Source organism: Condylostylus longicornis, unplaced genomic scaffold, assembly GCF_029603195.1.
Source record: "Condylostylus longicornis isolate FDR11 unplaced genomic scaffold, ASM2960319v2 ptg000114l, whole genome shotgun sequence".
NCBI lineage: Eukaryota > Metazoa > Arthropoda > Insecta > Diptera > Dolichopodidae > Condylostylus > Condylostylus longicornis.
In genome coordinates, this window is record NW_026578082.1 from 1,057,659 (window position 1) to 1,201,837 (window position 144,179).

The window sequence follows — 144,179 nt, forward strand, 5'->3', positions numbered from 1 at the left end:
ATTCACATTATTAGGAAATTATTAATACTTTTGTCACCTCATTTCACTTTGTAAGAAATTTCCATATAGATAGAATTTGGATACATGAATATCTGTGCTTACACACCACGGCTGATTTCCCTATGATTCATTCATCTTGTCGAGAAGAAACTTGTAAACCATCATTGATGCAAAAATTTTCGTGTAAAAAAAATTAAAATATTAACGACAGTCTTAAATTATTGTCTTAAAATATTAATAAAATATTGTTTTCGTAGAATTGTAAATAATAATATACATACAAATATAAAAATTTTTATTCATATTCTGTTTAATGTATGTCAAGGTTGCCTATATACCTGAAAATATGTACAATCAAACAGTATGGATCAAATATACATAATAAAAACTATTTATTATACTTACCCCACCAAAGTTATTTTAAAAATGCGAATATCACACCCGATAATTTACTCTACAAATATCACAAGCAAATATCACACCCGATACAGTACTAGAGAGATTTAGTATACATACGAGTACAAAATTTCAATTAAAATTGACACTTTAGAATGGGAAATTTATTTGTTTTTTTTTTAAATTTAATTTGTAATTGTAACAAAATAGGATTTAGTTCGAGCACGACTATATATATACACACATATATACAAATTTAACATTTAAATCATAAAATTTATTCTTAGAAAAATTTCACATTAAAGTTACGTATGAGCTAGACTATATTTGTGTATTACATATTATATACGTACATGTGTGTGACTGTATACATTATATGTGCCTGAACTGGAACCGTTACATAGTAAAAAGCCTAAAATTTTATTAACAAAATTATTTCTTTTATCCTTATTATTATTTTTTACTTTTTTTTTCATTCATTTTTTTTTCCTATTCTTTTAACTCATAAAAAAGAAACGTAACACACGTGTTTCTAACATTTTTATTGTCAAAAGAATATATGTATTTATATGTCAGGTCATGAACTACATACTCCACATATACATACATACATACATAACAATGTTAGTAGCTTTGCCTTATAATACTCGTATTATTTAGATTGTTAGAAAATAAAAAAAACAAGAAATGGCAACAAAATTATGACGGTGCTGATTTTGAATTTATTTTTGTTCCTTAAACGTGATTTTATTTTCAAAAACGTAAATTTTTCATACAATAACAATTTTTAAAGAAAATCTTTTTTAATATAGGTACAAAAATATGTTTGAAATACTTAAAGTTTATGAACAAGGATTTAAATAAGGAAGTTAATATTTCTCTATATAAAATGGTTATCAAAAATAAACCACTTAGATTTATTCAATTAGTTTATTTTACCAGTGATCATACTTGTGAGTTTTGGATATATTGTATAGAACAGTGATTATTTTTGATTTGAATTTTTGAGCGACACTTCAGAAAAATTTGGCTGTAAAACCTTGTATTTTTGTAAATTTTTTAATAATTTTGATTTTAAATTCCATTTATATCTTATACAGTTCAGAAGTCATTGAAGTAAGCCTTTTGCTTTCAAAGTTATGGCGATAAAATAAAAATTGGACCGGTCGAAACGTTCTAACAACATTTTTTTTTTAAATTTCACATGGCAGAAAAGTTTTCTTGGCAGATGAGTAAAAAATAAGCTTGCATGTTTGAGATAATGTATAACAACTTTCTTGTCTATTTAAAATTGGGTAAGTTGGGTTTATTGGTATTTACGCTATTTTGTATTAAGATTTGACATTCCCTTTATTGAACAAAAGCTTGACATTCCTTTCCTGAGCAAAATTCAATCTTACTGCAGAGTTTTCAAAAACCCTTTTAAAATTGTAAGGGTATAGTGAAGAAAACGCGCTACTTAACTTTTTTAAATTACTTCTCTTCTCCAAACTTCAACTTCTAAACTAGCGTCAATTTTCTTCAATATAATTGGGTTCTAAAAATTTATATTTCATTAATTATCAGTATTAATTTCACCTTTCGAAAAGTTTTATTAATTCAAATTATGCAGTCAGTATTTGCTAATTTCTTAAAATTTGAGTATCCGTAAACAATATAATTTTTTATAAATTTTAGAAATAAAATCTTCACACTAAACATTGTTATAATAGTAGTATAAACCGTTTCAAGACAAACAGTTCTAAAGTACTTAAAAATAAACGAAATTTTACAATATATTGCATTTTTAATTTGAATAACCATAATTATACAAAAGTATTTTCGAAGAAAAGTTTACTTCTTTTTTGCATAAATAATATCAACATGCGGTCACCCCAATTTATTTTGAGTTTAAATATTGTATATAAACAAACATAAAAATTTTATTAATAAAACTATGAAATTATATTTAAAATAATTTTTTTTTTAGAATATGTATGTCAGATCAACTTTTTTAAAGGGTACCATCAAACTTTACGCTATTAAGTATAAAAAGCGTCGTTTATTTTACTGTCGTATTGTGTAGACAATAACAATTACGATAAATTTAGGCCAGTATTCTTGTATATTAAAATTAAAGGGAATTATTAAGTTACCGCCGAATTTAAAATCGCAACTACAAGAAATTTTTTATTTGAGTTAGAAATTTTGTACCCTAGAGTTATTTTAATATTTAATTAGCTGATCAGTTCGATTGATCATTCCGATATTATTATTTCAGAAAATTATTTTTGATACCAGACGAAATTATAAAATATGGTAGTTCATTAAATTTTTCTGACTAGAAATAATAGAAACGTGACTAGCCTACACTGACCATTTAATAAAATTTTGAAATTTTTATTTAATTTTTTTTTTCATGGTTTCTTGTTAATACAACAAAATATTCTTTGTGACACACAAGTATATATGTAGTAAAATTAAGTAAATTTAAAATTTTTTCTTTTATTTAAAAAAAAAAAAATTAAAATTTTCGTATTCCTTGAAAATTACATTTTATATTTTCAACGCTAATCAAAATTTCAAATAAATGATTGATGGCGTTAGGAAAATAAAATTTTGTAAACATTTATTATAATGAGCCCATAAAACATTAATAATAATTATTTTTTTTTTTATATTTAGTTTTGGCATTTATACATACAAATCTATAATATCGTATATTTATAAATGTATGTACATCAAGTGTCCATGTAAGATATAGAATAATTACATGAATGTTGTGGGTAGATGGAAGGGGGGGGGGGGGGTACATTTACTATGAAAACTTGTTTCATTAGAACAAAAAATGTTTCTTGCAAGAACACAATTCGGATTTCGCAAAAAACATTACAACATATTTAAATTCCATTTTATAAATAGTTGTTCATTTATTGAAGTGAATAAATTTTGGGGCTTTTGCACTAACACTTGAATATTTGCATTTGAAAAGTGTATCAAAATTTTTATTTTAAATGTTAGATTTTTTTTTTTTTGGATTGGTTCTAATTCTTTTGCAAATTGAACAAGTTTAAAATATCTAGATGTGACAATATTATTATTAATTATTATTTATGTAAATATTTTTAATTCTTAAAATTTATAATAGATCAATTAATCAATGTTTTCAATTGACATTGTATATATATTACACAACTTTGTATTTTAAAATTTACAGTATGATGTACACGATTAGACTATCTCGAATTCTTATTTATTTTCAAGATCATGGAAGCAAATAATTTTGGGAAGAAAATTTGTTTTCAACGTTTTTCGAATTTCGTTTTCTCTCAATTTAGAAATGCTCTCCTCCAAAAATCTAATTCAATACATTCTTGTTGTATATATTATAACAGTTCTTAATTATAAATTTGTATAACAATTCTATTTAGAGCCATAGCAAATGAATACAGATCAGTTTGATGAAAATATGAAACAAAAAACCAAAATTTTTTCTATTTTTTATATTTACCATATTATTCTCATTTCCTTTTAGCGATCATCTGATATATCAATAATATACATATCTGGAGATATTTAAGTAAATATAACAGGTTGCGTTTCCGGTTGTCTAGATAGTAAATACTTTTCATTTAAATTTTATTTGCTTATGAATTTTTTTCTTCATTATTCATTAATATTTTTTAAATCGTTTTTCTTACATCACAAAAATTTATTTACAAAAAACAAAATAAATATTTATATGTATAAATACTAGTGTTAGGAATAAATTTATTTTTTATTAAAAAAATTAAAAATTTAGCTAATACGAAAACATGTTTCAAAAAACGGAGAGTCTTACTAAAATACCCTAGAATATTGCTTTGAAAAATCAAAATCATAGAAATTCGATGAATCAAAGTGAATAGATTCGCTCTTCCGATCAATATTTAAGAATTGAAGTAGCGTATTTTAAATATTGTACTTTAACTTTAACGAAATCCATAAAAAAAAAATTATATGTCTCGTATAATAGATTTATTAATAAAATTAAAAACACTGTATACTGAATGGGTCTTATTGTACCCTCGAATTTATTCATGCTATTTCCTAACAATTATACTTATGACTTTTATATGAATAACTTCATTGTTAGTCTTCAATAATTAATCATCACAATGACTAGATATTATGTAATCAGTTATAAACATCTTTTAATACAAGTGTATGGATGTATGTAAATAATTTTAGAATTTTCGGAATTATTCATACCCCAGTATCATATTTAAAAAAAAAGTAATTTTTTAGTCACTTATTGTTTACTTTATGAAATTCACACATGTTTGTCTGCAACAGTTTAAATAAATAAATATAAAATATAATTTTATAATTAAATCTCTTCAAAACAGCACTTTTCACATTATAACTTAAGAGAGATAATTGTAAATTGTAGATTTCTTTTAAACGAATGTGGACAAAAATGAATAACTCATGTTTCCGGTCCAACAGGGCGATTATCGTTTTATAGCAGATATGGTTGAAAATATATACATACATACCTGTAAAGAAATATACAAAAAAAAGGAAAAACCGTGAGTATCAACATAGAACTCGCATCTCTTAGGGAGTTGGTTAATATTTTTGCGGTAAAAGCACTGAGGAAGATAAGTACGTGTCGTAAATTATTATGTTATATGATTTACAATAGATTTTACAGTAGAATTTATTTTTAACAGCTTGTTATTTAGAGTTTTAATTAGGTTTTTGAAAATACGTTATAAAAATACGTTGAAAATAATTATAAGAAATTTAAAGGTGATGTTGCTAAAAATTTGTTTATTCAAGATATTTTGAAATATTTTTCCATTGTACAAAATACGCATAATGTGTATAAATAAATTTTGGCAAAATTATTTATAAATAATGTTTATATAGGTATTTATAAACAATATGTTTAACAATATTTATAAACAATGATTTTAACAATGTGTATGAACTTATTATTGCCAAGAAATTCAAAACTGGTAAGAAACATTTTCTTGTTTATTTGTTCTTCTGTTTTAGTATTCATTTTGAACTTCAAATTTAAAACATGTGTTTTCGAAAAAAAAACCCTGCATAATACGAGTATTAGATACAAAAAACATGTGTCTTATTTCTGTACGTAAAAACAATTCTGTTGTACACATTTATTTATTTAAAATTATTATTCGGCTATAATACAATGTCCATACATTTATGGTTTTTGATTCTTGATTGATAAAATTCAAGATTTTCGGATTATTTGCACTTTCAATTAAAATTTTTTATTAAATTATTTAATAATAATTTTTTTATCATTATATTTAATTAAAACATTATTTCATTTTCTCTTTTGCATGTCATGAGCCTTTAAATACTCTACCTTTCACTCATGCAGTATTTCAATTCAATGCAAACAGTATAAATTTCCAATTATTAAAATTTCGTTTTCAGTACATTTTAAAAAATTCTTCGTGTGTACAACATTTAATCAACATATTGATAAATAAAATGTATGACAATAAATATTTTTATTTATCAACATGTTGATACCAAAACTGTATCACACTTTATTTCTGTTGAATCTCAAAGTTGTTAAAATGTTGCCAAAAGAGCAAATTTATTTTGGAGACTTTTTCATTCTCTTGGTAATAAGAGAATTTTTACAGTATTTTTTTTTATTTTTCTCTTTAAAATTTTCTCTTCATTTCTGTTTACATTTTTGCAGTGATAATAATAATATTTTCTTATCAACAAAACTGAAGTACATAATTTTTAGTTTTTTTTTTTTTGTATACAATGGTAAAAAGCAAAACATAAACAAAAAATTTAATAAGCCGACAAAATAGTAATAAAAAACAAAAACAAAAAAAAAACATCAAAAATGAATTGAAAAAAAATTATTTTGTATGAAAAAGTTAAATGAGTATCAGAAAAACATCAAAAAAGAAAACAGAAATACTGCAAAAATGTTGTGTTGTGGTTTGTTTTTTTTTAATTTTTTTTTTTGTTTTGGTTTTGAAATTCATTTTCTTTTTGTTTTCATTGTTTTTTTTTTTCAAACAAGTGGCGGAAAGCGTATAAAATTTTCATGAAAATAGTTTCGTTTCGATCTCTGTGCTAGATGGTTAGCATTTTGAGAGAGGAAAAATTAAAAAAAATTTGGAATAGAAAAAAATAAGAAAAATAAATAATTTTGTAAAATAAAACGGTAGATAGCGCTTTAAATTTGTTTTGCGATAATTTTTTTTTTGTCTTCTTAAAAAATAAAATTTTCAGACCATTTCAATTTCGTGATTTTTAAGACATTTTTGACTCAAAAATTTTACAAAAATATTTTTAATTTTGGAATATCTATTTTGTTGGGATATTTTGGTTTTTTTTTAATATTATTTTACTAATAATTTTACTACTTACTATATTGTTAACTTTAATGATAACTGTAAAAGTGTATTAGTGCGAAAATTCTACTTTTTTATTTTTACTTACTTTAAAGAGTAAATTGAAACGTGAGAATTTTGTTGTATGAGAAATGTTAAATGTTGTTCTTCTTGATTTTTTGAATTGTTTTTGAAAAGTTAATCCTTTAAAGGAACCAAAATATTAAAAATAAAAGTGAACCGTTATACATTTATTTGTTTTAATTTTAATTATTCTATGAAGGTTTGGTTTTAAGTGTATGTATTCAAAAAAACAGGATAATAAATGCAAAGAAAGAAAAAAAATTAATTTTACATGAAAATCAAGAAAATAGTTTACTCTTTTTTTTTAGTGAAAACCTTCTGTATAATTAGAATTACAAATTAGAGTCTACACAGTTTTTGTAAAAGTTTTTCTTGTGTAAAATAATCATTAGCATCAAAAATTTTTTTTGTTATCCTAACAGTTTTTACCGTTAAATTAATAAAAAAAATTTTAACATGTGTACGTACAAAACTATATACAAAAATATTACTATTGTTTAAAGATAATTTAAAAAATATATAATTAAAAATTTTTTTTTCTAGAAAAATCTGGGGGGGGTGAAAGGAAACTATAAAATCTCGAATAATAATAGAAAATATAAATTTTTATTTTAGTATTTTTTCTTTTTTTATTGCTTTTTTATTTATCTTTCTATATATTTGTTTTGTATTTACTTATATATTGTTTACATATATACAAATAATATTTACCATATTGTTCATATTAGGAAATTTATACTTTATAATTACTGTTTATAATTATGGTGTGTATATCCTTGTCAAAGAAATGGGTTTATTTCCTATATTAATGTTATACAAATAATTATAAACATTATGTAAAATATCCTGATCCTGATTTTTTGTTTTATATATATACGAGTACATATATTTTGCATATATTAAATATTATTTTATACGTATTTAAATTAATATATTATTTTCCTATATATACATATGTACATACTATATTAATTGAAGGTATTGAAATTAAAAAAAAACAAACACAATAAAAATAAGAATTAAGACAAAAAAAAATTGATGAAGGATCTCTGTTATGATATTTTTAAAGTGAAATATTAAAATTAAAAGATAAATATTTAACAAGAAAAAATAAGAAGAAGGTAGGCTAACAAAAAAAAAAAAAGAAAAAATTTAAGAAAAAGGATTAAATTTTAAAGTGTATTCCATTTATGTGTATATAGACGATATCCTTTTTTTTTATTATATTTGTTCTTGTTTTTTATTATTAAATTTTTGCCCCATTTCTGTTTTTTTTTCTTTCTTTCTTTATTTGTATTGTGGTTGTTGAATAATATTAAACATAAAAAAAGGAAGAGGGAAAAAAATTTTTGAAAAAAAAAAAATATTGTTATTTTATTTTTATTCTTGTTAATTTTTAAATTACATAAAAAGGATATTTTAAATATTTTCTACCTTTTTTTTTTTTTTTAACATTATAACAATAATATTTTTTTTGCATGGCATATTTTCCTTTTAAATACACACAAAGCAAAATTTAATTAGGAGAAAATTTACTTTATTTTTTTTTACCTTCTTAATGCCGTTCACACCCTCTGTTTTTTAATAATATAAACAAAATTTTCGTAATATTATCAATTTGCTTCAAATGATAATATTAAAAAAATGTATAATATATGGGTAGAAATGTATTTAATTTTTTTTTAATTAATAAAATTAAATTAAATTTTTTTTTAGTAGAAAATTAAAATAAATTAAAAATTACATTCCATTAATTGTTATATAAGGCTTGAAATTTGATATTAATTAATTATAATTATATATTTTTTTTATTTATTTTTGAAATTTGAGATAAAAATTAATTAATCTATATAAAATTAATTAAATTTATAGGAAAAAAAATTTTTTTAGACAGATATTATAAAATTATATAATTAAAATAATGAAAAATAATTTACATTATTAAAGTTAACAAAAAATCTTATATTAATAATAATAAATATAGAATAAGGAGTTGATTATATAATTAATATTCAATATAATATAAATAAATTATTTGATAACACTAAAATTTAACCAAAATAAAATGCAAAATAATAAATTTAAATTTAAAATGTTTAATAGTGAGAAAATAAATAAATAAATGGTGCCTTATGCAAAGAAAAAAGAAATATTAATGAATAAAAATTTTAAAGTGTTGAATTAAAAAATATGGGAAAAATTAATTTATATTATATAATATAATAAAATAATTGAAAGAAATAATTAATTCGTATATATGATAATTTAATTAAAATTAAAAGAAATTGTGTTATGAATAAATATAATTAAGAAAATAATTGAGAATTTGAAAGATAATATAAATTGTATAAGTGTAGTATATATAATTAAATTGAACTAAATGCAAAAGTATGAGCATACTTATCTGGGCTAACTAGTAAATCACTATAAAACATTAAAATTATCTTAAATGTTTCATATAATAAGTAAATAATTTAAATTCATACAAAAATATTAAGAGTAAAGTTAAGGTATTAAAAATGTTGATATAAAAAATAAATAATTCTTATAAGTATATTCTATATTCCTTTAACCCATATATGCGTATAATATAAATTATCTATGTATATTTTTAATAAATCTTTGTCTATATGTATATTTTTAATAATCTCTAATTTGTGCATATTGTGTATTTATATACACAATATGCACAAATTAAATTGAAATTTTATATCTAAAACAATTTACTACTTCATAAGTAAGTTTGAGTATTTATTGTGAAACATAATATTTAACCCTTTAAAGTACAAATTTCTGTTTTCTTTTTTTTAATATTTGCAATTATTCTCGCAATAATATTTAGTTTTAAATCACTTATATACAACTATTACATGTGGTATTCAATTGAATTGAACACTATAGTGTTCACAAGAGGGTTAATTATTATCAATATAATATATAATACTACTTGATACAAATTTTTCAATGTTTATAAAATATTATATGAAAAAATAAATATGTCCACTTATCTTTGCTTTCAAGCATTATATTCACAATAATAAAATAATCAAACAAAAAAATAAAAAAATTATATATGAAATTTAATCATAAAATTGTATAAAAACAAAAATAAATTGGTATATCATTTTTGTTTTGCCACTTTATTAAATTGTTTAGTATAGTTTTTCATTATCAAGTGAATTCGAAGTTAACTTCAACTTGAGATATGCTTGAATCATTCTATAGTATATAAAATTGATTACAACTGATCTAGTTTATAATTTAATATCCGATTTCAAGGAGAAGACAAGAAAAAAAAAAGTAAACTATAAAATAATTTCATTGATAAGGAAAATTTTTTTAAAAATATTTATTAAAATTTTTTTTTTTTGCTCTGCTCTGTACATTCTTATATAAAAATTTTGCAAAGCCATATATTAATTTATAATGTGCTATATTTATAACTAGATAATATTGTCTATTTGCATTCTCATTAAATTTTTTCTTAATCGGTAATTAGTAGATTACCCGCATAAATTCAACATAACTAGATTACCCACACGAATTCACAGCACAACAAGTAAATTACAAATGTTAAAATGTTTATTATTTTATTCTACATAAACAACAATTAAATAATTATTAAAATAAAATACAAGTATTATAGATTTTTTGTCTTTGAAAATCATTTTATGAAATTCATTATAAATTTCAATTGGTTCTCTCTTGAAAATTTACATAAGTACATAGATTAAACACACACAATTAATGAATATATATATTTATTAAGTATACTTCCAAATTTATTAAGTTACTTACGAATAATCTGAGCATATTTAATTAATATGATAGATATATACATTATATCCATTATACAAAGTTTTTTTTTTTAATTTTATATTATTTAATTTTGTGAAAATTTTAATTGAAATTGAAAAACTATTCAATAAACTTGTTTATTAAAATTTATTAAATACGTTGTATTGTTTGTGTTTTTCAATTTTAATTATTATTTCTTAATATTTTGTATTAACAAAAAAAAAATTTACTCAATTATGATAGTTGATAAATAATTAATTTTTGCTCAGTATGTAGGTGTATATTAATAATATTGAGTAATTATAACAAAATAATATAAAATAATAATAGCAAAATTAAAAATAATGTAAGAATTATTTTATCAATATTATAAATTTTGCAAAATTAAATTAAGTACAACGAACTTCATTTTAATTTAATTATCGTATTTTTAAATTACATTTTTAGCAAAATTTGTTAATATAACAATATAAAATAATATTTTTTATTCATAAATTCTATAAAATTCTGAATAATAATTCACAATAGCAAAAAAAAAATAATTAATAGCTAAAAAATAATAATAATTACAATAGTGAAGTAAATAGCAAAAAAATATCATATGTTATTTAAAATCAAATTAAAAATAATAAGTGTAAGAAATAATTTTAAAATAAAAAGTGTTTAAAAAAAGAGAAAAATTTCATTAAAATTGTTTTATAAGTGTGTTCTTTAATCTAAAAAATATATAAATTTATGTTTATTTTCATTAAATAAATGAAATGATAAATTAATTGTGAATTAAAAATAATAATAAAAAAAATTTAATAAAATTTAATAATAAATTTAAAATAAAAATAAATAAAATATTTTCTTTTTCTCTCTCACATGTAAATTTAAGAAAGTAAATAAATAAGTAAAAACTGTTATATAGGCACATATGTAAATTAAAAATAAAACAAAATTAAGTACACAAAAGTATGTGTGCATGTGTACATTTCATATATAAAAAACGATAAAAAATAATTACTTATATTGTGTATAAAAGATTAAACAATATTTCCGAATGTGAGAAGAGAAATGATATAGAGACAACAAAAAAATTTTGGATTATAAATAATTTTTTTTTTTGTATTTTTTCTTTTATATATTCTGGATTATTACTATTTTTACTGTTATACATATATGAATGGATGTGGAATAATATACGATATTTAATTATACGGTAATATATTATAATTTATCTATAGTTATTTTAAAAGAATTTTTAAGAAGAATATATGAAAAAAAAAAATTTTTTAATTTAAATTTTTTAATAAAAATGATGAAGCAAAAAAAAAAAAATAATTTTTGTTATTGCAAATATTTTTTTTTTTGCCTAAACTTACTTAAAAGAAAAATTTATTTTAAAAAAAAAATTTTTTTTAGAGAAATTTTGTTATTGTATACAAGGTGTTTTAAGAATAATAATATAAAAATTATAGGTGTGTTTTTTGTGATAAATGCCATATTATTATGTTATTGCATATTTTAAGGCTAATTTATCTCTTTTATACATTAGATTAGGTTAGATTAGAAATGGGGTAAAAATGTATCGCGATCCGAGGGTTGGATCAAGTGCCTGCCTCCCAAGTATTTTGTGATGACTGTGCCTCTCTCGCTGAGAGAACGTAACCATTTAGAGATTTTACTTTTATACGTATACATTTAAATATGTAATTGGGAAAATATTTTCATAAAATATTGGACACTATTATAAAATTCACAATTAGCTTACATTCTAATTAAAATTATGTAGTTTAAAATTTAACAGTTTTATTATTCAATAAAATTTATTGTTCTAAGTATTGAATATAGTTAAAAATTTTAAAACAGGTAGAAGGTAATTTACGATAAATAATCAAATAAAATTAAAATATTGGCAATAATAAATTTTCAAAATTTTATTACTCATATTTTTGTCGGTTACGATCCATAAATTTTTAAAAATTTTATAATGGTATATTTGTGGTTATAATTAAATTATACAGTTCCGGTGGTTATATACAGGTTATACGTAGTATATACAATAGTTAATATTATAAAAATAATTTGTTATCAAAATAACAAAAAATGTTATATAGGTACCTTATATAACATTTTATTAAGTCTTTTTTACGGTAATTTTAAAAACCTAATTGTATACTTAATAATTAAAAGTAGAAACTTTGATAAGATATGCAGGACAGGATGAAAAAACTTTCAGCAGTATAACAATATTATTTCTGCAGTAATAAAATAAATTTATTATAATTACGATCAAAATTTTATTAAAAATTTTTTTTTTTCAAAAATATTTTAAAGTTTTTGCATAAAACCAATAATGTTGAAGGAGTTTTTTTTTTCCAAAAATACTGAGTATTTTATCGAAGTTTCTAGAAAAAATTTTAGAATATTACAATTATTCCAACAATTTCAACCACTTTTATGTTAGGTTTTGTACAAAAAATGTTTTGATATTTTCTCTTTAAAAACAAACACTAAAAAACCTTTCGATTACCTAGACTATTCAATATTTTTCTTGCTTCGGACATTTTATGTTATGTAGGTATTTCTACTCACATACTCGCTTATATTTTCTCTTCTTATATTGCAAGAGCGTGGAGTCCATTAACAAAATTAAATATTCTTCTTAAGTATATTTACGTGTGGAACAGAAACGTGCCCTATATTTCTAACGAAAATATATAACAAATAATTTTTATTCCATGAAATAAATTCATAAATTATTTTATATACCTTATTCATTAAGTATTGTTAAAAAATTTATAAAAATTGTATTTTAAAAATATTCACGAAATTATTAATTATCTGAATACTTTTACATTTCTTTTAAAAAATTTTATTTTTAATGTCCTTGTACGCACAGAAAAAAAAATATTTTTCTTATTATTTTTTATTTTTTGTCTTTTTATTTAATTTCTTTAACTACATACAAAATTAATTTTTTGTTTTTATTGTTTTTGTTTTTATATTTGATATATATTTTATTTTCCTTTTTTTTTTTAGTATTAATATTCATTTGTAGGCCATTGGCTAATTTAAATTCATGTACCTGATGCCTTATAGAAAAAAAAATGAGAAATATAAACAACAATAACAAGCACAAAACAAAAAAACACAAAATTTTTTTCTTTTTTGCTCTTTTATAAAGCTAATGACCCATCTTTCTTCAATAAAATATGCCTCCATCTCCCTTACTTAACTAAGGAAAGGAGGGGGGCCAATATCTGCTATAGTCTGCGGCGGATATCTTTAAAACATCTATTTAATATTAAATAGAGAAATGAGAAAGAATAACAATTTTATTTTATTTTTTTTTTTTGACTTATTTTTGGAATGAAATTGAGTGTGAGATTTTTAAAATAAAAAAAAAAATTCTTCGTTTTAATTTTTTTTTGCTTGTGTCGTTTTATTAGAAATGAAGATTTCTTTCTCAAATTTTTAATTTTTCATTTATCAAGTTTTTTTTTTTTGTTTATTTTTTGCGTTTCTTTACGCATTTTTTCAAATGAATAAAAATTTCGAATTCCCTGACTTAATTTTTTGGTTTTTATATTTTTTTTTTTTTTTTGAAATTTTACATTAAAAATGTTGTTAATGTGCTTGTTTTATTTTTACTTTTTTTTGTATCGAGTGTAGAAATTAAGAGAAGTGATGTGATAGCACTCAATGCCGGATGCTGAGGTTTTTACGGAAACACACTTTTTCATGGTAGGGAATCGTAAATAAACTATTCTGGGCCAGAATGGTAGAGCTGGATGAGGTGTCGAATATATTGATATCGAGGATTGAAACAGATTTCTCAAATTACCGAATCGGGTGTCTTAGATATGTTGCTTGAACACTCGATAACGTTTTTTTGGACATACAACCCCAAATTTGTGGTATTTTAGATGCGGCTATCTTGTGGCAGTGGTCGCGTCGTACAATAAATTAGTCAGAGAATATGAGAATTCAGAAACTTTCATTACGAGCGATCGCATTTTTCGTTTTTCTTGAAATTTAATATTCTTTGTGGTCGGTAATGAGCTGATCACATCAGATTATTTATGTAATAATTTAATAAGAAAAATTTTGCGTATTCCCCCTAATTCAAAAATATAATAAAACACGTTCCTTATGATGGGTATTTATTGGTGCGGGAGCTAATTGTATTTGTAATGTAAAAAAATTTTAATTAAATCATGAAATTGTTGAATTTACATCAAATGAATTGGAAAATGATAAAAAAAAAAAAAATTATTAGGAAATTATTGTGAATGAAAAGAAAAAACAAAAAAGAAGAATTAATTTAATTTTTCAAATTTAATTTCATAATATAAAAATAATTTTTTTTTTTTTTTTTTGTGTTGGTTAATTGGAAAACTAAATTATTGTTGAAAAGTTTTATGAGCTTATCTCTAGCATATTAATATAACAGTAAATAATTACATTCACTTAGTTATTTTTTAAGGGACTTATTGAAGGCATAATTTTTCATTGTATTTTGTGTTCAAAGAAAAATATTTATGGAATTTAAAATATTCCTTGGTTATTGTGGTAGGACAAAAAAATTTTTTTCTAACTTTATAATTAATTCAATTGAATAGGTTGTGATTTCAAGAAATTTGATTTGGTATTTAGAAATTACTTTTTAGAAAACTTACTCATATTTTTGTTTTTAAAAAATGTCTGTAAGTACCGTTATGTTTAACACAGTCAAAGTCACGTATAGTTCATTTTTAAGGATTTTGTTGTTTAGAGTGCTGGTCGCCATTAAGTGGCGTTATGTTGTGTAACAATTCTTTTTCTTACAAAAGAAGACCTACACCACGCTGGTGTATGTCAGTGCAAAACTATTGATAATATCTTGTAAATCCCTTATATTATTGCGGCATAAAGCAGCACCTGCATTTTGAGTTTGTACATGTAATTTTAATATTTTTCATTTGTCTCTTTTGGTTAATCTTGTGATTGTTGTGATTTTTGCTAAGGAAATAAGTAATGTATTCAATTTCATATTGGCGTGAACAATTTGTATAATTATATTAAAAAACTTTCTTTAAAATTATCTCGATTTATTTGAATAAAATTTCAAGGACTTCAATAAATAAAAGATTTTAAATTTTAGATGAACAATCTGAAAGTTGATTTATGCTAATTTTGAATTTTTTTTTTCTTAGATTTTACGTAGAATTTTTCTATAACAAATTCAAATTTTCTTTTTAGTATGAATTCAAAATAATAATATTAATCAGTAACAAAATAAGTAAACTCATTTACAATGTTTAAATAAAATTAAAAAATTGTTAAAAAAATTTGATTTTTTTTTTGGTAAAAATACTTGAAATTCTGAAGAATTCTTGAAAACTGAAATTATTTAAACATACATACATGCATATATACCGTTATAGTATAAATATTTATTTATGTATACTTGGTTTTTTGAATTTTGTTAAAAAAAAGAATAATAAAAATTCTTCTTAATTTATTTTGAAAAGTGCTTCAAACTTGATTTGAAATGACGATGAAATTGTAAACAATTTGTTAATTTGAAAAAAAAAAAGTATTTATTTTTTGACAATGATCCTTTATTTTATGAAATAAACCCTTACATTTTTTAAAAGGTTTACTTTTATATTGCCGAAATTTAAAGGAAAAATAGATTTCGAAAATAGTTTTTTTTTTTTTACAAAAACTCAATTCAAGTAGATTTTAATGTCCTTTTTATATGCGTACGAAAGTTTGTTCGAAAAGTATATTAAATTTGTTTGTAACGCTAAGAAATACCGTTTGTAACACTAAGAAATAATGGTCTGAGATGTAGACGTATTTAATCAACTCACTAAATTTTCACAAATATGTCAGAATTCTATTTAAATTGAATGAGATCAAGACAATGGTTCAGTTAGCTGTCTTACAAGTTTGAAAGTTATTTACAAAAGCAAAATTATGCACAAGCAAACACATTATTGAGGCTGTTATGTGAGCCAAAATTGAACAAATTTCTTGACTCCATTTGGTAGCTGCTATACAACTTCAAAACGTATTTTGTCATACATTAGAAATTGTTGAAGCTACGGTATTGAAATTTTGCAAAAAAAAAAAAAAATGTTGTAACATGGCCATTATTTTCGGAAAAGCTGTTAATATATCACGAGCACTATATCACGATAGCTGCCATACAAGTTGTTTGGTTGTATATTAGGGAAACTATTGAATTTATACCAGGAGGAATACTTATAGAAGAGTGTCGCAATTCGTACGGGCATCACAGTGTTGATTCAGTCAACTCTACCTATTCTCGTTTCTCACCAAATTCTATTTCTTATTATATTTAATTTTTAAAATAAATAATTTTGTTCAATAATTTTTTTTTAAATAGATTGGGTCTATCTTTAAATATTTGAATAATTTAAAATTAAAATGAATAATATGAGTTTGTTTTTTTAATATAAAATATTTTATACTTGGGGTCCAGTTTAGTAATAAAATTTTTATGGGACCCAGAATCATAAAAAAAAAAATTTATGATTTTCTTTTTTTTTTTTTAATGATATGGGCTTATTTAAAAATATTTTATGAATAGAATATGGCGGTGTGATATTTTAATATTTATACCACATTATTAAGTAGTTAAAATATTTTATTTAAAAATACTTATGAAATAAAAATTATATATATATATGAACATTTACCTAATTTTTAATTGTATATATGTAAATATAAATTGTAAATAAATTCTGGCATTGAAAATTTTTAATAATAATTTTAGTAGATTGATCAGGTTTTTTCATCCGATATCAAAATTATGAAAATTTCTTAAGTTATTCTGTAGATATAATTAAGTATTAAGGCTCTGTTTTGGTATTGTACACTATACTATTCTATGGTATTGATCAGGTCCATAAGCAGGGATTATTCCATTCCAAAAATCTATTTATTGTTCTTAATTTTTTTCAGATTTGATTTATTTTTATTATGGGTAAATATTATTATACACGGTATAACACAATCATACTTGGAATATTGCAGTTTATAAGAAGTTGTTTCTGTATTTTATCTATATTGTACGGACATATTATATTAATTTATTTCCTTTATTTTCGTTCTTGGGTAATAAACTACAAATTACTTGGATATGTTTTCTGCTTGATCCTGAAAAACGGGTATCCATATCAAAACATTTTGCTATACTCCTATTTTGCACTATTCCTTGCACATACAACATAAATACTTTTATTAATACCTCCCTTTCACGGGTCGTTTTAAAATGATCAAATAATTTGACATTATGGATAGCTTGTAAACTATGGGATATTCATTTTTTGTGCTAAAAAGAAAGTAACGTCGGTTTTATTCTTTTTCTACATTCTCGGTACTTGTAATGCGTCAGCTGGTCATACATTTCTACAAATGGTGCTCGATATATAGTTGTTTCAGGTTCTTTGAGAAAATTTGAACACAATAGAATGTAAGTCTATACAGGTAATGTAGGGAGCGGCGATGTAATAAATTGGGTACTAGCCTTTAACTATCCAACTAATCTAAAATTTAGCATACTTTTCTGATTTCTTTTTTGAAAAACTTTTTAATTATACAAAAATGAATTCATAAAATATTTAAATTTTCCATTTCATTTATAAATTGTTTCAATTAGAAACCTACACAAATCATTTGTAAATTTACTGAACATATTTTTATTTTTACTTTAATAAATTCCATATTCAATTCAATGATATTTTAAAATTTAATATTTTTTAGTTTCACTCTGTCTGTCCGTCCGTCCGTCCGTCCGTCCGTCCGTCCGTCCGTCTGTCCGTGTGTCTGTTTACAAAACTTCTACACCTTTGAAGATAGAAAGCTGAAATTTAATACGTACTAGAAACTTATTTCCGTAGATCTTCACTAGAAACTTATTTCCGTAGAACAAAATTTTTACCTATCTCCCCCCCTCTAGAAGTTATACCCCCCCAAAACCCTAAAAATGGCCTTTTTTAAATATTTGTTGCAATGAAACCATAAGCATTTTTGAAATTTTGCAAACGCAGAAAGGCAGTGGCTTGCTTCCCTTTGCGCGGTATACTATAGTTCAACTTAAGAAAAACAAAATGGCCGCTCAAATTTACCGTTATTTAAAGTCCTTTTTTTCCAAATTTTTGATGTCGTTTTTCTTCTAGACCATAGACTGTAGAAGCTTGAAATTTTAGGAGCTTTTAGATATTAATAAATAGTTCATTTTGTTAGAAAAAAATTTTTTTCCATCTCCACCCCCTCTCAAGTTATCACCTCTTGAAATTCGTAAAATTTGAATTTTTGACACCTTATATTTCCGAAACCGCAAGCTTTTCCAAATTTTTATAAACGCAAAAAGCTAACGGTAAATTCCGTGAAATTAAAAAATATAATTATTTTTCTTAACTCACACAATTAACCCTTAAAATCGAGCATTATGTTAACCCCTTTTTATATTAATTTTTGCTTTATTTCAAAGACTGCATATATGCGTCATCCTAAATATATGCAATCCTAGAAATAGTTTTGTATATGAATGAAAATAATTTTAATAGTGTGATAGCTATACATAGACTGTATTTAAAAGCAGAATTTTCACTTGTTGAAGGGAAAAGTGCTACAATACAAACCATTGGTTTGACCCAACTTTATTTTTTGCAATATTGCACAAATTAAATTTATGTGCTGCATAAATAAAATTCAGTTAACGTATTTTTCCTTTTGCCTCTAAATAAATAAAACTGAGCGGTTATAAACTTTTTCTGAACATCATAAATAGTTGTGCTAAGTAAAAAAAAAAAAATAATTTAAATATTTTGTGGTAGTATTTTTTTTCTTTTCTGTAAACATTTTTTTTTTAAATATTTTTTTATTAAATTTTAATTTTTTATGCATTTGTATCACGTTTATTTTCTTGTTCTTGTAAATTATTTATTCATATTATAGGGTATACGCCAAATAAAACTCTATGTCAGAATATTTAAAACTCATACATTTAAATTTTGCGGCTTTAACTACACACAAACACGTATATATGCATTTACTGTTATAATTTGTTAAAATTTTCATGTTCCTTATTACTTATATATTTTTTTTTCATTTCTAATGCACATATACACTAACATTATAGTGGAAATTTATTTCAACTATAAATTAATCATATATGTACCTGAATTTCTAATGTAAACTAAAAATATAAATATTTTTGGACGTTAATACGCAATCTAAGGAAAAAAAAGTTAATCTCATGGGAACTTTTCTATTTTTTCTTTTTATTATATATGAAGAACAATATAACAGCAAAAAAAAAATATGAATTCCACACAAAAAACATGTTCTTTTCTTTCTTTATAGCCTTACCTTAAAATTTGTTGTAGTTACCTTTGTTCTTTGACTTTTAATGCATACATACAACATCTAATTAGCTTTCAAGAATAATTCTAATTTAAAAATAGGTTTGAAAATAAAATAAAAATATATACATTTATTCTAATTTACTAAATATATTTGTGTATATGTAGGTATTTTATGAGTATAACTTATATGAATATTGTATAGTGAATGATGACACTTTTAGGCTTACCCTATTTAAGTTTGTTATAAAAATTGACACGTGGAAATGCACTAAAAGATCTGTTTACTCATGTAGTTTTGTTTGTTTTGTTTGTTTGTTTTTTTTTTTGAAAATTTTTAAATTTTATAATATTATATAATTTAAATTTTACATGCACTGCATACAAATTCTCAATTTACAATTGTATGTGTAGAAAATTATTTGTAAAGAATAGACTTAAGTTATTAAGGATTTCAATATTTTGCTGTAAGATTAATAAAAATAAAAACTGGAATTTAAGTCATCGTTTCTAAAGAAGCACATTTCCCCTAAGTAATTGTTCATTAGAAAGGACTCTTATCAATGTTTTGGACATTATTCGCCACGCTAGATTAGATTAGATTAGATTTTAGATAACAAATGACCGCAGTCATAAAGCCATTGCCTTCCATAAAGAAAAACATATGTAGACCTCAATTATAGAAGTTTTGTGAAGCAGTAAGTTATGTAGCAATAACAGTGCTCAGTTTTCTTTTCTTGCTCACGGCAAAGTCGGTACGTATTTGTGTATTAACCTAGTTTGCAGTTACAAGCCAGAAAATAAAACGCTTCCCTGGGTTCTCTTTTTCTGCACTATATCAGCTGATCCGTACTTCTACCGAATAAAAAAAGAAGGAGAAAATTTGCTCATTACGTAAGCACTGCTACTGCCATTACATTTTCTGTCAACTGAGCTTTCACATAGCTATTAGAAAGATAACAAAAAATTGTTTTGGTTCAAATCCTTGGATTTTTGCACTAATTCATAAACCAATATTTGCACTAATTCATCATAGGATAACTTGTTGTTCTACAATAGCGCTTGTACTCACTCCTATCTCGATTTATATGTTCCTTTATCTTATATATGTTTTGTACCTTTATTATATTTGGAAATATTTGGAGTCTTTCCGGCAATATATTATGAAAATTGTATTTTTTTGGAAGTGGATAATAGGTCAAAATATAATTGTGTATGAAATTCCAGCTCCATATTTTAAAGACCGCAAAAGGCTCGTAAACAGAGGAACGGGTGGATTGACTATTAGAGTGAACTTGTAGAAATTTTCTTTAATATATATTTTTATTTATATATAAGTAATGTAAGTTTATATATACCTATTTATATATGGAAAAAATTTTCATAATACATAATGTAGAATAAGTACATAATTTTTAAAAGAGGTTCTTTTCACTTTCAGTTCTCAGTATTCTCTAGAGACTCTAGAGTTTTCATGTTTATGTATTTATTAAAAATAGTTTTTTGTTTTTTCTATTATTATTCTTGATATTTAAAGAAAAATAGGAACAATATTTATAACTCTATGTGTCACTATACTCGTACAGTCACTTATTCATATTATACACCTGAAGATCTCATTTAAATATTTATTATTATAATGCTAAGGTTTATTTTTATAAAACAATATTATATACTTAGATATCAAATAAAAATACGAAACTCCTTGATAGCACGCATACGGTATGTTATTACTTAGTGTAAAAAATATTATCAAATTACATTCAAAAATAAAGTCTTAATGAATTTTTCCTACTTTCTTTTGCCCCAAAATCCAAAAAGTTTTTAAATCAATTAAGTAGAAATGTCAGAATTAAAGGAAATATGTATGTTCAATTCTATTCATTTGATAAAATTAGAAAATTATTGTTATAGTAGTAACACTTTTCAAGCGAGAACCTTGCTTCATTCAGAACCTACTTCAGGAAGGCAGTGCAGCGTATTTTGAAGGAATCTTTTGATTACTTTGGGGTGGGATATGCTTTTTTATTACGGACCCATATAGATAGAAATTGGATTAGCCTTTGTGGTTTAGAATGAAAGGTGTTCTCGTGACTATCAATTTTAGTGTGGACTGCCGATTAAACGATCATAATCAAAAGTTCGGGTGTACATGATTGTTTATAGACTCTCTCATTATTGAAAGAAGTGATTGTAATGTACATTCTCTGTGTTTTCATACTGTTGCCATTAAAGTCATTTATGCTTGCTGTTTATTCTATTTAACTCTGTAAACTATCTATGGCCATACGTTATTTTTGTAATTTGTGGAACAGCGAACATTTTATTTGGTAATACGTTACGTTACATATTCCTTTTAACATTTTAATGTTACAGATTCGTGAGTTCATTACCTTTCAATCACATTTGCTGTTATAAAATTTTTAATTTTAATATTACCAAAAATTTAAAATTTTGAAACTTAGAACGTTTTTGGTTCTAGAATAATATGAACTTAATGAATACCTGTATGAAAATATGTCACAACCTCTTGAGCACTTTTATTTTTTGTCTGTTTGTTTTTTGAGAGTAGTCTCTTAAATGAATATTCTAAATAGTTAAATATATATATATAACAGTAATAATAATAATAATAACAATAATAATGTTCGTTTTTCTTAATATTACAATAAAATTTTATGTTAAATACTTTAGTAAAAATTGCTAATAGGAATATGTTATAAGCTCTATGCTAAACAGTAGATACAAACCTTAATTATATTCAAATGTATTATATAGATAAAATATAAATAACATGTGTACAATCTTAGAAATTACTAAATTTTAATGAAGTAGATAAAAGTTAAAATAAACATGCCCGTTGCTATGTACGAATATTGTATAAGAAAGATGAAATCTTATTGCAAACTGTTATATATAAAATTCGTGAATTTTACTATTAAAAAAAATTTTAAAATAAATCATGTACTAGCATTTTTATATTTTTTTGGTGTAGCAAATGTTTTGAATTTCCATAAATTTTAAATTTAATTATTTTTAATTAAAAATAATGTTATTTTCACAGTGATATTCCATAGTAAAACATGAGGGTGTTACATACAGATGTTGCAGTTATTTTCAGTATTCAAATTCAGATTTTCGTAAATTTTTAGAAATATAATGAAGTTTTAAGGCTATGTAGTTAAAAATATAAAAAAAAAAATATTTTGAGTAAAATTTTTTTTTAAGCTTTATTTCTTTTTTAATTAGGTTAAGAAATATCTTAAGGTTAAAAAATATTTTTATAATAATTAAAGTTATTTGTATGCATAATTGTAAATATTTAAGTAGGGATGAAAATATTTTTATATATAAGATTATTTCCTGTTTGTATACCAGTATATTTTAAGATTTTATTTTATAAAATCTTCTTGAATATTATAGAAGTAGTAGGGTGAAATTAATTTTTTTTTTATTACCTTACATTTGTATTAAATTTTTTTTTTGGGAATGTTATTAGGGCACATTTTTGAATTAAATTTTATTTTAGAACATATCCAATTGTCTGCATTTGCATTTTGTTTGTATTATTAATGGTTAATTTGTATACTGCATGTTTTTCTTCTATTATAACCGTTATCTACTGCTGTCGTGTGCTCCACATTGCGTTTGTTTCGGAACTCAAAACTACTGTGATGAACTCTTCTACTAAACATGTCGCTTTGATATTTAATACAAAAAAAACTTCTGATTTTAATATTCCCATTCCTCTGAGTAAATGTCATAAATTTTTCAAAGCTTGTCTGAGTAAATAATCAGTAATTAAAGACAATGATCAGTTCGTGAATTTAACGTGAAATTTATTACATCAAAAAAGTTTTTGACACCTGTTATGAATTTACGAAAATACAAAATGGGAACCATAATACTTTTAATTTTAAACTCTGGTTTCAGAATAACTAATGGAAATTTCTTCATACAATTGCCGAACAAATAGATGAAGTAATCAAAGGAACGAGTTGAGGCCGAAAAATTTATTAAAATTATTTTCTCTTCGAACTGGATTCGAACCAGTGACCTAACACTTTCTAGGCGGATGTTCTACCGACTGAACTACAGAGGTATGGGGAAATTATAAACAAATTGTTCTTCACATTGTTTTATATTGTTATCTACATGATGAGATCTTACATGCAGTCTTTTATTTCAAACACACGCTCACAAGAGCGAATATAAATAGATATTGAGCCTACTACACTAATTACTAACAAAATGTGTAGTTGTTTAAAATTACAGCTCTGTTTTCAGCTTATTTAATATAAGAATTGTATTATTTAGTTATTCTAATCTGTATCTTATAAAATTTGACGCGGTATACTCTAAACTTAATGTTCTCAATTATAATTGTTGTGGTCGTAAAGTCTAATCTTACAAGTCTATTTATATATAAAAAAAAATAATAATATTTTTACATTATACTTATATTTTTGAAGTTGATAAATATACAAAGTTGCTCATCATCTTTCGTTTTGGTCTTAAGAATTTTAATGTAAAAGGCAGAAATAGAAGCTTTTCATTAGATTACTTTATTTTTCATTCATACACAATTTATACAATAACAACAGAAGTCCTTAATTTCTACCAAGAAATTTCTTTGCTTAAGGGTATAAGATTAAGAGATAAAAAATTATAATATATATATTACATTGTATATATACAACAAATATATATTTATAGAAATTTATATTTGTATACATAATGGTACTCGCATAAATAATGTATGAATGTGAATATATTTGTTATCATAAATTTTTAGGTAAAATTAAGTTGAATGATTAATTTAGTTACTTAATCAAATTTAACTAAAAATATCCACAAGTAAATGTGTGTGAGTTAGTTTTGTAATTTAATAATAATTTTTAAATTGGGAAATTTTACATTTCTTGTGATGATTAAAGAGGTAACAGAATAATTTCCAACTTGAAATTCTAATTAATTAATTTTTAAAATTATGTACGAACAATTTTTCATGTAATAGATTTAAAGAGAATTTCCAAAAATGTCAGAAATGTTTGAAATGAACGAGACGGTTGTATGATAAGTTATAATTAGTATGATATAATATAATTGTATGATAATAAATACAACGGTATGATGTATAAGAAAAGGGTGAAATTAAGGCTGACATTACAAATTATATGATGTCAGAAAATCTAAATTAAAATATTCGGTCTCGATTAATTTTGCGTAAATGAATATAACTGCTTAAATGGACTGATCAGTGAATCATCAATATCCTCAATTGTTATCCGTTGCTTAATAATTTCAAACACTATGATTATTATTTTTTTCAGAGAGAATGGTTATATCTCTTTCAGTTTCTGAGATATCTTTGGGTTTCTGTGACATAACGCCATTATTTTTTTGCAGTTTTATGAGCACTCAAACCGATACTCAAATCGAAGCAATTTGGTTAGACTACAGCAAATATTTGAGTTATCACCGGAACAAACGGTGATATTCCAAACGAACGGAAAGATATATGTATACTTAAGTTGACTGAGAATTCGATGCTGATCAAAAACATGTAATTATGTGTTTATTTCAAATGACTATTTCGTAGAGTTAATCGTAGAGATTGGTAAATTTATTCGTTCGTATCGTTATTATAAAGGATTTGAGGTGATATGAATTCCGGTGAGGATGTAATAAATATGTAACTATATATATACATGCATTTATTGATAAGATCATTGCCATGAAAACTAAAATTATATGTTATGTATAGAGAAGTATTTGCATTTGCATGATAAATTTTATTGTATGAACAAAAATTTGTATGAATCAATAGAATTCTTTTAATACACAATCATACCTAAAAACTATTGTAATTAATTTGGTATAGGAAAACAAAAAATACTATTTATTTATATAAGTATGTGTATGTGTGTATTTGAAAAAAAATTTCATATAATTTTAATTTGGTATTTACATATTTACATACGTATGATATTAATATGTATATTATTAATTACATGTGTTTTGTATTCCGACATGTAAAATCATTGTAAAAACTACATTGAACAATTCATTGTATTCAATATCGCTTCTAATAAATATATGTATGTATGTAGAGTAAATATTAATTTATGAATTTTTTATTAAATAAGTAAAGTTACTGTTTTTGTAGTTATTGTTTTCAAAAGAATGAATAAAGGTGCTTGTTGAATGACGAGTATTGGCACTCATTGAATATAGGAGTAGTTAAATCTAGATCTTAAGGGAATACATATTTATAAACATGTTTTTCTCCTGTATATAAATATGTGAATCTGCAAAATTTTGATGAAAACTTTTCTTGTAAAAAACAATTTGTAAGTTATATGAGGTCAGATATTCGTTCATCCGTTTTGAATAATAAAAAGAATTTCAATAGTCAATCAAAAATTTGAAAATTTTAAATTTAAATATTTTACAGAATTTTTGACTGAATTTTGCCGATGAGCCAGAGCAGTAATTTGTGGGAATTGTTTAATTTTTCAAGGCCTTTTACATATCAAAAACAAATTGTAAATTTACTCTACTTTCCAAAAATTTCATGTACAGAATTGGAGTATTGGGAATATTGGGAATTACAGATATTACAGTAAATTTTACGAGTTGCCTAATCTTTCAAGGTCTCTGACGTACCAAAAATAAATTGTGAACTTAGTTTGCTGTCCAAGCTGTTCATGTACAGAATTAGATTGTTGTATTGAATGCAATATCTTAGAGTACTAAAAATGGCTTGAGTTACAAAAAGCCATTTTTAGTACTCAGAGTCTTAGTAGATTTTGAACTTTTCAGAAAATTGTGTCAAAATTTCCTTTTTCGTCTATTATCTAGCTTAGCTTATTTGTTGTAGTAAATCAATTGCACAGGAGATTTAAATGAATTTTCAAAATGATTTTGATTGCCTCATTTTTCAATTTAGAAGAAAATATTACCTTAACAACTTGCTCTATTAATTTTTATAAAATCTCAGTGGAATTTAAAAATACAAAAAAAAATATTAAATTCAATAAAAATATTTTTTTTGTACAAGATAGCTATTTACTTGAATAAATAATAAAATGATTAATAACATAATTTTTGTTAATTTGTAAAACAATGACTTTTTGTATTTTGTGTGTGCGTTGATTTATAAATAAAATAAAATCAATAAATTTTTTTTTAATTTGAAAAATTGTGTCAAATTTTTGTTGACACAATATTAATTTGACTATGACTGTTATTCTTTTATTCTATATAATTTATATTTTAATTTTTGAGAACATTTTACAAGTATTTTTGGAGTATATAAGTAAATTTATTCGATATTAGCACGCAAAATCAATTTTAAAAATAAAACTTGAATTTTTTCTTTGCAGCTTTTGCATGTGTGAATTTGAAATCCCAAAAATATTCATACGTTATAATTTTCGACAAAACAATTATTATAGAATTTGCCATGCAATATACAAATTGAAAATTTAGAAAGGACGGAAAAAAAAGTTGTGCCTTTTACAATAAGATAAGGCATTTTATTTTTGTGTTTATTAAAATTACTTGGCAGAGTACAGCGTAGATGTTTTTTTTTTGCCATACGTTAAAATTCGTTTATAATATTTGTGATAGACTTGCCAGAGTTTATATTGTTGCAAATGCGTAACTTTTTATAATATTATCAAAATTTTACCTAATTAAGTTATGTAATGTGCGAAACTTTACTATTTAAAGAGCCAAATTTACATTTCTCAAGGTTTATTAACTTAAAGCTTAGCAATTTCAATAAAATTGAAAAGTATTAGTTTAGAAGGCTGTAATCTAGACGATATACCTGAATAAGCAGGTATATGCAGTGTAAGGTATCACCAGCATAAGTCAGGATCGCTTTTGTGTAGATTTAGTAGTGAAGGTGAAGAGACCGCCGTGAATCTTCTTTGCGACTGCCCGGTACTGACTGTACGAAATTGCAATTATTTTGGGCACGCTTTGTGAGCATTCAGGAACTGCTGCCTAATTCTCTTGGGGTTAACCCCAATTTTACACTTGGAGCAGAGATATTGCAGGCGAAAGCATGGGGAGACTACAATAAGTCGCGAGTGGCCCCCAGGATATTTGTTCTTGCTCCACTCGATTCTCTTGGAATCTACTAATCTACAAAACACTCTTATATTCTTAAATTTGTAATTTTTAGTGTGCTTTGCTGCGCACTTCATTAAATTTTAATTCCAGTATCCTATATACGCAGTAAATAATATAATAAATTAATTATGAAAAGTTAAGATTTTCATTTTACATTTCCATTTCTGTTTTACTTTCAGATTTTTCTATACAAAAAATTTCAACAAAAAAAAAAAATTATAAGATTAAAATCTTAAAATTAATAGGATTATTTCATGATGAAAATTATTTAAGTATAAGAGAACAATAATGTTATTGTATATATTTGGGCATAAAAAAAAACAAAAGTATAATTTTATTTAATTTAATGCATGAATTCATTTTATGAAAGCAAAAGTGAATGAACAAAAATAATAGTAGCCAAAATTCTCGTTATGCCCCAAAAACAAAAAAAAATTAAATTATTCGATAAACTCTAATGTCCTACAATTACTATGTACAAAAAATATTTTTGATTGTAGAAAGGTGTTGAAGCTCTTCCGAAGAAAATCAACGAGAAGGAGGGAGCAGGAGGCTGGTCCACAAGACGTGAATAAGACCAAAAATATTCGAAAAATTTTATTTTTTTAATTAAGTACGCAAAGTACACATAAACTTCATTAAAATTATAATTTAAAAATTTACTCAAGCATATTTACTGTAAGCGTTACAAAATATCAAAGCTTAAAAAGTTAAGAAATTAGAAATTTTCGCGGAAAAAAAAAACTTTTCCATTAGGACATTTTTTAAATAAAACAAAAAAAAAAATTAAAAATTCCAAATAGAAAAGGATTATTATAATTAGAAAGAGAAAATTTCTTGGTTGTTTTATAATGTCCTTTAGATTTTTTTTTTGTTTTTCTCTTGACATTATAAAATTAATTTATTTTGAGGAGAAAAAAAAAAGTCAAAATATTTTACCATATTCAAAATAAAAGTACTTTTTAATTTCTTCTATTTAATGTTAATTGGATTGAAGAGTATATATAGAGAATTGCAAATGGTTGTCGAAGGGGGATCGGGCGGGGGAGGAGGGGGGTTTAATTGGCACCGCACCCCAAAATTTTCTAAGACTCTTGAAATTTATTACAAATTTTGTTTGTTGCTTTTTTTTGTCGTTTCTCGCATAAAATTTCCTAACCGAATTTATTTTATTTGTCATTATAAAGCCGTTATCGTCATAAAGTTATCGTTCGTTACCTTTTTATTTTATATTCAGGATTTTTGTTTATTTTCCATTTATTGTTTCAAATCATACATCCTTTTATATAGGATCTTTTGTTATTATCTTGGTGGAACAAAAAAAAAAAATCCCTTTTTTTTTGTGGAAAATAATGAAAAGTAATTGAATTTTTATATTTTTGACATTTGACATTTTTTGGCCTTTTTTTTTTTTGCTGCCATTTTTTTCTATTGGATTTTGTTATTTTTGTGACTTTCAAAAATTACGTGCAAGTGTTTTCTATTGAAGAGAGTAACCGTGATTAATTCAATGAAAATAGCTAAGGTTCTATATTACTGCCATTGTAATGCCAGAGGACAAAGAAAATTAAATTTTGTTTTTTTTTTTTGGGTTTTCTTATTTTTTTTTTATGGAATTAAAGTAAGAGTTTTTAATTGTTTTTGTTTTTGCCCTTCATTTTGAAATTATGTCGTAATTAAAAAATGAATTTCTTATAATATTGAGAAATGGAACATATGGCTGAAAATTGTATTATACTTGGTAGTATTGGGAGATTTTTCTTAAAAAGTTAAGTGTTTTGTGACAACATAGAGTGGGATTTAATTTAAGAAAGTTTTTTGACAGTCTGTGAGTACAATGTAAAACTGATGAGTATAATCAATTATATAATTGTAAGACGATATTTTTCTTATTAAAATTTCAAATTTTTTACAAATATGGACATTTTTAAAGTGTACAATTCCAAAATCTTTTGTTGTACATTATGTATGTCACGCTCACTAGCACTACTACCAGCCATGTTTGTATAGAAAATCTAAAATCGATAAATATTTGAGCAATCATATGCTCAAATATAATGAATTCAATGAAAGATACTGAAATATTTGTTCTGAATTCATGAAATGTTTGAAAGAAACAGTTTCCTTCTTATTGATCTTTTCAAATATGTGATCCGCCTACTATGTAGTTTTGCATAAATTTAGGAGAAATCTTAAAGCGGCAATTTTCAAAAAAAAATTTATTCCTCTTCCTTAAATAAAATGTACAGTAAAATATTAAGTGGTATTATTAGAGTTGCCGTGTTAATGAGAAACTGTTAAGAAATACTTTTAGAGTTGCCGTTTAAGAGAAAAATTATATTAAATATTAGGTAAAAATCACTGAACTGAGAGCAACTTCTCTAATAATTGTTTGCAGTTTCTGGTCTTGCGCCTTTATAGAACTTTGAATTTCTTTTTTTTTGGAGAGAGAGTGTTGTTTTGGACAAACTCGCATTTTCATGACTTTGAGCAACTATATTGTATTTTGAACAAATTTGAAATGTGAGAATAAAATATTTGTGCTAGAGAATCAGTTTTCCGTTCTTACAAAGTTTTATTTGTACAAAATTTTATTTGTACTACACAATTCTACATTTTTAGTTCAAAGTATTTTGAACTGTGTAGAAGTTTTGCAAACAGAATGAGCGATCGGACTACCAGAGTGAAACTAATAGGCCCATTTTTTTTATATTTCGGCCCATTTTTTTTATATTTCGGAAAACATATGGTCAAGATTGTATTTGTATACAATTCATCTCTAACGCAACTAATGCTTCAGGTATATAGAGAGAAGAGACAGATATCTGAATAAAAAATACTATATATTTTCATTTCATAATTAATGAATAAATCCTTTCAAAATTTGATTCTGTAATAATTTCATTTTACTAGAATAATATTCATATAAATAACAGAATACCTACATATCTGAAAACATTGAAAACTACTTGTACATAATGCACTTTTAATGTTTTAATCTAAATCAATTTGTTTATTTTAATTTTTTTATGTAAACAGATAATTTTACCATAATGTTTTTTTTTTTTGCTCTTTTATAAAAACATCTACACATATTTAATTAATAATTTTCTCTCTGATACATGTGTTTTTCCAATTTTTCTATTATTTTTTCATTATACGTTTAAATTTTATTTTATTTTTAAAAAATCATTAAAAAACCTTTACAGAATTTTTATGAATTCATAAAAAATATCTTATAATCGATTGAAAAGAAGCAAAAAAAAAAATTTTTTTTTTAAATTCAAATTGTGTACTTTTTCCATTTTATTGAATTTATTTCATTTACATTAATTCCTACATTCACGTGTCTGTATACATGTGTGTATAAAAATTAAAATTACTTATTTATATTGAATTATTATTATTATTCCCCATGAGCAAATTCTCTGACATGCGGCAAATAATATTCATATGAGGGCAAAAAATTATATAAAAATATTTTTTTTTTAATGTAAACCTTTCATAGACAGTAGATATTCAGGTAATATTGGAAATTAATGCAGAAAATTTTTTTTGTTATATTGCTACATTTTTAGTATATATACGAATTTATATATTATATGTGTGCAACAAATGTGCTGCATGTTCTCTACTATAATAATTGTAGTAAATACACTATAAAAAATTATATGCTGATTATACAATAGGATTTCATGTCATTTTGTTGAATTTATAAGAATTATTGAAAATTGTTGCTCCTTACTAGTAGATTTAAGTTGAAGAGATATGAAAAATATCAAATCCTAATTTTTCTTAATATTTTTCAAAATATGAGCTTGCAGGGCAATTTATAGCTTCAAAAACGTTTCAAGAAAGTTATTGGAGCTGGAAAGAGCTTGATGAAAAATTGCAAGTACACTTTATGTAGCTACACACAATGAACAAAGATACTTACAGATTTTTCAGTGAGAGGAGTGGGAGGGAAGAATTTCAGTATACCTGCTGGTAGAATTCGACACTGTTTAAAAAAAAAACAGATGAAATGCTGGTATATATATACCTTATTATGTATAAATTTAACTAAACAACTATGGGTAATGTGACATTGTTCATAGAATCTTACAATTGTAATAAAAACGGTCTATAAGTTGACCGAATCGATGACTGATTACAAAATCTTGTTAATTTAGTAACGTCGGTTTTAAGCAAATTTGAGTTAATTCAACATGATTTTTAGAATATATACTCGTATTTGTCATTTATGACAGTTTATGTATGGCAATTATAACAGTTCATATACAGCAATTATGACAACTTGTTTGACAAATAACTCTTTCGAAGGTTTTTTCTATAAACATTCATATAGAACACCTAACTATACTAATACATTAATTAAATATTTTATTTTTTAAGATAAGTGTGTTACGAAAACTGTTTGAAGATATGAAAAAATTTAATTTAATTTAAAAGTATGCTAGAAAATCTTAAATAATTTTTAATTGAGGAAAAACTTTTTAATTAAATTATATTGTAGATTGTTTTAATAATATTTGTTTATGTCTAGAGTAAGAAAAAAAAATTAAAAACAATATGATGCTTGAGTAATTTTTATTAAATTTTGTTTTTGGTTTGTTAACTTATTAAAAATTATAATATGTATACTTTTGACATTTTGATATCTTAAGAATTTTTGATGTATTGGTGCTTCATATGCACTTATTTGTATTATACACAGATGGAGTTCTCAAAATATGTAGTAGCATTTAAAAATCATTCAATTAAAATTGTTTTTTTTGTTTTAGTTTTATATTGGAATGGTTTACGAGTGGACGTCTGACTATAGACGATTATAAGGTTGTCAAGAAATGAGAATTTGCTTTGTCATTTGTGTGGTCTATTCATATTTTCTTTGTAATTTTCAACTTTGTAATTTTCAGTCAAAACAATTAAGATTAAAAAGGTTTATGATTCATCAATATATGTGATATTTTCGACTCAAATTTAATTTTATAAACTTACTAAGTTATGGGCGTCTAGTTTCCGAGAATATAATATACATATAATAATATGTAATATAATTTTATTTAGTGAAATTTAATAAACTAAATCTTTTACTAATAAATCTTTCTTATTTTCAATATTAACTTTTAATTTATTATTCTTTTTAATATAAACACATTTAACAATTTTGGTAGATAATAATTTGTATAATTTGCTTCAATACAAAGTTAAAAAATAAGAAAAGAAGAAAACAAAACACATCAATTTTCCATTCAAATATTCCGAATTTAAAAAAAAATTTATTATATGTAGGTAGGTATAAGAAATTTTAAATATAATTAATGTTAAAAGTTTTTAATATTAAATTTTATGTTATTCATCTAATAGAATTTTACGAGATGAGAATTTTTATTTACATTATTGCAGAAAAAAAAAAATAAATTGTAGTTGATCTTGTCAATTAAAAGATGTTTCAGCTTAATATTTAGCAGCGTATATAAGGAAATTTAATTTGCAAAATGAACTTCATGGCACAGCCGAATGCCGTAACAGTAAGCGTGATATTTGAGAAAGTGTTTCATTTCCATGAAAATGAAATGTTCTCTCAAATGTACGAAATTACATTTTGACTTATGAGCATTTTTGAAATGTGAGTGTTTTGCGTGAAGTATAAGTTGTGCAAAATGCAAAAGAAGATCAAATGAAACTAATGTTATATTTATATTATTTTAATAATATAATCAAATTTTGTTACTATTGCATATTTTTGGGATGAAAGCGAAAATTAAACGAGCTAACATTAGAATGTATTAACGATAACGAGCAGGAGCTGCTGTGACAATGAGATGGAGGAGGAGGAAGCTGTGGCACATTTTCTGTGTTCATGACCAGTTTTGGTACGGACAAGACAGAGGTCGCACTTCTTTTTGCTAGTAACAGACGTGGCGAATATAAATTTCAGGTATCTAAACCGGTTTATAAAGGATTTGGACTGGTTTACGTGAGGGTTGGGATATGGAGATCAAGCGGTATTACAACGGGTCTATTTGGCTTAAATGTATATTCGAAGAGTCGCGTATACCTAAACGTAACCTAAACCCTAACAGAATAAAACTATATGATTAATTTATTGCTTTTTAAAAATATGAGATCTAATTGAAATTTGCTAATTTGAGCTGTAAAATTCTCATATTTTTGATGTTTATTGTCTAAGAATATTTTGTCATAGTGATTCTTGACTCTGCTGTGTATTTTACATTAGAACAAAACAAATTCCCATTTTTCTAATTTTATAAAATTTGGAAAAATTTTTGTGGTTTTTATGCAGCTTTTTAGGAATTTGAGCAGCTATAACTATTATGCTATTTCTTCCAATCAATGTTTATCTAAGTTCTTGAAATAAGAATCTTTTAAAACATCCTATTAATATAATTCACAACGATAATAAGCACTATGTGTATGTGTTTGTGAATAAGATGGCATAAATCTATTTTGTAAAAATATTTTAGCAATAAAAATTCTTTTTAAAACATTTCTTATATCCTAATAAATTTAAATTTACAAAGTATTATTTTAGTATAAGCATTAAGGCATACATGTACGAGTACACAACTTGTCTTTAATAAAATATTATGTATAGATATGGTAATGAAACCTTCTCCCAGATGTGTACAATAAATTTGAATTTGAAATTTTTCACATAATGGATGGTATGATTTTCATTTGTTTTTTATATTTATATTTTAGAATTTGGAATACTAAAAATGTTAAAATTTTATTTTTCATTTTAATGTTTTGCCTTTAAATGATTTTTTTATGAAAAAGCTGAAAATCACTAAAAAGTCAAGTGGTACAATATCACTGTTATTCTAATTTTGAAAAACCAAAAAGGAATGAAGGAAAAAATACCTGATACAAGGATAAAACATCACGTGCTTACAAAATTCTTGTTTTTTCCTTTTGATTCAGAACTTTTTTTTTTGTTATTTTGGAAATGAATGAAATTAAAAGGTTTTGCACTATTATTACCATAGTTTATTTTTTCATGGACAAAATTTGTAAAACGAAAACTGGATTTGAAATTTAAATAGAAATTCTATTATAAGAAAATTCACTACATTCAATTCAATGGTAAAATTCAATTAAAAAATATTTGTATTGTTTCTGCATTGAGAGATTTGGCGGAATTTTTAAGTTTCGAAAAAATGCAATGAAAAGTCTTAAGGATTTTTCGAATTAAAAGTGATTCTTGGTTCAAGGTATCAGAAGATTTGTTTAGATGAGTACCATTCAAAATTAGAATTGCATGAAAATCGGTCTTATTAGATCTCGTATGTAAGAAAATTGCCAATAATTTTGGGATTATTAGAACTCATAGGGATAAGACAAAACACATTGTTTATTATTCAGATCTTGGTATGCTATGAGAACAAGAAGTTATTTCTTCCATATACTTTAAATATAATTTAAATTACAAGAAACTCAGGATCTTCACTATAAACAAGACTGAATCACGATTCTCATCAATTTATTAGTAGTATTGGACTGTTGTGCCTATTCAATTGTTAAATTAAATCAAGATTTTTCGATGATTTTTCATTTTACCCTCATACTCATTTTCCTATTTTTATGGTTTGTTTTTTTTAAAAATTACTATGAAAATTTTTTATTTTCAAAAAAATTATAGTACAAATTTTTTACGTGAGAGATCTTTAAATTACAATCACATGTGTTAGTAATATTTTTGTTAAAATATTTGGTTACAAATTTTCCAATATTTCTATACATTTAATAAAAAGAAAAGTATATAAATCAAATTCATTATCAATCATGTTTTTTGACAAAACATTGCCTCAATATACACTGATAAATATTATTAACTATTTATTTATTATCCAACATATATTTCAACACCATATTATAATATCAATATGAATGAATCCTATTTTGTAGTATGATGAAAAATGTTTAAACAATTCTTACATGATAAACATGTGCCTTAAATATATTGCAAATATTTATGTGTATTAATATTGTTCCAAATTGTTAAAACAACAACAAAAAAAAAAAATAATATTACTGTATATTGATGTAATATAAACACATAGCTATATTCAAATAAACAAATGCGATGTACATACATGTACCATAGCGAGAGTAACCCAAGCGGAAATTTTAAGAAATGTTTTTTTTTTGTTTTTAGGAAATCATGAGAATTTCTCTCCAATTGAGTAATATTTCCAAAAATTTATTAAATTAAATTTGCAAAAAGATGAATTACATTTTTGCATTAATATCTAAAATTCTTAAAAAATTATAGAGAGCGTTTCGTACATATAGAATGTAAATTAAACGACAATTGGTGCACGATTTAAATCTCAGTCAGTGGAGAATTAAATATGCTGTCGAACTCTGTTAATATTCACTTTTCTAATTTTCTAATATTTCTCTAATTTATTTGATATGAATTTAATTGTATATATTTGATAATTATTACGTTAAAATTTAATTCTAAATATTATAGTTAGGATTGAGCCCCAAATTTGTTCAAATTGAGGCTCAATGTTTATTCTATATGCTGAAATACACTAACAATATCGAAAACTTTCTAATTTAATTGATAAAAATTAAATTGTATTATTATTAACTCGATAATTATTGCGTTAAATTTTAGTTCTAAATATGATAGTCAGAATTGAGCTTTTGATTGAGCCCGAATTTGCTGAAATTGGGCTCAATGCCTTTTCTATATGTTGAAATACTATGATACATCAGAAATATCTAATCATTCAATATTTTTAATTGAATATGAACACAAATGCTTGAAAATTAAGTAGCAATATTTACATATACTCCTTTTTTTTTGATATTTCATGGTTTTTTTCGAAGATGAATTTAAAATTAAAATCGTAAATCTATCTATACCAACATTTATAAGATTTTTTGTTATTTATTATTAAAAATTCTTAAAATTTTAAATATTTTTCAAAATTTTTTCCTCTCTAACAAGATTATATGTACATATTCCTTTCGTTGATGTTCAAGGTTAATTTAGGTATCAAAAATTTCTTAACCCTATTCTATGTAAGTTCAATATAATAAAATATTTCAATTTCAATCTGATTTTCAGAAATGTCTTTATCTATGTATATGTGTACCTATCTCTATTTTATTATTGAGAAATCAATGACTTGAAATCAAGATATTTTCCGGCTGGGAAATAATGTTAACTTTTGTTTAAATGTACAAAATTACTCACAAGTATACAATATATTAAAATATGTACATGTATGTATGTATGTATGTATATGTATTAAAAATCTCTTTACGATATTATGTGTACGTGTATAATGTATTTGAAATGTTGAACACTTTACTTTTTTGTTCTTTTATCTTAAAAAAGAAAAATTATAGGAAGGAAGCATCCAAGAGAGCTCATTTCAAATGCTTTTACTGAGATTTTTTTTTTCTGTTATGTTGTTTTTGTTGTTTTGTATTTGATTTATCGGAAACAAAAGTATGAAAATATTTTTTTATTTTTTTTTTTGTTTTGAAGGCGTGAATATAACAACTATAGGGACTTTTTATTTTTTCCTTCAACCCAAATTGTGTTTGGCTTCTTCCGAAAATTTTACGAATATTTTATTTTTGTGTAAGCGATTTAAGGTAATTTTCTTAAATATAATTTATATCTTATATAAATGACATTTAATTAAATATTAGACAATAAAATGACTAGTGTCTTAAGCAAAATAAAATATTTGGAATAAAAGATTACTTTTGTTCTAATGTTGTAAAATAAATTTGTAGAATCTGTAAACAATGAAATAAAACATTTACATATAATGTACATATTAAAAATATTTTTTTATTCTTAAATTACAATGTTTTTAATTTGGAAATATTGGCTGGCTGTCCTTATCAAAATGTTTGATTGCAACTCGTGTTATAAGTCAACGTTTCAATTTTAATCTCCGATTTTTCTGAAATTTTTATATATTCTAATTAGGAATAATTAACTTTAATATTAATGAAATGAACTCAAAAATTATTTTCCATTAAACAATATGAATTGGTTCAGATGGAATAGCAGCGCCTTCCTCGGGCAGGTCGCTTTTGAGCTTAAAGCGACACTAATTCTCAAAACAATTCTGCAAGATTTATATTTGCATTCTGCATTGTTTGGTATTGATTGGTAGGGGTTTACTCATTTGACAGACTGAAATAGCCGTTCAGTGTCTAAAATATTTTAGGTGATAATTTTCATTCTTTTCCTGTAAGCCTTCGTTGGATAGCATCTTCCGATGGATTTTATTTATGCAATGCAGCTGGACTCAATTCTACAACTAATTTAATTTTGTCTGATATTATTGAAATACTTATTGTTCGAAGAGGTTGTTTTGCAACTATAGATAAAATTTAATGAATTTGACTGCTGAATTAACAAATGTCTGAAATGTGAATTTATTTATGCAGTTAAAAATATCCAATTTTCTTGCTTACACTTTATTGTATAAAGTGTAAGTAATTGCCAACATACCATTTATAGTGACCACTTAATGATGCAATCATTCCCGACGTTTTGTTGATTATTATTATTGTGCTGATTAATTATCCTGAATACTAAAAATATCTTGAATTTTTTTCTATATTTTTATAAAAGCAAAAACCGAAAAAATAGTGACAAAAAATAATATAATTCACATACGTAAATGACAGTGTGAGAAAATACCAATATTATCATTGAAGAAATAGGTGACTTAAAATATTACACAGAGCCAAAAAAAAAGAAGGGAAATGTTATACCATATATGAAAAAAAAAAATCATTTACACAATTACGTGTTAACTATAGCGTAATATAAGCTTAAAATGTTCACCTATGATATTTCTATATATATATATATATATATATATATATATATATATATATATATATATATGTTGTGTATGGTTTGTATTCGAATTAACACACGTTTACGTGCTTGTTTACATTTCATAGAACTTATATTTTTGCTATCAGGAGGAAAATATTGAACAAAAAAAAATATTTTCTACTTTATAGATTTGGATACACAGAAAAAAAAAAACAAGTAAAAAGCATAATTTTTTTTTTATCGTAAAGAGTGTAGAACACTTTTTATGTAATTTATTTATGCTGATATTATGTTGCGTATATGATAATTTAAGAACATTGGTTGATGTTACCGTGTATGAAGCATAGTGTTACGAAAAATGATCATAATAAATGAGAATAAGATAAAAAAGTAAATATTGATTTTCTTAAAGGTATAAAAAAAAAAAATTTATATATTTTTTTTTTTGTTGCAAAGTTTTTCTGCGAAAATGCTTTTTATTTACTTTAAATTTTTTATATATCTACACGCTCATATATTTTTATGTAATTATACTCATATACATTTTCGTATATAAATATTATATTTTTTACTTACACGGCATTTACTTATACTCTTTAAAATTTGATATTTTTTTTTTTTTATAAAATATTTACATAAAATCTTTGAAGTTTCATACAAGTATGCCAATGGTATAAGACGTGAATCACATTAAATAAGAAAGAATGAGGTTATACTGTTAGCTAAAAAAAAATTTAAATATGTGTGTATATGTATGTATGTATATATATTTTTTTTAATATTTATCTTTGGTGTTATTTAAATAACTAAATTTGGTTTAATGGAAAATTTTAATTTAAAATTTACAAGAAAAAAAAATATTCAACTATTTTTTCATAGCGTAATTTAAATTAAAATTTTAAGTATAATTAAATGTTATAATAATAAATTTTACGATATGTGGCTGTAAATTTTAATTAATTAAATTCTGTATATTTTTTTTTAAATTTAATATTTAATATTTATTATATTTTAAAAAAATTGGCAAAAACATGCCTTTTAGCTTCACTCTGTTCGTCCGTTCGTTCATTTGTGTGCCTTTTTTGCAAAAACTCTACACTCTTTCAGATAGAAAGCTGGTATTTTATACACAAAGACATTTACTAGGAATTTATCAATTGAGATAAAAATTTTTACCTGTCTCCCTTCCACTTCTAAAATTTAAAGTTCGTCAAAGTTCTAAAAATACCATTGTTATGTAGAAATGCCACAATTTATTGTAGAACGTAGCAAAAAGAACTTCTTTTACCATGGCACGGCATAGTTGAACATTTAAATGATAAAAGTGCTATTGAATCTAAAATCCGTTTTCAAATTTTTGATATCTTCTTTCTTCTAAACTTTTAGACACTAATGAATTATTTATTGCGTTGGAAAACAAATTTTTTTCCATCTCTTTATTGTCTTTTGAAATTCGTATAATTTGAATTTTCATTGTCTTATATTTCTGAAACTCTAAGCTTTGTTAGGTTTCTATAAATTCAGAAATTTAACAGAGTAAATGCCATAACATCAAAAAATATAATTATTTGTTATAACTGACGCAATTAACCCTTCAATTCTAGCATTATGTTAACGCCTCTTAGAATTCTATTTTTTCTTCTCATCCTAAATGTATGCAATCTTTGAAATATGTTGATATTTGAATGAAAGTACTATTAAATGTAATACAAGATTGCTTTTAAGAGCAATATTTTCAATTGTTGAAGGGAAAAGTGCTACTTCACATTATTATCGTTATTAATAGGCTATTTACTTAAAAAAAAAAAAAACAAATTATATCATTCACTTTTAATAAAAATCAAACACATGTAATTATCTACAGGTAATCATCCAGAGTATAGATGAATATTATGCATTATTGCAATGTTTTTGTTAAAAACTGTGAGCAAATAGAGCGTATAATTAGAAAACTCTCATGAACTGAACTATCAATAATGTCAAGTTCATTTAATATTTTTGAGAATTTTATAAATGACAATTAGTATAAAATAAATTATTCAATGAAATAAATTAGCAATGAAAAAAATTATACTCTCTTAAAATGCAAGCACATATTAAATATATTTTTTTAATTTGCATGATTTGAATTACTTGAACTGTCAATTTTATATAGCAAATAATTTTAAAAATTTAATTTAAATCAAAATTTATGAATATATTGAAGCGCGTTTTATTTTTTTATATTTGAATTTTGTAAGTAAATATATATGTATACATGTGTACGTATTGCAAAAAAATATGATGAATATTGTAATAACAAAAAATTTTTAAAAAATTTTTAATTCAAAATGCATAATATTTTTTTATAAGAAATATGATATTTTTTTTGCAAATTAGCAAGGTTGTATTACAATTAGCATAATTTGTAAATTTTTGAAATTATAATGTAAAATAATAATTTGTATATCACGTGTTCTATGATCTGTATAACATACGAAATTATGTTGTGATATATATTGAATATATTTTTAAGAAATATGTTAGATTATAAACTTAAAACAATTATGTACTTACAAAATGTGTATGGCCATAGTTTTTGCAGACATGACCTTATTGAAAGTGATGAAAAATTTTAGTTTGAAATAATTGAAAATACAAGAATTACTTCTGTTTTTTTTAGTAAATTTAAAAAAAAGTGCGTATAATTTTCATTTTGTTTGTCCCTCTGTACATCTTCTTACAAAAGTTTAACACCATTCAAGATAGAAATATGAAATTTCATATCCAAATTAAAACGAGAAAAAATAGAGTTGACCGTGTCAACTTTGTGATACACGTACGAATTTTTTTATCTTAAGTGCGAATAAATATGCCATAGCTGACTATTGGACAGACTATGACTTTAAGTTGTAGTATTGCCATATAAATTTGTGCAAAATTTCAGTACTGTGTTTTCAATATTTTCTAAGATATGGCCAAACTACTATTGAAGTTGTATGGCAGCTACCAGAAGGAACCAAGTAATTTCAACGACTTTTATCAGACACATTGGCCTTACTAATATATTTGCTTTTGTGAAATTTCAATACCACAGCTTTTATAATTTCTGAGATATAGCCAAATAAATTTTGAAGTTGTATGGCAGCTACCCGAACCAGTACCCCGATCATGTCAAATTTAAATAGGGTTCTGGCACTTACTACAATAAATCATTTGTGAGAAGTTAATAAACATAGCTCAATTAGTTTTTGAGTTATCGATGGGAAGGACGGACGGGCAGACAAAACTAATTCAATTCAAAATTCGACGCTGATGAAAAACATACACTTGAATCTATATCTCAGAGCATCATTTCTTAGCGTTTCAAATGGTAAGGCAAATTTAGTATAGTAACATAAGGCATTATATTAGGCAAATTTAGTATACCCTTCGAACATACGTTCGTACGGGTATAATTAGCAAAAATATTTTTTTGCTTAGAAAATGAATATTTTCTAGAAATGGAAGAAGTATACTTTTTCTTTCATACAAAACTATAAAATATCATGTGGTTAAACTGAGCGTTTATTCAAAACAAATTTTTTCCCGAATTTTTGAATTTCTTACTACACGGCAACTCGAATGAGCAAAAGCATAGTTTCAGTTAAATTATTTTGTAATCATAATAATAAAGATACAAAACTTTATGATTGTTTTTAAGAAATTGGCATTTTGCAGTTCATTTTTCCAAAGTTTTTAAAATTATTATAGAAAATATCAAGTAAAAATTGGTTTGTCTTCAATTTAATATCTTCAATATTATTCCAAGTAATTAGTTTTCATTCTGAAAATCTATCAGTATTGAAAATACGAACTTAATATACATATATACTGATATATGTACATTGTATATCTCTAAGTATACTTTAAGTAATTAAAGTATAGTTCAAATACAAATTATATCTATACGTATACATACACGAATGCAAAAAATTTTGAACAAGTACACATTTAAATCTACATTAAAGAATTTGTAGAATAAATTTTTAAACTCAAATAACTACCCTTAAGCAACAAAATTTTGAAAAATCAATTTTGTAAAACCATCAATAAATTTATTTTACCAAATAATGATTAATGACATATAAAAAATGTCCCTGAAACTTAAATAAGTACCCAGATACTATAACTAATATTTGAAATATTAAAAAAAAAATAATCATGAAATTCAATTAACTTTACTATTTTACCAGATGGAGAAATAAGGGATACAATATAATAATCTAGAATCAATCATTATCACACACTATTTTTTGAGCTCACACAGTGCTCATAAAATTAAAATTTGTCAAAAATTATTGTTTTTTTAATTTCGATTTATTTTTCCTTCTTTATTTCAGAATCAAACTAATATTCTTGTATTTGTGTATATGTATGTAATGTTAGAAGTTTAAAATTTAACAGGAACACTCATATTTTGTTAGAATTTATGGTTTCATCTGTTATGATGGTTTGAGGTATTTAATGTTAAAATAAATTTTAGAAAAAAATTTTTTTAATTAAGGAAATTAATATTCGTTTTTATGCTCAAAGTGCATATATGCCAGCACTTGAAGTTTATAGACACCCCATTGAGATGTATTTTGTGGCTCAACTAAATTTTGTGGATAATGTAATATTCGTATGTGTCAATTTTTAATTTCTCGGTGTTATTCTATGTGAGTCTTTGAATTTTACATTAATTTTTTTGTTCATGAAATAATATCGTGATTGTAGTTCTATTCGTCGCCATTTACTTTTAAATAATGATATTGTCGTATGTAAAATTGAGAGCTCTAATTAAGTAATGGGTTACTTTTATTCCAAATCTAATAACGAGTAATAAATTTCATTTTAAAACAGTTTTAAATTGTTTTTATTTAATTTGAGACTGCACATCATTACACACGCCATGCATGTGCATACTAATTCATCATTAATGAATTAGTATGCAAGTTAGAAAATTACTTTTTTTTGAATAAAATTAATTTTTATTATTGCATAGTAAATTTTAAAGTTTTAAATTGCTTGTGCTATGCAGTGTGTGTATTAAGATAGTTATTGTATTCTAAATTGATGATAATATTATATGCACCATATCAGAAGATTCTAATAGAAAACTAGATTCCCATTAATCATGTTTAAATTAAATATTACAACTTTCTGCCAAAATATAAACGAATCAATTACAATATTCTATTATGCACTATATTGTCTTCATTAATTGGAATCCGAGTACATGAATAATTAATTTAAATGGGAAATACAATTAAAAATATCAGTCAGACCTCTCTTTTCTGTTATACAATCTGATAATATGTTAAATAAATCGTCCATTAAAAAATATTGAAAATATTGTAATTAGTTGTTTTTTTTTTCTACGGGGGCTGCAATACTTTTATAATTATGAGATTGAAATAATCAGTTAAGGGGTATTTTAATTTTATGTATTTTTACCTTGTAGAAATCGCTTGAATAGTAAATCGGAATTATTTTAATTATTTTTTCATCTCTTATGAATTGTATATGGTACTGACCAATGGAATATTTATATTTTATGATAACCAAGTATTTTAATAAATTATTGTTTAACATTGAGACTAATTAATATTTGGTAAGTTGATTGGTCGGTTGTGATGACCAATATAGCAGGTTTACCACATCCCAATGAGCACAAATGTGCCGTTTTGCTATAACTACCCCGATATCACCAGGCTGTTATTGACTGTACAGATCCAATTGAGGAAACTATGTAAATCCCCGATGTTAATATTTGATATATCGTCAAGCCCCGTTAATTGACCAGTTTAGCACCACCCTTAGCCAGACTCTCACAGACATAGTGAAGAATAGTCTGCTTCTTGTCTATTTCGCGGCAACAGAGACATTTCGTATTGAATGGCAATCTTAGTCTAGCCTCACAGTCCTCCAAAGACCAGCATATTTGTTTTCACTATATACTTACAATCGTTTTCACTGTATTTGTGAGAATAAAAACGTATTCCGGCCTGAAAATGTTTATGGCTGACCGCTAGTTTAAGAAGTGTAACACTCTTGTTTACAATAATTTTAAAATTAAAATTGACTGATACTTGACTGTTACTTAATATAGGTAAAAATTGGTTTAACATAATAAAATTATTAATAAGAGCATACTTCATAGAGACAACTGAATTTATTTTCTAATTCAAAGCTCAATTTGAATTACTCTTTTTCGTATATGTTTCGGACGGAATATCACAGTTCCCGATACTTTGCAAAGCTGTTTCAAAAAAAATAAAGATCTGGGGAGAGTGAAATTTCATTAAAGTAAATTTCAATTGATAAGAGATTCATAAAAAAAATAAAATAAAAATGTTTTTGAATTTTATTCTGCCATCTAGCGTTGATTTATTTTCTGTTATCAAGATTTTTTTTTTGCTGCCTTCTCGTCTTTTTCATATTCATTTGATTTTTAAGGTGACAGAAACGAAATTATTTTCAAGTAAATACAAAAAAAAAAATCACTGAACTATTTAATATTTATTTATTTGCGGTTTAATATTGTGTGTTTGTAAATATACATATGTATATAAATATAGTAAGTAGTATTTTTTCCAATTTATTTTTAATTTATCGAAACGAATCAGGTTTAACAAAAATAAATACAGAAATAAATGTAAGCACGTACGTTTGTCATACAACTATAAAAAGAAATATGTACGTATACATACATTGAGTTTAACTATCCTATTATATAAGAGTTGGTATTTCGGTGAACGAGTCATAAGATAAAGACTATAAGATTTGACTAATAAATGCGTCTGTGTATATGAAAACAGCTCAGCTCAATTTTAGAGCAGAGCTATCTATAATTTTTTTTTAATTAATCGTATAAGGTTTAATAAGTTACTTGATTTCAAAAGGAATATTAATAAATGGAATATATAATATATAACTTAAAAAATATGAACATATAAGATCAGTTAGCTGGCTAACATTCTCAAACGAGAATCCAAATAGTACAGTAAATGACGGTTTGAAAATCATACTTTGTTTGGCTATTTTATGTCCTACATATCGGTCCGCTCTAAAATTATTGGGTCAAGTCAAGAACTGAAATTAAATATTTTATTTTGCGAATGTGAAAAAGACTATGATCCCTAAAGTCTCTGTCTTACAGATTCAGAGAAAAAGTTTTGAAGTGTTTGGTCTTTCACTTATTATTTGCATGTTTTGCATATATTTATGGTATGACTCAGCATGAACCATAATAGACGTCACAATTTTATTGGTTTTTTTTTTACTAGAACATGGTATATGCTCGTTAGTTTTTGTATTTTACCAAAATACTTTAGCAGGCAATGAATATGAAATTTGAGTAAATGAGCCATTTCATAATTCTCCCAAGATTATGGATTATGGAACCATTGAAATAACATTTCTGTATGTTGATTTAGTTATGAAAATTTTTAAAATTTTTTATTTTAATAAATTTTGATATTTTAGAGGAAATCAAAAGGAAACTCAGGGTGAGAGGATTTATTTTTTTAATTCTAACTTAAGATTTTACAAACTGCGATTTCCTATACATTTTAAAGTTTTTATAGCTATCGCTCAAGTATATTTAACTTGAAGCTTTTAGCTTGCTATTTTGGGTTTTAAATATTTTTTAAAACAGCAGTCAAGCTTGGATACTTATTTTGGATACTTATTGTACATATACCCCATATAGGCTTACATATACCCTATATAGGTACATATATCCCATATAGAAAGAAATTTTGTATATTTTCTCATATATTCGAAATTATAATTTCGAAATTAAAATTTTTTATTAGAAATTTCGATATTTTTTGCAAAATTCGATTGAAAACTAAATAAAACGACGACTCACAGTTCATATACCAATTAATTTGGGTTGGGACTTGTTATATATAAATATTATTAAAAATTTATTAAAGCTTTAAATTTTAAGAAAATTTGCATGTTCCGTTCGTGAAAAATATAGAAATGTGCAAAAAAAAAAAAAACAGAGAATTGAAATTAAAGCACCACTTTTTATCATTACGAAATTTTATTTTTTTGTTGTTTTTGTTTTTTTTTCGCTATTTTATATAAGGGAGCGTCAAATTAAATTTTGAAAACAATAAGAAATGATTATTATTGTGCTTACTGTACTAATCCGATAGTTATTTCTAATTATTTATTTTAATGAAAGGAATTTTTTATTTTCGCCGAATTTACGTCAACTTTTTATTACAAAATTTATAAGTTTATTATTATTCATGAGCAAAAAAAAAGTTTGTTTTACTTGATTTGAAATTTAATATTGTTTAATAAAATTTTGTGGCACATATGCTATTTTTATAGTTGTTCAAAATTTCATAGTCACCTGAAGTTAGTGTGTGTTACGTAATATTCAAGTTATTGTTTAAATAAATTCAATAATGTGCTTGAATGAGAAATTTGAATTCTGAACATTGTACCATACGGTCAATAACGTCAGGTAAGAGAGACGTTTATAAATAATTAAAATATTTTTTTTTTTGAATATTAAGTATTTTATAATAAAAAAAAATATACAATTTGGATTTAGTGTGGCAGTACATGAGGTTTTGATATTAATCTCACTTTTTATTATTGAAGTCTAGAAAAAAAATTTTCTCAAACCTTAAATTATTTTTGTAAAGAGTTTGAAGTTCTATATTTAATTCTAGAGGTGTGATGTTATACTATGACATAGTAGTGTACTTAATGTAATATTAAATGATAGAAAAAATTTTATTATACCCATTGCACTGCAAAAAAAAACAGTTTGAGAAATGGATAAATGTATAATCGTACAATAGCTTTATATCAGCTCGTCATTCAATCCATTCAAACAAGTGATAATTCAAGAATGGAATTGAGCAGTTCATATGTGATTCATGTGTGATTTGAATTGAGCAGTTCATATCGCTTGGCTGTTTTAATTATCATTTACAATTTTAAAAGTAAATTGTAAATTTTATAAAATTTTGAGATTATTATTACAGTACAGGAATTTTGCTTATGCGAATATAATAATAGAATTATTTCAATATCTTCTAGTGAAATTCTTTCGAATTCTTATGAGATTGTCGCGCAACATTTTACTATCGCGTAACATTTACAATTAATGACTAATAATTTTATATCAAATATTTTTTTGAGTGTGTGATATTTTGTTGAATTATTTTTATAATTGTGTGTTTAAATACAAATATGTTAGCTTTTTAAATACTATTATTTAATACTATTATTAAAAATAGAATTTTCTGATTAAAATAATGTTTACAGCGAGTGAAATTTGTAAATTTTTTATTCTTATTACGGGATTAAAATTTATAAAAATTGCATATTTATGGGAGTGTTCTACATTTTTTTTTCTTAATTTTTAAATACTTCTAATAAAATAGTTTATAGTAGTATAATTAATTTCCGAAAAAAATAAAACTTTTACCATTAAAAATAGGGAGATAAATTTAAGTACTTGAGTTAAGAATAGAGTTTGAGAGTTAATTTTGAAAATTTAACAAATAAATAAAATATTGCTCTCTGTTTTAAAATTAATTTCCGAAAAATTTTACCGTTTTATTTGTATTATAATTTATTTAATATTAAACAAAATTTGCTTTTTACTCTTCAGTTATATACACATATTAAATTTGACTCATCATTATTCTTTAATTGAGTATACAAAAATAAAATCCTTTGAGATTTTTCATTATTATCGTATGTTTTTTAAGGATATTATATAATAATAAATGAAGTAAACACATACAAACATATTATATATACCAAAAACAAAAATTTATATATTTTTTCTTTTAATGAATGTTATTTTCGGTTTCATATTAAACCATAAAATTAATTATATGGTTCAATATACACACACATATATAAGTAGGTCCATATATAAAAATTCGTATTCTTTACATATTCAAATATTATTTATGTATGCCTACTTCATTACAGATGAATGATGAATTTATATGTATACGCTGTTGATGATGATGTATACCACCCATCAACATGTGATGATGATCAAAATTCTCTCAATTGTAATTTAATATAATATAAAAGAACAATGAATGAAATATAAGGTATAAGATTATTTAATTTCATTGTTTATATTTGTTTTTAAAAGAATATTATATTATATAATTATTGTATATATGTATATGTGTATATACAAACGAAAATATCCATTTAATCCAATTACATATTAAGTTTTCAAATTCTATGGAAAATAATCATATTTATTCTTTTTTTTTTAAGAAAACCAGGATTAATTTATTTTTATATTTTATTTTGTTAATTATATACATATATATATATATATATATATATATACTCATATATTAAATTATGTCGAATTCCAAGAACTTAATCCATACTATTGCTTAAAAAATTTCCTAATAATTTCAACTCAGTTGAATTTGATATTGGTGAAATTGGTGAACTTTAAAATTTAAAATAAAATTTTAATATGTGATAAAAAATTTTAATTTATTTAAGAATTTTATATAGTTGATTTCAAATTTTATAAGTAAAATAATCTAAAATTAACCACGTTGCATGGTTGGTAATTGAAATGGTAATAAATTCTTCTTGAATATGAAATAAAAGAAATTATGGTAATTAATTTCTAATAATTCAAATGAACTTGAAATTTTTAAAAAAATAAATTAACTTATAGGGTAAAATAAGAATACTTGAGCTCGAATCAAAGCATACATTCCTTTAAGCAATATCAAAATAAGCATTAAATCTATGGTTAAATTCGATAGCTATAGTAAGATCAATTTAAGATATCAAAGTTAGATTATTTTGATGTCACATATCGGAAGATACACTTAGGTGAGGTATAGGCCCGTTGTGATAACGTCGAATTTTCATATCTTAAACCTCACTTGAATCATCCCGAGTCCTTTACAAACCAGTTTAAAATCCTTCAGATGTATATTCATCAGGTTTGTAATTCGCATAAAGAAATATAAACCAAGAAAATTCTGTTTCCCCCATGCTAAAGTAGGGCACAACCACAGAAGATGAAGCACAGAGTTAAAGATAAACCACTGTATGATTGATAAGAATACATTTACCGTTATTTTTTGCAAATCTCAAAGCCCAACAATTTATAATTGAAACAAAAACAATTTCTTATAGATAACGGCTAATAACAGTTAATTTCAACCGGCATTTTGTCTCATTTAAATTTATGTATGCTACTTCAAGATAGGGTAGAATCATTAAAAATATTGCTACTTCATATTTGTTTGCGGCATGGTGTCTCTAATCACAAGTTTTGCAATTTAAAATAAAAAACAAAATTTAATAATATTGTGAAAATAAATATTTAATTTTTTTAATTGATCAAATTCTTATTGTTCTAAATCCTATAAAAGAAAGAAAATTTTTTGAATTATTCTTACCAATCCTATGGTTTCTATTTCTATATTCTAAATTTCTAATAATTTACAATTCATTCTCTATATATTACAACAAGATTCATACTAATTTTTTGTACAATATTTGTTTTCTTTTTACAATTAATATCAATTATTTTACTTATTTATTTTCTATAGAAAACTAATAATATTATTAATTAATATAAATTCTAGAATATTGTCTTAAATATTAAAAATTAAGAATGAATTTTTCAAATTAACATTCATAAATTATTCGTTTGGTATGATGTTTTTTTTTCTCTTCTTAATCTTATTTCATCAAATCCTCCAATAATAATATATAAAATAGTTAAAATAATAAAATATATACCAAAAGACATAAATTGTCCTCGGCAATCTAAACTAAAACCTTTATCAGATATAACAATGAGTGTAAAAATTGATTGTATTGCAAGTGCCAATAATGTGTTGATACCGAAAATTAATCCAAAACTATCTTCAGCCAAATTTTTAGCAACTGTTGCACTGTAAATAAAAAAAAAAACAAAAAAAAAAATTTATTAAAAATAAAAAAAGAACTTTTTAAAAATTGTTGAATCGAAAAAATAATTTCACCAATATTATTTTTGAGGGTAGTTTTTAAGGGATGTTGCCATGTGTAAATAATCCTTTTAGTTTGCCTCTAAGCAAAAATACGATGTTTTCGGTTTATTTTTAATTTTTGAATGAATTTTATTATAAATGAAGGTTTTTCAAAGTTTGAAGAAGCGTGAAATGAAATTTGTTTTTCAAATAGAATTAGAGAATAATTTTTTTTTTCTGTGTTCGTAAAATAACAGTTGTCAGTGGTTCTTAATTCTGCGCGTATTTTCGATTGTTTTTTGTTTTATTCTACTTCGTTTCTGGAAGGAACTTAGGGCTGGTGCATGGTATCGTTAGATAACCATGAACCAAATTCTCCCATCATTGAGTTTTATTAGGTAGCAAACGAGCCTACCCTAGTATTTTGGAATTAATTTGATTTTAATCAAAATACAAAGTATAAGTTTAAAAGTAATTCTTATATGTTGTATGGTTACACATTTGGTGGTCTTGTATAAGTTTATTAATGTAATGGGAATAGATCAAATTAAGTACCTCAATACTTGATTATTAAAAATCCGTTCCATTTGTAAATGTTAAAATTTTTTTTGTTTTCATAGAAAGTGTCTCAATTATTCCAAATGAGGATCAAGAGAACAATTCAAAATTTAGCATTTAACAATATTTTTTAACCTTAATTTAAATTTTGCAAATTGAAGACTTAAGCATTTCTCATAAACATTTTTTTTGGAAACCTGTATATTTACAGTCTTAAAGTAAATTTGAAGAAGGCAAAAATAATAAAATTTTAGGCGCACTTTTTTTCTCGCCATTTCAAAAATTTCAATTAAAATTGTATTCCATATTAAAGTTAATTTGATTTCACGCAAGATTCTAATATTTGCCATACATTTGTTTACATGTGTATACATAAAAATTATTTAAATTTTTCATTTTTACTTAAAGCGCCTAAATGTATTCTGTAAATATCGTATAGATTTTTGTATATTTGCATGTATATATGCTGGTGTATTGTACAAATTCAAAAAGGATATGAGAATAATTTTTGATCGGTTTTCCATTCAAATGAATCCGAATGAATTAAATTTTATATTTCACTGTATAATTATTATATTTTCCATTGAAAAATAATTAGTTTTTGTTTTATTGGAAATTTTTTCTTTTTGGATTGGATCTGACATGTTGGATGTTGGCACTTCTTTTAATAACCTACAGAAATAACCAGGGGCATAATTGATATTTCAGGACCCATATAGTTTAGTGGAATTTTCGGGATAAAAGTAATTGTGTAGAACACTAAATATTCATCCAAATGGATTTTCAACTAATTTATCATTGGTATTTCGAAGAGTTATGCAGGTATAACTAAAATAGCTTCACAGCCTGTATTCATAAATATTTTGTACAAACTGCCAGAAGTTTTAATCGAATTTCTGAAGTCTAACTTCAATTTTATGCTTGTAATTGTAAACTATATGAAATGATCAATGGTAAGTTGGAATTGTTTTACTTCGACCTGTTTGTGAAGAATTAACATTTTCATTGCCCCGAATTAAGAGGCACATAATATTATACTTTGGATAAGATATGGGCTTGGTTTTCATTTATATTAAGCACATCAATTTGATATTCTTTACTAACCTTTGATCTTTTTACTAAAATTTTATATATTTTGAATCTCTTCAGTCTTCTTTTTACAAGCATTCTATTTGCCTGGGCCTATTCAATCTATAAGTAAATCCGGCACTGCTTAATACTGTCAATTTATATGTTATACATGTAGTATTAAATAAAAAGTGTTTACTACGTATCTGGTATACGTATCTGGTATACATACCAAATACATTGTTCTCTAAAAGTACTCATATTACAATTGATTGAAGTTGACAGGATTGATTAAATTTTATAATGTATTTTTGGTATTCAATATTAATTGAAATGGAATTTTAAATATTTTGTCTTGTTTATAGAAAGCATTTTAGCTTTTGTTGTTCATTTTGTTTATTTTTTTTTTGATATTATTGAATTTTTTTGGTTAAGATATCAACAATAATGATATGTGAAGTAGGTAGTTATAGAAAATTGTATGCCATTTTAGGATATAAAATCAAAAAATCAAAAAATCAAAAATTTTTTTTTCATTTCATTGTGTATTTTTGTTGTTAGATAATTTGACTATTATATTTTATGTATTTTCTGTTATATTGTTCTATTCATTTACAAAATCATTATTAATTATTTAAGGAAATGCCATGATTTTTTGTCTATGTAATTAAAAATATGAGTTTTGAAATTTAATTATAGGTTTTTTGTTAATTAATTATTTAAATAATAATTTTTTAAATGAATTGTGGGATAAAAATGATTCGAAATTGTCATAATTTTTGAATTATTTCAATTTGATAATTTTGATATAGATTTTAATTAAATTTCAATTTGTGGTAGAACTCGTAATATGTATCAAGAGCAGAATAAATTGTATTCGAATATGGCAATATGTGGGTAATGTGAGTAATGTGAGTAATTTGAGTATGACAAAATAATTATGAATAAAATATTTAATTAAAATAAACATGACAGATACTTAAATTATAAATTTATGGTTTCCTGTTTAAAATTAATAGGCCTTGCAAATTTTAGTCCCAAAATTTTCACTTTCAATTTAGAAAACTTCTAAAAGAGAAGGATAACTTAAAAACTTATTTTGTTTTTAACTGAATTCTCTAAAAAGTTTCGTTTTATTAATTTAAAGAATTGTATAAAACGATTAATTCCCCAATTAATTACAAGAAATTGCATCGTTTTCATCTTCTTCTTTCTGTCAATTGACCTATTATTCTTAGTTGACTAGGTTTTTCCAATTTCAAAAAAATTTTATTTTAAATAGGAGACATTACATGTATTAAATATATAATTTTATATATGTTTGTTGCATATAAACTGAATAAATAAAATTTATTTAAAATTATTTTCAATTTTAATATTCTATAAATTGTTTAAATTGAAAATAGAAAAGAAAAACATGGCACTATAAAGTAGTTTGTGATAATGTTAATAGGGAAATCTTTTCCTGAGAATGCTAACAGGGAAATCTCTTTTAGGGAATGTTAACAAGGAAATTTTAATCTCTAAATACTAACGTAAATTTTGTTAAGACGAAAACTTAGGTTTTTTGTCAGACAAGATTTTCTAGCAAGAATTTTTTAAATTAAAAGAAACAATATGTTATTTGAGGGGCTCAGAAGCGAAATGGTCAAACCATGACCTCATAAATTTTTGCGATAATATGTAGTATAGGCTACTTCTGCTCTGGAAATTAGGATAAAATTTTGGGTCCCTCAAATAACACATTTAAAAACAAAATTTGGGACCCAATTTTATATATATACTTTTCCAACAAAAACACAAAAATTTTGGGAATAAGAATTAGGCCACTATGCTTCTGGGCCCCTCATCATTAATTGTGTTTTAATAAATATGTTAGAAAACTGCTTCAAACAAAATTTGCAGTCTTAATTTAGGAAATTTTATATAATTTCAAAATTATTTTCTTGAAAAATTTGAGTTAGTCTTAAAACCAGATTTAATTCACACTTTTAACTTATAAAATCAAATTTTATTTCATTATAGTTTTAAAGGATTGCGAAATTTAAATATGGTAATTTCTAAAATTTGACTGAGTTTGGCAGCTTTATTTTATTGCCATACTTAATTAATTTTCAAAATATAACGTGAAATTTTAAATTAATTATAAATACTGGAACACCCTTTAAACTAAATAATTTAATTTTTTTTTTGAAAAAAGAATGGTTCCCTTTATGATAATTTTCCATTTACCATAAGAAATACACAAATATTTAACCAAAAAAAATTTATGTTATTTTAAGGTTGTCTTTTAATATAGTTACAAAATTTTTAATACGCAATGTGTACACATTGCATCCTTTTCATTTTTTAAGAGGTACATACTCGTACAGCTCATTATTTTTATGGTATATAAAATTTTATTATAATAAAGTGTTATTTTATTTTATTGTGGGCAACCCAAACAAAATCTATATATTGAAAATTTCTTTTAAGTATCCAATAAACCTTATAACTCGCATAAATTGTTTAAATATCCTTTTCATTTTTTTTTCAAATTCCCTTCTCATTTTAATTTCCTAATTTTTAAAAAATTATTTCATTTACATAAATGCTCATACATTGAATTTGAATACTGTAATTCATAACGCATATTCTCCTAAAAGGATCCTATACAAAACGGTTCCCTGTTATGTCCCATATTTCTTATTCTTAATAACACTCTCCCCCCCCCCTTTTTATATATTTAGTTTTATATGAAAAAGGTATAATGCATAACCATTATTATATATTTAACTTTTATGTATAATAATGGAAACCAAAAAAAACAAAAAAAAAACACACACAAACTTACCTTGCAATTGTTATCATAAAAAAGTATACAACACCAAAGAGCACGTACATCACGTACGCAACCCAAATACTGTTAGTTTTTGCAGCTAATATTAAAAAACCGCCTTCAAAAAGTGAACATAATGCCAATAACCATAGATCCCATTTTTGATAATGTTCACTATTAAAAATACCAGCAATAAATGTACCAACCGCACCTAATAATGTTAAAACAGCTTCCACGGCACCATTATATGAATATGTTGAATTTATATTATGACTTATAATGATTGTTATATTATTGTTATCAACAATATTATAACTATTATTATGACCATTATTATTATTAATGTTGGTTATTGAATTTGTATCAATAATATCCTTCCAAAGAAGTTGAACGTAGGAGGCGACCTTTTGTATATCCATATTATTTGTTGTTGTTTGTATGATGTACGGTTGAAAGAGATGAAAAAAAAAATTGTAATATTAAAGTTTGTATGTATGTATATGAAAATGATGAAAAATTAATCAAAAAATTCAAATATGGTAAATAAAATTGTACAGTGAGAAGGAGAAGGAGGCAAAAAACGTGAAACCAATAGAGAAATAAAGAAAATTTGAGAAAAACAAAAACAAATATCCAAAAATAAACCAGCAAACATAAAAAACAGTGTTAAAATTATCTTTAAGGGCTTATCATTTACCATACTTAGTTGAGTGTTGCAGTGCAATGAAAAAATAAAGTTCTCACATGCAAAAACTATATAAAGCAAAATTTTCAATTCTCTTCAAAACTCTTCATTTGACTTAAAAATTTTCTAAAATATGACATTAAAGTTTTTGTAAAATTTTTTAAGAAATATTGTCGAAATATGGTCGAAACAATGACCTATTAGCCTGTTAGCTCTGAATCTTATTCTACCATGTCGTAATTGGCCTTAAGGAGAGAGAAGAGGAGTAAATTTTGGAACCTGAAAATATATATCTTTTCACAACATAGATCAATAATAGATTGACAATACGAAATGTGATAAAGAATGCTCTCATATTAGTCAGTGCCCTATGCAGGGCTTGGGTATTAATATATAAAATTAATATTATAAGAAAATATTCTTTGAACTCGTTTAGATGGGCAACCTTAAACTTACATATCAACGAACTACTTCTATAACCAAATAACTACTCTTCTAATTTAATTTGAATCTTCTACAAGTTAACGTAAGAATTAACAATAGTAATCGAATAAATTTATTAAATTAATATGGTTTGTGTCCAAGATACTACGGTAAGAATTTTAACTGAATATTATTTTATTAATTTGTGACATGACAGAAAAATGATACTGTTATTTATATTACATTACAGTATTACGTTAACATTAACAATTTTTTAATCTGTTATATTATCATGAATAAAATTTTTAAATTTTCGACAATTTACTGTAACAAAGAGTTAAAATTGATTTGGGATTTGTTATACAAACATATTTTATTTTTTTGGTTTATAGTTTAATGTTTAAGGTTTGTAAAATGGTATAATATCAAAAAATAAAAAAAAAATTGTTAAAGGTCATTAAAGGTCTGACCAAGTTAGGTTATTAAAAATGAATATTAAATTTATTATAAAATTATTAATATGTTTTTCTGATCCTTTATATGTGTGTTTTATATTGTATAACAATAAACTAAAAGTTCATTTTTTTTTTGTGTTGAAAAACATCCTATTTATAAATTTAGATTTGAATATTTAAAATTTATTCTCAATATTAAAGCTCAATAGCATTTTAATTTTTATGAATTTTAACATGTCAAGGCTTTAATATTAAATTCTGTTATACATATATAAGTTTATATAATAACTGAGTTTATATTTTGTATATTTTGATTTTATTATTTTTTTTTTAATCAAAATTTATAATAGTTTTTAATAAAAGTCCACAATAGTTGAAAATTATGCATGAATTTTCAAATCTCTTAAAATATTTAATAATAAGGGTCAATAGCTTTCACAATACCAAATAGCAAACGACAAAATTTAATCTGCAAAACTCATAAAATTTTATGATTTTCCTATATTCTACTAAATTTCTTATAATGTAAGAATATTGGGTATAAAAATTTTTATTAAAGAAATTTTTGGAAAAATTTCTGAAAAATATTGGAAAATTATAAAAATTTTATTTAGATATTTTAATCTTAAAAAATTATTATTCATATTATTATAAATTTTTTAAATATGAAATATTTGTCTGCATAAATATTAGAGATTTGGTGCCATTAAAATCTATAGCACAAGAAGAAAAAAAAAATTTGATTTTTCTTTCATTCTTTGTTCTTGAATTCGAAATATGGTGTTTAATGTGATTTTTTTATTTGAATTATGAAAATTAAATTTGCTTAAGCAATATTTATTGTTATTACACATTATAGTTGCGAACTGCATTGCTCATACTGTATGAGAGGCATTGTGACCACATTAAATTTCACATATTAAATTTAATTTTCAAAACAAGCGTCTTTCATGGAATGTAAACGAAACGCAATGAGTGAACTAAATTTAGCTGTTGGGACCTAATCGTCCCGGTTTTGTGATGGATTTTCACTAGTACTCAGTTGCATTAAATTTTAAGGTTAAAGAAGGTAATTGGCGTATATTCTTGATTATTGCTTTAGCTTGTCGAGCATCAACCGGCGGAAGCAATTTACTACAATGAAATCGAGCTTTTTTCAGCTTATAAATAATTACTATTACTTAAAATTAGATCAAGCTTATAAGTGGCACGATTATATGAATTATATATATTACGTAGAAGATTATGTAGAGACCACATCAGATTTCTTTTTTCAAAGAATTTTATGTCTTTTTATAGAAGACTTAATATAAAAATTTTCTCTAAGTATGATAAAACCAACAATCACTGTTGAATTGTTTATACAAAATTGAATTATATAGAAAATGAAGTTCAATATCCTGAATTAAAAAAGGTCGAATAAAATTTAGATAAAATTACAAATTTAATAGATGAAGATTTAATTTTATTAGATTTTTTTGATTTGGAAAACAATTCCAGTTTAAAGTAAATTTTTCATACATAATTTTTAATTTAGAGCAGTTTGAATGAAATAATTTAATTTGTTTTTTTAAATAAAATGGAAATATCGAAAATGGGGATCTATAGAGGAATGAATATGAGGCCGTTTGTTCGGAATATAACCAGTAATGTTAAAAAATATTTAGTACGATATTAGATTTAAAAAATTTTTCCCACAACATTTCAAACAACAACAATATGCAATTAATTAAAAAAAAAAATATTGTATTTGATCCAACAGTCACAAGATTAATTGCATTTTCAAATAAATTTAAATTTTCAAATCAAATTTGAATTATTCTATTATTCTTGTAAAAATTCGAAGAGATATGAGACACTCATACAGAAATTTAATACCCATATATGGGCAATTTTATAATTGAACCTATTTTAATTCCAAACCTTTTTAATGAAATTTTGTATACCGTAGAAATCTAACTCAAATTAGTTTAAAAAACCCTACTTTGTTTTCTCTATTAATCTCTAACAATCTAAAATTTTTTATAAATTCGGTACATAAAATTTAATTATATAAAATTCACAATCTTCAAAAATAATCAAGAAACTTAAATTATATATACATATACATATATTATATCGTAAGTAATAATAATTTAATTTAGAACAAAAAAAAAAAAACACAAAAATTTATGACTAATATTTTATAATATTTTTAATAACCCTTTTCAGTTATTTTTCTCTTATATAATATGTTGATATGTATATATATATATATTATATAATACGAATATATATGACATATACCTGTAAATATCCACACATTGCTAAAGACCACCAAATGCTCCATTGTATAACAGTTCGATTTGTATAGGCTGTATAAGCATGTTGCCATAATAATTTTGTTGCCTTTTTCCATGAAAATTTTACGATCTCATTCTAAAAAAGAAAAAAAAAGAAAAAACAAACAAAATATTTAAGTATTTTTGGTATTTTTTTTTTTTTTTGTTTTATAAATAACACTTTCTTAATGCTGTCGTTATCCTAACAACACAAAACAAAAAAAAACAATATTAAAAACAGCAAAAAAGGATGAAAAACAAAAGTATAACAAGAAAAAATAGGACGTGATTATCGTTTTAACGACATTCCGCATTATAAAAGCGCAGAAAAAGTTTTCAAAAAAAAAAAAATTCTAGGCTCTGCTACTTTATTTTAAGAATTTAATAAGGATTCCCTTTCTTTCCCTTTTTTTTTTATAATACCCTCAAATTTGATTTTCTATAATATTTTTTTTTTTTTGTTCGATTAAAGTTTGGGTTCATTAAAATTAACAGGTTACTGTATAGAGTAGTTGGTTTAGAGGAATTTTTAAGAGTCTAGTAAATTTTGATCCTATTATGAAAAGGCATAACAAATAATAATGTTTTTTTATTGCATAAGGATATAAAAATCAATCAAATGAAAATTAAAAGGAGGGGAAGAGAAGGGTACAAAAAAAAGGAATTTTTTTTTTTTTAAATAAATTGGATAATTTACGAATATTTGATATTCTTATTCCAATAATAATAAAAAAAAAAAAAACAAAGAAAAAAAATTAATTGAATTTTTCTATATTCTTTATCCTTAAAAACAAAAAAAAAAAAAGAAAAATAAAAAATAAATCTTATATTTTTATTGCTTTTCATCATCCTCCAATATCTTGTGCTAATAATTTTCTCATACTCATACTAAACATACATTCATACATGTACATTTGAATTGGATTATTATTTTATGAAATAAGTAGTCTAGAAAATTCGAAAAAAAATTATAATTTAGATTATATGGAATCTAGGATTCATTTAAAAATTTGCTGACTATACTCAATATTATGAGTAATTCATTTCATACTAAACTTATGAATAAGAATATTCAATTAAATTTTAATTGCTTAATACAACATTATTTTAATTGTATTTGTGTAATATCATTACGTATATTGTATACAAAAGTGTTATACGGACAGAGTATACAAGTGTGTTACACGGAATTATATATAATTTTATTGCAATCATTATGTTTGAAATACAAATGGTTGGGTGTTTGAAACAAAGCTCAAACATTTTGTCTATTTATCATGCAGTAATTTGTTTGAAATGAAAAATGTGATTGAGAATTAGAATTGAGAATTTTTGATTTGCTATTTGATGACAACGATAGCCTTTATTTAAGTAATTTTACTACATTTTGCATAGTATATAAGAGTGTTACACGGAATCATACATAATTTTATTGCAATCATTATGTTTGAAATACAAATGGTTGGGTGTTTGAAACAAAGCTCAAACATTTTGTCTATTTATCATGCAGTAATTTGTTTGAAATGAAAAATGTGATTGAGAATTAGAATTGAGAATTTTTGAGTTGCTATTTGTTGACAATGACCATCGTTATTCAAGAAATTTTATTACATTTTGCATAGTATAAAAGAGTGTTACACGGAATCTTATATAATTTTGTCGTAATCATTATGTTTGAAATACGTGTAATCATTATGTTGGAAACACAAATGGTTGAGTGTTTGAAACTTGACTCAAATAATTCTACTTATCATGCAGAAATTTGTTTGAAATTACAACTAGAATTGAGAATTCAATTTCATTAATTTCTTGAAACATAAATTGTTTAATTAAAACTGAAAATCAGAAATTTTATCAAAAAATTGTTATTGTATTTTAAAACAATTTTAGTATGATATAGTTTTCTTACATGTATGAGTTTGAGTCGAGTTTGATTAATATTGCGTATCATACAAGTTATGGATTATATATCAATAAGAAAAGGACGCAGTGTAGGCAAGGAAAAGAATAAATTTAATTCGGTGATCTATGCAAAATATTATTTACCCGAGACAGAACTAGTCCGAATCTTTAAATTTTCATATAATAAGATTTGGAATTATTTTCCATTCTATTGCAATATAGAAAAAGTGAAAGATCTTAAATTCAAAGAAATCTATAATTTATGTTTTATTAACAAGCATATTTTCGCCTTCAAGCAATAAAAAAAAAAAGGATTTTTTTATGGGTCCTTTATAATAAAAAAAAAAAACAGAACAACAACTCTGTTTTCCATAATTTATATAAAAGAAAACAAAGAAAAAAAGGGAATATTATTATGAGAAAGAAAGGGATAATTAGAATGATTGTAGGAGATAAAAAATTATTTTCTTTTTTTTTTGGCAAAAATTTAAGTAACTTTGTTGTTTTAGGGCTTGCAAAAATAAATTTAAATGATTTTGATGAAATTCAATAAAAAGCAATGGAAACATATTTTAAATATCATGTGTGTATGTGTATGTAAGCACATAACAATGTATTTTAAATTATGAAGGCTTTTTAAATTATAGACGCCTATTGAATATTTATAAAATGCTAATAATTGTGGAATCTAAAGTATTGTTCGTTTACTTTTTAAGGATAAAATTTGGATCTTAAATTTTATATCCATCTTTCGGTTTAAAGATGAATATAGAATTGAAGGGCTAAGTTAATTATGCCTCACTAATAATAATATTATAATTCCAAAAATTTAAGAATTTGAACAACTTTATTTTATGTAATTATTTTTGAAATTCCATTTTCCATTAATGTGATGAATTTTTTACAGAACATATTACTCGTGTTTTTAGAGAGTTTGAAAATTGTTATACAAAAATTCAGTGAAATCCAGATTTTTAAATTTAATAGTTCATTTAATGTAATGATATACGAGTACAATAGAGTATAAACAAGTTTCATCCACAATGAATCAAACATGTTCGCTTATGTGGTTGTGTAATGTTCGATAAAGTATGTATAATTGTATGGATTAGTTGTTTTACGGGAAATTTATAAATATTTAATGTTATTCGCACAATTGTATTATTGTGAAGAAAAATATGATATAATTTTAATGTTATTAGATTATGATTACAAATTGTGTATACGTGTATATATGGAAGTATATGTCAAACATAATAGCGCGTATGGATATCTAGTGATATAGTGATAAAATTTTTAACAGTTTTGCTTCAAAAATTTTATTATACTCCCAATAAAATAAGCATAATGTCCATAATAAATCAATTATAAATCATTCATATAACAATAATATTTGTTAAAAATAACATATAACAATTTATATAACAATCATTGTCTTAAAATAATGCGAATCAATGTATTTAAATGGTGTTATACATAATGTCTACATTCAAACTGACATTTATCATCAAATCCTTTAATTTAAATATATCATTTATAAAGTAAAATTATTAAATTGTTATATAAATATAAATTACCTGTTTATTTTGTATAACTTCAGGTAAAATATTATTTTCTCCATTTTGTTTGTATACTGTTGTAGTACTACTATTCTCTATGTTATGAATGTTATTATCGTTGTCATTAATAATTTTATCTGAATAAAAATATATGCTAGTTTTGACTGCTGGCAGCATTAATGCCAAAAATAATGACATGATTTGACCTTAATTAATTAAAAGCATTCATTATTGTTATATACATATAAATATTGTGTATAAAAGTGTAATTGTATGTATGTTTGCAAAGGAAATAATATAAAAAAAGATGATAATGTTTTTTTGTATTAAAATAAAGTAGAAACAATGTAAAACAGAAACTTACTTCCAAATGTTATATAATTTAATTCACGTACATCCATTAAATTATATGATATTAAAATTTGTGCTAAAACACTTGCTAAAAATCTTCCAATTAAAAATGCTGCTCTTGTATGTCCAGTTACTTCTTGATATTTTTCTTGTTTTACTTTTGCATATATATATGTATAATATGCAACTTCAGCTGACATAAATGTACCATAACAAATTTGTATAATCTATATGTATATGAAATAAATAAATTGAATTGAGTATAATTAATTAATTAATATAGAAAAAAAGAATGAATATAATAAAATTTTGTTGATGGTTAATTGAGAATTTCTAAGTAAATATGTGAGAAAATCTGTTTCTTACTTGAAAGTTAATGGTAAGACAACTTATTACGAGAGCATTGATAAGCGAACATTAAAAGAGGTAGAGAAGAGACTTAGAAAATTGAAAGTACGGTTAAAAGTGGAATATAATCATTTGAATGTATGAAATGCATTAATTAAAATGTGTGAAAATATGCTGAAGAGAGTAAATGAGTAAAAAGAGAAAATAAGAATATTAAGAGTAGATGCCTTCCCTTTTGGACTTCTTGTGCCTTGTTGAACTTCTTATTATTAAAAAGAATGTTGCTCTCTTAATTAAGATCAGTCTGTCATTAAAGCGGTGACTCATGAGAGATACAATCATATACATAACTGTATTTACCTAATTTCAAAAATATATTGAGAACAAGTTTCTACGCGTAAAAATATTTGAATATTTAAAAATCGACTCTCAAATATTCTTTTTCTTGAATTTTTTGAAAACTATTCAAAAGTTATTCTATATTGGTGTTGGGAATTTTGCTCTTTAGAGTTTCTTAACAAACCCTTCATAGAGGACATTTTTGCTCCGGGTCTCCTCTTTTAAAGGATTAACCACATTTCTCTCTTTTAGACTAAGAGTATCTGAAGTGTTTAGTTGTTTCGAACCGTAATTTTTTCTAAATTTTTATTAATATTTTAATTTTATGAAGCAAAATGTCTATTAAAATTTAATATTCTTTAAGAATTTATCGTTAGACTTACAGCAAATATTTAAATAAAATTTTCTAATACGCCGCCCATTTGAGCATATAATTGTTATACAAAACTCAATTTATGAAAATAAATTCGAATCTTTTATATTATATAAAGTGTATAAGTTTTAAGGCAATATCGTATAATTTACAGCTGAATGGTCTAATAGATTCTAATAAAACATCTTATGTAAAAATATCTTTTAAGTACCTATCGTAATTTTAAGTGAACTGAAAAAGAACGTGAAAGTTACCAAAAAAACAAAAAAAATAATATGAAGCAAAATTTTTTTTTTAAATATTTTCATTGGAACCGACTGTGCCGCAATTGCTGTAGATTATGGTTCTTTAAAAAAGTTTTATTTAACAATAATGGGAATTAAAATTCGTGGTGCCGCGTATAGAAAAAAAAAATTTTCCTTTTTTTTTTTTTAAAAGCGATGATGTGGAATTTTATTTGATTATTTTTTTTTTTTGTGGTATTTTTTATTGTTATATAAAATATTAACCTTTGTTTGTATAACAATAAAGATAAAGTTGAGTCAAACCCATGGTTTTTAATGTGGCAGTTTTGCTTTCAACAAGTAAAAAATACTGCTTTTATAGGCAATCTAGCGTTGTACTACATTATTGATATGAATATATTTCAAAAATTGCATATGCTTAGGAGCAGAAATGTACTTAATCTTGGAAATAAACCAAAAAAAAATTGAAAGAAGTTTTCAAAGAATGCTCAAATTGAAGCGTTAATTGCTTAAGTTAAAAAAAATAGTTATATTTTTTAATGGTAAGGTATTTACCGTTAGTTTTACGGAAAGAAATTTGGAAAAGCTTATAGTTTCGAAAATATAAGAAAAAAATCGAATTTTACAAATTTCGAAAGGCGATAACTGAAAAGGGGTGGAGGTGTTTAAATTTTTTCTTCTAATGAAATAAATTAGTTACTAATGTGTATAAGCTGTCAAAGGTTTAGAAGAAAAACGATATCAAAAATTTGGAAAAAATGGGGTTTTAGGTAACGGTAAATTTTAACGGACATTTTGTTTTTTTTTTAAAGTTCAAGTATAGTATGCCGCAGTAAAATAATTGCAAAATTTGAAAAATGCTTATGATCTCGTTGGAACAAATAGTTGAAAAAGGCATTTTTAGGTGTTTTAGGGGCTATAACTTTTAGAGAGGAAGGGACATAGGTAAAAATTTTCTTTTTCGGAAATAAGTTTCTAGTAACGCATGAAATTTCAGATTGCTATCATCAAAGTTGTAAAAGTTTTGTAAACATGTCCACGGATGGACAGACAGAGTGAAACTAATAAGTACTTTTTCTCAATATTTTTTTTGGAAAAGTGCTGAAAAGAAGAAAGTTAAGAAAGAAAAAAAATAACAGCTAACATTACAATGAAACCAAAAATTTTAATCGTTATTAAATTACAAAGATAAACAGAGAAACGCAAACAATAGGCTCTTTATTTTTTATACTTTATTTGATTTCAGGATTTTTTTATTTTTAACAAGGATTATTATTATAATTTTAAGTCTATATGCTTTTAAATAACATTAATGATGACATTTGTGGGAGTATTTCGTTGTATCAATCAAAATTCATTAAATTTAAATTTAAATAAGCAGTGGGATTTTCAATATCCGTGGTTAAAATAAAAATTTTTTTAAGACAAAACCAGAAGAATTACAATATTTTTTATAGTAATATGATTTATAGTGCAAATAGTAATAGTATATAGCAGTGATTCTCAAACAGTGGATCACGACCACAAATGTGATCTAGGACAATATAAAAATAGCCACGCGATAATCCAGAAATGGAAATTTAACAAGTTTTTAGTTTGAATTATTCGATAGAGCAAAGAGTTTGTTAAGCAGTACTTACAGCCATTAAGACTTAAAATCTAATCTAAGTACAAAATGTAAATGTAGTAAGTACTATTATATTAAAAATTTTGAAAATCAAACAAGCGTTACAATACGAAATCGTTGCCCATTAATTTTTATGGTCGCGTAATCATGGATTTTAAGAAACATTGTTCTATAGTAAAAAAACGAGGCATTTTCATGAATTTGTGTCCCAAATATTGATTTCTTATTGTGAAAAACTGATTCACATTAGTGTTAGCTAATATAGTTTCGAAATGCTATAAAATTTCCCATAAAATAGAGGGAAATCTGATTTAATATGAGAGATTTTTGTATTGCGAATTATAAGAAAATTTTCAATATTTTGTTGAAAAATTGGCTGAAAGCTAAATTGTAAGAAAACGAAATTCAATTCTTTCCTAATATTCTCCTATTAAGGTACTAGTTTTTCCAAGTATCCTTTAAAATTTAATATAAAAATCCTGAAATTTAATTGATTCAATTGCAGCAAAAACCAAAATGAAACCATAAAAATAAAGCATTAAAATCCCATTAAAAACAAATTATATAAAATTTTTCAATATTAAATTGAAATTTCATAAACTCACAATTCTTTTTTATTATCATTTCATTAAAAGTTCTTAAATCTTAATGATCATTACATAAAATTTTAAAGTTGGACTAGTAAAATCTCACATCTAATAAAATAAATTTCGAAATTACTGATTTTTACATTCTAGAAAACTAAAAATATACGATTAACACGAAAAAGTTGTACTTTCTTCTTTCATTCTGTTAAATTCATCTTTTTGGCGCTTAAAGCATATCTCTACTACATCAACACTCATGTTAAATTTAACTGCAATAGAATTATTGTAAACACTCATTTGAATGAAATTGTGAACTGTTAATGAACTGCTCTTATAAGTTAAATGTTTTTAACGCTGATTTAGATTCACAATTTTTCTATTTTTCTAATTTCAAAATTTTAATTTTGATCTTGAAATGACATTGAGAATTTGTTTTCAATACGAATTTATTTTCTTAAATTTTACATTTGATATCCTTAAATTTTGAAAAATATCCTTGAACTCCTACGAATGCACACATATATATATACATTAATGTAAATTCATTAAAGTTTATTTTATAGATAATTTGGTTTAAATTTCATAAAATGAAAATCATTGCAATTTATTTGTTAATTTTTTTTTTCTTTATTAAGAATATTAAAAAGTAAACTGAGATCTGTTGAATGTACTAATTAAAAATAATAAATAAAAAAATAAAATTGCATTTACAAATAAAATGCAATTTAAAAAAAGGATTTTCTATTCAAATTTGTTTTTTATTATGGTAAAAAATATTTTATCCTTTTCAATTTACAATGGGAGAGTGGAAGAGAGACGATCTTTTTTTTATTTGTAAATATTTTGTTGATGAGAACATGGTTTATGTTATATGATTCCCGTTAAAAGAAATTATAAGAGAGTTCAAGGACGCCATTTTTAATTTTAATTGCAATTAAATGTACTTGAGTAAAATTTTAAGTAAAGAATTCTATATTTAATCATTTCATGTTCAATTTCATCTTGTTCAATTCTAATTTATTTTAGTCTTTAACTTTAGAACTAATGTTTGGAAAACAGTCAAATTTTGACTCAATGATATGGTCAGGCCAAGATTTTTGAGCTATGTAGTCTTGACTTGTAACCACAGAATAATTTTACATATGATTTAAAATTTATAGAATAACAAAATTATTTAATTACAATTAAATATCATAATCTTTTGTAAAATAAATACCGAATGCATGCACACAAATGTGTGTTTATATCCATTCCAAGTAAACTAAAGTTTCGAATAATTTAAAGCACGACAAGAATTTGACAAATCTGCTTCTGTATACAAACGAAATTATGAAAATAAGTTTTGTATATGAATATTTTTCAAAAAAAAAAAAAAAAATTACAATATTTTGCTAATTATGTTCTAGCATACTTCTTAATTAAAGAAAAATGTTCTTATTAGTTTGATTCTATTTACTCATCCGCTTACAAAACTGTTTCAAAACTCATGTCATTTAAACATCCGAAATCAGATTAAATTTGGGAAAGACTCAAAATATAATAGTCTAAAGATAACGTTAAATAATTTATTTTATTAAAACAAAAATTTTCTTTGTACCACCTCATGTCTCTCTAAGCAACCCGCGTTAAGATTTACGAAACCATCGCAATAACAAAAATTTTCATTAACAAACTTAAAGCCTGATTGTGTATCTCGCGTTTTTTATTCACTTTTTGTTCACTTTCAAATTAGAATTCTTAGTAGTTTCTAATTAATATTTCACATTTACAATAAAATTACTCATATTTTTCAATTGGAATTTTCCATTTTATCTCAAATTATCGACTGAATGTCTTACTTTCAAAAACAAAGTGAATTTTGTATGAATTCTAGAATAAAACCATCGATACGCAATACCAAGTAATTCTTCTCACTCGAAAATTACATTATACAATTATGTGATAGTTACTCACTTTCTTATCACTTTCCGAGTAAAATAACGAGATAGATGATCAGGTCTTCAAATTGTATGTTACTAATATTTGCCACTAGTTGCAAGCATTTATATAAAAATTCCAGTTTTGTTCTATTTCATTTAATAGTTCATTTAATGCAGTTAAGCGGTGTTTCACTTGAGTGCATCAATTGTGCAGCTAGGAGAATTTTTTTAATTTTCTTTTTGACATAGCTGTCTAATTTTTACAACAAAATGGGCGGCGAGGCAATTAACCTAGCTGTTTACTGTAGTAGAAATGCCTTTTTTAATGATATCAAATTAACATTCCTCCTATAAGTATGCAATATTATACTGTTAAAAGAGAAATATGCAATAAAGCATAATTTCTTATGATGTTGAAAGTTAAAAAGAGTTAATTTATCAAAAGAAGATGTGCTACTTTTGTAAACGATGTGTTTGTTTAATTATAGTTTTTTTTTTAATATGTGTATGTATGTATATGTGTGTAAATAATATTCACTTGAAATGCCACCGATTTAATAATGACAAAAGAGTTTTTCTCCTTTCCTCTTTCTTTTTTTTTGCAATATTAATTTAAAAACTTTTACTTAAAAAAAAATATAATTACCATTTTTTCTTTTAGGTTCAAAGTTAAAAGGATCACATTATAATTAAAAAAAAAAGAAAAAAAAAACAATTTGGGAGAGACTTAACTGAGACAAATTAAAAATGAAAAACAAAATTAAATTAACAATGTTCTTATAGAATGGGTGTGAATGTAAATTTTTTTTATTTATACACGTACATACTTGAGTAAATACAAATTGTATATTTGAGTATATGTTCATACGCTGAAAGTAATAGATAATCTCCTGGTCAAGGATCATTTCATTTCATTTTTTTCTGTTCATCCACATAACATTATGTACTTGTATGTTCAGAACATTCGTATGTGTATATAAGTTGTTATATAAGTCCTTGATGTTTTTTATATATATGTGAATATGTTGAATATTACACATATGCACATATACAAATAATTTTATGTGCTTATCAATGAATGTCATGTAAAATAAATAATTTATATCATGCTATATGAAATTATATTCTTAACATTCTATCATGATAGATCCAATGATAAAATACAAACGTGTGTATATGTGCATAATTATTTTGGATGAAATGCCATATGAGTATGTTTATGAATGACGTGTATATTAATGTTTGTATGTTATGATCATTATGAAGAATGACTTTATTTTCTTTGAGATAAATTTGAGACAATTAGTAAACTTTTAATGAAAACTTTTTAAATATTTTTCAGATACTTTTTTAAGTGATATCATTTGAAAATAAATTTTTTTTGTTTCGTGTAACTTAACACTATATCAAGAAAATTTAGTAGAAGAACGAATTAGTTACGTGAGAAAGAATTCTATTTTTGGAGTTTGGTTTGGGGGAGAGAGTGAAAAGTAAGACTGGGAGGAAGAATTTTCTCTTATTATTAATTTCACGTCTTTAAATTTCTGGTCTACAGAGTGTCTGAAAAGTTCTAGCACTTTTGAAAATACTAATTTTTCTCGTTATAATTCTGATTTTTTTTTTTCAATTTGGTTCCATTTTTTTGCATTCATCCGGCAATTTTATCCCAAGTAGTACCTGTTAACTATGTATTTATTTTTTGTTAGCCTAGATATGAATCGAGATAACAAGCGCATTACTATTATAGAATTACACAGGTTAGGTATAAAGACAGCTGAGTTTGTAAGGACGAGTGGTTACAAAAAAAATGACTGTCTATGATGCCATAAAACGTTACCAGGAGTTGAAAACGCGCATGGGCTGAAATTTGCATCGAACATTGCGCAACCATTGTCAATAATTTTCCAAAGTGCCTCTGTGCACGTATTACTGCAAATGGAGCTATAACTTTTGAGCATGTATTGCAAATTTTTTATTGAATATTGTTATTATTACTTTAATTAAAGTTTCTGACCAGTTAACAATGTTGATTTCTTAATTCATGTAGCAGTTCTAAGCTATATTAAAAATATTTAAAAAAAAGTACAGGAACTTTTCAGACACCCCGTGTATATTATATGGAATAGAATTCATAAATGTTTAAAGAACAAAAATTTTTATAATCCTAAAAATATGCAATTTTAAAATTTTGCTTTATATAATATTATTACTCCTGAAGTACACTATCGTATGTTTTACTTAATGTACTAAATATACATACTATTTCTACTGTCATGATTATAACTTGCACTACAAAATTCTTCTTTTCTATGAAATATGGCAGCAAATTTTATGGACTTGTTAGAATTCACATAATATACTCAAGTTTTTTTAAATAGAAATGAAATATAGAACGTTCCAGTTTTATAGAATACAAGAATAAAGTTGTAATTTATAAAATAGATTCTTTTAAAATTTGATATTACTGTCATAACATTATACTCTCTGCAATCAATCATGCAAAAATAATATTAATAAGAATCAACTAATTTGAATTTACTATATTATTATTTTATAGTCGGTGTTGCCGTTAATAATTCTTAACAAATTTTGTTTTATTCATGTAGAACTTGAACCCTTCCATAATAAGATTAACACTTATAAGTTTTTTTCTAAACTTATACATAATATATTTAGAGAATTATTAAAGTGTTTTAGTCCTTTTTTGTTAAAATTAGTGTAGCTATTTATGAAAAATATTGTTGTTGGATTAAGAAAATAGAGATTATTTTCCAAAAGGATAACAGAGTTTAAGGAACAAAACTTAGAGAACAAAAAAAAAAAGGGAAATTATAAAAAAATATTATGTTTTTTTTTTGGTTTTTTGTTTAGTATTTAATAAAATCCTTGAAAAAAACAAACACTTTGTGTGATTTAAAAGATTTTATGTATTGGGGGTTTTACTTATAAAGTACGTATAACATAAAGGATTCGAAAGTTATTTAATTTTCTTGTTGTTTTTTTGCTATAATAGCAGTTAGAATAGTTTTTTTTTCTTTCTGATTACAAATAATTGAATTAAGGAGACGCCAACTTTTACAAAACTTTTTACTCCATATTTTTTGTGTTTTCACTTTTCTTGTCAAACATTTCCTTTCTAATTTATTTTTTATTTAATTTTTTCTTGTTTTTTTTTGTTTTCGACTTATTTTTTTTTTGGAAAATAGTTTTTGACTGTATAAGAAAAACTTTGTCAAGTTTTCTTTTGTTAAGTTTATTAAATAAAATTCCTTTGAAAGAAAAATGATGTCAATCATTTTACTGAAAAAATTTTTCTTGGGAGAATGAGAGTGTTATATTGTTATCAAAAAGTAACTTAGGGAGAATGAGAGTGTTATATTGTTATCAAAAAATTTATAAAGTATAACTGAACGTGAAATGAATAAAATATTTAAATACTTAATTTTTTTTTTTTTGCTATAAGAATAATTTTAATATTTTGTAGAAAATTGCCACCCCTTAGAGTAAATTCCAAGATATTTAAAATTTAAAGCTGAGAATATTTATTAAGATATAGAATATGAACAGATTGGTGTACATTGAAACAGTTTTAATTCATAAAAAATTAATTCAAGTCAAAGCAAAGCCTTCATTTATTTGGTATACGCTCTTGAAAACTGAAAATTATTTTAAAACTCTGAAAAATTAAATTGATTTAGGATTTCCATATGGATTCTGTATGGAAAATTTTACATGCGAACATAAAACAATAACGGTAACCACAAAAGAAATGGTTTTTGGAGTATTAATTTTTTTTTTCATATAAAATTGGTAATTTTCGTTCCCATAACTTGGCAACAGTATCAGAAATTTCAATTAAAAATTGCTTGGAATCTTCAGATCTAGTAATATTTCGAAATAATAAAATTTCATCATTTTTTATATATTCGGATCAAAAATTACTTTCGTAACCGGGCAAAATTACTGTACTTATACAATTTCTTATTACAATTCCTTATTATTAACTAGGTAACAACAACACGAATTTTATTATATACGAAAAATATTTTAACCTTGAAATAATTTCAAATATTATACAAAATTATTTTGGGGTGCTAAAAATACATACATGTACATAATATAACAGTATCATAATACTAGCAATGATAACAATAAATGTTTGACATAAGTAAGATTTTTCATTATTATGCTAATAACTGTTGTGTATACATATAAATCATGTATGATTATTATGTTCATGTCATATTAAAAATAGTAGTTTTAGTTTAGTTGGAAAGAGTATGATATGAGTGCGTATGTTATACATTATATTTGCATTTATAAAAAAATGTAATACACAAAGAAGAGAAATTATTAATTACCTTATTAAGAAGTATATGAAAATATTATTTAAATATTTTTTTAATTAACTTAATATTAAGTATAATAATAATGAACGTGTAATTGAAAATGCTAATATAAGACATTTACATATTAAACGTTTCTGTTATACGGTTATATTAATATTGAGAGTGTGATTCAATATCGTAAATATTAAAAATACGAAACGCTATTCTTAATTATTGTGCACCTCCAAATTAAGTTTAAAATCACATTGTTTCAAATTAGTCACTTCTAATCTGTCATATCAAATTATTGTTCAAAGTAAATTTGTAAAATTTGTAGTATTTTTGGTATACAGCTGCTTCAAAATTACAATTCATAATACTAGTATGAGTATGTGTTATTGGTATGGGATACCAACAACTTTCCACTGTTATAGCACAAATATTTATGTTATTTACGGAGAACAGTACGAAAATAACTCATCTGAGATATTCGTTTTGTGAACTCTAGATATTTTGTGATATACAAAAACCAAATCCGAATCATTCTCTTATATTATAATTTTTCATTATTAATAATTTATTCATACACGTAATTATTATTTAATAAGTTTTTCTTAATATACAATTCGCATATTTAATATTCATATCAAGAATATGAAAAATTAACGCATAAATTATTAAGGAAATTTATAATATAAAAGTTATACACAGTGAAATTATTAAGTTTTAAGTGATTTTATAAGTTATAAGGTACGAGTATATACATTAAGAAAATTTCTAATAGAATGATAATTATTATAATGATTCTTTAGGTAATTATGAACTTAAGTTGGATATTTTTAAATATTTAAGATTTTGTTGAATTTCTTATCAATTAAATTATTGTTATACATTATTGTAGGATTTTTCGCGACTATAGATAAATTATTTATTATAACTTCAATTGGTATTTTAATAAAATTTTATATTTAACACACAATTACGTAGTAATAAGAAAGATTTAAGAACTTGCAAATTTAATTAGACCTTAAATGAGTTTCTTGAACAAACGTAAAGTATTTAAGTATAACACTTTTGTTTTTGTGGCATAAATTGTTTTGTTATAATCACCGCCGGCATAAATGTGTGTTATTTTAATAAATTGCATAAACAAGTCACTAATACAATGTTACTACCTCAAGAGGTGTTATACATAGCGTAGTGCATTATCGTAACTAAAAAGAATTGTAATAGAACTGTAACGGAATGATGTATATACTCTTAAATTTTTTAAGGCCGGACATTCAAAATTCACAATATTTAAAATTAACTCATAAAAATAACTAAATATATAAACAAATAATTGTATAACTATTATACAATTGTATAAAACAAAAATTGTATAAATAGTTATACATTTATACAAAATTTTATTCAATATTTTATTATACAAAATTATATGATGATATTTTTAATATGACTAAATAAAAAATTCATACCTGTAATCCTAACATATCGTATGTCCATAGTGAAAGAGCCCATAATACAATTCCAACACATGCTGACAACACTATAATTGGTTTATACCTGTGAATTATAGAAAAAAAATTGCATAAAAATTGGCGACTCAAAATGTTTTGGGCATTATTCAAAAACAACTTGTTTAACTTGTGTGTTTATGGCAGTGAAATTCAAATTTTAAGCAATTTATATTGTTAGAAAGCTTGTTAATTGTTTATAACACTTTTTTGGTGTTTTTTTTTTTCAAATTTAATATTAAATTTTTTAAATTATTAATTTGTTTTTTCTCTAATCTTCTACCACAATATTAAAAAAATATTATGATATTACTTTTATACTTTTGAAGATTTTCGTGGTTAATAAACCGCAAAAGATTATAAAATACATATTTTGAGACGGAACCTTTTTAAAAAGAGTTATAATTGTATAACATTAAAGAAAATTACTTACTAATATTTTTTGTAAAATTTTTTGCTTTTATTTTCCTGGTTTTTGTTTAATTAAAAATTTAAGTATGATTTTGGGAAAAAGAGAAATTCTTTTGTTAAAAAGTTTTATTAATATTTAACACAACAGTACATTCCGAATAATTGTAGTTAAATGGTTTGTGTTCAAGATATTTTGCTATCTTGTATTTTGCTATATTGTATAAATTTTTGTAGAGAAAGCGTAAAGTTTTAGATTCGTTATACGCAAAAATGGTTTGTGTTTAAGATATTTCCTATAGTAAAGTTTTGAAAAGTGAGCTTAAAGGAAACGTCTTAGATTCGTATACTTTGGCAAAGAAAATTTAGTTTTTGATTTGGGGTTTAGGAAAATACTTAGTACTATATTTGGTATGGTCAAATTAACCCATCAACTTAAATATAGAATTATATGTTAAATAATAAAACAATATGTTGAATTAAAAAAATATAAGATTCGCTGTAAAACCTGTAATATTCCTTAGTTGGGATACAAAGAATTCACTGTTTTTGTACAATATTTAAACATTATTTAAAATTAAGGACAATATAAAAAAGTTTCATCCTTAAAATGAAATTCTTAAATTTATCTACATTTAATACAGTTATAAAATATAATATAGAGAAAAGAAAAAGGATATAATGGGATGGCGAAATTTTGGAAACAATCGTTTTTTTCCCTTTTGTATAAAAATTTACAAGAATTCCTGTGTCTCTTTAATTTTCCCATTTTCAATTCGTGAAATCAAAATAAGGCCTCGTGGAAAAAGTATGTATGTATATTAAAAATTAAAAAGTTTTTTCTCTTATTTTTCCTCGAAATTTTTCTTAAATTTTCATTATTTTAAAAGTATAAATTTTGTTTGAATTTTGCTTTCTTTTTAAGTATTTTAAAAATTTTATACTTGAAATAGAATTTTTATTCGTTGACCACTTAATATTCATGTAAATTTTTATAAAAGTTAAAATGGACTTGAAGCAAAAAAAATTTCTTAATTTATTCTAATTAGTTATATAAGATTTTAACAAGTAGTTAGAGTATTTTTCGAGGCATTTAAAATTTTTAAGTGCAATTGAATGCTTAAAAAAGTGTGCCGTTTTTGTTTTCAAAATTTTATTTTACTTAAATGTCATAGATTTTTGTGTAAAGAATTTTAATTAATTTTTGCAAGTATGGTGAGATTTACTGTATATATATATATACAATATATATTTCGCAAAAATTTTGTGTTGAGTTTTAATTTAGAATGATCACGGAGGATAGAAAATTATTTAATATAGTTCAGTACGGTAATGTATTCAAATAACTCACCACACTTGTGGTGAATTGTGAATTTACTGTTATTCACATAGTAACTTACCATACTAATGGCGAATGTAACATAAACCGCCTAAAAATGTAAAAGTCTTTGAATCCTGATTAAGCAATATTAAAAGTTTTTCAACAAAGTTCAAGTTTGGTAATAGGAAAAATTGATTTTAATGTTTTAGAACGTTATCAAGTCTATGTTAGTTATTAGTTGCCATAGCTTCTTGAAAAAAATTTTGAATGCCCATTTGCAATTCCTTGCTTATAAATATTTAATATTGCTGGAAAAAAAAGTGATCATGGTGAACTTTTTAAGCAAATCAACCTAAATTGTTTAAATTATTTCTTATAGGGAATTTTTTATACAAATAACTTTAAATTATTCCAAATGGTGAATTATTATGTGTTCCATATTAATGGTGAATTCTTAATGAATGCTATTGTGAATGGTATGAGATTTATGAATAATATGTTTGCGACGGGTTTATTAAATAAATTACTGTCGATAATATTGTTATGGTGAATTATATTCTAATAAAAGCTGTTTATGGCCAATTAACTACTGAATCGTGAGTTAGTACTTATTGTAAAATGCTGTAGGTTTCATAATGCTTCTATTCTAAAGTTTTATTATTAATGATCACTTTCCACTTAATTTAAATATTAGCAATATTTATACCCGTACGAACGTATGTTCGAAGGGTATACTAAATTTGCCTTACCGTTTGTAACGCTAAGAAATAACGGTGTTAGATATAGACTCAAGTGTATGTTTTTGATCAGCGTCAAATTCTGAGTTGATTTAGCTTTGTCTGTCCGTCCGTCCGTCCGTCCGTCCGTCCGTCCGTCCGTCCGTCCGTCCGTCCGTCCGTCCGAACGATAACTCAAAAACTAATTGAGCTAAGTTCACCAAATTTTCACAAATGATTTATTGTAGGAAGTGCCAGAACCCTATTTAAATTGGACATGATCGGGGTACCGGTTCGGGTAGCTGCCATACATCTTCAAAATTTATTTGGCTATATCTCAGAAAGTATAAAAGTTATGGTATTGAAATTTCACACAAACGAATATATTAGTAGGGCCAATATGCCCCATAAAAGTCGTTGAAATTACTTGGTTCCTTCTGGTACCTGCCATACAACTTCAAAAGTTATTTGACTATATCTCAGAAACTATAAAAGCTGTGATATTGAGATTTCACACAAGTGAATATATTAGTAGGGCCGATGTGTCTGGTAAAAGTCGTTGAAATTACTTGGCTCCTTCTGGTACCTGCCATACAACTTCAAAAGTTATTTGACTATATTTCAGAAACTATTAAAGCTATGGTATTGAAATTTCACACAAACGAATATATTAGTAGGGCCAATGTGTCTCATAAAAGTCGTTGAAATTACTTGGCTCCTTCTGGTACCTGCCATACAACTTCAAAAGTTATTTGACTATATCTCAGAAACTATAAGAGCTGTGATATTGAGATTTCACACAAGTGAGTATATTAGTAGGGCCGATGTGCTTGATAAAATTCGCTAAAATTTCTTGGCTCTTTCTGGTAGTTGTCATACAACATCAATAGTAGTTTGGCACAACCAGTATTTTGAATAACACATAGTACTGAAATTTTGCATAAATTAATATGGTAATACGGCAACTTAAAGTCATAGTCTGCCCCATAGTTAGTTATGGCACATTAGTTATTCGCACATAGGATAACAAATTCGTACGGGTATCACAGAGTTGACAAGGTCAACTCTATTTTTTTTCTCGTTTTACTTAAATTTTCATTCTTGTATTTAAATTCGAATGTAATATGAGAATTTACCTTAAAATATCTGTTACAAGGAAAACGATTACAAGTTGAGCTAAATAAGAATATGTCCCAAGTGGATATATATCACGATTAACTTGCTCTTCTGTTATATTTCTCCATTCACCAGCTAAAAATTCAGTAACAAATGGTTCGGATGGTCTCATTTCACGTAAAAATCCATATGAACATAATATTAAAGATATTTTTAACCAATCCTGCATTTTAAAAATCCTATACTCCTTGTTATTTTGTTTTATTTTTTATTTTGTTTAGGGTTGTCGTCTCCACTATACTTGTTTATTTGTATGACCTTTTTATTTTATTGCTGAAATTTTTGTGTTTGCCGTTTTTGCGCTTTTTTGTTGCAATTCCCTTTTTTTTTGTCTTTTGAATTTTGTACTTTTTTCGTTCTTAAATTTGTTTTTCTTTATAAATATTTGTTACAAAAAATTTCCGCTTATGCGGATCGAGATTCTTTTTTATTATTTAAAAGCCAATATGGAGTAACAAAATATCAAAAGAAAAATAGGTGGTGAATAAAAAAAAAAGAACAAAAAAAAAATCCTTTTTCTGTTTTCGCTTTGTCGTCCCAATCCTTATTTTTTCTATACTCCTTGTATGATTTGTTGCTCTTTTCTCCAATTCTATTGCTTTTTTCTCTTTTTTTTCTTTCGATTTCAATTGTTAATCTTTGTTTATTCATAAATGTTTTTTTTTTTGTACTTTATGTATTCGATGTGTCGCTAGAAAGGGACCAGCCCAAAAACGATTTGTACAGGCGATATTTTTGTTTTACAAAAGACGTCATATGTTGCCCCAGTTACCAATAATTTCTTGTACAAAATAAAATATTTTCTAAAGCAGGATGACATTTATAAGATGTTTTATTTTTGGTAATTTTTTTCTTTTTTGTTAAAAATAAATTTCATAAATTCTTATTTCATTCATAAATCATGACGTATTTTTTGTTTATTTGCTGTAAAAAAAAAGAATAACAAATAAAAATTTTAAAATATGGACAAGATTTAAAAAAAAAATATTTTGGTTGAAATTTTTCAAAATTAAAGCTTTAAAATAAATGAAGTGCTTGTTATTTTAAAATTAATCCTTTACTGAATTGTTTTTGCAATTTAGTAAAATAGATTTTAAATAAATTCTGAAAGTATTTCATTATTTTTCGAAATTCAAGAATTTTTCTTAATATTAAAGGTCTATAAAGGTCACTTTTTGAAAATGTATGTATGTTGGAAGACTCTATTAAATTTAAGTTTTTAGACATTTGGATGAACTTTGACTGTTTTGACTATGAAGGCACTAGAAATTTTTAATTTCATATTGTGGTAAATTTTCACAAAAGCTGAAACATGAATACAGTCCTTCTAGACAATAAAGCTTCATTAAATTCAATGTGGTAATGTGATGAATAATATAGTATTTGTAGAGTATAAGAATAATATGAATGTTCTTAATCCATAGTACAAGCTCGAAGAACTATATTAGCTTAAGAGAAGAGCAAAAATTGATTATAATTTTCTCGATTTGCAAGGCACATACAGTGTCACTCACATTTTCAATGTGAAAATGATCCAAAGTCTGAACAATGTAAAACTAAATTGGTGCCCACCCAATTCAAATAAAATTGTTATAATTTCGAATTAAATTAAAATTTTTATGATTTGTAATTAGCCATAATTTTGCTTGCTTAGTTTTTGTATATCTCTGCTATTCTAGTCAGGAGAATTCATTTTAATTCAGTACTGCAGGCTTATAAGAGGCTCAGAAAAAGTGAGCTTATAATTCACCATCATCAGATTGAGAAACGTAAATATTGAATAATTGAATAACAGAATACTATAAATAGTTTTCGGCCTAACCGCATACCAAATAAAATAAAAATAAGTTCGATTATCGACACAATTCGCAAATATCACAAGTTAAGTGCGTCGAAACTACGTGTTGAAGTTGAACATTTTTTTGGAAAAGTGTGCTGCGAAAAAATTTATCTCCAAATTTAATGACACGATTTTTTTTCTGTTATAAAACTAAAACTGTCATAATATCTTAAAATATTTGTTTAAAAAAAATTTTAAGTGAGTACAAAAATATTTTTATTTATTTTTTATCACTTTATCTATAACCGCATTTTATGTATTTTAAAAATTTATTGACATTTTAAATCACCACAATAAAATAATAACTTATTGTGTCAAATTTATAATGTTATACAATATATTATGTAGTTTCCATTTAGTTTCCATTCTTAATAACTATAATAATTTGTTTTATTAAAATGTTATACAATATAATTCTGACATAACTGTATATGCTATATGTATAAGTGAGTTTATGTCATAAAAATTTAATGTTGCCTCTTCTATAGAAAAACAACTATCTATGTATGTATGTATATAAATTTTATTGAAAAAGAACATTAAGAGAAACTATGCTAACTGTAATATATGTGAATACACATAGTAGGTACCTAAAATTTATAATAGTTATAAAAATTATTATTTACATTGCATATAAAATGTCAGTTAATTTAACACTCCATTTTAATCATAAAAGCGGTCATCAAAATATTTTAAAAAATCATTTGGAATATTAAAACCAAAGGATGCGTTTTACAAAGTCATTTTTCTACTTATCTATACTTAATTTTTAAGAAAAATCTCTATAAAAAAATAACGTAAGTAGTTTTTTTTTATTGTTGCCTTACTTATTCTCAAAATTCATTTTTACCCTATATATTTTTTATGTAAGAAGATGAACAAAGGAAATTTTGTCATATTTGTTTTCTTTAAGATCCGAAATGTAATCTAGTAGAACAAGCTTTAGCGCAAAACAGAATTTAACAGTTTTGGAACACAATTGTAATAGTTTGCATCAAATTTTGTTTGTTTTAGATTTAACCCTTAGGGACTGATACCTAAATCCCAATGTTACAGCTACCAATAGCCTGCATGCACACAAGTTCTATACTATCTTTATTTTCTAAAAAGACGTGAATATACTACACAATGAGTTTAACACAAAATTCGGATAACACAGATGATTGCAACCAAAGTGTAGAATCCCCGTCTTAGCTAGTGCATTACAAAATTGCTAATACATAAAATTCGAAACGCTGTCTACCACAGAGTTTATAACATAAAATGGCTGTGATTTATACTCATAACACGAAAATTAAGATTTCGTCCAAAGGTTTGTATTTCAAGTTCATTTCGTAGATTTTTCAAATACATATGTCTCAAAAAAATGTCAATGTCAAATTTAATTTGACGAAATTATGTATTAAAATAGAATTCGACCTAAAAGAATTCAACTTAATCATGATGATACAGTGCGGCAGCAGGATTAATAAGCAGGATAGTTCTATACTTTCTTTTTTTACTTAATGTTTTAAATCAACTTCGAATTTTATATTTTTACGACCTGAGTTTTGACATTATCTTGGAATTCGTAATTTAATAATAGAATTTTTGGAAAATTTCTAATAATCAACTACTATTGTTGGCGTAGAATTTGTGCCCAATTTCGTTTCTTATAAATTTTACAATATTTATCTTTTAACTCTAAGCCCCCTGTATCTAATTTTTAAAAGCATATATTTGTGCAAATGTATACATTTATATATATGTATATACATTGCAAAAAATATAACAATTTTAATATCCTTTTTCATTGTAAATTATAACCAAGGATAATGATGAGTACAAAAATAATAAATTTTTAAGGGTGTCCTTTTCGTTTTGTTTTTGTTTATCTTATATTCTTATATTGTTTGTTTTCGAAAGCAAAACTTCACCAGAAACAAAGAAGTAAGAAAGGGAAGGATCCTTTTTTTTTGTTTAAATGAATAAAAAATAATGAATTTACAATTTAATGTGAAGAAATGTGTAGTTTTGTATGTTTGTACAATTGTGTTTGGAAATGTATAATTTTAAGATATTTGTATAACATGTTTTTGAAAAATAGTAGTGGGGGTGAGGCGATATATTTGAGTTTCGGTTAATTTTAAGTAAGAAATGAAAAGAAATTTGAGAACCTTGGAAATTTCGATTTTAATTTAGTAAAATTGTTTGAGCATTAAATTTTAATAACATTAAATTTTATTGTAGAATTTTTAAGGTTCGAAAGGTTTTGGTGTTAATTGAGAAATAATGATGTTTTTTTCATAAAAAATCATTATTAGTTTGCCCTAAAAGTTTTATTGTTATAAAATTATAGATTTATAACAGTAAGAGTTCATAAATGTGGGAGTTATTTCCTAGTCACCTCTAAATTTGAATTAGAGTTCTTAATTTTTAATAAGATATAGCACTCTTATAGACTATAGAGGATCCCTCATTCTTTGTCGTTGATGTTGAATATTGTATTTGTATTTTATTTCTCAATATGTCATGTTAAAATTTTCAAATGTGAATTAAATATGTCAGTCTTTTCAAAACAGAGTGGTTGAAAAAAAAATTCTCACTTGTAAAACACATTGCTACAATATGTTGTAGTTATTAACTTTCCTCTTACCGATTGAATAAAGAGGGGTGAGTAAAAAGAGTGAGTATATAATATACCTACGTATGCAAGTGAGATACAGAATCAGACGACTAAATATAAGTGTACAGCTGTAGTCAGTCTATTATATTATGTGTAAAAACTATACGTGCCTATATTTTGTTTGTAAAAGCATGGCGTTTCTGATTTTAGAATTTGTAATAAAAATCCTATTCAAAGATCTAATCCTATACTCTTATACGACCCTAATCATTCTAGTATTCTTGTTAAATTTTAAAAATTTTGTAATTTTAAATTGCATGTTTAAAACCCATAGAACATATTTAACAAGTTTACATGAGAAAATTTTGTATAAAATTCTAGTTCTCTCAAAAATATTTCATATTTTACTCTTAGAAACGATATACATGTAATATAATGTCATTTAAATCATAAAAACAACAATAAGAATAAGAAAATCTTTTCTATATCTTCTATGTCCTTGGTTTTATTTCAAAATGTATTTATGTATGTGTTTTAAGGGAGGATGACATTATTTTGTTTTTGGATTACGTCACTCTTTATTATTAACATATAATTTTAGTTTTTGTTTTTTATTATTTTTGTTTAGCTTTCAATGAACTTGGTTCCCTGGAAGAGACGAATTCTTTTTAAAACTTTTATAATAATATAGTTCAAGTTTTTAAACTTTTAAAATAAATTTTAATAATATTCATAAAATTTATGTACATATATTTCTATGAAATGATAAGAAAGAGAGGAAGGGGGTAGAGAGTACGAGGTTAGATAAAAAAAAAGAAAGGAAAAGTGTCATAATAGAGTAAATTATGTATAAAGACTATTGAATTGGAAATGTGGAAGTTTTTATATTAGATATGCTTATGTATGAAGTCTCATTTTAAGGGCGAGATTTTTCAAGTTGTATATAAGCCATATATTGAGATTTACGACAAATTTGCATAACATTGCTTTTCAGTAATCTCAACTTTACTTATGAATTAATAAATTTGGAATTTTTTTTTAGAGTTTCGATTTTTCAATAAATAAGTGTGACTATTTTAAATTTCTCCCATTTTTGATTGAAAAAATTTGAGTGACGAAAATTTTTTTTAAGAAAAGAAAAAATTTTCTTTGATTTTACGGTCTCATTTAATATAATTTTAAATACAGGGTTTTGGAATCAGCAGGAATTTTAATATAAAAACTTTAAAAGATTATTGTGTACACGGTAAAAAATTTTGAAGTCGATTTATTAGAATAATTTTAAAACCTTAAACGATGCTACCTAGAAAAAAAACAACATTTTATGACACTAAAAAATTTTACTACGAATGAGTCAAAAATATATAGGGTAGAGTACAAAATTGTTAAATGCATTTACTACACCAAAATTACTACAGTAAAGAACAGTACTCAAGTATCCCTCTGTAAATTAGTAAATCTGTAAAAGAGTATTCTTATTCATTTTTTCTAAGTGTAATCACTAAAAGTGAGCAATTTACCCTAATTGTACTTCAAATTTACCAAATTATTGAGCAAAATTTCAAATTCGTATCAAACGAAGTCAAATTTTCTGCGTTTCACGAAAACTGTTTTATAAAAAATGTATTGCTGCAAATTACGCTCCGTTTTGTATTAATTTGTATAATATTTTTTTTCAGTGTGCAAATATAATTTTTAATTTTATATTTTTTTTTCAACTATGTTTACCTTAATTTCTTTGCTTCTGCTTTATTATATTTGAAATATTTCGTTTTTTTTTTTTAAATAGAACCTTACAATTTCTTAAGTTCATTCGGTTGGTATTGTAGGTTTTTGGACGCAGTGTTATGCATAAGATTCAATGTATAATAAATGCTTATATAATAGCCATTTACGGCTATACCTTTCGATTATATTAGCTACAATTTCATTTAATTCAATTTTTGATTTAGGTAAAATTTTTTGTTACTTTACTGACTGCCTTTTTTTTAAAAAAAATAATACAAAGTGATGTAGAAATAAAAAATGTTAAAAGTTGGGTCAAAAATTTCATTTTCAAATAAAAATATGAATTTTCGAAATTCCAAAAATTTTCAAAGAATTCTTGAACAGAAATTTGTCCTAAATCTTTAATGCTTGAAATGACAAATTCAATGAAATTTTAATTTAGTAAATATGAAAATTTAAGAATTTTTTTTGCCGAAATTTAAAAATAACTTTAATGGACTGGAATTGAGTGTGAGAGTCTTCATTAATTCAATACTATTAATTTTTATTCAAAATAGTTGTATGTGTTTTGTATGTATGTGTTTGTAAAAATTTATTCATTGTTGTCATTTATGAAGTTAATTCGATTTCGAAAAGATTTTTTTCTTCTTTTTTTATATTCTTTTTATATATTTTCGATTTAGATAATAAAAAATAAGTTCCATGTCCTGTTTCCGTTTCTATTTTTCAATTTATATTTTCATCTTAGTTAGCAATGATATCAGATAATATTCTTTAAATTGCTTAAGTTTTGTAAACTTTATTATTTTTTCATTTTTTATTAGAAATTTTTTTTTTTTATTTATTTTCAATAAAATTGAATTTTAAGTCACTAGATAGTTTAAATTATTTTTTAAGTTTGACGAATTTTTTTAAATTTTTCATGTATTATAGTAAATTTTAAAAAAAATTTGCATATATGCGCGAGAGAAAATGCCAACTGCAAATGTAGTCAACCACAACTGCGTAAAAAGAACAAAATTAAAACTATCATTATGATTCGGCGGAAGATTAACAAATATGATGTTCCCGATCACAACTTATGTATTTGAAATTATTCGATATATGTACTTGTAAAGAAAATTATTAAACGTCTCTTGAACCGAAATTAAGATGGAGCTGGGAGTTATTAATAACATAGTAATCATAAATAACAAGAGGGTTTAAAATGAAATATTTATACATTTGAATTATTGATGTTTTATAATGTAATTAATGACGTTAATATTACATTGATTTAAAATGCAAACCATGGCAATAACATTAACGTTAAAATTTTGAAATTTTTTTATATTTTAAATTTTGAATAGTAGTGTAGCATTTACACGTTTACATTCTATAGAGAATGAGAATCTGATAGTATTGTGTGGTGTGATAGCTATGATCGAAATTTTTTCATATATAATTTAAAATTGCATATTTTCAGGGGTCAGTTAAACAAATTTCTAAATATCATATTAAAGATGGCGTTAATGTTATAATAAATGTGTTAACATTTTATCTGTCAACTGTCATCATTTTTTTCATTTTCATTTTGTAATCTTTTTAACACTTCACTTTTATTTATTGTGGCAGCCACTTTTGTATACAAGAATAGGAAAAAAAAAATAAGAAATAAACTTTAAAGGATAGAAGGTTGTAATTTCATTTTTTTTCTCTTTTCTCATTTTTATTTAAATTTTTCATTGCCATATTTTAGGTTTTTGTTTCTTATTTGAAAAGAGAACAAAAAAAAATGTCCAATTAAATTCATTATTTTTTTTTCCTCCCATAAAATCTTATAAAAGTAACAAAAGAATTTTATTTTTGAGAAAAGAAAAAAAAAGAGAGAAAAATAATTTTTATGTATTTTTTTTTTTTGTTTCTTTTCTTTTCCGATTCTTTTCATGCGAAATTTGATAGCAACAATAGAAAAACAATAGCCAAACGAAAACAAAATACGAATTCTTTCAACAATTCAAAAAAAAAAGAAAAACAAAAAAAATCCTTTCTCCTCTCTCTTGGTTTGTTGCTCATCTCTTTTCGTTTTTTCCTCTCTCTTCCATTAAATGATCGCATTAGTAACTCGTATCGTAGGCAAAAAAAAAAAATTCTGACCACGCACAAACAAAAACAAATTTATTTTAATATTTTGTTTTTAATTTTTTTTTCTGTCTTGTATAGCCTATAGTTTATTTCGGTCCCTTCTTATTTATTTCCTCTGTTTTTTTTTTATAGAAATTTATGAAATATGTATATGAAAAGAGTATGGGTTCATAGAAGAACAAAAACAAAAAAATATTTTTTATCCTTTTCTGTTCTCTCCCCTCTTTCTACTTTATGCCTTTTATATTACGAACTAGGTTTTCATCTGCTTCGGTCGTATATCCGTAACCAGTACAAAGCAACACACTAAAGATCTCTATAATTCTTTTTTACCAAAAATGAGTTTGTTTTCTATATAAGCGCTCATAAATATGGTAGTAAGTGTGATTGTAAATGTATGTATGTAAAATAAAATTTTTAGATCAAAAATAATAAATATATTTCTTTCTTGTTTTTTTTTTTCATTGTAATTCACAAATTTTAAGGAAATAATGTGAACTCATACGTTAAAGAATGTTATGCTTACACAAAAAAAATTAATTCCAAAAAAAAAAGAAACCAAAACAAATGGCTTATTAAAACTTTACGGCTACATTTAAACGCAAAGAGAGTGTATGTATAATATGAAGAGAGAGGGGGAGAAATAATAGGGGTCAAATAAATAAAGTAATCTCTCTGATTTTTTACTTCTCATTGTTCTTTTATTTCTTTTATTTTTTCTGTGTTTTGCTCTCGTAATCTTCGGTATATACGTAGTTAAATCAAAATATAGTTTTTTGATAAAAAAAAATAATAATAATAAATAAATAAGAATAGGATATTGTCCTTGAAAAACAAGGAAAAAAAAACTAAGAAGTTTATTGTCTAGTGTTGTGAATTAAGTACAGAATTGAAAAGAAACGGCTATATTTATTTAATTTTTTGTTTCTTGTTTAAGTTTAATGAACTTCAACTTTTAGAATAATTTTATGGGTATGACTTTCTTAAGTAATAAATGTATGTAGTTAAGCATAGTTCCTCGATTTTTTTTATTAATAAAGCGAATTACAGTTCTGTAGAGCATATTACTGTAAATTATGGTATTGTTATAAAAGGCACTCTGGATCGTAACTGCAATAAAACTACAAAGCTAACGAAGAAGTAAGGGTCTGTTTACGTGTCTTATATATTATTTTTATTTAGTAAGGGATAATATTGAATTTTCACATAAAAATTTTTCAATGAAATTTGTCGAATTTTCACTTTATCAAGTAAAAAATTTCTCATATTATCTTCCTTCTCACTCCTACTCTATTTAAAGAGAATGATTCACTGTTAATTTTGCTTATTTTCACTCAACTTTCACAAAAAAAAGTTCTTATAATTTGCAAATTAAATTTTATGCACGAATACGTGATACTCACTTATTTTTTGTATCACCCCTGATAGTGAGTGAATAAATTTTAATATTCATAAAACTACAACCATAGCTGCTGCATAATTGACATAGCATCAGAATAATAGATTAGGTACAGATTAATAGTTACATTTTTTCAAAAAATCGAACTTCTTTTTATATGAAAATTTTTAGTATAACATATGTAAACGGACTGAAACCTGATAGGGGTTGAATAGTATTATACAATCTTAGAATTCAAATTTCTGTTTCGCAGTTGTTAGTTTTAAAATCTTCGAGCTACTTTCCTGATATTGTTGGCAAAGAACTTGAAAAATCTAAAAGTTGCTTTATTTTGGAAAATTTTATGTTATTTTTTGAACATTTTTAACATTGCGCTTTCTTAGAACGCGATTAATTAGTACGATTAATTGGGTTTTAAAGCCAGTTCAGTTATAATTGTTAAAAATGATGTTGTTACATGTGCGCCAAAATAATGAATGTGCTTTTTTGTAAACTGTGAGTTGAGGATACGAGTAGTAAATAATTTGTTATTTTTTCAAAAATTTCAAAAATTATTAGTGTAGATCGTAGAAAATAATGGTTTTGTAGTAGACGAAGACTCCTAGAAGAAGAAAATGACTTGGTATCCTTAACTCAAAATTAACAAAAAAGCACATCCATTGTTTTTGCACACACGTAACGGTATTCGTTAAAACAGTTATTTTTTATTGTTACATAAATCATCAACTTTGAGCTCTGAAAAATTGTGCGGAAAAAATTTTGTACATCATAATTAAAATTACCTAACTAAGTAGTAAATTTACTATAATTTGAATTTATTTACCCTAACTATACATAATTAAATTTGTATTGTATGGTTTTGGAAGGCATAATTCAAATTTTCGATTTCTTTCTTTCTCGAAAATTTATTTTGTTTTCAAGTACAAAAAAGAAAGAAACCTAAACTTTTCTAAATGAATTTCAATTATTATAAAGTTTTCGGTTTCTTTCATTATCATAATTATTATGTTAATTTAAAGTTTTTAATAATTGTTTTCTATTCTACATAAATTTTTTTATTTCTTTTGTTTAAACTTTATCTAGCAGGCAAATTATTATAGTTGGGATATTTTAGTATAAAAACTTCTTTATAAAATCTTTACATTGTGAACTGCAAATAGAAAACTTTTTGCTGAATTGCAATGGAATTGTGATGGGGTTTGTAGACTCCTTGTTCAGAATTATTTTATTAAAATTTATTTTGTATATTTTATTTCATATAGGCTCTAACAACAAATTATTGTTTGTTGAAAAATTCTTTAAGATGAGAGATTCAATAATGTAGAAGAATTTTGAGTTGAAATTTTATCGAATTTAATTAGAGAAATCAAAGAATTCAAATGAACCAATGTAATTAATTTCCAAATTTTCTTGAACTGAAAATCTGAAATACTCAACGATTTTTCATTTTTTGATTTGATTCCACGCTTCGAATATGAAGGCTTTCTTATTTATGAATTAAGAATTCAGTTAGCCCAATCGGCATTATTTTATATAAAATCCACCGAATACAGGTGCTTCCATTACGATTCCTTTTCGTTGAAAACTCTACATTTTTAATAATTTTTGATTACTACAAAAATATTACTGACCATTTTCTAACATAGTAAAATTTTATGACACAAAAAATTAATATGTTTTTTTTTGGGTCAATAAATGTCAAAAGCAAAAAATTTCCAGCAATACTTTCTTTCTTGTTGGGGTAGTTTGTGAAATAATAAAGAAAATTTAATCGAATATCATAAAATTGCCTAACCTTACACACCCATAACAATTGTCAAAGAAGAAAAATAATAAGAAAATCTTTTCATTTTCGAAAAAAAAAATATAGGATTTTATAGCGGAATTCCATTGTTGAAAGGATATTTGAAATATTATACAAAAAGAAATAGATAATTTTTAATTCAAAATGAAATAAGAAGCGTAAAAAGAAAATCAGGAAAAAAAAAATTAAATGCTGGGATGTTTTTGTCCCTCAATTTCTCCCATAAGATCAGCAATATTTTGATGCTCTTATTTTTTATTTTTCTTTCGAATTCTTCTCATTTTCTTTATTCGTTTTAATCGATTTAATGTTGGGAAATTATCAATTGAATTTCATAAATTCTCTGAAGAGGGACTGAGTTAAATAATAAAATGAATATAGAAATGTGACGGGATAGAAAGTGTCAAAGTTTAGAATATTTAAAGATTAAGGCAATTTCGTTTTGCTTTTGTCTTTCCTTTTTTTTTTCTATCTATTTTTGTTATAAAAGTAATTGAATAATAAATAAATAAAAATAGAAAATGTAAACTGATACAAAAGAAAAATGCCATATTATAAAGAGAAGAAGAAGAGGCGATTTGATAAAGATTTTTAGTGTTGCCGCTTAAACAAAAAAAATATGTCAAAATTTAATTGATTAGAATTTTAAATGTTTCTGAAAGAGTAATGCTTTTATAGCAATAATTCAGTTGTGAAATGCGCGCAAAAGATTTTAGCACTTAAGTGACTAGATTGTTGATTGCTTCAGTGATTAATTTTTAATGCTGGTTTCTTCTGAAGGCAATATATTTTCATTTAAAAATTCCACATATTTTGGCATTTATTTGTTGAATTTTTGAAGTTTGTTCACTTATTTCTTAATTTGTTAATTAATTTACTATAAAACAGTGTTGTCGTTTGCAATAATCTATAAATAAAATGCGCTAGTTCTTCAAATTGTAAATCCTTTGCATGTAACATAGAAAAAGAAAACTCTAGAACTCTAAAACTCCGGAGAGTCAACAAATTATTTTTTCAATATAATATTTTGACAAAGTTGGCAACACTAAAATTAAAACAAAAATTTTAAATTTTCTATATATACAATTTTGACATTTCATTGATTCTATTTTCAAATTCCTTTTTAAATGTCCAAAATTATTTTGGTATTTTTAATTTCCTAAAAATTTTCTTAACATTTTTGTTTTTAGTTTTTGAATATTTTTGAAATTTTACACATATCCATTTTAAAATAATTTAAAATTTCTATACTATAATGAAATTCTATGAGATCATTGTCAATAAATTTATAATGATTAATTAAATTTTCAAAGTGCTATCAAAAAATTTGATTAATTTTTAGACCGGAAATAGGAATTTCAATGATCGAATTCAATGAATTTTAAAAAAATTTTCAGTAATTGTAATGGAATTGCTATAAAAAATTAAATTTATGAATAAACGTGGGTAATAGAGTATAAATTATTCAATAAATTAGTGTTAGTAGAAAAAATTAAAAAAAATTGAATTAGAAATGTCAATAATATGTCAAAATTGTGTCAAAACATTATTTGTCAATATATTTTGTTCTTTTATAAAAAGTAAGTTATTAATGTCAATAAAAAATTTTTACCTTAATAAAATCAATGTTTCGCTCTCATAAGAGCAAAATTAAGAAATGAATAGCGAGTGTCAAATTTAAAATGCCAATGATGTGTCAAAAATATGTCAAAATGTTAATTTTCAATTATATTATATAGTTTTCATTTTATAAAATCCAAAAATGTCGACAGACGGTCACATATTTCTTTACCAATTAAAAAATTGCTAAAATATAAAAGTGTGTAGGAAATTGAATCGAATATTTTTATTGTGAAATTTTTGAAACAAATTAATGTTGTTTTTTGTTTTTTTAAATTTATTCACAATATTATAAATTAAAGAAAATATTTGTTGACAAAGAACATTTTTTTATTGATTCTTCTTTGTTTTGTTTCAAATGTGGGTAACGTACGTAAATTTGGGTATATATAAGATATAAAATACGCGTAATGTGCGTTTAAAAGGAAGTGAGGCTTTGAAATTTATAATATCGCCATACATATTATGTACACGAGTAAATGTAGAAAGCAGTGATTGAAATTCTCAAATTTAAATTAGGAAATCTTATACCACATTATGTAAATGAATATTTGTATACATACACATGATATACGCAAATATTAATTTGAATACTCGAATAAATTTTATGTAAAAATATAATAAAATTTATCCTAGTTTTGGGATTTTTTAGAAAAATTTGAATATTTTTAATGTTCACGTAATGAACGTTAAATTAATAATTTACGTAGTCTTCATTAATTTCCTCAAACAAAGAACAACACAAAAATTATGATTTTCATTAAAAAATATTGCTGTTGCTTTGAATTTAAGCTAAAAATATTAAATTTATGAATGGCGGATTTTGTTATACTTTAATATAATTGTTAGATTTAAAGAAAATCTTAGATAATTCCTGTATTTTCATTATTTTTTTTTTCTTAAATTCCTTTATAAATGACGGATTAGGCGTAAAATTTCAAAATTATTTTGAAGAAATAGTGACATTCCTAAACAATAGCAATTCGTTTTACTAAATTTTCGATTGAGTGTCTTACGTTTGTCTCCACTTTCATGAACGTCTGCATTTTCCAGTAAATATACTGTTATTTTTTCGGAAATTTTTGTTGCAACAAGAATCAAAGCACCGGCACGCTTTACTAACTAAAAAAGGTACTTTTTGAAAAATTTCGAAAAAGTAAAATTTGTTGGTGCAAACGAGATCCAGCTATTTTTTTTCTTTTTTACAAATTAAACTTAATGTTCACATATTAAGAAATTGAATTATGTATTCGTGGCCACAATATTCTTCACTGGATTCAGAGAGTGTAATCAAGTACATATTTGCAATAAATTTATTACAAATTTAGTTGATTTCTTGTCTCATTTGCTATCACTATTTTCACTCTCAATTTACTATCTCACATTTCAAATCCTAAAAAATCAGTTCTATTGCATTTAGGTTTTAAAAACTTACGGTTTCACATAATTCCTAGTTTTAGTATCTACCTGCTGCTATTGATATTCCAATTTTTACAATTGAGTCAATATAGTGACAAACGTAGTCAATATAAAAAATGACTTAAACACCAAAGTTAGATAAAAAAATTTTAATTTTTTCTATTTGTTAGACGATTCCAGAGAAAATATTAAAAAGCATCCTTTTAAACTAGAAAAACAAGAACAAATGATAAATAAATAATAAAATAATTTTGATCTCGCGCGATAACAAATCAACAAACGTGTAAATAATTTACAGACATCGTCTACAACATAAAACTCCCATAAATTATTTTTATTTAATTTCAAATTTTCTAAATCACTTTTATATGTGTAGCTAGCTACCACGTGCGGATAAAGATAAGTAAAAATTATGAGTGAAAAGAAATTCATGCAGAAAAGCAAAAAGAAACAAAACCAGGTGTTTTCCAAAAAAAAAAAAAAAAAAACTTATGAAATAAATCTATTACACTTGTAGCAATTTTTAACAAAAGTTTTTATAAATTATTTTTGGTTTGAGATAAAATTTTACCTTTAGAATTAAGAAAAAAGGATAAAAAATAAATAAAAAAAAAATTGAAAGTATAAGAGCACACAAGTATAAGAGTGAAAGCGCACATTTCTTTCTTTAATCCTTTTTAATTGTTTCACGCATTTTTTTTTTCTTAACATCAAATCTCCTTTAAAGCTTTTAAAATTGTTAAGGAGAAAAATTATGATTTTCTATTTTTTTTTTATATATGTATTTTGTGTTATTAAAATAATTTTTACAGACATTTAGAAAATATCCTTGGAAAATTAATTCTGTTTTTTTTTGTTTTATAATTTTTTAGATTATGTTTTCAATGTTAACAATATTTCGTGTGCTTTAAGAGTTTCAAACTGACTTATTTTTTATCTATATTTATCAGGCGCGGGGCTCATTATGTTCGGCGCCCTATGCGATTTCTAGTTTCTAGAAAATGCACCTCTCTGCCCTACGCTTACCAAATTCCAAAAAAAATTTTTTTTTGCAAAAATGCAATGTAAAATATCGACAAAAATTTTTATTTTTTAAAATTCTGTTCTCATTGTTTTAAAAATTTACAATCGCGCCCCTGTTTTCCGCGGCTCATTTCATATGCTTATATTGAATATTATTGTACATCCGCCCCTGATATCTACATAAGTATATTATTATAATCAATGATTTAAACAATGGAAATATTTTTCACCGTTTTGCATTTTTATGCATAATTTTTCTTAAATCACTTATCAATTGATTTTTACGTGCTTTTCTATCTAATTCAATTTGATTTTGAAAAATACATGTTAAGAAGTAGTGCATCACGACTTGCTTTTTGTTTTTTTTTTTAATATTATCTTATGAATAAATGAAATAAATATGAAGAAAAATGATAATTTATATCGTAAATGCTTTTGAAAGGACGTGACTTATTTTTGATTAGGATAATGAACTTTTTTTTTTTTTTATATAATAAGTATGTTATCTACGACTTATACAGAATCAGTTAGAATATGCAAGTGAAGTGTTGAACTTAGATAGAAATTTTATGAATAATAATTATTTGGAATTTTCCATAAGTCTTTTTGAAATTTAATAAGAAGAATTATGATGGTTTTCAATAATTTTTATGAATTTTCTTTTGAATTACAGTTTTTTAAACTTGTTTAATAGTGCGAGATCAAAATTATATTGGAACAAACAAAATTTACAATTTATAACAATTAATTCCTAAATTTAGTAATATTGAACTCATGGGGCTCATATGTAATTATTATTTATAACATTAATTTAATTAATTAATTCATAATAATTTCATTTTTAATTACAAATGAATTTTTAATAAAAAATTAAAATTTAATCTAAAATACTATTGGGGCTAGATGAGAATAGTACATGAAATTATTTGTTAACTTGTGGGTTTTTCATTAATAAATAACAAAAAAATTTTTATATTTTTATTTAAAAAAAATTAATAGGATAATTAAATGGTCAGCAGAAAGATTAATGGAATCCATTGAACGATTAACGAATGTTTTAATGATTTTCAATAAAATTGAGAATTTTGTTTCGTAGTACACTATTGTTTTTCTCAGCCCTAATGTATTCAGCCTAAATTGTATTGGAATACTCAAAAATATGATGGAAAATTCAAGTATTTGAAATCTGCTAATGATTTTTTACGAACTGACAATAAAATTAATTTAGAAACGAAGAAATTGAATAAAATAGAAGGGAGCAGAGTCTAATACGTTACGTAAGCCGAACATTCTAAGTGTGTTCATTCAATTTCACTTATTTTTTCGAAATTTATAGTAGAAAATCTGAAAATGCGTGCGGATACAATTCTAGTGACGAAACACTTTTATTAATTATTTGATATGTTGCAGTTTTAGTGCTTTGCAATTTGCAACTAATAGAAAGTGGTAATAGTTTCTTATATGAATGTGCTTTTCTTTTCCATTCTCTTCAATCAAAATATTTTCAACACTTTTATTTCTTCTATATAAAAATTTCATTTTAATTTAAAGTGTTAATTTATTTATAAAAAAAAAAATTGAAAGTGAAATCCTTTATAATTTACCAGGATATTTACCATTTTGAATTTGTTTGTAAAGTGCTGCTAAGGTGGGTAAGAGAGCGAAAGGAGAGTAGAAGATGAAAAGATGAATGTATTGCAATTAAATTGTATTTCTCTGATGTAATTTGCTTTAGGTTAAGCTTTTATTTTCTGAAAAATAATTAATTTTTCATTATTTTCCTTTTTATTTTTATTTAGAACAGAAAATCAAGAGAAAAAGTATATATAATTAGTTAAAAATGATAAAATGAAAATAAATAAAAAGTAAATAATATTGTGTGTAAAAAATACACGGGATACAAAGTGGTTTCTTATATATTTGAATGAGTTCATATTGTGTTTAACGAATAAAATAAAAAATTTAATTAACAATGTTGAATATAGTGTTGATTAATTTGGGATATTAAATGGCATATAACAGAATATTGCTTAATAAAAGGTCATATGAAGGACAATAATTTTATTTAAACTGTTATATTATGTATTTGAAACAATCTTTTTTTTGCAATTTGAAAATTTTTAATCTTTTTTAAAAATTTTCTCAACAAGATCTAATTTGAGATTTTAGAGTTAAGTAGATTTGCAATTAAAAATTTCACTTACTGGTATTCCGAAAATGCTAATTATTTGGAAAAACTGTAATAGGAATCGGCTGTGCTACACAATGGACCTGTTTAGAAATTTAAAAACTCTTCCGATTAGGTATCCGTATTACTGTTGAGTGTTAAGAGTAATTTTTATTAGGGGAGGGTATTTGAATAGCAGATGGATGTTTCTTTTTACGAATTGTAAGTTTCTTGTTAATATTCTCGAATTTTGTATCACTAGTTATCGGAATTTTTATGATATAGTTTCTGTTCGCTTATTTAACAGGTTGCCCATGGTAATAAAAACAATGTTTTAAATTGTAATTACAAAATTTTTATTAAGAATTATGAAATTATGGCTTTTTGATTTTGAGCATATTCTAAATGAATTCCTGTTAATTACGCTGATTTAATAATTCGCATAACTTATAAAATAATCAAATAAATTCAAAATTTCTTTTTATTTTAACTAAAATAGACATTTAACACTGTGTTTTATTAATCATAAAATGCCTCCTTTCTTATTCTCTACAAAAAAATTTATTTTGTTTCCTGTATTTAGTGTTCTACTTGAATGGATGGGGAATGTATGTAAAAAAATGTAATCGAAGCACAAGCGGTTAGAGTATTGGAACTAATAATTGAAAATAATAAATGAATATACTGGGACCTGGCTAAATTTCGGTATGTCGCTTTGGTAACGTGAAATTTACCACAATTGCTTGCCGTATAACGTACCCATTTAGGTACGGTGTACGGCATATACAACTTATCTTTGAAAATTAATTATTAAATGATTTGATAATGTGCTGACTCACCTTGTATATGAAATTCAGTTGAAAAATATACAAACATTAAAATAAGTGATATAAACAACAACAACCATGGAAAGGAAATCAAAAAATATATTAGGACTAAAGTGCTTTAGGGGACTTTAAATTTCCTTTATTTTTTTTTGTTTTTTGTGTTTTTTCAAGTGCTTAGAGTTGATTTTAATTGGAAATTTTTTTTTGTATATATAAAATGAATAACATTTAAGTCTTTGGCTTTAAAAACTAATATGGACAAAATATAGAGGGAAAAAAAAAATTTGTTTTTTGAATTTTAAAACATTCACGTATACTCGTGGAAGAAAATTGTTTTGTCATTGAATGCTTTTAATTTCATTTTAAAACCTTAATGTCAATCTTATAACAAATTATCTTTTTTTTTTTTTTTGAAATGCTAAAAGGCGTTAAAAGTATGTAGATTTCAACAAAATATTTATTATTTTGTATACTTGAAATATAAAAAGGAAAAACAGGTGAAAATTTATAAAATATGAGAATTTGGTATAGAAGAAAATTTTCATTGAAATTGAAATTGTTTTCAGTTTTTGATTTCATTGTGCTATAAAAGCGTGGTTGTATGATTCTCGAAAAAAAAAAAAAAATTAAGTGGAAAAATATTTTTAAAAGGTAGTTTATAGTTGAATGGATGATTTTTAAGGTAAATTATTAATTTTGTTTTTAAACACTTCCAAGAAAATTTAAAAATAAATTTTTTGATTATGTATATAAGGCGGGCAGTTAGAAGTATAAGGCATAAGGCAGCGTGAACCACAGATTATTTATGAATAAATAATTTTTGAAAAGAAAGGAAAGTCCCATTGAAATTTTTAAAATAATTTTTGAAAAATTATGGTTTTCTTTTATGTTTAACGAATCATACATCAGAAATCATACATTCGGAAATCATACATCGGAATCATACATTCGGAATTCATACATTTGACTATCAACATTTTTCCCAAAATTCTCCTTTTTCATACCTATAATTAAATAGATAATGGAATTTGGTTCCCATATCTGATCAATCCGTGTTATCTGAAATGCGTGTTTCAACAAATACGACAAAACACAATGAATTCGATGAGTTCAGTTGATTGACAGATAAAAATGTTGTAAAGTTTTCCCAGCTATAACAACACAAGTACATAGAATGGGAAGTATTTTCTCATTCTCGGAATCGCAGAATCTGCATAAAATCGTTTGTTTTTGATAATGGAAAATATAGCATGAAATTATTTGTTCTCTATACCTTGCCCCATCTGAAAGTTTTTTATTAGACGGACCGTTCTCTTACATAGTTACACAGTTTTTCCCACCACTTGCACAGTTAATTCTAGATTTAAGGATTCCTATTCATTTTTTTATCCATTTGAGCAATTTTAAGATGATTTGTTAATAGGCTTGTTGCCATTGGAATAACAGATTGAATTAGAAATCTTGATTCTATATCGTTACTCTAAATGACTTAGACTTTATTTTCTAACTAAGAAATTATTTAAGTAGTTAACTATTAAAAGTATGAGTATGAAAATAAATTCAAATGTTATAAGAATTCATTTCAATTTTTGGAATTTTTTAAAATGTCATTGGGTTTGTTTGCCAAATGCCCAATATTACAAAATTGTTCAAGACTATGTTATCCACTTATTATTCATTTCCATACAAATATCCGTATGTGCCAGTGTACTATGTGGTACATGTCTGCACATATAAAAGTTTCCTTTTGTTTATAAACTTAGATTATCTATCTAATTTATATTTACCTTATACTCTTCCTGTACACGCATATCCGGATTTTATTTAGGTAAATGTAACTTTTATGATCATTTTAGTCACAATATATTAATTTCAATTACAAAAGAGAGGTTTCCTTCATAGTAAAATATTATTAAAATTTTGTATACAGCTGCATATGCGTGTATTGTATACAACTTACAACATTTCTGTTGTATTATTTATTACTTTTGCGGTATGATGTAATGTCATTTTGAAAGAAAATGTAGAACAAAGTTAATAACTTTCTTATATTGAAGGTTGAACTTTTAAAATGATTGTAACAATTTGATAAACTCACTTTTTTTCAAAATTTATATATTACATGACAATCTTGCGGACTCTCAAATTATAAATTCCACCTCCTTCGTATCATCACGAGCTTATTATTCTACAATTTGTACAAAATATAAATGCTCGGTCACTTCGACACTTTCTAAAACTTATCTAAAAATCTAACTTAATCCTTGAAAACTAATTACCACTCCCCCCTTAAAAATTATTTTAATTTTGAATTGCTCCTAAATTTATGCAATATTGCATATTAAGATGCATTGTGCAGATTTAAACTCCAATATTGTTAAAGAAAAAAGGGCTATTTTATAAACGGTGGATTTTTTGCTGGACTGATTTTTTTTTGAACTATAAACACGTCTGATATATGTATGTATTAAAATGAGTCAGATTGCTTCATTGGTTCTTCTTTAAAAATATTAAAATAAGAGAAGAAAAAGTATTAATCAAATTATATAGACAAATCTTTATTATTATTAAAAATTGTGCCTATCAATAAACATACACGTGCAAATTATGAGAGTATAATGTGTTCTACTCCTATAAATATGCAAATAATATGAAATTATGATCATTTTACAATCATAATAGAAAAATATAAGTAAAAAATGTAGAAAAAGGAAAACAAGGTAATCTATAGTTAATCTATTCATGCTTATATGTAATAATAACGTTCTAATCTCTGTTGATGATGTTTTCCTGTAGGGAAAATTCATTTTCATCAATTTTTTTTTTTCAAAACTTTTTCATCTTAATTCCCCTTTTTTTTTTATAATGCTCTTCATTCGTAATATTATAAATATATATATTCACTTTATATTTTTCTGGTTTTTTTTTTATTTTGTAAAACAGAAATTTTGTGTCTTATGTAACGTGTAAAAATATATAGTCCTGTGTACCTTATACACATTGTATTGGATAAATGATAAAGAGTGGATAATGTTATATGCTACATATTTTTAGAGGGTTATTCAATATGTGACTTTTTTTGGAAAAGGAAATGAAGGAGTGGAATATAGCAGAAAACGAAAGAACTCTGAGCGAGTGGCAAACAGAAAAGTTAATCCCGCTGTAAATGAAGTTATTAGTATGATGGTTCTAAGAATAGTTAAATTTGATTTTATTCTATTCTATAGCCACATTCTTCATGAAATTTACAATATTTTCACTACTTTTTCCATATTAAATAAGTGGAGCCGGGAAGAATTAGCTAAAATATTTGTTAAATCAGTCAGTTCTTTTGAATATTATTTATAATCTGTATAATGATTATTTGAATAGTACATTTTCAATTTGTTACTACTAGAGGAAAGCAATTTAGAAGACTGTAGTGAGAGCAATTAAACGCATTGTTAAATACAAGAAATAAGCCGAAATAAAACTGGGGCTACTACCATTCGTAATCTAATATTTTTCGAAAAATTTGCATATAACAAGGCGAAAAACATGACTTTCTTAATATTTCTCAAAAATTTTGCATGCAAGTCCAACTGCGAACCTACATAATTATGTCAAGACTTGAAAATTTTACTATTCTGGTTAAACCGATATCATTTCAAAAAATTTTCCGTTCGACTCCTGGAACCCCACAATACTTAATAATGTTATTCTCGACAACAAATTGAATACTATGAGAATTTGATAAAATTTCGTGGAAATTCAATTATCCCAAAACAAATTGGATCGGATAACTAAAATTAATTAAATTGGAATTAAAAAACTAACATAAAAAATAATCACAATTTAATTCCTATTAAGTAACCCCTCACATATCGTGTAACAAACACATAATATATTCTACATATTTTGGATTACCTTAGAGATTCATATGAAATTGTTAAGATTAATATTGAAATATATGTACATATGTGGCGAAAATTTGTATTATACTCTAGTATACTTTGTATTACTGAAAACTTATACCGCAATTTTCATATTATAATATTATAACATATATGCAGTCACGTTGTCTATTTTATGTTCTGGTTAATATTATACTATCATAATATTATATTTATAAAAAAAAAATAAGTTATACAAAGGAAAGGTTATATAGAATCTCACCCTAATATCCTTGATTGATTAATGATATACTATTATAGATGGGATTGAATTGTATGTAGTTTAGAAAATAATGTGTAGAATATTTCAAAAAAAAATTTTTTTTTTTTGCAAAATATTCAATGTGAATTAGATTTGGATGTATGTAGGGGGTACAATATATAGATTATTACTCTATGGTTAGTCTTATTTTAAAATAAAGGAGTGCGGTATTAAAATTTATTTAATCATTCGGGTATATTGGATATTATAAAAAAAAATATTAAAATTTAGATGTTTAAAGGTGTTTTATGAACAATGTTGCTTTTCATGAATTTTACTTCATAAAATTTTAATATCAAGAAAATCTTAATAAATTTGCACGAAATTTTTATTAAATTTTTTCCAAACAAGTCATTTTGAGAACGGAATAGTATCAAGATGACTGAATAAAACTCAGAAATCAATGTGAGTTTAGCTTGGAATTCTTCAAGCAAAAATCATAACTGAAGTGGGTTTTATTAAGTCATTGTTGCATTCCGAATTTTCAAAATTTTTTTAATAATTAAAAAACCTAGTGTAGTGTAAACACTATACCCAATATTCCTTACACTAGTCAATTACTCTTTTGTTTTACTGCATATTATAAACGGAATAACCAACTTTATAATATACCTTAAGAAATCAAATTTTTCAATGGGAGAAAATATTGAGTATTATGCTTTGATTTTTCAAAAAAATTTTCAAAAATTTTTGACATACCAACATTTTAATAATAATACAAGTATAAAAAAAAAAAATTTGGAATCTCTAGAAAATCCCTATGGATGAAATCCATTCAGAACAAAAGTGGTATTTTTAGTCGAATGGAAATATTTTGTTATTTTTTAGCACTTTTCTAAAATATTTTTGAAAAAAAGTTCTTATTAGTTTTACTCTGCCCGTCGATTCTTCCGTGGCCATGTTTACAAAATTTTTCAAACTCTTGAAAATTGAAAGCTGAAATTTCATATGTAAATAGGCCTTTACTAGGAACTTATTTCCGTAAAAGAAAATTTTTATTCTCTCCCTCTCTCTCTAAAAGTTATAACACACCAGAAACCAAAAAATGGCAATTTTAAATTATTTATTGCAGTGAAGCCGTAAGCATTTTCACCATTTTGAAAACGCAAAATTTCTTTTTGCTTCTTTTACCGCAGCATACCATATTTGAATTTTAAAAAAACCAAAATGGTTGCCAAAAATTTACCATTATCTAATATCCATTTTTATCAAATTCTTGATATCATTTTTTTTCTAAACTTCAGCTTGCAGAAGTCTGCAATTTTAGCACCTTTTAGACAATAATAAATAGTTCATTTCGTTGTGTATTTTCACTTATTGATAGGAAATGTGCTACATTACAAACCATTGGTTTTCTTCAAACTCATTTTTTTTTCAAAAATTTTCAATTTGAAAAGATTTATTCATCTTTGAATAGGATTTCGATTTTTCAATCTCCATACATTTTTTTTTTTTAAATAAATTTTTAAGTTTTAAGTAAAAGAAAAAAAGGATATTGAAAATAATATAAGTACTTAGCCATAGTGCGTATACTTTTGGGAATATTCAAGTATACTTGTATTTGTTTAATATCATGAATTTGAAATTGAATTTAAAATTTGTTTAAAGTAAAACTTATGTGATGGTTATACCGATGGGTCCATCATACCATATTTATTCAATTTAAATTTTAATTTAATTTTGAAAGAAAAAAAAATTAATTTTTTATAAAATTTTGTTTTGACAAGTTCAGTTAATTTTTAAATCAGGTGCAGTCTGGCATATCAAAAAAGATAAAAAAATTTCAATTCTAATGTTATTGAAGAATCGAAATTTTAAATTTAAAAATTTCATAAATACGTAAAATTTCATGCATTTCCATAGATTAATTTTGAATAGTAAAGAATATTATTTTTTAAATCCACTGATCAATAGCTCTAAAATTTTTTGATTAATTTAAATTTTTTAATTTCTACACGAGTTAATTTTAATATTTTAGAATTAATAATGAAAATTTTGATAATTTTTATTAAAGCATTTTTAGAAGGTCTAGAATTTATTATCTATAAACTTCTCATTCTCATTGGTTTACTACATAAGTTGCAACTGGATTTGATTTTTAATAGTGTATAAGCAAATATCAATTATTAATTTTCAATTTATTTTAAAAAAATATAAATAAAATGAGTCTTTATAAATGAGAATAGGTATAGAGTTGACTCTGTCAACTCTGTGATACCCGTGATATACGTCTAGATACAATGAAGAACCCCAATAATAATATATTTGTGTACGTGAAATTTCTATTTTATAGCTTCTACTGCAATACAGTTAAATAACTTTTGAAGCTTTAGTGCAGCTATTCGAATCACTACGAACCACTACGAGGTAATAATCACATTCTATTTGAATATTACTATAGTAGTATTTACTAGTATATAAATCATTTGTGAAAATTTGGTGAGCTCGGCTCAATTAGTTTTTGAGTTATCTAGTTATGGGACGAAATACACTAACAGACGATTAGAGAAGCGGACATGGTTAAATTAACTTAGAATACGATTTTAATCAAAAACATATGCTTTTGTCTACATATCCGATCATTATTTCTTAGCATTACAAACGGTAAGGCAAACTTATAGTACATTCGTTCGTACGGGTATAAAAAGGTTTTGTCAACGTTTTATAAGCCAAATAAAATGTGAATATTAAAGCCGTGATAATTTCTTATTGTTTTTGGTTTAAAAAAATTCAAATAAAGCTGATTTGACATTATTTCGGGTTCCAATTGTTATTTTTAAAATTTGTTCTTTTTTGTGAAAAAAATAAAGCTTTGCTGAATTATAAACATTTTTGTTATTTCAAATTTGTTTTTTGTTTTTTTAAATTGATTAGTGACAATTATTATTAATAAGTGGTGTTTTTAGCACATTTTCAACGGAATAAAAATATATCATTCTTAATAAATGTAGGCATACGTCTATACCCGTAAGATCGTTTGTTTAAAAAAAAATTGTGTGGCTTCTTAAATAGAAAATTTAAGTTTTATAAATAAATGAAGTTCTATTTCAAATTTATTATATTTTCTAGAAAATCCCTTAGTTAACAGTAAATTTTTTCATATAAAAATATACAGTTATTACAATAATTATCTGACTTAATTTTACCAACATAAATTACACTGATGCTTATCTTGAATTTTAGTCTCATCCTAAAAGTATGCAATAAATTGTATGCCACAAATTAATTGCATGCAATAAGAAAAATCTTAACAACAAATATTATTGTTTACCGGAAATGTGCTACTTTACAAATCATTGATTTTTATGCATAAACTTATTATTTTTACATTCACAAAATGTGCTCAAAATATTTCAACTTTTATGAAAAAAGAAAATTTTTTTTTTTTTTTGAAAAGTTTGCGTTTTTTGTTTCGTAACTTTGTAAGACCACATTTATTTCTTTTGTAAACAATTTTGTTATAAATCTGCGAATGTTTTATAAAATTAAGGGCCTATTATTTGTAAAGCACGTTGCAGTTTTAATATTTAAAAAAAATAAATTTTGAAATTAACAAAACAGGAAATGACGGGTTTAGAATAATAGAATTCTTTAGCACTAAAATTAATTCTAACCAAAATATTTATCGAGTAATCTTGATGAAATTTTTATTTTATTTTTTGTTTGTTTAAGAAATCAAAAAAAATTTTTTTTTGCGCTACAATTTTATTAAATATTAAAATTTAATTTTATTCCAAAAAATTTCCAAATATAAAATAATTTTTTAATTAAATCGCGTTATGAGTTTTAGTTACCAACGCACACGAATTTCAACTTTCAACTAAATAAGAATATTGAAAAAATTAAATTTTAATTTCAACACAAATTTTATTGAAAAATCAACAAAATTTTTATTTTAAAAACTTTTAATTTTCTTATTGTCATTGAATAATTTTCCTTGAAACGCGATTTAATTTAAAAAAAAAAATTTAAGAACAAAACAAAAAATTCTTCCGCATCATCATTACTTATATATAGGCGGTAAAAAAATTATTCCTTTACCGTTATATTTACATGATATTGTACGTATACTAATATAATACGTACATTCTTAGTATTTACCGTTATTATATTTAGATATTATTTCATACAGCTATGTGTACAATACAGTTGTTATCGCTTTTAATGACAAAATAACTAAAATTAAAAATATTTTGCGGATAACATGAAATCACAGTAACTCGAGCAACCATTTATAAAAAAAAAAAATAAATAATGCAGAAAATAACAACTGAAAATAAATTAAATTGCTATTTGCAATAATAATATTTGTTGTTTAATACATAATATACAGGTATATTAGTGTATATATATACATAAAATATCCTTAAATAAATTTTCGAAATCTTAAATGTATTGGAACAAAATATTGATTTTTCATTTCATTTCATAATCTTAAATCAATTTTAAATTTCTGATTAAGATTGGAACTAATTATAATTAAATTTAGAATTAATTAAATATTTTAACAAGATTTCACATTTATTGTAACTACTCCCTCTATGAATAAAGTTTGAAATTAATTAATCTCTTTCAAAAATAATTAAATATTGAGTATCACTCTCAATTGTTGTGAAATTCTTTTCATTAATTTTCCATTCTTCTCCATATTTTTAATTCAAAATGCTTTAATTTTTAAATAATAACGTTATTTTCATTATAAACACCTGACTTCTATATGACACTTCAACTTTATACAGTTATTCTTAAAATAACAGTAAAAAAAAATGATATATATTTTTCTCTTTTTAATTTAGATAAATGTCAGACTAAAATTCTTACCTTATTCAATATAAAATACCATGAATTTTTTTTTTTCGAGTTGGTCATTTCTCTGATATTACGAAACTATTTAAGAATTAATTGGTTATTTTAATAAAATTATAAAAATATTTTCACACATTTACAGTTATTTGTTTTTTTTTTACATTTATTCTTTCTCTTTATTAAATTTAATTGAATCCGGCACCCAAAAAATAAATAAAAACAAACAATATAATAGAGAATAGCGTTTCCTAATAGAGAACTTGTATGTAACAATTATAATATTTAACTACACATTTTCGAAGACACATAACCTCTAAATTGAACAGCTGTTTAATTTGAAGAAAAGTTTTCGAAAAAACCAAAAAAAAAATTTATTTTTCTCTCTTTTGTTTTCTGAAAAGAAAAAAAAAGCTTTTCGCTCTTCTCTTTGCAATAAAACTGTAAAAGTTTTTACAGAGAATTCGAAATTACCGTTATTTTCAGTATAAATTTCAAAGTTCATTCAAATTGTAATACAAGCATTTTTTTTTAATTCAAATTATTGAATGAAAAAGTTGAAAGTGTTTGTATTACAGATAAACTTTGAATATTACAAAAGAAATGAAAATATTTATTTTTAACGAAGAAAAAACGAAACTTTTGAAAGTTATTAAAAGTACAGTTAAAATATTGATGCTAGTGTTTGTACTAAAAAAAATATAAACAATTTGGTTTGTGTCTGGAATAAAATTTTATTTAAAAGTTTTTTTATATTTTCTTATGCCTACAATTCAAATCCAAATATGAATAGAAATAGATATATAGTAAATATATATTTTTACGGTCTTGTATAATATTATAACGGTACATATAACAGTTGATTTTCAAAAATTTTCATTTGGAAAGCTTACTGTTTTTAATGCAATTTTATGTAAGAGATGTTACTGCATAAAAGTATTATTAAATAAGTTTGTTAAAATTCTTTGATATACTTGAGAGTTATGATACGTGCAAAATTTTTAAGGCGGCTGTATATGAAAAAGTTTAAATGGATTTTATGTCATTATAATCCCGATATTCTAACATTAAGATTCCTCATTAATACCATAAAAAAGGAAAACAAAAATTAAAAAAAGAATTCTGTAAAAAGGTCGAAATCATGATTTACTGAAGCCGGAGGTGTAATAGAAAATTTTTAATTATACGTTCTTTATATTTGTTAAGAGCATATTCTGTATTGAACTTTAAAATTTTTAGAATTAAATTGTAAGTTGCTTAAAATTTATTTAAGTACGGTTCGCTTTCAAGGTAATGACTTCCAAGGCAATAACATTTTTCACTAGTGCAAAATATTATCTTTAATAACTTTACTCTAGAGTGACTAAAATAAATTACTTTTATTCTTTAATGTCTATAGTTTACTATAAGAAAGTAAATTTAAATATCTTATGATTAAATTATAAAATGCGCCTTTAAATATGCAAATCAACTTTATTTGAAAATAATAATATTATAAATTATCTTTTCCCACCTTTTTTTTTCTTCTCAATGCTAATTATTTTTAATAGTAAAAGCTTAACCCTATATCTCTAGTTAATACGTAAATACGATAATAATTGTGACATCATAAAAAATATAAGCTATATTTTTAAAATAAAATAATTTTCGTATCAGTCATGCTAGTAAAATGTATAACAATTAGAAATTTATTATATTTTGAATATGTGGGTGTTCGCAAACCCAACATAATTATTACTGTACAAACAATTAATTAAATTTTTTTTTTAATGGATGAAATTATGTTTTATAATTTATTTAGAAAATTTTCTCACAAAACACTAACTGCCCAGCTATTATACACATAAAGCGAATAAAGTAGTCTACAATATTTTTTGCATTCTTCTTCTAATTTGATAGAAAAATTATCATTATATATATATATATATATATATATATATATATATATATATAATTTAAAATATTACGTATGTAAACAAGTTAAAAATTAATAAATTAATTTAATACAATGGTCACGAATTGTTTTTAAAAACATGTTAATTTCTATAATATGTAGGTTCATTTAACAATTTGTTACTTATTAAAGTGATAAGTACATTCGTTTTATGACACAATTTATACAATCTTATATACGTCTTATACATGTTATACAATATCCTTCAATAATATTTACACGTGTAAGAATTAACTGGCAACAGTAACAATAATGTCATAATAATGATTTCATATTATAAAAAGAATTAAAATTATGTACGAATAGATACAAAAAATGTTGCTAACGTGATAATATGATAATTTTTTACTTTTATATAATTGTAAAAAGATAAAAGTAATGATTGTAAAGGATATAATTTAAATTGTTTACAAACACGATATAAAAAAAAAAAAATTATCACATACTATACGCAAATCAGTATGATTGGTGTGATGAAGAAAAAATTTCTTTTAATTATTCTGTAAAATAAGAATGCGTATAACAGAAAGAGAGAATTTCTTTCGAAATAAAGGCCGGTTCAGTTTTGGAGGAACTATAAATTAAGAATTTACAGAGTACGTACAAGAAGATGGAAATAGGAGTAATGGCATGAGGGTGTTAACTAATTTGCTAATTAAATAATGTCGGTTCGACTTATTTCTAATATGATTTTTGAGCAGTAACTAAACGGTTTCGAACCAATTAAAAGATTTCTTTCAAATGGAACCGCAATAACAGGAAATGTTATTATTAAATAACGCATGTGTTACTCCGAAAAGGGCGATTTTTTTTATTATCAATTTGGCCAAAATTTGATAAAATGTGTTCACAATCATAGAATCCTTTAAAAGTGACAGAACCTTCAAAAGTGATGTTTGACCGTCCGAAAATACTTTAGGATTTCAATTGAAAGTTTGAATAATAGCAAAGCTTTCAATTACTTCTAATTCGAGCTTTCAACTAATAACTAATTACTTGTTATACCCTGCAACTTCGGATCCGGTATATACCCTGCACCTTCGGAAAAGTTTCATAGCAAAATAAATGTACCCTTCGGGAAGGATGTATTCATTTTGTTATAAAACTTTTACAAGTTGTTCCTTTCCTGCCAGAGACGGCTGTTATTGTAATTCTACTGATTCGGACAACGTGTTCGGGTAGTTACTATACAATTTAAAATGGTTGTTTTTTTAGAATATTTGAAAAAATAATAAAACTAGATTTATGAAACTAGACAGTCATGTGTCCTATTGTTCTAATTATCTATAGGGTGATTTGACAGGTTGGAGTACTTTGTATAAAATAATGAAAGCTAATTCTAGATATTTCAAAAACAAATTTTTAAACTCAGATTGTCAAGGTGCAGGGCAGGGTATAATTCGGTCAATTTATAGCGACTGAAACATTTTTACTTGTTTATTACAAGAGTTTACATTAGAAATTTCTTCAACCCTGCGAGTGACAAATTTACTGAATTTTTTATAAGAAACTTTTATTAAAAATTTAATAATTTTTTCATTTAAAAACATAAGCTGAGAATTTTAATTCAAAATTTTAATTTTTATTTTTTCAATTTATTTTTTCAGATAAACAAATTTTATAATTCATTTGTCGGTATTATTAGAGATGATGGAATTTTTTCATTTTTATTGAATTCCCCATTTAAATATAATTTACAAAAACTGAACCATATTTGGATCTTCATTTAAGGAATCATTATCAAATAAATTAAAAAATTAAATTTTAATAATCTTATACATCCATGTGAACGAATATTTTACAAAGAGAAAATAGGAGATTACATCAATATCATAATCTATATGAGTATATCAATTTATCCAAATATGTATGGAAGAAAATTTATAACACCAATATTTAGAAGAAATCAAAAATAACAATAATTATTGTATAAAGAATGGCATCAGTAACAGGACAACCAAGAAAACGAAGTTTAAAAAGTGTTTTTATTGGTGGACTTGGTGCTAATCTTCATAGTAATAATAATTTTAATATTAATTCTGGTGGTAGTAGCAGTAATAATAGTAATGATAAAGAACCAGATACAATATTATTAACAACAATACCAATAAAAAATACAGATAAAAATTGTAGTGTTATTATAACATCACCAGATTCTTTATATCCAGATAATAATAATACATCAGCATTAACAGCAGCAACAACATTAACATCAACAACAATAACAATTGATCCACCAAATAATACAATAGCAACATTAGATCCAAGTGGTAATTTTAATGGAAATAATATAGGAGTTACAAGTATTGTTAGTCATAATAAAGAGAAAAAACGTACACGTAAAGATAATGTAAGATTTGATACTAAGGAAACACATTATGAAGATAATTCAGAGATGAGATCGATGATTGCTGAAGAAATACGAAAGTAAGTATATATTATATAAAATGCATTTTCATTTTTTAAATTTTAATTTTTTAATTTATATTCCAATTTTAAAATTGATTCTCCTTTTTTTAATTTTTTTTTTTCAATTTTCATTGTTTCTTTTACTTTATAAAGAAAATTTTAATATTTGAAAATAATGTAAATTTCATTTATTTATACTTCAATACCCTTAAGTATTTAGTACGTGTTGTGGGAGGATCTTTTTAAATATGTATAAATATTTTGAGTTTTGAGAATTGTGTGATGATAATGAAAGATAAAATATTTAAATATTTCTATATAATTTGAAAATGAATGAATTTTCAAAGCTATTAACACCTTCATTCCGTTGACGTCACTCAACCTTATTACTTATGTACTTTTATTAAAATTTCTTCAGAGTTGAAATAAATAAATGATACAAAATTGAATAAGTCTGTTACGAGTACAAAACGCGTGGTAGTTAAAAAATATTGAACAATAAAATTAATTTTTCATTGACATTGTCTTATGTCATAGTACTGCGTTCCCATCTTGTCAATATTATTATACCCTTGAAGTAAATCTGTCAAACAAATCAGTATGACAGGAAAGTGAAATGTAAAATTTACTCAATATTTTATTAAATGAGAAAAACAGAAACTTCTTCTTCTTTGTTAGCATTACAGCCTTCTGTGAGCCAAAGCTTCCTCTTCTAACTTCTTCCATCTCATACGAGTACGATCTAGCGCTAACGTATTGGAGTTAGTCGATCCCATTTTTCTTCAATATACTTCCACCGGCTTTTTGGCCTTCCTCTTTACTTTGTTCCCTGCACACGATGTGCAAATAGTTCCTTTATCATATTTTCCCTCGGCATTCGAATAACGTATCCCAGCCGCCTATAATTCTTTGCGACTTCACGAACCGAATGATGTTTTTATGTTGTGATAAATCTTCTAGTTCGTTATTGAACCTGATTCTATAAAGAAACAGAAACTGCTACACAATAAACAACATTACTTATCAAGTGCATATGTACAATATCAGCACTCGGTCATATCTGAGTACTTAATTGATTTGGTGTTAAACCGAAAATGTAACATTTTCCACAAACATATGGTATAGTTTTTGAGGTCTCCTACAAATTTCTGATCAAAGTCAAATTTGACATTAATATTAAATGAACTGTTTTAAATTTTATAAGTAAAGTAATTTAGGTTAAAACAAAATTTCTCAATAAGAGAAAAAGAATAAATCCTTGGGTACAATAATATGTTAAAAGTGTAAAAAAAATAAGTGAGGGTGCGTGCAAATTTATTTGTTTCTTTTCAATTAAATTGTAAAAAAAAATACAAAAAAAAAATTAAATAAAATTCAATTTTGAATAATTTACAGTGAATTGACATGATTTTTTGAAATCAATTTTAAAAAAGCATTAAATGAAAAATGTCAGATTAAAATGCAAAATAAAATGAAATTCCATAAATAAAATTTCAATTTAGCTAGAATCAATTACTAAAATTTATGTCATATAAGATCCAAAAGAAAATTTTTTTTTTTTTTAAGAAATTTGCATTTTGTGTTCTTTTTCTTTTTGCGTGAAATTAATCACAAAAAATTTGCATGCATATGAATGAAATTTTTTTACATACATTTACAAAGTTCTTCTCCAATTCGCTTCTGAAGAAGCACTTTTCCAACCAAAAAATGAATACACCGGTAATAATAAGAGTTTACTACATTCAAATAGTTATTTTTATTCATATACCAAAATTTTTCAATTTATTGCATACTTTTGGGATGAACTAAGAAAAAGATTGGAAACAAACGTTCGTTAACATGATAACGGTTGATTAATGGATGGCTAAATTAGTGAACTAAGATAAATAATTATATTTTTTGACATGAAATGTCATTAAAATTTGGGAAAGCTTGTAGTTTCGAAAATATAAGACAAATTTTACCAATATTGTGTGGCGATAAATTGGGTTGAGAATGGAAAAAATTAGCTTCTTACAAAATGAACTATTTATTAGTACATATTTAAAAGCTTGTAAAATTTAAGACTACTAAAACTTATTTTATGTCTAAAAGAAGAACTATACCAAAAATTTGAAAAAAAAATACCGGATTTCAGATTTCGACCGATGGACTGACTTAAAGACAACCGGACAGAGTAAAACTAATAAGCACTTTTTTCCAAAAATATTTTTTTTTTGAAAAATTGCTAAAAAGAAATAGTTAAATACGAGTATGAAATGTTAGATCCAATGAACTTAAATTTGAATATTTGCTAAAATGATAATTAAATTTCTCATTATGATATTTTGATGTGAAAAAAAAATTAACTATATTTAGGTACTATAGTTGAATGGGGCGGTTTTTTTTTTTTTTTTTTTTTTTCCTTATTCACTCCTAGAAGGAGCATAGAGCTAGTGCATGATTTCTCATGCACTAGTTTCATAGCGTCATAGAGTTTAACTAGGTAGGTGACTAATCTGCCGTAGTTTTATTTATATTAATTATTTGAGGTTATTAATATTTACTGTTTATTTTTCTTAGTTTTTTTTTTTTAATATGGAATATTACGAATATTTGAAAATTACTTGTATAATATTTATTAGTATTGTATATTAAGTTATAATAATATTGAATATAATTTTTATAGTGACCTGACCGGGGTTTGAACCCGAGACCCTTCGGTTAAAGGACCGGTGCCATAACCACTGCACCAATGGTCAAATCTGGGGCGGTTACGCATATTTATTCCGGCAGATGGTTTTCCGTTTTTTAAAGAAAAATAAATGACAACTTTTCAATTTATTAGGTTAGAATTAATTTTATAAACTAATAGGATTTTTACATAAAATAGGTTTCGGTTTACTAACTTTTTGTAACTATTCCGCTATTAGTAAGGTATTGTATATCCAGATAAAAGTTTACTAATTGTTTTTAGCATTTGAACAATTTTGGTTGCAAATAATTCGTGTCATTCGTACGAGAATTGAAATAATTCACTATAGTTGTTAAACAAGGCGAATTTAAAGGGAACGAAAATTGTAATTCAATGTAATTTCAGACACGTATTAAGGCTTGTACATAAATTGTGCTTTACATTTTCAAATTGACAAGTGACAGCTTTTGAACTTGATGTATTTCAACTTTCATTTCTAAAATTTGAAGCATATATAAAAATTATCTTGTCAAAATTAATAAATAATTTTAATTATATTAAGCACATCATCTTATTTGTTTATAAAATATTCACATTTTTATAAATATTTCTACATAATCACAACCATTTTTGATTATATTCTTTTATGAATCGAAATACAAAAACAAATTAAAATTTGACATAATCTTTAATTATACTCTTTAATTCTGTATTCAATTTTATAATTTCATTTTTTATAAAATTCCTTTTTGCCGAATCAATTATTTTATTTTCTAATTTTTAAATTTGTCAATGGCCTTTATAATAATAATGAATGTGTCCAAAAATTAGAAAAAATAAAATTTTTTCTAATATTTTTTTTTCTTAGTTTAAACAAAAATTGTCATCTTTTCTCTTTTTTTTGTTAAAATTTTACAATGGCGAACCGACCGACAATGAATGATCTTTGTTATTTACTTGTCATTTCTATTGTCATAATCATTTCTGCCCAAAAAAAACACAAAAACCATATTATAACAATAACAAATGAATTAAAATACAACAATAATAAAAACGAAAAACAATAAAGATTTATTGATAGAATCTATTCAGCCAGATGACAACAATTAATTAAAATTGTAAAAAAAGAAAATGTTATAAAAAAGGAGAAATTAAAAAAAAAAGAGAAGAGAAAAACGTTCTTTCTCTCTTTTCATTAGTAATTATTTTTGATACAACGGCTGCTGACAATATCAGTTAATCTTAATTAACTAACTTTTGTTAAGATTTCAGTTTAAATTTTGATATTCGAAACAAAACTTGAACAAAATTCATAACAGTATAACAAATTTGTTATTCCGTTTTGTATTTCTAGTTCCTCTCTCCAGTTGATAGATATTTGACACATTCATGTTAATGCTTTTTATTTGTCAATTATACAGCGTTTCATTTAAGAGACCATAATATTTTAAACGTATAACGCTTCAGATGTATAACAATTTCCATTGCACCAATCAACATGAGGGAGCATTTAAGAAGCTTAGCAACGTACATTTAATCGGGTAGATTGCTTCACAGGAAAATTTTTAAAATTTATATAGGATTTCAATAAAAATAACTGTTCATGTAACAAAATGATAAATAACAAATGACAACTGTTCATATAACACAGAGAAACAGACGAACTACTCTCAACTACTTAATATTTTCGGGAAAAAATAAACAATAAAAAGAAAATCATCAATTATATGTGTATTACTCGTAGTAGTTTAAGAATATTATGTTGTAATTTTTGGTTAGAACAATTGAGTTGCCTTGCGGTGGGTCTCTTTACCTGTATATATTATCATTTTATATATTATCTCAATTAATTTTGTTTAGAACAATATTGTTTTCAAATTGAGAATAATTGAATTCAAATTAACTACAATTGAATTTAAATTAACAGTAATTGAATTTAATTTTTATAATATGATCAGCAATATAAAATATTTTTATCAATGATATTATTGCTTTTCCGGACAGGAAGATAGGAGAGTTATGTATGGTCAAAAGGTATTTTAAATTAGCAATCAATTCAAATATGAACATTCAAATTATGCACTGTGTACGGTTTTGCATGACCATTTTAGTGATCACATTAATAACTATGTATCGCTTTCATTGTATTTGAGCCAAATTAATGTAATGTGGTTTCAAAAATATTGTTCCGATGAAATAACTCCGAAAATTAAATCCGAAAATTAACTCCGAAAAATTTATAAACACCCCTTAAAATATGGCATTATATTAGGAAGTATCCGTTAGCAATATTAATAGTAGATATCTTATGGTAATCTTGAACATTTTTTTTTTTTGGTTTATGATATTTGTTTCATTAAAACTTTTGGTCAAAATACTGTCATTTATACTTCTCTTTTTCTCTCAAGTTTTAATGAAAAGGATAAATAGACAATATAGAAAGCCTTTGTAATAAAATAAATGTGTTTTCTTTTGTTTATTGTTCTTATAAATATTTTTGGTCGAAAATTAAATTCAAATTATCTATTGTGAAATTAAATTAAAAAAAAAAAAAAAAAAATTTTAAAACAAATTTTAACTATTAACAATTTTAATGGTTTTTACTAACTTTCAATAAAATAACATGAAAATTTTTAGTCTACCAGATATTGTTAAAACCGCGAAAATATTTTAAAATACAAAATATTCAAAAAGAAAATAGGATAATTAGTGTGTACATATGTAATCATTAATAGTTATTTTATCTATTTTCGTTTATTATTATTATTGTTAACAATGCAATAAAAATAGTTATTGTTATTTTTTTATTTCTTAATTTAAATTTGGATAACAAATTTTATTTTGCGCAGTGCTCATATAAGTTGAGATTTTTTTTTTAAATTTATTTTTCAATTATTACTTTGCTGAACAGTGTTTTAATTAATTCTTGTGATTGAGTTATTTATGAGTGATAAAACTGAGTGATTTATAATTGTTTGAGTAAGAGTGATTTTCCGCGGGAAATGTCAGAATTTTATAGTATATTTAAGAGGGACTGCCTACTGCTCAGAATCAAGCAAAATTACCAACACGTATTTGACTCTCAGCGGCTCAATCAGGAACACGGCTCAAATTCCCCACAAATTTGGTGTTTTTAATCGGAGTCTATTATTATAGGTTTAATTTTGAATATGAGCATTCCCAGGTATTCACAATAAGTAAATAATTTGATATTTTTATTTAATAAATGTTTGTATAATTTTGTAGTTACTATATTAACTACAAAATTATACAACTACTATATTAACTACAAAATTATAAAACTTGTATAATAAATGTTTATTATACTCACATTATACTGTTGTTGATATTTTAAAAGGCTCAGAATACAAAATTATTTTTATATAATTAAATAATTTGTCATGTAATTTTCTACATTTTTTTCCCCGCTTAATATTTCTAGAATAATTTGAACAAATTTAACCAATTTATTTATAATTATTAATAATACAGTGAGTAACAAATAAATTACTGCAATAATAATTTAAAAAAAAAAAGAGTGTTGCCGCTTCTTAATTCAAATTTATCTATATAAAATAAATTTTAAAAAACAATTCACCCAAATTCTGTGTATAAAAATTTTTCACTTAATTTTATTTTCTTTTTTGGTATAGATTTTATGTACAAGTATTTATAAATAAAATATTGTCATATTGTATTATTATTTGTATGTAATACTGTATAACAAATTAAACATCTTATTATTGGAATACAATGGTATACTAATAATACATATGTACGTATGTATATACATTTAATATTATTTAGGTAACAAATTTTTAAAATGTTTATTTAAGTACATACATAAGATTATTTAAAAATATATTTGAACATTTTCTTTAAAAATAGAATGACATTTTTCAATTCATATACCAAAATTTTATATATTGAGCTTTGCAATATTGTACGTATATATTATGTATATGTATGTGTATTTGCACATAGTTATTTAAACATACATAAAATCTATATCCATAAAATTTTTTGTTAATGTAGGTATGCCTTTTTTTTTTTTTTGGGTATTTTTGTAGTGTATGCAAAATTTTTATGAAAAAACAAATTGTATATATAAAATATAAAATTAGAGTACATTGACCGTCAAAAGCAGAACACACGATAGCCTATTGTAATAGAAAAAGAAGTAAGAGTAAGAAAGGGGAAAAATTATTTAATAATATGACGTTTAATGAGAAACCTTGACTTCGTTTTAATATGCAACAACAATACAAACATGCATGTAATTGGCATGAAGGTGTCGGCGTTAATGTCGATTAAACGTTCATTTATGCAAATATTGAGCATTAAAACACATTTTTGTTTTTCTTTTTTTTTTTCAATTTAAATTCATAATATTTTTACGCACGTTTAAATGCATATTAAATGTATATGTATGCATTTATATTTGTTTAAATAATTAATACTTAAATTGAATAAATATAATAATAATAATAAAACAAAATTACAATAAAATGCGTTTATAACACGTTCACTTTAATTTTTTTTTTCGCTTATCAACTTTTATTTGAGTACGATTGAACAAATCAACGAGTTTTTATTTTCTTTTCTTTTCTTATTCTTCGCTAAATTTTTTTTTTTTAAATTTTCATTTATTTTTTTTTTTTTTTTGTTTTATCTGTATGGAACGAACGACTGACAACAATTTATCAACTACCTTGAGACCAACTGATCGTGCCATATTTTTTACTTTTTATATAGTTGCGTCTCGTGCCAATGCAAACTAATCTGTTTTAGTGTATATACGTATATAGAAGAGAAAAAAAAAACATAAAAGCTTTCTCTCAAAATCATTAACAATTTTTTTTTTGGTATAGATTTTTTAATGTTTCATTTAGAAGATCTTTAAAACAGTTACATATGTAAAATGCTTGTATTTTTAGTTTTACAACTGTTTGATTGCTTATTTCATACGTTTCCAACTGTATGATCGCATGGAATAAAACAGATTGATTGCAATTTTTAGTTGACGCAATCGATTTGAATTGAAGGAATTGATTAGATGTGCGCTCAACAATTTTACAACCAAGCAATAAAAATTGCATGCATAACTGAGCCCTAAATTAGATTATTAATACGGTTTGTTAGTTTATATTCTATTTAATGACTGTTGTGTGGTTGTCGCATTTTTTCACATAACTTCTACTCTTTTTCTTCGCTCACATATTGGTATTTCTTTGGAATAATTTTGACAGAACATTTTATTTTTTGAAATAATTTTTTCAAATGTCAAACTCATTAGAAAATAAAGTAGAAACATATTTTTTAATATAGTCCGACATTCCGCTGTTTAATTTGACAAATTTTAAAATATCCTTTTTTATTTAGTGACAAAATTAATTAAATTTTGAATATTTTTAATTTTCTTGCAATTGAGTATTTTGCATGACACACAAAATATAAACAAAAAACACTTAGATATACAAAATTATTGTATTGTTTCAAATTATACCTTATAATAGCACCATATAACGATTGACTAATGAAAAATTTCAAGTATATAATTAAAAAACCATAAAAAAATTTTTTTTGCAAAAATTTTTAGTAATTAGTTATTGTATAGCTGAGAACAAGTTCTTTAATATAATCAATTAATTGTTTGTCTTGAGCTAATGTTATTTTATTAGTTTTCGGCATTTATTTAAAGAATGAATTTGGGATTGATTAATTTATAGATCGTTTATCTTGCTTACTTTAATGTATAATTAAATATTATGACTCTTTTAGAACATTTTATAATAGGGTATACTTTATATTGGAAATGAATACAAAGCTCATGTAAATCATGTTTCTACAAGTTTTACTTCTATTCAAACAAACTTGTATGATATCGAACTAGTTCGATACAAATCATTATTTCGAGAATTTCATTCTTTATTATCCGTTTTGTTTTTGAAATAATATTTTAAAATGTCATCTAAATTACACAATGAAAATTGAAATTTAAGTGCAGTTGATAACAAATATGGTAATTTGTTCTAAAAGTTGCAAAATTTTTTAGATGTGTTGTAATAATTTAGTTTGTAAAATAGTTAAATTTTTATAATTAAATTAAGTATGTTCGTAATGTTGTATTATGCAACTAGTTGTGTAATACTCGTATGTTATTGAAAATGTTATGAATTGTAACACTGTTTCATAATATATATACAAATTTTTGTACATCACTATTTGTTAAATTTTTGAATTTAAATTATTTTATTTTGATAAATTAAGTTGAATAACAATCAATAAAAATGCAAGTATATAGTTTCTTATACGAAATTCCCTTTCTGTTTCAATACTGAAACTATACTCGTGAAAACTATTTTGTTATAAGAAGAAAACAGAGAACAGAAAGAGAGAATGTTAATTTATTAGAGTCTAGATTGTTTTAAAACTTTCCCTCTCCTTTTTAAGCCAATATAAAAAATAAATTTATTGAAAATGAAAAACAATTATTTTGACATAAACTCTTGTCATTTTTGACATAATTGCCTTTTATGTTTCTAATGAATAATGAATACTTTTATTAAAAATTGAAAGAAAGTTATAAAAAATATGAAAAGAAATTTTCGGATTCAATTATTAATTGACATTTTAAGTCAAAATTGACAGATACAGAAGATTCATATTAGCAGACACGGAAAACAAAAAAATAATACCCGAAGGTTGAGTGTAACACTTTCATTATTTTGAATAAAAATTATAGTAATTTTTTGGTGTAAACATTTGGTTTTTTTTTTCGGTTTATTCGTAAAATCATTGTTTACTTTTGTTTTACATTATCAATCATTGTTTACATTCATATCTTACGGTATCTTTATGATTTTATAATTTTTATATAAAATTATCGTAAATTAGTGATGATAATGGTATAAAACTATAATCACATCAATTTAATGCTTATGACTTAAAAGTTACGGTGTGTACAATGGAAGCATATTAAAAAAATTTTTTTTTAATGAATGAAGTACAGCTGTAATATGATGGGTTTTGAAATGCGAGCTGGAACATTGTTTTGAGTATGTTATATATAAAGTGCAAATTGAGAAGATGCTTGAGTATATTAAATTTTATATTGCAGTTTTAAGGTTTATTTGCTTCCATTTAATAATTTTACTTGTTAATATTTTAATGTCAAGTTTAAAACGCGGTCAATGCATCCATTCAAATCAATCTAAAATAAAAAGAATTCAAGACCGTTTAATAATAAAATAATATGAATGCATTTAAAATTTATAATTATTTAATATGAAATAAATTATTTTTATAAAATACATAATAAAAAAACAGCAAAAGAAGTTGGTTTTGAAGTTCCAATGAAAATTTTTACATTTAACCCCCAATATTCAATCTTATTTTTGCTCTAAATTAAAATGCAATGGCAGTATGATTAAAATATATTTTTAATACTTATTACATTTTTAAATGCAAAATTTAAATCAAGTTTAAATTGGCGCATTGTCATACACATATTTCATATATATATATATATATATATATATATTTCTTAGTTAATGAATTTTTAATTAATTGCAAATAAAAACCAATAAAATGTCATATGAAATGTACATAAAAATTTTAATATTCAAAAAAAAAAAATAATTTTTTTTTTTGTGAAAAATTTGTGTTAAGGACATTGCACGTTGATTCTACATCATTTTAATATTGAACGTATTAAGAATTTAAATTGTTTCTTGGAAACCCCAGTGTTATTATATGAATTTTTTAACATGAATTAATTATTAGGCTTAATATAATACGAAAAAAATTGAATTTATTTGAGTTGAAAGTAAATTTGTTTTTTTTTGTTAATGCTTATAAGAAATAAATTTTTTTAATAACAAAATATTGAAGTAAAACCTTCTCAAGTATTTCGTCGAAAAATGTTAGAAAATAAAATGTGGAATGTATGGAACTATATAAATTTATAGCCATAAAAAAAAACTTGTTTCGATTTCGAACAAATTATATTTGAAGTATAAAAAAAAACTACGCTTAAAATAAAGGATGATTTTCATTGCTGCCTTTAACAGTTCAGGTATGATTCTTAATAATTTATTGTCAACGTCAAATCTATTAAATTTAGTTTGATTTCTACGCAGATTTATCATGAATAATAATAATAAATATATAGGTAGATATTATGGTCATTGAGATTTTGTGAATACGAGTATTCGCCTTTTGGATTATGTCGAATATATATTGTGATTGACATTTAGTTATCGCATTTCATACGGTAACGCGAGGTAATTTTTGGTCGAAATGTTCGAAAAGATGTCTAAAATTTTATTACTTCAAAATATAAATTAGAATCTTGTTTTGGTTAGCATTTATCTGATGTAGGGGGTTGTTTGTATATTGAAATAGAATATACATGGAAATTTAAAATTTTTTCTGTAATTTTCTCAAATTTCAAATTTCTACTAAACAATAATTTAGTACATGTACCTTAATTAGAAATACTAATGTAACAAAAACAAATTTTTCTAATTTTATAAGTATAAGGTATGAACTTGATTTCCAATTATTTCATTTCCGAATTTCGTCATGGTCATAATTTACGTACTTTGTTTCAATAGAAACCAATATTATTTTACTGTTTATTTTCAGGAGCAGTTTTACTATAAATATTTGTACTAACATATCTTATGCACATACTATATATATATTGTATGAAAATATACATATATCAATAAATTTCTTTTTAAATTAAATAAACAAAGTTGAAAATTTTATAAACATAGCTGTACTTTGCAGCAGACGCGTTCACTGCTTACGAGTACATTCAAATACATAAAATATCTTTATTAAGCACATCTGTGTTAAAACATCTCTATATACATACATATAATGTACGTGAATGAATTAATAGTGTATACTGCATATTAAAGTTACTCGTATATTGATTTCCGAAAACCAATCATTCAATTTATTTTTAAATTAATTTATTTAATTAATTCAATTACTAAAAGATATTGATAAAAGTTCTTGTTTCTTGTAAATTATTTTTAAATTTTTATATTCTACTACGGTTTTTTTTTTCTTTTTTAATAATTAAGTAATTTGTAAACATGTTCACGTGTTTCATATGCATTCAAGTACATTTTACTAATAGTATTTGTACTGTAAAAGCAACTGTGCATTTGTTTGTATTTTTGTATGAAATCTGATGTGGTCAGCACATAACCGACTTGGAATGTGTATTGCCTAGTTTAGTGTAAGTTTTACAGAAAATTATGAAAATGCGTTTTGAACACTTTCTTTCAATTTTAAGAAAGTAAAAAAGCTGTTAGTTGACATACCTAGAGAAAAGTGTAAATTTTTCTTGTAGTTCAATTTCGTTTTGGGCCACGCGATTTATTTGAAAAGTTCACCAGTTAGTTTCGGTAAAAACCAGAACTCAAATATCAAATTTCAAGTATTTCCATTAATCTGTTCCAAAAATATGGTAAAAATTATAAAATCGGCTCCCATCTAAAAGTAGTTTATTTACGCTACACTATTATGGAAAAGGCCGTTCCCACAGAAAACTGGACATCCATAATTTGGTACCATCACATGACCTACCAACATTGTATACAATGCAGTCGGTAATAAAATGTACATACAGATAAGTATGATGAATTAATTATTTGATTATTATTTGTTGATATGCATATATCTGTGTGAGTATATTTATGTCATAAAATTAAAAACTACTCCATAATTAAATTGGTGTACTTTATAATTAAACATTCTTTCATTAATTTCACTCATAAGATACTAAATCGCGTTGTATTTACGAAATCATACACATGTATGTTTGTATATATGAACATACAAATAATACTAATATTCAAGAAAAAAATTTACACACAATTCAAATTCATATTGTGCAGCAATAAAAATTTTTTATACATCTACATATTTTTAAATAAAGCACATTTTTTCTAACAAAAAATATAAAATATATGAAAAAACACATTGAAATTTATGATTTCTGTCATAAAATTTGACACAATAAAACAAACAAATAATTCTATATACATATATGCATACATTATGTAAACAAAAACGAACAAATAATAAATAAAAGCGAAATGTCAAATTAAAATTCACCACATTCAAAAGTTTTATTTGTCTTTTTGACAGGACGGTGGTCTTATTTTTTTTTTGTTTTACGTTCTTCTTTTTCATCTTCTTCTATTTCAATTTGTTTACAGTTATTTTAAATCCCTTGCTATTTCTTTTGTTTATTTACTTATTCACCACATTTTTAATGTAGAATTTATGAAGAATTTTATTTGAAGATAAGAAATTGTCAACATTTTATGATTGTTTTGAAAAATTGTTATACTTATGTGTAAAATACTTTTATACCAACTATATCCGGAAAGCTTTTATTTACAAAATATTAAAAAATAAAAAAAAAATAATAAGAAAGCTTTTTTATTTAAAAAATAAAACGATAATATTCTTATTAATTTAAAAGGCAAAAATCTGACGTCACAAACACAAAAACAAACAACATTACGTTGTTCATTTCTTATTCATTTATTCTCTCTCTCTCTCCCTCTCTCTTCAATTTGCATTAAATAAAAATTTGATTCTCTCCGACTTTTTATCAGAAAAAAAAAAAATTATTATCTTTATTCTGCTCTCATTAAAAGTACCAAAATATTCTTGAAAAAAGAGAAATTTGAAGTAAAAATTACGATACACAACATTATATTTTGACTTTGAACAATGTATTTCACCGGTATTGTGATGTAATGAAGGGATTTACCGGCAAATATTGCAGTATGAAATCGTTTTCGACCAGAAGCAAACAATCTACATACATTAAAAACGAAAACAAAGTTGATCGTTTTTAATCTTACCACAAGAAATAAGAGATAACAGAAATTTGGTAAGAAAGAAATGATAGAAGAAATATTAGAAAATGCTTTTCTATATTTTTTTAAATAGTATAGAAAGAAATAGAAAAAAGCTTCGACTAACTGTTGATTGTGCAAAAAGAAAGAATGAAAAAATAAATACCAACACAGCGACAAATTGTGTGGAGAACTTTTTTGCAATATTAAAAATTTTTTTGTTTGTTTTTAAAATTATTTTCTTAATATTTTTAATATCGTAAAAATTTTTTTTTTTTGGGAATTATTTTTTTTTTGTTTTTATTTCAATTGAATTTATTGTTGTTGTATTTTGTTATCGTTTTTTTTTTTTGAAAAGGAAGAAATTTTCGTGTATTGAAATTGAAAAGCATTAAAATGTACGAAAAGAAAAAAAAAAAAATTGTACACAAAATGTTAAAGAATTCTTTTTTATTTTTTTTGTTTTTGTTTTGGTTGCTTGTTTTTCTTTTTCTTTTTTTTTTTTGCGAAAGTTTGTATTCATTTTATTTTCTTATTTTTATTTAGTTAAGTATGAATTCTGAAACAATTCGGTACGGAAAAATATTTATAGGAGTTAAACGGAATATTAACGGCGTGCTAATATAAAAAATAAATAAATAAAATAAAAAAGAAAAAGAAAAAAAAAGAAATTTTAAGAAGAAGAAGAAAAATATATAAATATATTTTATATGTGTACATATGTATATATACATATGAATGTACATATGATATAATTGAAAAATAATTATATTTATAATTTTATTTTTATTTTTTGTTGGTTTTTTGAAAAAGTATTTATTTAAATTAAAAATTAGAAAAAAAAAGAGAAAAAAAATAGAAGTTTAAAAAATTTTTTTCAAGTAAAATGTATAAAAGTATAACAAAAAAAAAATATGTAGAAAAAAAAATATCAAAAATAGTAATTATTAAATATTAAATATTAGAGAAAAATATGAAATTTATTAAAATAAAAGTAGAAAAAAAAATTAATAAAATACCCAAAATTTATTACAGTTTTAAATTTTTAATGAAAATAACTGTTAATTTTCTAAATATTTCTAAAATTTTTATTTTAAAATCATTTTATTAAAGAAGATTTCATTTCTGTTATACTAAGAATCTAATAATTATTACTCAAACAAAATAATTATCTATATTTAATAAATTAATACCTATATAATAGTTATAAATAATTAAAATAATTAAATAGTGTGTTTGTAATGTGAAAAAATAAAATTTAATTATAATTATAATTTTGTGAATTTTTTTTTAATTTAATTTTTTCTTTTTAAATATCTAAGTATAATTAATATAATATAAATTACTAAAATAGTGTTAATGATAGTGTTTATTTTTATTAAAATAATGATTATTAAATTATTATAATAATGAATAAAATTTAATTAATAATGAAAGTGTTAAATAATTTAAATAAGAAAAAGGAATAAAAAAAAAAATAATTTTTTTTTTTAATATTTATATTATACTTTAGTAATTAATTTTAAATTATTAAAAAAGGTTAGTAAATTACAAATATTAATTTTATTTTGTAATTTTATTTATAATATATACATATTATATATTTATTTATTACTTATATACAAATATAACAGTATATTTAACTATGAATACACACGATTGTGTGTTTGATAGTTTTGTTTTTGATAATTAGGAATTTTCTAATTTATCTATATGTATGTTTATGTAGATGGGTTATAATATTAAAATAATAATTGGTCAACGTGATTATTATTATAACAAAAAAAAAATATTTTAAAATTGAAAATTTTACTGATGGCTATATTTTTTTAATTATAATTATAACTAATTACTTAAAAAAAAATAATATAATGAACTAATTAGTTATTAAATCATAGATACATAATAGGTGTATATTTAAGTAATTAGATGGGAAAAAAATTTAAAAATATAATGCAGGGGTGTTGTTCTCTATATATGCTTTTGTGTCGGTATATATTGGATTACTTATAATAATATGTATGTGTGTATTGACATGCATTTTATGTATATTAAATATTTTGTATATTAAATGTATATTATTAAGTGATAATTAAATAATAACATAAATATTGAGATTTTAACATAATAATAATGAATAATTTAAAAAAATATATATATAGTAATATATTCATAATAATATAAAATAAATTGTTATTATTTACTTGTATTTATACTTATGCTAGTATGAATATGCATAGATTAACTGAATTTAACAATGGTTGAATATTTATTTCTGTTTCCATATTTTATTAATTTAATTTCAAATTGATATAATTATCAAATCTCTGAAATAAATTATGCTCGCAATATTAAATCTCTGAATTAAATGAAAATCCAAAATGGTATACATATTAATTTAACAATTTCGTTATTTCTTGTATTCTACCACTGACGATAAAATTTAAAATATAATGGTAAATATTTTGTATGACATTATTGTTCAAATATAAGTAAAAATAATGTTAGGAACATTGTTGGCAATCCGGTTGGTAAAAAAAAGAGTATATAGTTTTGCCCATAATTATTTCTAGAAATATTATCAATCAAAGAAGCAGATAGATTTTGCCACAATTTTTGTTTTTGGCTAGAATTAATTTTAATGTAATTTAATTTTATTTTGAAGCTGCTTTTTCTTTTCCCGAAAAACTTTTTCGTCATTTGATGTTGTCATAACACATCTGATAATTAACACTTGTTTATAAGAGAATTTCGTTTCACTTGCCTGTGTAAGCCAACAAGCGGCTTGTTTCTTTGATTTCTGGCAATTTGTTGAACAAACTCTTACAAGTCGCTCAACTTTTCTGGTGTTAGCAAGTCAAAAACCACTCCTTCTTATTCTTGTATTTCTGGCAATATTCTTGTATTTCGGACAATCTGATCTTAATTGGACTAAAACAAAAAATAAAAAAAAATTTGTTTCCATTAGTGGGTACTTTAAACTAGTTTTTGTAAAATCAATTACTCTTGCCCTAAAAATAAAATATTTAATAATTTGTTTAATAATAACATATTACTTAAATTATTTGTCAACATTGGAGGCTCTTTGTATATTCTTAAACATTAAATTTGTATATTAATTAAAATCATAACACAAACTATGTACATTTCATGATTAGTAAATAATTAATTTAATTGTAATTTGTAACAAAAAGTTTTACAAGTGCATAAATGATATAAAATTATCGATACTTACTTCTATAAATTTATTGCATTATCAGTAATCTTTGAGTTGTATATAGTCCTTATACAATTTACAAATTTTTATATATTGATTTTAATATATGCCTATGTGTGTAAATATATAGTTATGCAAACATAAATTAAATACATGCATTATTATTGAATAATTAATATTTAGCATAAGTAGTTAACAATGTTTAACACTATGTTTGTAATTGAATTATTTAAATATATAATTGTAACATGATAAGAACATAATGTTCATGTACTATTTTCAAAAGGATAATTGAATGAATAATATATACTTATTGAATATCATCTAGATACAAGAATACTTATAACCCATGTAGTATTTAACTGTATTTAAGCATCTTATAATATTTAAAGTTGCTTTAATTTTCTAAAATAAATTAATTTATATGCACTTATACATGCTATGGTCAGCCTATAAGTAACTGGAATTTTAGTTTGACTGAAACTTCGTCTTTTTGTAGGCAAAACAGTTGTTAGAGATTAGATCGATTTATTTCATTTGTTGTATTATATTTATATAGATTTGATTTTCGATGTTGTCCTTAAAATATCCGACTTGGTCCTTAAAATATCCCCATAAAAATAAATTTGATGCTGTTCAAACGGCTATTCACGTCTTCAAATAAATATAGATTAATTTCAAATAAATTCATTGTTACTCTTGAAATATGGACCTCAGTCTCCATCATGCTAAAATCACATTTCATTTCAAAAATATTTGTATTTGTGTAAATGTGTAAGTAATGTGTTCAATAAAATTCCCTATGATGTGTATATGTTTTTAAAATCATTATATTTTGTGTATAACAAAAATTCAAAAAACCATAAAACAAAAATAAAATAATGTTTTTGATGTTAAACAAAATTTAAGTATACTCAATATTTATGTACGTATGAATGTTACAAAAATCATGTAAATATATAAAGTAGGTATGCCTTAAAGCACTTTAATATCAAAAGATTTTCATATTTCTGAAATAAAATTTAATATTTTGTGATTTTGAAAATATAACAGTTTATAAATGTTTTTCAAAATACATGAATACAATTTTTGAATATTGCATATATGTATAACAAAATAAGTATAACAATAAAAACGAGAAAAAAAATAGAGTTGACCTTATCAACACTGTGATACCCGTGCGAATTTGTTATCCTATGTGCGAATAACTAATGTGCCATAACTAACTATGGGGCAGACTATGACTTTAAGTTGCCGTATTACCATATTAATTTATGCAAAATTTCAGTACTATGTGTTTTTCAAAATACTGGTTGTGCCAAACTACTTTTGAAGTTGTATGGCAGCTACAAGAAAGAGCCAAGAAATTTTAGCGAATTTTATCAAGCACATCGGCCCTACTAATATATTCACTTGTGTGAAATCTCAATATCACAGCTTTTATAGTTTCTGAGATATAGCCAAATAAATTTTGAAGTTGTATGGCAGCTACTCGAACCGGTACCCCGATCACGTCCAATTTAAATAGGGTTCTGGCACTTACTACAATAAATCATTTGTGAAAATTTGGTGAACTTAGCTCAATTAGTTTTTGAGTTATCGTTCGGACGGACGGACGGACGGACAGACAAAGCTAAATCAACTCAGAATTTGACGCTGATCAAAAACATACACTTGAGTCTATATCTAACACCGTTATTTCTTAGCGTTACAAACGGTAAGGCAAATTTAGTATACCCTTCGAACATACGTTCGTACGGGTATAAAAATAAGGTATAATTTGAAGAGTTCAAATAATATTGTCCCCCCAGCTGTATCTCTCTCTCTCTTTCTCTGTATCTCCTCGTGTACTTAATTATTAAGATTACAAAATTTATTTAACCAATTTCAAATGGTATAACCAAATGACCCATGAAGTCAATAAATTTGAGTCAAAAATAATTTATTAACCAACCTTATTTAACTTAGTCCTCGTGTAGTTAATTTTCGGAAAATTGAACGTTATGAAGAATATTTGTTATATAAAAAAAAATATTTACTTTAAATTATAATCAAGATTAAAAGTTAAAAAAAAAAATTTTTAAAAATTATGTGAGTTCAATAAATTATAAAATTAAGAAGTTTTTTTTCTGCATTATGAAAATACACACTTTACATTCAACAACAAAATAAAAATTATTAAGTTAAATTTATTATTTTAACCTTGAAAGAAAATTATTTGAAAGAAAGAAATAATCTTTTCGGATTCTTTATCCAAAAAAAAAAATATTATGCAGAACAAGCTGTTGTAGACAAATTTTGATTTATTGTAATATACCTTAATATAAACACTTTCACATGTTATATTTGAAGTAGATTCTTGTGCGAAAAAAAAAATTATAAACGAATTATTACGAATTGTGTAGGTGCCTTGCCTACTATAATTTCACTGCTCATCATTTTATTTCATCACCCATATATTAGCTATAATTAAGTACATATCTAAGAAAGGAATTATAATATGAATGCTTACCAGTCTGTAATGTAAATAAAAATTATACTTGAATATTTTTTGCAATACCTTTGCTGTTAATGCATTTGATTGTGTAAATATGTTAGCTGCCGCTATTTATTCATTTTAAGTGAACAGTTTATAAATGAATGTCTTCTTTTTATTATACTTTACACCTTAGTGACAGGTATATTAATTTTGGTATGGGAGTTTGTAACTAGCTGAAAAAGTTGCCTGCATTGTGAACACGTATATATCGTATAGAAATATTTGTTTGTTCGCTCCAACGATAATTCTAAAATTACGGATTAACACAAATGGCCAAATTGTCAGAAATCACCTCTTTCCTACAAAATACGGAGGGCTACTGTAATTGATCCCACTGGAACAGAGATTTCGGATAGTTGCTATCCGATCGAGTCAAAAATTATTTAAAATTTTTCAAAACCTGAAAACGATTATATGAAATTTTGTACTCGTAAAGGTGTGTCCAATTACATCTTTTAAATACATGTCCTAAAAGTTTTAACGTTGTGATTGTTCTAGTTTGGGTAGCTATCATACAACTCAAAAAACTAATTTGAAATGTAAAAAAAAATCATAAGGTTAGTTACATGAAATTTGTCGAACTTTTGTCCAATTCTACGACAGATAAATCCTAGATGTTTTAGTTGAATAGTTTGATAAGTTCGAGTAGTTGCCATACAACCTTAAAAACTAATTTTCAAAAATAACATTTTAATAATAATATTTGCTGAATAAGCACATTGTTCAAATTTTTCAAACCTCAGATTTAATAATGAATTTGATATGTTAAATTAATTTAATACGTAATTATTCAAAAATGCAAAATTAAAAAAAAAATTATTTAAAAATCTTAATATTTTCATGTATAGGTATATATATACTTATATGTATATCAATATAATTATTATACTAATAGAACAGTTTGAACAAATTATAAAAGATTAATTATTGTAGTATATACTGAGAAAATTTATAGCACTTGATTGTTATGTGTTGATCGTATCAAATTTCATTTGGAAATTGAAGTATAAGGCGTATGAGAGTTTAAAAATCATTAAAAGCAACCAAATTATTTTTAAGCTATTCTTTAAATTTAATATCAATTTAAATGTATAATACTTATACTATAAGTTATAATATATATTATATATATCTATACATAATATTTATACTATTTATAAAACGCCTCTCCGAAATAATACGCGTTATATATTTAAATATATACGAGTATCATAGAAGAATTTTCATATAACAATTTTGGTTCAGATTGTTTAAAACAAAATGTACTCACCACCTAAAAAAAACGTTGTAACCTTTTCTCCGAAGAGAAAATTGAAGTTAGACGATTTATATAACAGTTTAGTACACCATTAATTCTTGTAACTTTTTTTTTTATATAATTCTAAATCAAGAATCCTTTTAATATTTTACACTAACCTTTAAACTTCGATACTTAATGTTACAATTGGATGAAGTGATTTTGTATATATATTCTTACATTCACATTTACTTTTATAAAAACATATTTAAACATAGACTCAATGCTATAAATAGAAAAAAATATATTTAATATTTGCAAAGAATATAGCGAAGTTAACACATCTGTTTATTTTTTTTTTCTCCTTACAATACAAATTTCTCAAAATAAATAAAATATTTTCTCTTCACTAAAGCGTAAAATACAAGAGAAAATCTTAGCAAAATTGTAAATGAAACAATAAAAGGGTTCCCAATGTTTATTTGCTTGTAGTCTTCCGCGTACACTCTTCTAAAGAATTTTACATTTCTTTATGTTATACATAGAAATGTTGTATGTACTCGTATTTGGGTATGTTATCTTTGCTATTTACTCTTAATATGTGAAATGATGTTCTTTTTGTTTTAAATTGTGTGTTTCTCAAAATAATTAAATCCACCAAATGTGTTCTGCCATTTTGTTTACACTTGATTTGTTGACAGTTCAATATTTCATTTTCAACTTCATATGTTACTTGAAGCAGGTAGAATCCATTTATACTGGAATAATATTATGTTTTTCATATATTATGTTGCATGTATAAAGGTTGTATGTAAAATTTTATAGTACAGAGTTATAAACACTTTTATGTAGGCACATAATAAAATATTATTTACTGTGTGTATATGAACTAGACCCATATGTATAAATTAAATTCTGTTTTGTTTTTTTTGTTTCGTTTTATTTTGGAAGGGAAATCCCGTTGTCCCGTTATTTATGCTATGTGTAGGTATAAATTAAAATATTTTATTTCCTTATTTTTTTTCTTCTTGTCTATTATAATTAAAAATAGAATTTAATATAATAAGAATGTATGAAAATTTGTATAACGTATATATATTATGTATAATACAATATAATTATTGTTCTTGTTCGAAAAAAATGAGAATTTTTTTAATACATACATTTAAACATATACATTTACCACAGTACATGTTCAAAAATCTTAATAGAAGATATGAAATTGAGAATTTTTCAAGACGCTAATGGTATAACATGAATTTAATTTAAATACGAAAAATGTGTGAAATGTTCAGTGTTAGTTCTATTAAAAACTAACATTTATTGTATCGTAAATCAAATTAGAAAGCATATACACTTTATTACAATCCTAATAAAGAAATTATTTTTGAGTGGAAAAATTTAATTGGAAAGTTCAAATTTTAATAAAGTGCAATTCCATAAAATAGTGAAGTTGCTAAAAAACTGTCATAAGTGTAAATCTATGTTTGTTTTGAGTGATAGAAAATTATTTTTTTTTTATATTAAAATTTGTGGCCATAAAACAACTAAATCCAAAGCAAATCAGTCGTTTGGAAAGTGGAAAACTCTCCAGAACAATTGAGAACATTTTTATAGAAAAATAATATTCTTGTCAAACTATACGTAATATATAACAATATTGCATATTTTTTGGATGACAGCAAATAACAAAAAAAGCATTACCATGTAGCCTAAGTATGTTCGGAATCGATTAATGATGTTAGAATTACTGGAATTAAGAGATAAGAAGTTATCGTTAGTTTTTTATTCTTGTAGGAATTGGCAAAAAACTTATTTCGGGAAAATAAAGATCCCAAAAGTTTTGTTTTTCCAATTTTTGAAATTGTTGACTTAAAAGTTTTACCAATAAAAAGGGGGAATATTAAAGGGAACATTTAATATTAAAATAAAATTTGCTTATCGTACATTCACTGTTCTCAAAATTTAACATGTAGGTATAAAATTCATATAATGTGTATTTAAATAAATATAGATGAAATTCCATAAAACTTTTAGAAAGGTCAAATTTGAACACCTTAGAAATTTTGTTAAATATTTTCTTTTTTACTCTCATGAGTCTCAAGGTGTAGGATGGAATATGGGATCATTAAAAAAAATTCGTTTTTTTTTTTTTTGGAAAAATTTTAAAACAATATTTTAGTTTTAGTTTTGTATTTTTTTTCGCCCGATATGTATTGGCAATGATTTTGATTTGATGACGTATTAATTTGAATATTATTTTATACGTAAGGATGTGGTGTCTATTTTTGACATGATTATACTATATACATTCGAATGTATACTTAATTCAAATTGATTAATATTGTATTTTATTTGAATATTTCACTTGGATACATGTGCTATATATTTTGTATATGTGTACATACATGTATATTCATTCGTATAATATGTAGTCAAAGTATGAGTATATAATATATGTGCAAAAACATTATAAATAAAGACTATTATACATACATATTAATATATGTATTGCATTTTTCAATATTTTCGGTAAAACACAAAAAATATTTGTGTAGGTGTTAAAATTCTGTCTATACAGACACTAGTTAATTGGGAGGCAAAAATTTATTAAGAATTTTTTTTTTTTAAATTTAAATATTTTTCTATATATACTTATGTATAATTATCAAGAAGTGTCAAAATTTAAATTGGGAGAATTAGCAAGAGAGGGTGAAAATTTTAATTTTTGACATTTTTTTTATTTTGTTTTTTTTTTATGTTAATTTGTTGCATACTCGTATAATATAGAAATTCAAAAACAAGGGTACTTTTCATATAATTTAAGGTGAAATGTCAATTAAATTTTGTAAAATAGAGAGTAGCATAAATTCACCACAAAATTAGTGTCAATTTCAAATTCTCATAAGTCAACAATACTCAATGTCGTATAATTTTATTTACTATATAATTAGAGGCGCGCATTGCTATTAATTCTGTTTATATTTTAAGTAAAATTTAATTTATGCCTTCTAGTTTAATAAAATTTAATTTGAAATACAAATAAATAAATAAATTTTTTTTTAAGAACTAGAATATTTTTTTCTAGATTTTCCTAACTGTGCTATAAATTAATTTTGTTAATAGTGATTAAGGTATAAATAACAAGTGAATAATGTTATATACATACATAAATAAGTATATATACATAGAAATATATATACCTACTTCTAAAATATAAATGTTTTATATAGTATATAACATTTTATGTAGATATATACGTAGATATGGCTACGTAATATGAAATATAAAGACAACGTGTGGGAATATTTTTGAAACATTAGAAATTTTTTGAAAAAATAATTTTTTTTTTGGTTTTTTCAAGTTCACAAACTATTTATCTATCCGAGAATAACTAAAAAATTTTTAATAACAAATGATATAAATTTAAATATTGTATATATGTATATTAATTTTGGTATATTCATGCATTTTAAAATATATATACTTATATAGTACATTTGTATATCTGTGGCAATAAGGCAAAACTACCTAAGTCAACTTACTGCTAAAGTCGATATGTACACAACTCAAAATCGAACATTTGAATTTTACAAATTTGAGGTAAAATTCGGTTTAATTCGAATCATTTTTGATGTAGTCAATTTGGAGGCAGAAAAATGCTATACTTAAATAATTATTTTATTTCAATGAATTTGAATTTCCCTTATTGTAAAAAAACTTGATAAAAATATATGAGATATAAGCAAAACTGTAGACTTATTAAACTACCAAATAAAAATCTTAAATTCTTCAAACTCGATTTTAATAAAAATTTCCCAAAAAACCGATGCTTTCAGTATTTGAACTTATCTTATTCGAACTTATTAATCTTGACTTAGGCAATTTTGCATGATTGCCACAGATATGTTAATATACGTTCACATATATATAAATGAGCATAATTGCATATAGTATTTAATATATGTATATGTATGTATGCGTGAGTAATTATGTCAAAGAATTTTAAATAAATTTAATATTATTTTTCTAATTCAAATTATGCCGATTTATAAAAACCAACAAGAATCAGAAATATGTGAGGTGACTCTTTAAAAATGTTTACAAGAATATGTGTATGTATGTATTATATGAGTATGTATTTGTACACATAAATAAAAAAATAAGTTTCAAATATCTAAATGAATTTTTATAGAAAACAAAATTTCAAATAAGAAAAAAAATTAAAAAAAAAACATTAAATTTATTTTGAAAAATTAAATAATAAGTGATGGATTTTAAATTTAAATTAATTACCTATTCACTCATGTATGTTGTGTATATACATGTATGTGTGTAATATATGAAAATGTTTTATATATCTGTATAGAATATATAAAATAGAAAAGTAATGACGTATTTTATAGTAAAAATTTTTATGTCATAAAAAATTTCTTTTTATATTTTTTATTTATTTTTTCTCTTTTAGAAATTTTTAGGAACACATGTGCGCTTAAAATATACTTGTAATTTTATAATAAAGATTCTATTCTAGTATGCGAAACATTGTACTAATATGATTAAAAAATAGATTTTATGTTTTTACGATTTTAATGAAAATTTTATTTATAATGCCTTGTTTGTGAAGAAAAGAAATTAATTTTATAATAATTATTTTAATTGCTTATCTCTTCTACTTATATTTAGTTATACATACATACATAGACACATGTATTTTAATTAATTTATTTGATAAAAGTAAATATGATTTCTAGTAGAATTGTATTATCTATATGAATACTTAAAAATAAATAGAAAATATAATTAACAAATAATTATGTAAATAGATACATGTACATACATATAAATGAGTATATTTACAATTTTATTAGATAAATATTTATTTATTTATTTACTTATTTTAATTTATTCTTTTTGAAAAATATAGTTCATAGAGAGTTCATAAAATTCTGGTTTCTGAATTTTAAATTGTTTCAAAATTTTATAAATTAATCTTACACTTACATAATATTTTATACTTAAATAAATTATACGCAAGTGTAGTTAAATAATACATTCCCTTATTATAAATATTAAAATTTTGCATAAGTTTAGGAGAAATGTGGAAGTCATGATTTGCAAAGAGTTTTATATGTACATACGTACATATTGCCAAACAGAGTTTACAAAATTTTACAAAACTCAAGAAATCATAATAAGGAGGTATAAGGAAATATTAATACTTATAGTAAATTTTCGAAAATTGGATCGTACTTGTGTTGCCCTGTAGTATAAATATTGCATATGTACATTGAAACTGAGCGAAAAGCGATTTGTGATAACGGTTCATTTGCAGTTAGGTCAATATGTCATAACCTGATATTTGTTTATAATTTTAGAGAGTAAGAAATATAGAAGTAAGTAATAGTATAGAAATAGTTTTTTTTTTTATGAGAGAAGTTGTTACCTTGTTCGGTTTACACATTTCGACTAAAAATCGCTTACTCGTTCAAAATTGCTTTGTAAAATTGTAATTTATGTCAGATGGTTGATATAAACAAAATATTTTATGTTACGTATAGAGGCAATAGCTTATTGGAAATAAAACGAAAAAATTTACCATTTATTGATCAGTGATGCATGTACTCGAAAAATTTTAAAATTTAATGAAATTTTTTTATCAATTCTATATAATTCTTGAAATAAATAAATATATGTAGATATATATATATATATATATATATATATATATATATATATATATATATATATATATATATATATATATATATATATATATATTTGCTTATTTATTTTCCCACAAAATTTAAATCATATTTCGGTGTTGATTAAAAGAGCACTAAAGTATTAATTTTCATATTGAAAATAAATGAGTGCCTGGTATATAGGCACATAAGATATTAAAAAAATAAATCTATACAATGGTAATAATAAAAATTTCCCACTTAACCTAAAATAACACTTATAAAATAAATTGTTATATTCATATATACATACATACTTATATATTTTATGAGGTTTAATAAATATTTTTACCATCTATTTAAAAAAAAAATGGAAAAAAATTATTATTTTTTTTTAAAGCCCTTAAAATTATATTTTCAGGAAATAAATAAATAAAAGAGCAAGAAAGTTCAAAAGTTGATAATTTTCAGAATATTTCATGTTATTTTGGGGTTTAACATTTCGTTTGGATTTAACAATATCATAGCAATGAAGAAAAAATTATTTAATTTAATATTATTGCATTAAATAAAATATAGCCCCAAAATTTATGCAATAAAATATAAATATTTGAAGGTATAAATATAGATGCAAAGTAATTTTTCATATAGTAGGGAATCTGCCACCTTTGTAAATAATCACAAAAACAAAAATATAGGTAATGCACACTTTATAATTTAAGTGTAATTTTATGAAACAAGTGTTTATATTATGTTAGTATATAGGTGAATGTGTATAGCTGTGTGGATTTGTAACTTGTTCAAAAACCATAAATTTTTATTAACTAGGATGAAAAAATATGAGGTTGAAAAATAACTTTTTTTAATCGAATTTTTTTTTGGTTTTTGATTTATTTTGGTAAATTTTTTTATGGTAACATTTAATTTTTTATTTTCATGTTATAAAAGGCACGTAATATTTTTAGTAATTTAATGTTAGTCCTTGCAATATATTTGATTGAACTTCATGTTTTTTTTTGAATATTTGGAACATTTTCAAGATTATAGTACTTAAATTCCAAAATTATTAAATAAAACATAACATAATTTTAACTTTTTTTAAAATCCTGGTGGAGTCAAAAGGTGGAATATTAACACAGTTCGAATTTGAATCTGATTTTGGTAATTGTAAAAAGCCTAATGTACTCTTACTAAGTTCAACTTATAATATTGATATTTTACCACGTTTTACTCAAAATAAAAATTTGTTCCCCCTTTGGCTGTGCGTCACTGTCTAATAATACCTCCTCGAGTCTCATCTTCTGATGGATTCGAGTAACTTGAAAAGCTCGGCAGACTGCAGCTCCACCGAAGTGAGTAAATGCAGCCTGCAAAAAAGACCATTATGACACCGGTAAGAATTCTTACTTAGGTACTGTTCGACCTTATGATCTTCCTAGAATGCCCATGGTCGTAGTCTCACAGAAGCTCCGAAAGAAATCTCCAGCGCACCGAGTGCCACCATTCCACTTCCTTCCTCAATTCTCCACGAACCTTATGGGCCAAGAAGAGGTGTGGTAGCTACTTTTTTCGCCAACGTTAAAAATTTCTAAGTTGACATAGAAGTAAAGTTAAGTTTGAAAGAAATTTCAAATAAATCAAGAAAACTACAAAATTCATAAAATTTATTCATCGTATTATAATACGGCAAGTGGTTAGAATATTAACATATTCCTAACTATAACTAAGGGGGATAAAAATAAAACTCTGAATATCTTTAATGTAAAATACTCCCTATATTTTTGATAAGTTATAAAAATTCTTATTAGAAATTATTTTGTGAATAAAAAAAAATTTTAAATTTTTTGAAGTTTGATGAAATTGTTTTTTCTTTTAATAACCACTCAATTTTTAATTAATTAATTTGGAAAATAGGCGGAAAAAATGCTAGGGATTCCTTGAATTGCCAAAATTTGGAATCATAAATAAGCAAGATCAAATTCAATAAATTTTGTTTTATAAGTTTATTCGTCTAAATTTATAGATAAAATTTTAGCAAACAATGATGTCATTTGGGTTGGTTGTCTCCAACCAGAGTCAATTCCAATGATATTGAATGTTAGTAAATTTTAATTAGCTCAACCATCAGGAAAAACCTAATGGTTACGAAAGATGAAATTTTATTTTCCTCCAAGCATTTGTTTTATTTTATCTGGCAATTTTTTTTATATAAAAATTAAAATTTATAAATAACGTTTTTAATTGATTTTTTTTTTTGTAACGTGTGAGTTTCATTATTTCTGACTAAATTTGATATTGAAATATTAAGAATTAATTATATTTATTCTGCCTTCAAAACAATTCAAATATTGATTTCCTGTTGAAATAATAATTAAAATAGAATAAAAAATATAAACAAAATTATTATTACCTATAAATATCGCTTCGCTGTATAGAACAATGTTCCATTTTATAATAATATATACATAACAATAAATGTAATGTATCTCACCCCATGAGTAAAATATTTGAAAAACCAAGTAAATTTTTTGCTTGAATTTGGCAACATATTGATGTCAAATTTTCTCGTTTTACTTTAAAGTAGGGAGTATACTTATATAGTAGTCTGAGTAGTCTACAACTAAAAAACTAATTTTGAAAAACTAATTCTTTAAACTATTCTAGACAATTATTTTTACTGGCTGGTTGAATATTTCATGCTTTGATTCCGTTATCAACGTCAAATCGACTCAGTTTAGTTTGAAATTTCACAATGAAGAGGCTGATGTACGAATAATTTTTCCAAGTTAATAAACAATTTTATCATTCCAATAAAATAATGTACGGTGAGTAACAATAATTTTTTATCTTGGACCTGAACCTAAGATCGTCGCCAATTCTAATGTTAGGTCTCATTCCCCCGATTTTTTCATAGTTCCATTTAATAGAACTAATTATGGAAAGTATAAAACCGACAGCAGAATGTTGAATCTGTGTAATAAGTTCAAGAACACACTTCATTTCACACCAACAAAGAACAAGGAAATTTTTCGTGAGATTTTTGCACTAATACGGTAGTACGATAAGTGGTATGGTCGTTTTCACGTTCTTCTTGGGCGCTTTATCGGTAGCACTCTTGAATGCAACACTTTTTTTCACTTGTACATCCATGCATTGTGTGCATGGGTATAACCTCCCTAGGTAATGATATTAATTCTATTCTTCCATAAATTTCCTTATTAAAATTTTTGGTGTAAGAGTTTTTTTTCCCCGTTCCGAAAAGACGAAAAGAAAAGACATTTGGATTTGTTTGAATTCAAAATAATTAAAATCTAACAAAATCAAATATTCTCCTTGTAATTTGTTCTTTTTTATGCTCTGTACCCTATCTATGTACGTATTTATGTATTTAATTATGTACATTTCATAGTCTAGTTGTAGAAAAAGAATGCCTAGCCCCTCACTTCTATTATTGAACAAAATATTTCGACATTAATTTTTTATTTATTTATTTTTTTTTTTTAATAAAATGGCAAAGAGAAAAAGAGAAGCAAGATAAAAAAAAAATTTAAAAAACTTCAAATAAGAAAAAAAATTTTTTTTTTTGTTTTTTAATTTTTTTTATCACCCCTGTGACGTAAATGGTTGGATCATATTATTAGCCTAGCCACCGGTCTCTCTGTCGTATACTTTTTAATTTAAAAATTTTTTTTTTCTTAGAAAAGAAAATATAAGTGAAACAAAAAGAGAGAGAAAAAAATGAAAATGTATTTTTAAAAAAGTGTTTCACGAGTCACAACTCACAACATTAGCAATAATAATAAAAATAATAACAATAACAATAATATAGTAAAAATAATCATAAAAAAACATCGATTTAATCGTAGAATACAAAATAAAATTTTTTTTTTATCTTTTTGGTTTGTTTCTAATTTTTAAATTAGAAATAAACTTTTTATATATTTGAAAAAGTAAGTGAAGAAAGAAACAAAATTTAAATAGATTTTTCATCGAAGCGTATCAAAAAAAAATCTAAAACAAGAAAATCTAAAATATCAAAAATATCCAAATGAGTTCTGATTTTATGAATAGAAACAGAAACTATGGGTCCATAAAGAAGAAATTTGTAGATGAAAATTTTTGTGTATTTTTAGTTTTTGCCAAAAAGAATTTTTGACTTTGTCGTGATAATTTTTAGTATTGACATTTTGGGACTTTTTTTTTTTGGAATCTTAAATATAATTTAAGATTCCAAATAGAAATATTGATACGGGATGAGATGATTTAGGGGAACTAATTAAATTGAATCACTATTGACATTTACATTCTAGTAAAGAAGCGGACTCGGCTTTAGTGTTTTTTTTTTCAAAAACACAGAAGATGTCTGTGTTTAATTTCAGATATCTTTTAGGGAAGAGGAACAATTTACACAATATAATTGGAAAATTCCGGCAGACACGTAGTGCTGCAGTAAAAACTAGTAACCAACTAGCGCGGTGTCGAAATGCTTTAAAATTGTCGAATTTTAAGGAGTAGAGGGGCGAAGGGAAGGGCGATTTACGCAATATAATCTGAGAAATTCCGGCAGACACGTAGTCCTTTAGTAGAAACTGGTAACCAAGTAGCGTGGTGTCGAGGAGGAACGATTTCCACAATAATGTATAATCGAAAAAATTCCAGCAGACACGTAATGCTGCAATAGGAATTTGTAAGGAACCAGCATGTTGCCGAAATGCTATTTGTGTAATCATCTGAGCTAATGTTTGCATATTTATTTTTATCATAGAATCATACCGATTTTAGTTATGCGAACTTATGGAAAAAGGGGGAACCTGATATATAATTTTGTTGAATGTCCTTCGATCATGAACCATTCTAGGGTAAAATATGTTTCGGTATCAAAATTACTGTTAAAGTAAATATTTGTAAAAATTTAAATATATTATATAGTGTATTGATTGCTTATCGGATTTGCAAAATCATTTCTGTGTATGGCCAAATTTGCGTAAAACTAGATTATAGTGAACTTCTAGTGATCTAACTGAAGCTGAAACTAAGCTTAACAATACAGCTGAAGTGCATTTTTCAGATTCCTGATTAATCTCTTAATTTTGTTCCAAATTGTATGCTCATCTGGTGACTTCTAAAATTTTTACTATTTTTACTCATTTTTCCATTACATTTTCCTTTATTTAGCATTGCTCAATTCTTAAAATAAAATTATTATATAGAATAAGTACCTTATACTTACATATTATTCCATATTAAAAGTGGTATGAAAAAATTTTATTCAATAATTTTAAAAAAAATAAAGTCAACATATGCAGATTGTAAAAATTGTAATATATTTCTTTACAATAAATTTAATATGTGATTATAAATAAATAAATTATTGTACAATAATTATTATTTGTACATCATGTATTATTAAATTAAATTATCCAGTGATTAACAATGTAATAACGAATGAATTAATTATTTATGATGATGGTGTAACTTATTGTAATATATTTTAAAATTTTAAACATGATACTATAATTAATATTTAATTATAAGTATTTATATAAGTATATAACAGTTTACATTCACTATTGTATCAGGTGTCTGTGTCACTCTATTAGCGTACAAATACATAACATACATAATATAATAAATTTAAATTACGATAAATTTAAATTTGCGGGCGTAATACAGTGCTCGACTATATTATTTTAAAATTAAATTTCAAATATATTATTTAATTTTAGAATGCAATTGTACAATTTAAATTGAAATATAATACTGTTAGAGGTGCTGGAGGGGGGAGGGTTATTATGTAATATTCTTAAAAAATTTTAAATAAATTGACTTAATTAAAAAGTAATTTTTTAATTATAAATAATATGAAGAGGGTTACAAATATTGTTAAGTAGATGGATGGTGTGAATTTATGCCGGAGAGAATATTTTTTAAAAAAATGTAAGTTTTTCTAGAAAATAATAATATAGAAGAGAGTTTTTTTCAAACTACCACCATGTTGTTGTAGTTTTTAGTGCGATTTGAGGCGATCCATAATCTTCATAGGTAGTAGTAGTGAATTTTATTGAACGTTATTTCAATGTTAATTATTGCTGGTATACAATGTTGCAAAAGGTTCTTTATCGTTTCCAATTTTCCAATTCCTAATTTTACCGTAGAATTATTTGATTTGACTTTGTTTGATTGTTTTTTTTTATTTCGCCTAGCATTAACTCATTAGTATTATTAGTAAATCTTCATTTATCACTTATTGACACGGAAACTCTTGTACATTCATTTTATTATGTTCCACTCCAACTTTCTTTTTCAAAATTAATAGTATTCAAATTTCGATTTTCTATCAATCTGTCAGTTATTTACTTTTATTGGTGTTTACTAATAATTTGAAAAAGTAAAAATTTCCGATTTCAAACATTCCAATTCATACTTAAAATTAGAGCAGCTTATTTGTTATTGTTATTTTCATTATTATTATTGAATTATACTTAATATAGTTAAAATCATGTTTATTTAAAGTAAAATTCAAAATTTTAAGGTGAATTTAATCAAATCACGTTTATTTTAAAAATTATCATCTTAAATTAAATTATTTAATATGCAATTTTATCACGTTTCTGACAGCATAATAATAAAATTAAATTTAAAAAAAAAAAAAAAAGTAAAAATAAAATGTATTTGTGTGTAATAGTATCAAGAGTATTCGTATATAATAGTAATAAGTATAGGTAGCGGAAAAAAATAAAGATTCCACTGAAAACCACGTGCTCTTGTTTTTTTTTCGCTATTTCATATTTTGTTTCTGTTATATTGCGGTTGTTATTCTCGATGTTTCACCAAAAATGCTTCTGATTTATTCGGTTTTTGAAAAATAATCCATTGCTAAGTATTCTGTTTGTAATCTTCGTCTGTTTGTTATGAGTGACTCATCAACATTTAAATTCATAATAGTACAATATCTTAATCTTGATTAACACGTACTTTTATATTTTATAAATGAATTCTAGATTACTCTAATAGTGATTGAATGAAAACAACACAAATTTCAAACAAAACAAATTTCTATATAAGTATATATAAATATGCATATAACACTATTGTATCAGTACATGTTAATTATTGTGTAGAAATGTTTATGAACTCACGAGTATATTTTACAAAGTGTATCAACTAAAATAATAAGAACTGATAAGTTACAATTTATATTTCCAGAGAAATAACATCAACCATTCCAAATTTCTTTTAGTTGCAAAATCATAGACACAGATGCATAGATTTCTGCAGATATATGTTTAATACAGTCTATATTTTGATTTCAAAACTTAATTGGGGCGAATTTGTTGAAAAGTACTTAAATTTTTCAATTGTGCCGAATTATAGAAAAGTACTAAAATCACACCGGATTCACTGAATTGTGCTGAGTATTTTGAATTTTGCAATAATTCACTATTAATAAAGTTAACCATACTTACCAGAGTTTCGGACAGTAATATACTAGTGAACGCACCATTACTTTTTCTAATATGATCTCGTACTTTAGCGCGCAAATTTGATTTGAACACCATGTAAACGTTTGTATGAGTATATATATATATGCATAGAAGCATGTGCAATTTAAGTAGGGATGGCACGAAAAATAAAAAGAGAAAAAAAAAATTTGTACAAATAAGTTTTTATCACCTTTTTATTTACTTATTTACCTTATATACATTTATTTTTCCATTCAATTTTTTTTCTTCTTTTCTTTCTTTTACACAATAAAAATGTGTATGTAGTGTAAACATGAATGCTCGCACAATATTATTTCTAGGTACATATATACAGAATAATGTAATTAAAGAACGTGACAAGTTAACTAGGACGAATTTATTTAATGAATTAAGGGTATTCACAAGTGACATTACTATGTACTTGTAATAGAAAATAATATTTTTTAACTATTCATTCATATATTTGTTATATATTCTTGCATATATCA

The 144,179-nt window shown here is 23.9% G+C and overlaps 2 protein-coding genes across 5 annotated transcripts; one reads left to right on the top strand and one right to left on the bottom strand.

Moving 5' to 3' along the window:
- The first annotated feature begins 11,624 nt into the window (after positions 1 to 11,624).
- LOC129614642 (anaphase-promoting complex subunit cdh1-like) lies at positions 11,625 to 109,986 on the top strand. Its single transcript, XM_055529371.1, has 2 exons — positions 11,625 to 11,841; positions 109,163 to 109,986. The coding sequence occupies exon 2, from the start codon at positions 109,492 to 109,494 to the stop codon at positions 109,984 to 109,986; it is 495 nt and encodes a 164-aa protein (XP_055385346.1). The 5' UTR covers positions 11,625 to 11,841; positions 109,163 to 109,491.
- On the bottom strand, positions 50,659 to 117,354 carry LOC129614625 (thiamine transporter 1). 4 transcript variants are annotated; one of them, XM_055529344.1, is made up of 9 exons: positions 117,141 to 117,354; positions 115,970 to 116,076; positions 78,009 to 78,972; positions 74,389 to 74,476; positions 63,158 to 63,371; positions 62,812 to 62,999; positions 59,298 to 59,429; positions 55,464 to 55,852; positions 50,659 to 50,947 (listed from the first exon to the last, which is right to left on the bottom strand). In XM_055529344.1, exons 3-9 carry the CDS (start codon positions 78,215 to 78,217, stop codon positions 50,686 to 50,688), a joined length of 1,482 nt encoding a protein of 493 aa, XP_055385319.1. In that variant the 5' UTR covers positions 78,218 to 78,972; positions 115,970 to 116,076; positions 117,141 to 117,354; the 3' UTR covers positions 50,659 to 50,685. The 4 variants fall into 4 exon arrangements, with proteins under 4 accessions (XP_055385319.1, XP_055385321.1, XP_055385320.1 ...); XM_055529346.1 differs by lacking the exon at positions 115,970 to 116,076; XM_055529345.1 differs by lacking the exons at positions 115,970 to 116,076; positions 117,141 to 117,354 and adding an exon at positions 105,620 to 105,799.
- Between the last annotated feature and the right edge of the window lie 26,825 nt (positions 117,355 to 144,179).

Excerpts from the sequence above, each read along its gene's own strand:
- LOC129614642 (XM_055529371.1), top strand. The coding sequence starts at position 109,492 with ATGGCATCAGTAACAGGACAACCAAGAAAACGAAGTTTAAAAAGTGTT.
- LOC129614625 (XM_055529346.1), bottom strand. The coding sequence starts at position 78,217 with ATGCAGGATTGGTTAAAAATATCTTTAATATTATGTTCATATGGATTT. Across the intron at positions 74,477-78,008 it reads CTTGTAACAGATATTTTAAG|GTATAAACCAATTATAGTGT; the intron begins GTAAATTCTCAT and ends TATAATTCACAG. Across the intron at positions 63,000-63,157 it reads AAATTATATAACATTTGGAA|GTCAAATCATGTCATTATTT; the intron begins GTAAGTTTCTGT and ends TAATTAATTAAG.